General features: G+C 37.2%; 1 protein-coding gene across 2 annotated transcripts; it reads left to right on the top strand.

Moving 5' to 3' along the window:
- Positions 1–45016: 45016 nt before the first annotated feature.
- LOC131070725 (U-box domain-containing protein 13) lies at positions 45017–91672 on the top strand. 2 transcript variants are annotated; one of them, XM_058006336.2, is made up of 5 exons: positions 45017–45790; positions 46216–46332; positions 88503–88925; positions 89013–89829; positions 91195–91672. In XM_058006336.2, exons 1-5 carry the CDS (start codon positions 45332–45334, stop codon positions 91212–91214), a joined length of 1836 nt encoding a protein of 611 aa, XP_057862319.1. In that variant the 5' UTR covers positions 45017–45331; the 3' UTR covers positions 91215–91672. The 2 variants fall into 2 exon arrangements, with proteins under 2 accessions (XP_057862319.1, XP_057862318.1); XM_058006335.2 differs by lacking the exon at positions 91195–91672 and having other exon boundaries at positions 89013–90920.
- The last annotated feature ends 52507 nt before the right edge of the window (positions 91673–144179 follow it).

A 144179-nucleotide genomic window follows, 5' to 3' on the forward strand; every position in this document is an offset into this window, starting at 1 on the left:
TGCACGTCAGCAGATTGATAAAGGTGATGTTCCTACAGCCTCTGCAGTGAACATATTTACCGTATCATAATAAAATATTTCCATTTTATATGGGAATATTTTTCTTTGTACATAAAATTTCATCCACTACATTCCATCCCATGTTCTTACCTGTCACTTCATTTCATTTCACTTTCATTTTTGCCAAATTGCAGATACGTGTATATTTTATTTTATTTTAATTATGCATTTATTAGTTCATTATGATTGTCCTATTTAAATCCGCTCCACTACCCGAAATCTTCTCAGCTTGTGTGGACATGTGCTAGGTTAAGTTGGAGGGGGGGGGGTACTTTATAGTTCATTTTCCAATATGATTAATTATTAGTTCTTTTTGGTACCCCGAATTGATTTCCTAACCATCATTACTTATGATGTTATTATTTCACACAAGTGAATAATAAAGTTTGCCGCCAAAATTAAGATATGTAAGTATATTTCATATTTTTTAGCAAGACTGTCAAATATTTTGGTTTAGCTGCAGAAGAAAAATATCAGAGCAAAAGATGGGTGGTGATCTAATTCGCCATGAGCCAACGGTCCATGAAGGGTTGCTATAGGATGGTCTTTGTGAGCAGTATTTCCGAAACCACGACTGGTTGGATTACTTCTTGAAAATTAGGGATTACAATGAAGAAATTGTTGCAGAATTTATGCATTCCTTTGATGAAGGAGAAGCTACAGTTAAAGGTTTGAGGGTAATTGCTACGGAGTAGTGAATAGAAGAAGTAATGGGGTTACTGTAGGAAGGGGAACTCTTTCAAGAATCAAAAGACGCAAGGAGTGCTAGGGCAAAGTTCACAATTCCCACAGATGGACCCTTAATGGTGGATAGAGAAGGAACTAGAAGGGTTTCTTTACCAGCACATTGGCCTCAAGTAGCTTTGTATATTATGAAATACATTACATGTGAAGAACGATATTCAAATCTGCATTCACCTCATTTTAAGTTACTTAGTCATCTGCAGCATGGTCGGCGAGTTAATGTTCCTAAATTCTTATATCATCTCATTTCTACAAGTGCTAAGGAGACGCGAAAAAATGGAAATCGCTCTGTTAGCCATCATGGACTGGTTAAGCTACTTGTATAGCGATCCTTGAGAGATGTTTCGCAAATAGAATGGGGTGTATTTAAGGATATACAACAATTTCGGGTTGATGATGCCCCTGTTGCAGATAATCCACCAGTTGAAGAAGAGAATGTTGCAGATAATCCTTCTGATGAAGATGAGGGTTTGCTTGTTGCTGAAGGAGCCACAGTTATTATGGAAGAAAATATTGAAGCAAAGTCAATTGAAGAACAACCCTCTACTTCTCTTCAAAGAGATTCGCCCGTTTTGCAAAGGAAAGGAAAAGAGTTAGAAAATGATGAATCAGATGAAGAACTTATTATTCGACCGCAGGTAACTCAGATTCCTCCTACAACCAAGAGGTGTAGGACAAAAATAAAAACTCCTGCAACCGTTCCAAAAGTGTATGTAAGAAGAACACGAAGGAGGACACAAAAGACTCAACCTGTGAATAATCCAACAGAGGTTATTGTAGTAGAAACTTTAGGAGAAGAAAATGTTGTAGAGGAAGAAATTCAAGAAAACCCTGCGGAAGAAGAAAATGTTGCAGAGGAAGAAATTCAAGAATGCCTTGTGGAAGAAGAAATTGAAGAAAACCCTTCGGAAGAAGAAAATGTTGCAGAGGAAGAAATTCAAGAAAGCCCTGCGGAAGAAGAAATTCAAGAAGAGGTTGTTATGAATAAACTAGCAAATCTTGCTTCTGTGGCATTACAATTTGAAGAAATTGTTGAGGATGTTCTACATCAACCTGAAGAAAATATGGGAGATATGCCAGCTCAGAATGAGGAGTTTATTGAAGAAATCCCACGGTCTAAGGTAGTACCTATTATACCTCCTTCATCCCTAAGTAGTTTATCTATTGCTTTAACATTTTATAGACAATGAGAAATAGAGAAGGATAGGTTGCAGGGGATTATTAATAAACAACAAAAAGAGATTGAAAAGAGAGATAATAAAATTGAGGAATTAGAGGCTAAGGTAGAAATGATTTATGGTATGGTTCCTGAGTTGATGTAGTGTAGGGCACCTCCAAGAGTTTATGCAGTACATTTCAAAGAGCGGTATCTAAACCTCAGACTAAACTGCATTGTTAGGGACCTTAATCCATCCTTGGAAACACCTGAGGAATTCTATTATGCTTATCAAACCTCTCCACCTGCTGTGAGGAATTTGTTATGTGAATTATACTTACATAACTATGTTGTACCCTTAGACAGGGAATGAAATCCTTTATTGTATATTGGGGATATCCATATCAGAGCTTTAATGTCATGGATTCAAAATGAGATTATCATAGGGCCACAAGCTAGGGAGTATGAAAAATTAGAGCTTGACTATCTGTTACCATTGAGAAGGGAATCACAAGAACCAAGGGTTCTTTATTATGATTGGCAAAAGTTACTGATAAGAGATGATGTTAGTAAGATAGTACTTCCAATGAGAGAGGAAGTCTATCAAGCGTATGAGCATTTGGTTCAAACTGACAGGACAACCGCAATAGAAGGGTTAACTCAACGCTGGAATAATCTACCAGAACATTTAAAACAGGGAGAACCTTACTCACTACAGAATTTTCATGCAAACATACAAAGAGCCCCCAGATACATACAGTTAGGCAGGGAGAAAGCCAACAACTGGCTACCATTGATCTTTCAACCTTCGATCCTTATGTGGCCACTTTTAGCATACCAACCAACAGAACAAAATTATGATGCAGTTGCAGAAGAAACAGCTAGATGGTCCAAGATGGAAAAAATGAAAGGATTTTATTGGAATTTGGCTTCAAAGGGAACAGGTCAGGACACTATTGGTGATTTAAGAGTTACAACGAAAATCAGAAATTTTCCTTTTGCTGCAGGATCAGCAAACTCTTAAAGTTGGGGGGCATGATAAGTTAATACTTTGACATGTTTTTTATCAAAACCCTTAGGTTTTTGGCATCTTTTGGGTTGCATTGTGATAGTAAAGTATTGTGAATTGACTATATGTAATCCATGTGTTAAACCTGAACTTATGAAATCATGTTTGAACTTTGTCGGTCAATTCCTGCAACCATGCCAATTTATTCCTACAGCCAAGTGATTTATCCCTATTGATATGCGGATTATTTAGGATAATGTCATATGTGAGTTAATGAATGTATTAATTAAGTAAGATACATATGCATGTCCTTGTATGTTGTTTTTGTTTTAGTGTAGATAATAAATGATGTTGCAGTGGATGATTTCCTTTCACGCCCAAGAACTGAAGAATCAAGTACAAGATAATTGGAGATCAAACTGAAGGGGATCCGAGCAAGCGCAACGCATGGCATAATCGGAGCAGTCATACCTCACTATGGGAGTTTAACTCTAGTGCGTATTGAATTTGCAAAATATCACTATGACATGCAAATACTATGGTTCGGTTTAGATCCATAGTTCCTGCAGTCAAGCTCTAGTTATCTTCTTCATCTGACAATCATTCGCCTCTTCTTCTGGGCGTGATTTGAGTTGTCCATTGTAGTTTATCTTACTTTATAATAATCTCTTCCTTTTTCTTAGAGGTTAGAAGGGATAGAAAGGAATCGAGGAAAGAATTTTTGGCAAGCATTCTAGAGTTTCTCTTTTAGAACATGTAATCGATTTCAGGAAGAAATGAAAGAAAGATATGTTGTTCTGATCTGTTAAAAGTATTTTTCTGGAAGTTTGATATCACTCATCCAAGGGGGCCCACTTAGTGAGTGATCATGTATTTATGTTCATTGAAATTAGTTTTTCTCTAGTTATAGTAGAAGTTCATGACTGGATTGTTTCTGCAGCCACTGGAAATAGATCCACTGACTATTCCTGCAGCCAAGATAGAACAGTGTGATTTCTGTTATTTACATTAGATCATTCCAACATTGTTTTATAAAGCTTTCATGTAGTCTTCTATGATTTCCATTCTTGCCTTTTCTTTCTTAATTACTGCAGCAATGCAGAATAACCATTTAAGGAGCTTAGTGCATATATATTGCAGACCCATTTCAAGTTTTACATTCCTAGATTGATAACTAAATGGACACCAGCCATGAAAATAGTAAACTCTACCAGATGAATGTCCAAACTTCGGATTGAGATTTTAATTAGAGTTATTATTATTATAGTTGGGGTAGACACTCCTCACAAATTCTTCCTATCGGTTACAGTAACAATATTACAATAATATCAACAATATCATTACCGGTTTAATTGAAATCAATGACAACATAACATATCATTAATGTAATCATTATGCAAATGCCAACAATGCAGGTCGTGCCATCAACTTTTCACCAATGTGTCAAATTTCCTTACAATGACATTGAGATCACCATACATGGCGATCCAAACCCTTTTCAACACTGCAATTACCTAAGAGCAAGCAGAGATAATCAAGTACCCATCAATCAGGCAACTCCACTCCACATGCAAATGGAATCCCTAAAAAATTGTAGAAACATCAACATCTTCATCCTGCACACCTACAACACCTCCTCTTCAAATCAAAGATGAAGGGTGTGGCGAGTACTCATGTTCAAGAACCTTGTCAGTAGGGAAAATATCTCCCAGGTCCTTTGGGAGAACATTACCAAATCTAACGAACAAAGATAAAGGGAAGGAAATTATTCATTTTTCTTATTCTTGTTCTTTTACCAGATGGGGAAACCTTAATGAAGAATATCTAGATGAAGATGTCAATGGATGTTTGTATAAAGAATAAAATGAAACTCAAAACATCAAAATCCCCTTAGAACAATCTAGTAATGGTTTAAAGATGTTACATCGACGTGGTTATGATGGAACCATAGGGTTGGGGGCACATGCACAAGGCATCATAAAGCCATATTACCTTCAGAGAATCCAAAGAATTGGGGATTAGGGTACACTGGTTTGACAAGAAAAAGAAGAACAACTAGACCAAATACCCCAATAATAACAAGTGAAGATCGTGACCTTGAATCGCCAAGGCGAAGCAACGCATTACAAACAGTATTTCAGCCAACATCCCATGTCAATACAATAATGGAGACATGAATTGCACTAACATAAGATACTTCCACACCATCATCATCAAGTAGTACACCAACATAGACAAGGATAGCACCAATAAGATGTGATAATTCAATATTACCCCTAACTCTTATTCAAGCACTCAATGAATCTTCTATCATAGAAGAAGAGCCTAATAGTCAAGATACTCTCCCCTTCATCATCAATACAACTGAAAATATGTTTTCTCCAATTGAAGAAATTGATGAATATGAATCAGATAGAGAAACATATATTGAGACTATAACTGATTCACATGGTTATGAGTTTCTATCTACACACAATTATGATGAACTTATAAGGCACTAAGAGGGGGGGGTGAATCAGTGATAGTAAAAACAATACAAATTTGAATATCAATTTCACCAACTTAAAACTCAATAGACATGTAAGAAATAACACCAAGTATGAAATCACCACACAAATCATAAACCACATGGCACAAGAGTTTATACGAGGAAAACCCAAATGGGAAAAACCATGGTGGGAGTTAGTACCCACAAGATCCACTATATGCAGTATAGAGATCTAACTGGTTAAGGTCTACAACACCTGGTTAGGGGTACACCCTGTTAGAAGTGTCTAAGCCCAGTTAAGAGCTTTACAAAAAGGCCTATTAGAAGCTACCCAAGTAATTGGGATTTGCAAACACAAGTTAATGTATCACCTGGTTAGAGGATTTAATGATCAGAACTGTTAGGATCTAACTGCACCCTGTTAGGAGTGACCATGTAAGAGATTTTTCTTGCAGCAACTGTTAGGGAGACAACAAGTACAAATGATCTCAGTATAATACCTTCGGTGTTTGATAAGATCTGCTTCAGAACATTACAACATCACAAAGACTTCATCTTTCAACTCCTCTAATCTTCGCACTGTCAGAAATACAAAATTTGCTCGTCACATATCACACTATCAAGCTCATGTATATATATCTTTTCATACCTCATCACATAATTAAAATTACCATAAGGTTGGCTAGAACCTTATTACAATTCCCTAGGTTCAGTGCATCTAGACAATCTTGCATTTTACGCTTTAGTTATGTCGGCCACCGACATAATGAATCCAATTCTGTGTCGTTTTACCAATCTGAGTGATTTTCATCACTACCGGTTAAGTCTCCATCCAGTAATTTGTTCTATCAAACAAATCTCATTCACCTGATCAATTCAGCACATGTGGTCACTAACATATCTTCATCTAATATTCTTCAATGTTGTTGCAAAACCACATCATCTCAATCTTCATGATTTTCATGTACCAGTTGTCGGAATGTAACACTGTCTGTCATTTACCGGTTCAAGTCCTAATTATCGGTTCTGATAAAACTATCTCTGCTTTACTGGTTAAGTCTAGTCGGTTGAACTGTAGGACTTAAATGACTTAAAGAAACATAGTTGCCATCAATGACAACATACAAAATAGTCATCATACATAAATCTAATATCTATGTACACCAGACATATATCGGTTGCATCAAGCAAACACACATTACATTATCGACTGACCAAATGATCAAATGCCAACAAGTTGTAGCATATTTTCAGCATTTAGAGCTTATAACAACCAACTAGTTGAAGATGACAACATTGAATATAAAGACATACCAATCTTCCCACCGTCAGTCAAGTATGTTTTTAACAACAAAATCTGCATGAACTCAAAAACATCTCCTCCTGCTGAAGAAAGAAATCTTTGTCTCATGTATCCTCACCTAATAGACTGGGGCAAGAAGGGCAACCACAATTAGATTGGTTTTAAAATGATGAAGCTATAGATGAATTCTTGGGTGCAAGGGATGGACTTCCTTATGATGATCACAAAGCTAGCTTCACCATAGATCTTGATAGAACTGCATACTTTGGAGAGGCAAGCTCCTCTTTTAATCTAGATGATGGAAATGAAGCAAAACATATGGTTCACAACATATTGGACAACCTTGCCATAAATAAAGAACAGTCAACATTAGTAGTTGAAGAAATTGAAGAGATCAATATTGGAGATGCTAAGACAGTACACAAGATACACCTGGCAAAATCTCTGAAACCAATGGAAAAAGAAAAATTCATTCAAATTTTCACACAAAGACCAATCAACTTTGCATGGTCTTATTCTAATATGCCAGGGTTAGATCCTGAGTTAGTCCTGCATCATCTACCATTACTCCTAGTAGTAAAAACATACAAGTAGAAACTCAGGAAAATGCATCCTCATCACATAGCTTTATTGGTCAAAATTGAATTGCAGAATTTATTACATGTGGGTTTAGTAACCAAGCACACTGGAGGTGTCAAAATCTGCACTCACTTTAGGGATCTCAACAAGGCTTTCCCAACAGATGTTTTTCCACTCCCTAACATAGATATGATAGTGGAATTGACAACTAGCAATGAAATGCTATCACCCATGAATGGTTTTTTTGTTATAATCAAATTAAGATTTCACTAGAAGACCAAAATAAAGTAACTTTCACTTGTTCGTGGGGAACATATTGCTGGAATGTAAAGTTGTTTGGCCTTAAAAATGTCGGTGCTACTTATCAGAGGGAAATGACCACCTTATTTCATGAAATGACACACAAAATCATGGAAGACTATGCAGATGATTTACTGGCTAAATCCACAACAAGAGGTGATCATCTGGATTTCTTAGCTAAAATACTTGACAGACTTGAGCAATACAATATCCGCCTAAATCCCAAAAAGTGTGTGTTTGGGTAACATCTGGTAAACTCTTGGGATTTATTGTATTAAACCACGACATAGAAATAGATCCAGAAAATGTCAAAGCTATACTAGACATGTCGTCACCCACCATACTCAAGTAATTAAGAAGCTTGAAAGGGAGACTGCAATCTATAAGACACTTCATTGCATAATTGGTAGACAAGTACCAACCATTTCAACATCTTTTTAAGAAAGGTGTCACATTCAAATGGACAGAACAATGCCAGGAGGCATTTCAAACACTAAAATAATATATTTTGTCCACACAAGTTTTGGTACCACCAACACATGGGAAACCACTACTCTTATACATATCGACAACAAAATCCTCCTTAGGTGCTCTCCTAGCACAACATGATGAGCAAGAAAAAGAGAGAGCTATCTAATACATCAGTAGAACACTCATTGGATATGAATTCAAATACACACCAATAAAATGAGCATTTCTCGTAGTGATCTTTGCATCTCAAAATCTAAGACACTATATGTTGAGTCATAAGGTCCACCTCATCGCACACTTTGATCCACTCAAGTACTTATTGAATATAGAAACATTAACCGGAAGGCTTGCCAAGTGGGTCATGATACTAAATGAATTTGAAATAGAGTATGTCGACAGAAAGGCCATTAAGGGACAGATCATAGCAAACTAGCTTATCGAGGCATCCCTACAAGACAGTCATCCAATGGTGGTAGATTTTCCAGATGAATCAGTGTTCACACTTTTAGCACCTACAAACTGAAAAATTGAATTTTGATGGGTCCTATATAGATCATGGAGTAGGAGCAGGAATTTTCTTCATAACTCCTCAAGGAGACTCCATCCCTAAATCATTCAAAATTGACTTCTCTCATACCAATAACATACTTGAATATGAATCCCTAGTAATAGGACTTCGTACTGCCATACAGTGGAAAATCATGGAGTTACAAGTTTATGGAGATTCGCAGCTTATCATCAATCAAGTCAATGATGATTACAATGCAAAAGATGACAAGATGACACCTTATAAACAGTTGGTGGAAGAATACAAGCAACAGTTCACCAATATAATATTTGAGCAAATCCAAGAGCACAAAACAAAGGAGTTGATGCTATGGCAACAATAGGCTCTCTCTTGGACATGCCTAACATTAGAACTCTTTGAGTTCATAGTCGAGTAACTTATGGTACCAACATATGAAATACCATATGTTGAATATGTTTGTATGATAGTGGGACCTGAATCTCCTTGGTACAGAGATGTATATGTATACCTTCCTGATCAATATATAACTCCTAATATCTCATGAAATCAAAGAAAGAAACTTATCCATCAAGCTGCAAAACACATAATCATTGTTGATACTTTATACAAAAAGGCCTAGATGGTACTTTACTTTGATGTCTCAATATGGAAGAGGCATAGGCGAACCTGAAAGAATTTCATGATGGGATATGCGAAGCACACTCTTCTGGTTCGAAACTAGCAAAAACATTGTTGAGAACCGAGTATTATTGGCCAACAATGGAAAAGGATGCCTACAAGTACGTCCAAAGATGCAGACAATGCCAAATACATGGAGACTTGATCCATGCACCTACTCAAGATCTTTAACCGATTAAATCACCACGGTTGTTTTCATAATAGGGATTGGATCTTGTTGTGAAGATAAACCCTATATCCTCCAATAGACACAAGTTCATGTTCATAGCTACTAATTACTTTACCAAATGGGTCAAGGCAGTTCCTATTACCTACACAACAAATAAACATATAACTAAGTACATCTTGAATTATATCATCTGTAGATATGGAGTCCCCATGTGTATTTTTACTGACAATGGGCGACCCTTTAAAAATCAAGAAGTGAGTGAAATTTTTGATCAATTCCACTTTAAACAACGTTTTGCAACTCCTTATTACCCCCAAAGCAACGGTCAAGCCGAGGCAACAAATAAAACCATGTTGAAAATTTTAAAGAAAGTTGTCAATGACGTTGGCATCTTCAATTGAATCCAGCTCTCTGGGCTTATCGAACTGGTGTCCACACAGGTACTAGTGCTACACCTTACTCTTTAGTATATGGTTCAGAAGTCATTTTACCTATCAAAGTAGAATTTTTGAAACACATCATATCAGAGGAAGACTGCAGAGTTGCTCGTTTGCAAGAACTTGAATTATTGGATGAAAAACAAAAAAGCACTCTGAATCATTTACAAGGCTATCAAAACTAAATGAGATGAAGCTATAAAAAAAGAGAAAGACCATGTTGCTTTGAAGTAAGGGATATTGTCCTTAAGGAGAATCAAAGGAATCTCGCAGAACGCAAAAAACTAGGAAAGTTTGAACCTAACTGGTTAGATCCTTTTGTCATCACAAGAGAGTTGGAAATATCGCTTATCATTAACAACAATGGAAGGAGATCCACTCCTAGATCCCATGAACAACATGCACCTAAAAAGATATTATATCTAAGGGCTAGATTAATTTAGCATTTACTTTCCATGTTTGCATATCATTTTCCTTAACACATTGCATCTCATATAGTTTCTTTCCTAAATGCATCACATTCATAATCTTCATATCATATAATCTTTGCTTGCACATATCGTGGCATAAATAAAACAAGGGGATTGTCTAAATAATTCACTTGTCTGCATTGAAAGGAGATAAGGTGATCTTGTTTCCTACATACTTGTTCATGAAGTCTTTAGGAGGTCTTTAGTCATTTATCTTCAACGTCACCTTGTGATTAGACTTTATTCATGGTTGTATATAAGTTCCACTGTTAAGTCTTGTTACCCAACATCTATCAATTGCTATATCTCACAAATTAATCACATGCTCTAAGTCATTACAGATACCTAGTCGGTCATGTGGCTAGTGAAAAATCCAATATTCTACTTCAGCGCCACTATAATCATCATACCCAGGTAGGTTTCATTACTTACAAGTCAAGGAAAGAAATCAAAAGAAAAAAAGTGCTATGCCAATATTCATCTCAAGGCAAAAAAGAGCAAAGATATACAATTAAAATATCATGCAAAAATGTGCAATAAAGCTTGACTAAGGGAACATGCAAGTAACTCCATCAAGGCTATGGACGCTTACTGGCAATGGAGCAATATTCGAGAGTTTATAGTGTATAACCTCGTCGAAGCCCTAAAATCTTGCTGGCAGCGAGGCTTTATCCAGGTTGCTTTTGAAGTCAGAATACCTTGAGTAGCTAGCCACATAGGATTCCAAGGGTCTATAATGATTATAAGGGTGGGAATAAACTTAGATGCACACACATGGGCAAAATAAGGTCAAATTTTCAAGAATTGATGAAGAATTTTTCCACGCCTCCATTTATAAATCTTGGTTACATAGTGTGTTAGGTTGGATGGTCTAAGGTCTTCTGAGAACGGATTGAACTCCTATCTCTGAAATGTTTCGCACCTTTTTTCTAATTAGTGCACTTTAGAACGAAAGATGCACACAATCATCCTTGTTCAAATATGAATTGCATCTTCATCATGCATATTGCATTAGCATAACTCATATCAAAAATTTATTGTCTCCATATGCATTGCCTAGATCATCATCTCATAATAGGTCTGTATACTGGGGGCATAACTAAAAAAATCCTTAAAATCATATAAAGTCATGAAAAAATCCTAAAAATCGAATAATGTCTTGAATTGTAAACGGTCCTGAAAAATCATAAAAATTGTAAAAAGTCTTGAAAAAATCCTAAAAAATCCTAAAAGGATCCTAAACAAATACCCCAAAATTTGAAAAAACCAATAAAATCAACCAAAAATATTTGAAAATGATCCACAAAACCCCAAAACATAAAAAAATCTCCTTAAAAAGAACTAAAAATTGAAAACAATCAAAACTTGTGATAAAATTTCTGATGAGAAATAAATACCCTAGCAGATATCCAACAAACGCTTCGCACAAAGTTAAACAAAGCATATAAATATCTTATAAAAAATTGCAACCAAACTGATCAAGTCTTATCAATTGTTAATATCCATATCAATGTGATCATTATCTTGTCTCAAATAGAAGAGGATACACTCAAAATCTGACAGATCATTCTTAAACGGGGTCCACAACTTTATGAAACTAGACAGTATTGATCATCACATCAAACAAATCAAAGCAAAGGCACAATCAGTAAAGCTACTGAGTTTTGTCTAATTTGGTTTTTATCTTTTATCAATTGGCAAATATCGTGTTTCTATGCTACTCAAGGATGTCCAAAAGTGACTAGAGGAGCTATGATGAGCATGATCCTTTTCTTTGTTTGTTGTTTGTGGTGTGAACCAATGAAGTTCTGGGGAAATTTATCTAGTGGGTGTCTGTGATAGGAGCATTTACCTTGTGAATTCCACACATACCTCGACCCCTAGCACAATTCCCAGAATGGAGGGTTCATTCCGTGTCTGCTAAGTGTTTGTTTCTTGCAATGAGATATCTTTATGTCTCGATTCTTTATACCTTGATGTACACAGCTTCAATGTTACATAATAAGGCTCACTAATGATAACGTGTTGCACTATGAATAAAGACAAGAAGACTATTCATCATCTATTATATCATATCATTTCATCTCCTATCATACTGATTGTATAAAAAAAACATCATTTCTAGTGGATCGACTTCAGTTATCTTTTTCACCCTTTCATCATCTTTCATTATCTCTCTCTCATAAATCTTTTCATCTTACTAACAATTCTTCTATTTCTAACTGAGTCGAATAGATACAATAATATTTTGGCACATTTGAAACAAAAAAATTAATTGCATTCATATAGCTCATTCACTTAGTTAGTTCATTTATCACCATTCATTTAGATCATTCAGTTCATATCATTCATTTAACCTCATGTTAATTGCATTATCACGTTAAATTGCATTCATTTAGTTGCATTATTCATTCACTTAGTAACATTTCATTTAATCACTTTAATAAATTGCATTTCAATCATTATAGATAGTAACAATCACATAGATTTCATCACATAAAATCATACATCATATAGAGTTGTATCACACATCACATAGAAATCACAAATAAAATTATATAGATCGCATAACATAAACATGCATCATCAATAGAACACAAGCATATAGAACACCGCCAAAACTGCATATCATATAACTCAAAAATGATAATGTGTCAAAGTATACAATAAAAGGCCCAATGGGTCGACTAGTATCATCAAATAAGTGTCAACCGACATTGCCTCTATCTCCAGGAGGATCCTTCCTACTGGATCCTGCTCCAAGATGTCCCGATGATGCCCTAGGAGGACCCATCACACCTCCGTTGCTTATCTATTGACTTGTGTCTCTGCTAGATCCAATCCGAGATCTATAGGCTTGATAACTAGGCTCCCTCTGACCCTTGGGAACGAGTATCTCATATGTCTGTCTATAGTATATAGCCTCCTAAGCAGCAGTGAAAAATTTGTCTAATTACATTCGTGCATCAGTCCCTGGACCAAACAACTGATCATAAGCATCCATGGTCACTTGTGCCCTCTACACTGCATGATCTCTTTACTGTTGGAGGCAATCCCTCTCTGTTGCAAGGTGATCCCTCTCTACTACAATATGATCCCTCTTTGCCTCCAAGGCTCCATAATCTCTCCAAAACAACTCTCTATCCTCCCTCTGTCTCTCCAACCCTTGCCATCACATCCTCCAAGCTTCGTATCTATGCTCTAAGAATATGCATAGAATCACCCTCCCTCCTCACTTGTCGCTCTCTCGCCAATGCATCCTCTAGACTCCGAATCCACGCTCTCAGTACCTACGGATATCATCGTCATCTCCATCCCCACCATACACTCCATCCCCGCCTCCCTTTTTAGTAGGCACACCTCCCAACTTGGGCATGTCAATGTCATATACACCCTCATCATCATGATAATCTCCTTCGTTGCTCGATGATCCTAAACTAGAATCATCATTTCCCTCCTCCTTTGAAATACTGGACTCGGTGTCTCCATCGATATCTACCTCCATATCCTCCCCCTCATCCTCCCCCTCCTCCTCCTCCTCCTCATCCTCTCTTGTTGCTGCTATAGCCAACACATCTCCTCTACCTCTCCCTCTCCTGCCCCGTGACCGCTGATGCTGAATCTATTGTGGTAATAGGGATTGGTAGGATGTGTCAAAGGAATGGGTATGTGTGACAACCACCACCCATCATACTGAGTTGTCATCCCCGGATCCATTGGACCAACCCCACTACACAGGATGTAAAGAATCAAACTCACCAACAACAGCATGAGGCTGAATACACGCCCCCCTAATCGTTGATCTCATAGGTAACACAAGAAAAGTATGCAGTCATATCAGGAATACCTCGTATCTCTTCAAACTGTCAGAGTACCCATTCTGGAAGATGTATGTCAATAATCCAATGAGAATCCAAATCCTGACAATAAGATCACTACTGACGATAGAATGGTAAATGTTGAGCATCATCTTTCCAACCGGGGCAATCCAAATATGGTTGCCATGTGAAGTACTGTAAAATATCTATCTGATGTCTCCAATACAAGGTGTTCCCCAAACCCCTATGTCTAAGACACGGAGTGTACTTGTACGCATATGGTTGCTCACCCTCGAGAGCTACATGAACAAACACCCGAGACATGGCTATATGCTCCCAAGCCCATACCTGGAGCAAGGTAATGCTGCATCTAATAGATTTATGTCGCAAATATAATATGCCATGCATCTGATAATATACAGTCACAAGAAGACATGGACCCCAAGCAAATAGACGTCTGTTTACAATCATATCATGGATCACACAATCCCATCTAACTAGAAATACATGTGACCTCCTATCTGGTATCAATGGATCTGCTACTATACTGCACAAGACTATAGTGAGGTCATCATAGTTCATCCCCTCCGATGGGATCTCATATTGACCTCTCATACGCAAATCCTGCTCATTGCACTCAAAGAGATCACATAAATCATTTATACCATCTCGACAATCATATACGACTCTCACGCCATGAATAGGAATGTGCAAAATCTTCCAAACATCCTCTAAGGTAATGGATGCCTCTCTAGTACGCAAATGGAAGGAACATATCTCAGAATGCCACCGCTCAACTAAAGCAGTGATCATGGCCCTCTTGGTTGTAACCTTAGGAAGATGCAAGATATGATATAATCCCAAATGTTTGACCAATGCTACTTCCTCAACAAGCAACTCATCTCACCTATCAAGACCATCAGGCCTCGTCTGTCTGCATAGAGATCACTAAAATTCACCTGCAAGTGAAAATCATGACAAATATGTCAGAAAAACTATTTGTATGACAAAATTCAATTTATACATATTAAAAAATCAAAGTTTACAATGAATGTGAATCAGTGATGCCTAATGTGAATCAATAAGAGCTATTGCACAACATTATTAACGAATGCAAATTTATCAGGGTGAATGCATAATAAAGTATCAAATGCACATCAAAATAAACAAATGCGAAACACATATAATCGAATGTGTGTCAATAATATCGAATGCAAACAATTAAAAATAATTGCACACAAATCGACAAGCAATTGCGAATCAATTCAAAAAATTTGTTGAGGAAAACTGAAAAATAGCAAAAAATAGGCATAAACAAACAATTGTTTTCGAAATACATACCGTGCCTTCAGTCCCAAGTGGTCTTTGGTTGATCAGACTCAATCAGACATGTGCAATAGTGCTCGAAAGCCGGCCATGATGCTCCCAGAGTCGCAGAAGGCTCAAAACTCACAATGATCTCCAATAACTCACAAGATTGCAAATGAGAAAATGAAAGGGCCAAATCACTATTTTTAGCTCAAAATTAGGGTTTGTACCACTCCAACAGTCGTGGTCCCCCTAAACTTCAAAGCACTTGTAGACCAGTCAAACGGACTCGAAATTGCACAAAACTTCACACGATTGCTCACTAGCATGGTATCGAAAAAATGGTCTCAATTTCTAAATTTTTTGACTACTTTTTCCGAGGGGGCATATTTACACTATAAGCGTCATCGGGACATACTAGAGCAGAAATTTTTTGTTTTCTTTGAAACAACGTCGTTATGACATTGTGTCAAAGAGGGGCAAATGCAGACACCTAAAAATGTCTCATCAACCATACACTAATTCTTCGTCCTAATTAATTAAGTAATTATTTAATTATTTAATAAGGTTAATTATTTTTATAAATTGACTCAATCATCACATCCAACATTTCTAATTATCGAATTTCTATTCTTTAATTAATTAATCAATTTTATCTTAAATATTATTTATTTAATTAATTACAATTTATTCCTTAGTTAAATAATCTTTATTATTTAATTAATCACATTTCAAATGTTTAAATTATTTAATTTAAATTATTTAAATTAATTAAATTAATTAACTTATTCCTCCAATTCCCCCCAAATTCGAATTCAAATAATTTCATCTAGTTCCAATTCCCCAAATTCGAATTTCAAATCATTCCATTTAATTTCATTTTCTCAAATTCACATTTCACCAAATCTGAATTTAAATAAATTTCAGTAAATTTCATGTGCATTTCATCATTCAAAAATCTAAATTCAAATTCAAATCAAAATGAAATTGAATTTCAATTCAATCTCCTACAACACATGTTGAAAATCATAACTGATTGATCAAATCAATTAACTAATTAGTTAACTCTTCAATCTCCCCTTTTCACTCTAAATCACCTTTTCTAACTAATCAACCAATTCAGTCTTCTCCTCAATCAATTCAGTCAACTGGCTAATCAATTCAATCATCTCCCTATCCTATTAAGTCCACCGATCAATCGAGTTAACGAATCAATCTATCATGTTAACAAATCATTCAATCCACTTAATTGATCAATCAAAATCAATTATCTATCAATCAACACTTCAATTCAATATCTCACCCCATCTGTCTTGAAAATCTATAAAAGCAATACCTTTTCATCAAATCAATCTAGAATCACAGTCTTCAAAATATTTGTGTCAATCATATGTAGGTATACCAGTGCAACACCTGAGAGCCACCTACCACACAAATTGGAGAAGAGCAATGGAAGCATATTTAGATCAATTGAGGGAGTTTTATGTTCTTTTTTTTTTATGTTCGATTGATTTGATATCATTTCTATTGTAATTTAGGAGTTAATTGAATTAGATTTAGAGTTTGTGATTCGCTCTTCCATATCTGATTTTTTCAGTTATGATTAATTTAACCTTGAAAACACAAACATAACAAACATAAAAATAAACTTGTCATTTTTATGAAATAACTTGCCCAATAGGAGTCAACCATATTAACAAAAAATGTCTTTGCATTCTTAAGGAAGTCAACCACCTTTTATTATATTAATTGTTATTCTTTTGTTTAATATTAATCATTGTCACTTAATGCTTTCTAATCGTTGTTCATAATATAATAATGACTCAATTTAGGGATTGAATGGGGACATTACAGTCTCCCCTCCTTGGACTTTCTTACCCACAAGCAACCTTGAATCATTATGACGATATTGGGGTCCCGATTAAGTCAATAGAATGCTCCAACACATATTCCTTGCTTCATACAAATGCCAATGAACTCATCAAACTTGTCAAACTCTATCATTATATGAAACAATTTACTACCATGCGATTTGTCTACCATAGCAATTCCCGAGTTCCAAGCTTTATGATTGTCTGAACAATCTTATCACATGATTTCAGAATGGCTTCTTTATCCAACTCAAAAAGTTGAAAGTTATCCTTGTGTCTAAAACCAAACCTATATTTTTTTAAACTTTCATTGTTTGATTTTTTAGACAACGGTTGTAGGTCTCATCTATGTTGTCCAAATTCTTAATCTCCTCAGTTCTTCCTTTGTCTTCTTTCTCCTCGAAGTGATTAGTTACTAAATTTTAATTTTTTGCGTCTTGAAAGGTCTTATGATCATCAATCCACTTATCCTTTCCTTGTTTGTATAAATCTAAGACCCCATGGCATCTAGTTGTTGATCTTTTACACTTACTATCTTTGGTGCCTCATCATCCAAGGCCTTCAATGCTATTTTTTGAGATCTTTGATTGGGTGTGTGTGTGTGTGTAGGACTCTTGATGCACTATTAGTCTGAAAAACTCATCTCTTGTTCATCTAAGTGTCCATGACTTTGCTTGATCTTCTAGAAGTTCCCTCTTGCCTAAGAATCTATCATCTTGGCATGTTTATATTTCTCACTCAACCATTCACACAATCATAGAATTCTCTCCACATCTTCAATAATATCCATTAGTTTTCCTGGTTATTTGCCTACCATTACTTCCTTTTAAAGAGTTTTCTCATTTGCTAGTCTCCATCATTCTTTGAATTTTGCGCTTTTGTTCTCTTTTGTGACCCATAGCTACATTTTCTCATCTTTCAATGTAACAATTCTTTGTTTATTTTCCTCAAAGTGATTAGAACTGTTGCCCAATGCATCTTTTGGTTCAATTTAATTTGAAACATTAATCCTCTCATCCATAAACATTGACTTATCAATGGATACCATGTACTCCTCAAGTGGTGAAAAAGAATTACGATTTATATCTTGATCTCTAACCAATTTCAAATACTCTAATTTATGGTCATTGGATTCAATCCTTTCTATGTCATTATTAATGCATGATCCTTGAGATGGACTAAGAGAAATATCTTGTTCAAAAGGAATTTCATGTGCATTAGTATTCAAAGGGTCACTTTGGTAGTTGAACCAAAAACCTCCTTTATATTGAAATAAAATAATTCATCACCTACAATAGATGTGAAGCCTTTATCATTTTATCTTGCTCCCCATGTATCAACTTTGCATCAATGACTATCACATAATCCTATGAATCAAAGTACCAATTTCATTGGTGATTGAAAAAGTGTATGAAGGTTTAATTATTTTCATATTTTTAGAGATATTGGAAAACATTTCCTCTTCTTAAATCTCTTGAAATGTTGGCATGAGATTATGTACAATTGTAAACTCCTTATTAGAATCCTCTTTAATTGTGATGTTTGGATAGGTGATTAGTTTATTTGTTTGTTTCACTTATCCAATCTACCCTTCTGTGAACTTTAATTCTTCTCTTGTGCATACTTCATTTTCATTTACTTTTTCTTTTCTTTTTAGCTCCCTACTCAATTCACCCTATTTGGATAAAATCTTATCACTTCTCTAGAAAATTTGTTTAAACTTTAACGCCAACTCTTGAATTGTCTTCATCTTCTACTAAAATGAAATAGTTTTGAAGTCTCACCAATGGGGTGGTACAAATTTGATACTAATGTAGTGTCCCTTGTAGGAACATTTGAAATATAATCACGAGGATTGAACAAAACTTGCAATGTGTTGATAAGTAGGCAATCTCAGATGAATGGTAAGAGGTGGATAAGGTTTTTTATAACTTTCTATAACTAAAATTTTGAAATAAAGTTTGATTTACAAGCATAATGAATATGATTTTGGTCCTAATATAGATTTGATGATTGCTCTTGATTTATTGTTCCTATAACCATGCATTAACTTGTATATAGATCTTCTTATATGAGATATTGTTGTTCCTGATTTATGACTCTAAAACTATTCATTGAATTTTGTATAAGATTGCCTATATAAGATATATTTATAGGCCTCAAAACTTTAATGCTTTTCTTGATTGATATCCTTATAATCATGTGATTTTGTTATGAGGCCTTTCTCGATTTATGTAATTTATAATCTTGTAGTTTAATTTGATGCTACCCCTGATCAATAATCCCCTTGCTTATGAATCCATATCTTGATACTTTGGTGGCTCAATTGAGCACTTCATTTTGGGTTCAATAATAATACAAAATCTTCACCTCTAATCATACTTCTTTTTATATCTTCTTTATTTATCTATAAAAGTGTGACTTCCTCTAAGAGAAGTGTCATTTCATAATAGACACACCCTTTAAGAAACACCACTCCTCTTGGTTCATTTTAACTTCTTCTTTAAGCAAATTGCACCCCTTTAATTATAAACTTTTACTTGCTTTATCGTTACAAATTATTTCTTATTAACTATTGTCTTAAGGATATTAATCGCTTAAAAGAATATTAGTACTCAACCTTTACCAAGCATATCAATTACTATTTTTTATGAGTTCACAATTCATGAACTCGGCTTGATCAGACATATCAAACAAAAAAAAAACTTGTCATTCTTTATGAAATAACTCACCTAGTAGGAGTCGACCATATAAACAAAATTCGCCTTTGTCTTCCTAAGGAAGTTGATCACCTTTTCTTATATTAATTTTTGTTCTTTTCTTTATTATTAATCATTGCCACTTAATTCTTTCTAATCACTATTCATAATATAGTAATGACTTGGTTTAGGGATTGAATGGGGACATTACACCACACTTTCCATATGCTTAAAAATTGTTTGGAAGCTAGAAGTTCAAATTATTTTTTCATAAGGACTTTATCTTTCCACCCAACCTCTTTCTAAGAATTATTGGATTTAGAGGTAGAAATTATGTACCTAATAAGAGACTTCCAAGGTGCTACTCCATGAAAAGTTTTGATTATCACTCTTGAACCCCTCTTTGATTTTTAAGCTAAATACAATGCAACCATGAAGTGATTGGATGACCTTTTTTATTATTTAATTTTCCCCAAAGGAACCCTCTAATTAATTGAGTTAGTCGATTATAATTACGTTTTAAGGGAAGCCAACAAGAGGAAATATAAACATGACTAGCTATGAGGATTTTATTGTCGTTTTGAGTACATCCAACCATAGAAGGAAGTTTGTTTGACCAAAGATTGAGATTTATTTTTAGTTTATAAAGTTGAACCATTTACACATTTTAGATAATTAAACTCATACCCTAAAGGGGATGCCTAGGCATCTTGAAATTACACTATGATTGGTGTATATTTCTAATGTGGGGTTATCTAAGGAGGTGGTTGATCAACTAAAGTCATCCAAAATTTAGTTTTATTAAGAGAGAGTTGGGAGAAAAGAGATAAACAAAGTAGGTCTAAGACTTTGAGGGCGTTGTTGAGTTCATCTTAAGAATTGGGAATAAATAATAAGTTATCATAAACAAAATGAGACTTACGAGCAACTTCATCGCTAGGTAGAGAAATACCATAAATAAGTTTCTAATTTTTAACATGATTTAAAAGCTATTCAAGTGCATCAATAGTGAGAGCATAGAGGAAATAAACTAAGGGGTAGCCTTGTCTTATAGATATTTGAAGAGGAAAGGTCTAAGTGATAATCTTGAGTCTATACGAATAGGGCTCCTTGACACTATAGCTATAATCCCCCCCCCCCTACAATGGGTGTTGGTCCTTGCAATTGGAATAGCAACTATGGTCTAAAGACTCAGCTCAAAGATAAAACATCCTTACTGAACAACTACCTTTCCTGTAGCAAAGGTTCATTTACTTTATCGACCAGGGACGTAAACTTGAAATGGGCCGACACTGTATGTGCACTAAAACTCAAATTGTAGCCATTTTACTCTACTGCTGAAAAGAAAATTCTCTGAAACAAATATGCAGAAACATAGTAGCTTAATACTATATTAAAACTCACAATTAAAAATAACTTAAGCAAATACTGTTAAGGACGACATTTTGGACAACATACAAGAACTACTCTGCCTGCTTTGGTTGTAGGAATAGACATAGGAATTGTTTCCAGTGGCTGTAGGAATAGTCTAATACCAAAAAAACAACTATAACAGAATGGAAATTTAACTAAAGAACACATAGTAATTACTCACCAAGTGGTCCCCCTTGAATGAGTATATCTAGGACTCGGATAACAACTGATAACCTCAGAATATCATTATTTTTATTTACTTCAAATTGATTGCACATACATAAGTCTAAAAACTAAATATTACTAACTCTGTGATTGTTCTCCCTTCTTACTTTCATGAGAAGATATAGACCTTTTATTTATAGAAAAACTTATAACAAATTTCTAACTGATCAATCCATGTCCTAGAGGAATAGGCGAACATGATTAATTACACTAGAAGAAGAAGTCAACACATAAATGCAGAACAACAACAATTGTTCTGCTGCTAAGAAAATATAGCGTAACCTCCTTCCTGGATTTATGTTCCATCAAGAACAATCATGAATGTTATCACAGATCGCTCCGCTGAGGAAGCAGTCAAATTGATTATGACCTTCTTCAATGCTGCTCCACTTTGACTGGGTCTGCATCAGCCATATATTGAAGTATCTTTAAATCGCGAGCTTAGTCACCTTTTCATCTTATCTGACCTGCATCATGGCATTAATGTGCACAAAAACATGTGTATCTATTGATGTTAACATAGCACAAATTAAACCATATAATTTAGATAATTTGCATAGATTTTGTATAAAGATCATTAGTCAACAACCTTAGGTATAGAATAAATCAGGTCTATAAATACTAGAAAAAGACATCAACAAGGAAATTCCTATGACCCAAACATATTATCAAAACAAGAGTTTTATGACAAGATTTTAACAAAATGGAGCCATTATTTTGGCTCATCATTACCCCCCAACCTAGCTTCTTGTTGGTCCTCCAGCAATAGAAAAGTTCTTAATCCTTGCATTAATTCTGAAATTGTTGGGGATAACCTGTCCAGATCCTCCTGTAGCCAAGCTCCAATAAAATCCTTTCATCTTCTCCAATCGTGTCCACCTGGTGCGCTCTAATGCTTCATTATAAGGTGGGTCATTATCCCTCCATCCCATTAGTGGCCATAGAAGGATAGGTGGCTGAAAACTAAGGGGCAACCAATGTTTTTCTTTTGTTCTGCCCAAATATATATATTTGGGTGCTCGTTTGAGTGTTGCATGATAGTTTGGCAATGAATGAAACTCATATTGTTTTTACTCATTGGGCAGACTATTCCAATGCTGCACTAAATGTCCAATTGCTACCAAACCCTCAACTATAGTCATCTGCTCATATTCTCTTAATACTTCTTCTCTCATGGGTAGAATATTATTTGCATAGTCTGGTTTATACAAAATTTTCTGCCAATCATAATAACGGCATCTTGGATCCCTTGATTCAACTCTTAATGATAGTGGAAGATCAAGTTCACCCTTCCTGTACATCCTAAATTGTTCTCCCCTAGTAATTTCATTTTGGATCCACGACATGAGAGCTCTGAGTTGAATGTCTCCAATATAAAGCAGAGGATTCCAGTCAGCATCATTAGGAATAGCATAATTATGTAAGTAAAATTCACAAAGAAAATTTTTAATGGTTGTAGGAGAATAAACATGATAAAACTCCTGTGACGTTTTCAAAGAAGGACTTAGATCTTTGACAATTCTCATTAATTGAAAACAGATATGCTTCTCTTTCAAATATAGGGAGTAAATTCGAGGTGGCGCCCTGCATTGCATGAGTTGTGGTATCATAATGACTACCGTATCCACCTTATTTTTGAGTTCAGCAATTTCCTTATCTTTCTATTCAATTATTTTCTTCTCGTGATCAATTTGTTTCTACATTTATGCTTTTTCTAACTCCCATTCTCTATAAAAGGCAAGAGCAGCAACATGGCTGGTAAGAAAGGAGGGCGATCTATGAACTGATGCTTTGGGTTTTGATTTCCTAGATCCGTCTTCGACTTCATCAATCTGCAATGTAACAGAGGCCAAATTATCAAGCCCTTCCAAGACCATACCTTTCGGTGGTTGTTCATGAGTGCTTTCTTCCTCTTTATCTCCTTCTTTGCTTGATTCCTTAGGTTCCCGAGCCTCCTGCGGCTCCACGGCGAGGTCAAAGAAATAACGTCCCAAAAAGGATTGTTCAACTCATGCTCTGATGGTGAATCAACAAGTATGCTAACACTCGGTTGCTCTTACTATTTTTTATTTTTAGATTTCCTTTGGAGCCTGCCACTTCTTCTCAAAGGCGTTTCTTTGGTGGCTGGAGGATGATTTTATGTAGGCTCTTCGGGTGTTTTCGTAGCTTCCTTAGTGGATGCAAGAGAATATTCTTTTTCAATTTTCCTTTTCCTTGTGACAGGAGGGGTGGAATCTACACTTTTTCCTTTTTCCTTCTTCTTCCCTATGTCAACCTATTTCTCTTTACCTTTCTCCTTTCGTGCAGCAGCCCTAGTTCTTATTAGGGTTTGCGATGGAACCCTTGCCAAGATTTTTGCTGCTTCTGACAAGGTTTCTTCTGACGAGGGTTACTTTGTTGTAGGAACATCCTGAACCGGTGACATCCTGGGGGATGAGGGTGGAAAGGCAGGATCAGGTTCTGCTAAATTTTCCCTTTCTTGATCTGGGAGCTGCTTTGCTGGACCCATATTATTTACCCTAAACCTTCTAACTTGCACAAATTCATCCCAGGTCATCTGGGAAACATCTCTCAGAGACCTTTCAACCATCAATTTAATTAAACAATGATGAGTGACATAGTGAGGCCTACCTTTCTGTGTCTCTGTTGCACTGATGGACATAAGATTATACAATACATTAGGAAAATTCATTCTCCTCCCATGGAGTAGATGACTCAGGAGCTTAAAATGGTGAGAATGAAGGCATGAGAATCTCCCTTCGCAAGTCAAATACTTCATAATATATAGTGCTATTGCTCTCCATTTGGGGGGGAGGAATTCTCGTCTGGTCCCCTACTTGTATATTACCAAAGGTGGGTCAATTAGTCATGTAAACTCTGCCCTCACAATTCGTGCATCCTTTATTTTAGGGTATTTTTCTTCGTCTATTGGAAAACCTGTTACTTCTACAATCCTCTCTTCTGTATCAACAACTCTCAATCCCTTCGCCTAAGCTTCCCCATTAGAAAATGTGTGGGTGAATTCTCTTGCAATGTCTTCATTAAACTTTGTTAGCTTGAGGAAATAATCTAGCTAGCCACTATTTTGGAATTCAGGTTCACAAACCTGATCTTGCATGAAGACATCATGCACCATAGGCTCATGGTGAACCGGCGGACCACCCATTGCAACTATGATATTCAAAACTCACCACTTGCAAAAATATACCCAAGTTTAAACTCTGCAAATTCTCACAAGAAAATATGCTTTGGTTACAAATAACTCAACCACAAATTCAAAACAACGAAAGGCAAGCGAAGAGAAACGACGGGGGTAGAAGGTATAGCAATAAAATCAAAGTACATAATGTCACATCAAAGGGAAATAATTTGAAATTTAAACTTTATTTGAAATGACATAAGAATCATACTTCCCCCCCCCCCCCCCCCCAACCTAAGGTGTATCAGGTGTCCACGCATGCGGAAAATGACTAAAAAGAATACTAGGCAAATTTCATTATTATAAAAAATATAGTTTAATAAATGCATGCATAAAAAAAAACACAAGCATACCTGTTATCATGCCACAATGACAACAGTTGAGGAAAATCTATTATGCATAAGTAGATCCGTTATATACGACAAGCGAACTGGAAAAATGAATGACATGGAATGATATGGAAGAGTGATTGGTCGGTATGAAGATAGAATATTTATTGTGAAGAAGGGTACTTCCATAATATACAAAAGTATTTATTATGATCTTGTGTGGCCAGAAAATTAGGAAGAAGGTGGGACGGCAAGGCCACCTTCTTTTGCTACAATAATCTTGGAACCTTCCGGAATAGTGAATTGCTACAGGAATTCCACTTTGGAAAGCGGCTTATGATAGAGGCCCAAACGATGACCATTTACCAACAATTGGAATTTTACAAGTTCAATAGTGGCCAATCGTACTGCACCATTTGGAAATGTTCCAATCACCTCATAAGGCCCTAACTAGCACGTCTGCAGTTTGCCCAAATTGTCCTTATACATAGAGTCATACAGAAGGCCCCAATTTCCTGGGTTGAATGCTTAATCTTTGATATATTTATTATGCCATTTCATGCGTTGATTCTAAATTGTTTCTGTGTGCTGCAAGGCAGACTTCCTGATTTCATCTAAAGCATTAAGCTGCAAGATTCTATCTCGTTGAGCTGCATAGAGAGTCATATCCAAGGCTATGGTTGTTCTAAGTGTTTTATGCTCAAATTCCACATGCATCATAGCTAATTTCCCATACACCATCTCAAAGGGTGTAAAACTTGTTGTTGTTTTCCATGTGGTCCTATATGCCCAAACTGCTAAAACCAACCTACTAGACCAATCCTTTCGGTGAAGGGCTACTGTTTTGGTCAGTATAGATTCAATCTCTCTATTGGTGATTTTAGCTTGTCCATCAGCTTGAGGATGGTAGGGGGTTGACTTTCCATGCCTTATATTATATTCACTGACCAAGGTTGTAATCAAAGTGGAAGTAAATTGTGCCCCTTTATCAGTCACTATCTCCCTTGGAACTCCATATCTTGTAAAGATTTCCTCATACAAATTTTTTTCTACTTTGTTATCTCTGGCATGCTTGAATTCTTTTACCTTGACCCATTTTGTAACATAGTCAGTACACACCAAAATGTATGTGTTGGCATTATATTAAGTTTGTTGGTATGATGATATTGAGAAGGTTATTGGAGATTGTTGATATAATTGATAAATCAAGTTGGTATTGCCATCAATGCCAAAGGGGGGGATTGTTGGCATTACATTAAGTTTGTTGGTATGATGATATTGAGAAGGTTGTTGGAGATTGTTGATATAATTGATAAAGGATGATTACTGTCTTAATAATATCATTTTATCTTTGATGTCAAGCAATTGATTTTCTGATTCAGTATGATGTTGCCATATCTTAAAAAGTATGTTTTGGTGAGTATAAAGATGTCGGTAAGTGACACAGAAAGAATGTGAAAATAAAGGGGAGTAATAAGTTATTCAATGGGCAACTATTACCAAGTTAGACAGTGATGAGATTATGTTATTTTGATTGTTTTGATATCCTATATATGTGTATTCAAAGACTTAATAAGAAGGAGAAAAGATTTCATGCATCAGAATGAGTAAAGGTTTGATACTGTTCTATTTTACCGAGCAAGGAGTTAGTCGGTAAATACCAAGGTTATCAGTGTCGGTTAAAGTAGAAAGAATGTCTACCGAGTAAAGTTCAGTATTTACCGAGTATCAACCGAGTAGTAACATAATGCATTGGATGAATAAATACATTATTAAATGAAGGATGCCAATGACCTGGAGATTTATAGGAGATTGGAATGTCGTGCAAGAAGTTTGTTAAGGATCAACGACAATGAAAATTCAAGAGTTGGATCTACAACACAGATTGAACGGTCATAACCGAGAACAAGTACCAACGAAGGTATACAAATTCCAAGGCAAGATAAAACATTTTTCAGTTCGAAGGATTCAATGAACCTAGCCAAGTTTGAAGATCTGATGGCTAAGATTAATCATGGGAAATGTGATTAAGGAGATTAAGCGGTTTGGAATTGCTTATAAATAAGGAAAAGTTGATGAACAAAGTATGCGGGCAAATAGAAGAGCAGTCATACTGCAGAGGTGATTACCGAGTATAGAAGATTGGAGATCTGATTGAAAAACAGATTGAGAAGCCTAGCAAGGAGGAAGATAAGTCTTATGATAAGATTATTTTGAGCACATAAAGTCTGCTTTAACATTTTAGATGTGAAGTTGCAGATATATTTTATTACCGTTATTTATTTTGTAAGTGACAGGAAATCTCTTAACCGAGTGGACCTAACCGTCTTATTTGTAAATCCTCTAGCAAGGTAACATTCTGAATGAGTGTTTGAAATCCTTTGACAAGGTCACTTCTAACAAAGTGCAAGATTTTGATAGATCTGAGGGAAATCCCTTGACAGAGTCACATCTAGCAATGTGTTTATGTAATCTTTCACAAGATTGGCTTTTAACCGAGCATACTCTAGAAGAGTATATTTTTTTAGTGGGTCCGAAATCCCACGGTGGGTTTTCCCTATTTGGGTTTCCACATTAAATATGGTGTTAAATGTGTTTTGTTGTTTCAAGTTTATCATTTTATGAGTTTGAATGATTTACAGTCATAGTTGCATATCAAGTAAGTTCTAGCGAGGTTGAATATGATGAATATTTTGTATTGTGAGTTTATCTGATTCACCCCCCCCCCCTCATCTAACTAACAATTGGTATCAGAGCTAGAACTCTGAAAGAAAAGTTTAAAGGAACTTGAGGCAAGATCCGAAGATGTATAAAAGGGATGCACCAAAGTTGAACAAGTCAAGTTTCTCCACGTGGCAGAAAAGGATGAAGCTGCACTTATCAGGAATTGGAGAATATGCAACATATTATCTGGAGAATGATTACACTGCACCTAACACCTACCCGATGACAATGGAAGAGATAAAGGCAAAGCAAGAACATATTCAATTAATGATTGAAATAACATTAGCATTGACCGACTCAAAGTTTAATGATCTAAAAGGTTGTAATGATGCCAAAGCTATGTGGAATAAGCTTATATTTGTCTATGGTGGTGATGAACATGTTCAAAGAGCAAAAGTAGATGGTCTAAGAGGACAACTTGAATCCGTGAGAATGAATGAAGGTGAGAACATAATCCAATACAGTACAAGGTTAAAGGAAACTGTCAATCAAATCAAAGGAGCAGGAGGAACTATTGAAGAAAAGGATGTAACAAGTAAGTTGCTGAGAACACTTCTACCTACTTATGCCATTCGAGTCTGCAATTAATGAATTAAGGTTTGTACCAAACATGTCAGTCTCTTTGGATGCTACTATCGGTAAGCTACATGCTTTTGAGTTGAGTAATTTTGATAACAATGGGTCTTCGGTAAACAAAGTTGAATCTGCATTCAGTTCTTTTCATCTTGATGAATCTAATGATTACAATGATAGAATTTATAAGTATGTCGAAAGAAATCACAGTGGAGCAAGTGAGAGATTTCGCAAAAACATGGAAAAAGTACACAAACTATATGAGGAAATCAGAAAGCAAGAAGAGTTTGAAGCATTATTGGCCAGAAGGTTACTGACAGGCAAAGGTAAGTATAAAGGAAAGTTACCTTTGAAATGTTTTAACTATGATAAAATTGGACATATGGCTTCAAACTGTCCTGACAAAGAATCTAGTGAAAAGAGAGATGACAGACAAAAAGACAACCAATATAGAGGGCATCGAGACTTCAGAAGGAGAGATAGAAAGACATGCCTAGTAGCTGATGAGGAATCCAATGATGAAAAATTTGATGGGACTGAGACAGAGGAAGTTGTATATGTGGCTATCAAAGATGGATCAGAAGAAGAAAGGTATGAAGAAAAATCCTTAATATCACACATAAATAATAATGACTCTTGGATCATAGATAGTGGATGCTCACATCACATGACAGGTGATAAACACAAGTTTGTTAAATTAGAAGATTATGATGGAGGTTATGTAAGATTTGGTAATGATGCACCATATCTTGTGAAAGGTAAAGGATCTATCACACTTCTTGACAATGCTAAATGTGATGATGTATATTGGGTTGAAGGTCTGAAATACAATTTGTTGAGTGTAACACAGTTAAACAATATAGGATACCGAATAGAATTTCAGAAAGGAATTGTCGAAGTTCATGACAAACATGGAAAGTTGGCTACTATCGGGACTCAAACAAGAGGTAATACATTTCATCTTGACTCAACTTTGAATAATTGTCTGTATGCAAAAATAGAAGACACCTGGTTATGGCATAAAAGGTTTTGTCATGTAAATTTTGATAACCTGATCAAAATAAGTAAGAAGCATTGAGTAAGAGGTCTACCGAGCTTGGAAAAATCTGAGAATGCAATATGCCGAGGATGCTAGATGGGTAAGATGACAAAATCAAGCTTTACAAGTAAGTCTTACACTTCTAAAGGAATTTTCGATCTTGTACACACTGATCTTTGTGGTCCTGTGAAAGTTCAAAGTTATTATGGTGATAAATACTTCATATTATTTGTGAATGATTACTCAAGGATGATGTCAGTTATGTTTTTAAAAGAGAAATCAGAAGCCTTTCAAATGTTCAAATGGTATAAGGCAAGAGTTGAAAATGAAACAGGAAGACAGTTGAAATGTCTAAGATCTGATAGAGGAGGAGAGTTCATTTCAGATGATTTTAACTTATTTTGCAATGATCATGGTATAAAGAGACAAGTGTCTGCATCGAGAACACCACAACAAAATGGGATAGCTGAAAGAAGAAATAGATCAATTGTAGATTGTGCCAGAACCTTGATGATAGAAAAGAGAGTACCTCAAATATTTTGGAGAGAAGCAATAAGCATTGCAGTTTACACCCTGAACCGAGTACAACTGAAGAAAGGAACTATGAAGACACTGTATGAAATCTGGTATGACAAGAAACCAAATGTAAGTTATTTTAAAATATTTGGAAGTAGATGTTATGTTCACAAAGATGACAAAAATGGGAAATTTGATCAGAAAAGCGAGGAAGGAACATTTCTTGGTTATTCCTCTAAGAGTAAAGCATTTAAATGTCTGATCAAATCATCTAACAAAATAGTGGAAAGTGCAAATGTGAAAATTGATGAATTTGCAGAAATAAATGATGAAGGAAACTCCAAAGAACCAGAAGATTATGAAGAGTTTGTATATGTACAACCGAGAAGTCTAACTGAGGAAGTCGATGAAGAAAATACTCAGTTACCGAGTGATGAAGAAGATCATACAGAGCCTACCGAGCCTATATTAGCAAAATATATCAGAAGAAATCATGAATCAAGTCAGATTTTAGGAGATAAGGATGCCCCAGTGATGACAAGGAACAAACCAAGACATAACACATGTCTGATATCCGAGTTTAAACCGTGGATAGTAAAAGAGGCATTAAGCAATGAAGATTGGGTGAATGCTATGACAGAAGAGATTGAACAAATCAAGAAAAATGAAACATGGACACTGGTCCCAAGACCAAAAGAGAAAAATGTAATCGGACAAAGTGGATTTTCAAAAATAAGCTAAATGAAAAAGGTGAGGTCATTCGGAATAAAGCAAGACTAGTTTGCAAAGGTTATGCTCAAGAAGAAGGAATAGACTATGGTGAGACTTTTGCACCTGTGGCAAGACTTGAAGGAGTGAGAACATTGTTGGCATATGCTGCTTACAAAAAATTCAAGGTATATCAAATGGATGTTAAATCTGCATTTTTGAATGGTGTACTAGAAGAAGTCGTCTATATTGAACAACTTGAAGGATTTATTGAAGAGAAGAATAAAAATAAGGTGTGTAAGTTGAACAAAGGTTTATATGGCCTAAAGAAAGCACCTAGAGCATGGTATGAAAGGTTGCACTCTTACTTAATCAAGATTGGATTTATGAGGACTAGTGAAAACAACAACATGTATATGAAGAATGATGAGGATAATGGAATATTGATTTCAACCATATTTGTTGATGATATTATTTTTTGTGGTAATGATTCTTTATGCAAGAACTTTGGAAATGAAATGTGCTAAGAATTTGAGATGTCATTAATCAATGAAATAAAGTATTTTGTAGGTTTACAGATACTGCAAATGAAAAATGGGATTTTCATTACTCAATCCAAGTATATAAAGGAAATCTTGAAGAAATTTGGAATGGAGGATTCTAAATCTGTAAGTACTCCTATGACTACTAATTGTAAACTATCAAAAAATGATGAATCTGCATCTGTTGATGAGACACTTTACCGATCTATGATTGGAAAGTTGCAATATGTAGTTCACAATAGGCCTGATATAGCACATGCAGTAGGTATAGCTGCAAGATTTTCTGCAGATCCCAAAGAAACCCATATGACAGGAATCAAGAGAATTTTTAGATACTTGAGAGGCACTGAAGATTATGGTTTACTATATAAAAAGAGGAATTATTTTGACTTAAAAGTCTATACTGATGCTGATTGGGCAGGAAATATTGACGACAGGAAAAGCACAAGCGATGGAGCTTTCTTTTTGGGAGAAAGACTAGTGAGTTGGGTTTGCAAGAAACAAGGATGCATTTCACAGTCAACAGTTGAAGCCGAATATGTCGTTGCAGCATTGAACTGTACCAATATAGCATGGATCAAACAACTATTGGAAGGTATGAATAAGATAGTTACCAAGCCAGTGACTATATTTTGTGATAATACAAGTGCTATTAACATTTCAGAGAATCCGGTAATGCCCTCTAAGACAAAGCATATCTCTATAAAGTATCATTATTTAAGAGAAGAAGTTCAAGAAAAGAAAGTTGTGTTGGAGTATGTTAGCACAAAGGAACAAATAGCAGACATCTTCACAAAGTCACTGCCAAGGGACACTTTTGAGTATCTTAGAAGTAAGTTAGGGGTCCTACCCCTATCTAGTACTCACTGACAGAGTTCGGTGAAAGCATCAATTCTATGACTCTATAGAATACTATTTGCGAGTTGATGCTGATTTACACACTTTAGAAGGTCGTCTAAAGTTGTGCAGGAAACAATGAATGAAGACAAGATGCCCTGACCGAGACTAAGATGATACATTTATATATATTTTAACAAGCAAGGAAATTACTTCAAAGGGGAAGTAATCATGAATTAGTTTTACTTTTGGCATTGTTGTCAAAGGGGTTAGAATATTAATGACAGGGGGAGAAGATCACAGGAGGAGTTTACAGCTCAAGGATAATAGGAGAAGAAAAACATCAGTCCGAATCATTTGGAATAAATCAAGTTGTTATTGCCATCAATGCCAAAGGGGGAGATTGTTGGCATTACATTAAGTTTGTTGGTATGATGATATTGAGAAGGTTGTTGGAGACTGTTGATATAATTGATAAAGGATGATTACTGTCTTAATAATATTATTTTGTCATTGATGTCAAGCAATTGATTTTTTGATTTAGTATGATGTTGCCATATCTTAAAAGTATGTTTTGATGAGTATAAAGATGTCGGTAAGTGACATAGAAAGAATGTGAAAATGAAGGGGAGTAATAAGTTATTCAATGGGCAACTATTATTGAGTTAGACAGTGATGAGATTATGTTATTTTGATTGTTTTGATATCCTATATACGTGTATTTGAAGACTTAATAAGAAGGAGAAAAGTTTTCATGCATCAGAATGAGTAAAGGTTTGATACTGTTCTATTTTACCGAGCAAGGAGCTAGTCGGTAAACACCAAGGTTATCAGTGTCGGTTAAAGTAGAAAGAATGTCTACCGAGTAAAGTTTAGTATTTACCGAGTATCAACCGAGCAGTAACATAATGCATTGGATGAATAAATACATTATTAAATGAAGGATGCCAATGAGTTGGAGATTTATAGGAGATTGGAATGTCATGCAAGAAGTTTGTTAAGGATCAACGACAATGAAAATTCAAGAGTTGGATCTACAACACAGATTGAACGGTCATAACCAAGCACAAGTACCAAGGAAGGTATACAAGTTCCAAGGCAAGATAAAACATTTTTCAGTTCGAAGGATTCAATGAACCTAGTCAAGTTTGAAGATCTGATGGCTAAGATTAATCATGGGAAATGTGATTAAGGAGATTAAGCGGTTTGGAATTGCTTATAAATAAGGAAAAGTTGATGAATAAAGTATGCGGGCAAATAAAAGAGTAGAGATACTGCATAGGTGATTACTGAGTACAGAAGATTGGAGATCTGATTGAAAAACAGATTGAGAAGCCTAGCAAGGAGGAAGATAAGTCTTATGACAAGATTATTTTGAGCACATAGAGTTTGATTTAACATTTCAGATGTGAAGTTGCAAATATATTTTATTACTGTTATTTATTTTGTAAGTGACAGGAAATATCTTAACCGAGTGGACCTAACAGTCTTATTTGTAAATCCTCTAGCAAGTTAACATTCTGAATGAGTGTTTGAAATCCTTTGACAAGGTCACTTATAACAAAGTGCAAGATTCTGATAGATCTGAGGGAAATCCCTTGACTGGGTCACATCTAGCAATGTGTTTATGTAATCTTTAACAGGATTGGCTTTTAACCAAGCATACTCTAGAAGAGTATATTTTCTTAGTGGGTCCAAAATCCCACAGTGGTTTTTCCCTATTTGGGTTTCCATGTTAAATCTGGTGTTAAATGTGTTTTGTTGTTTCAATTTTATCATTTTATGAGTTTGAATGATTTACAGTCATAGTTGCATATCAAGTAAGTTCTACTGGGGTTGAATCTAATGAATATTTTGTATTGTGAGTTTATCTGATTCACCCCCCCCCCTCCCCCTCTCATCTAACTAACAGTATGATCTACCATTTGAGGGTGGAACAATTGGCCCAACAAAGTTAAATCCCCATTCGTCAAATGGTATAAAAACTACCTGTGTGTGCAAAGTGTAGCGTCCTAAAATTGTGACACTTGCAATTTCGACCGCATTTGGGTCTTCACGATGGCGACGCAACACTGAACCTGAATGGAGACCCCGAAACTTGTCCACGACACCAAAAACTGCATTTTTCCAGCACCCTGGCCTGATCCTCCTTGCACCCTGTTGTCTCGGGAGGTGGGACCAGAGCGCCCAGCGCCCTGGTCCTTCAGGACCAGGGCGCCCAGCGCCCTAGTCCCCCAGGACCATGGCGCCCAGTGCCCTGGTCCCTGACCCTATTTTGGGCCCGGTCTCCTATGGGACTTCGAGTCTTTTTGTTTGCAAAATGGAAAATAACATTTCCTGGTCGGCCTAAGGTCGGGAAAAATCAGTCTATCAACCCTAATTGACAAGTATATAAACTACATTTTCCTCTCTCATTTGGATGGATGGAAAAAGGTGGAAACAATATTCAAACATTCAAGCATTCAAGCATTCAAGCATTCAAGCATTCCTTCAAGCAATTGATCATTCTAAGTCTCCACTCAAGGCTAAGTGTTGCATTCAAGACAAGGATTCAACCATTGAAGAGGAGATCACATACTACAACATACAACATACAACAAACAACCACATCTATACCTTCGCATATAAGGATACAAACATCCTTACAACAAGGTATTAGTACTTGTTTTACATTACATTTACAACATTTCTCATTTCTTGGTTAATTCCAAAACCGGGGTTTGACCTAAGGGCAAACCCCTAATCCCTAACCCCCCAATCGTCTTCGCTTTTTTGTGTGTAGGTTGCAGGTACGCGGCTGAAATTGAAGATCTGGAATCCTTGTGCAGAGACGAACAGATCCCCCTTCGTTTCGCGGATTTTTCGGAGGACCGTGTGCACGCCGGGCGCCATCGTCCCGTCAACTTTTGCTCAAATTTGCAGGACAGTGCCGTATCGACATTTTACTGCTAATTCCAGGTCCGCAGCTTCATCCTACATCCCTATCTTAGTTTATAAGCGAATCTTTCTTACTTTCTATGCATTCCTAGCTTAATCATTCTATCCACAATCTTTACAAAAGAGGGTAGCCTTGCTGTCTTAACCCTTGAAACTCATTTAGAATCCAGTCTTGCCTTGTGTGGGATTGGATCTTGTGGGTTTCAACCCCTCTTTTGAATGTAAAGTCTCCTCTAAGTGAAAACTGTCAACCCTAGTGACCTCCCTTCTCTCTCCTTGGAGTTGGAAGAGGGGAGAGCAACTAGGGTTCGATTTTTCCGCTTTACACAAAGGCATCTCATCATACTGAGTAGGTATGCCCATCCACTAACATCTATCACACTTTCTGGTATACTTGACTGCATCTTTATGTAAAGTCGACCAATAATACCCTGTATTCAGGATCTTTATAGTTGTTCTCTTGGCAGCAAAGAGTCCTCCACAAGGCTCATCATGACAGGTGTGAAGGATATCATAAGTTTCATCTTCTCGAACACAACACCTCATAACTTGATCTAGCCCTATATAGAATAAGCAATCTGCTATCCATGAAAAATAGAAACTCTTTTCTACAAGTAACCTTCTTTCTTCGGGTGAGAAACGAGGAGGAATTTTGTTAGCTGCTAGGTAATTAGCTATGTTTGCATACCATGGAGTGTGCACATTAATTGAAAATAAATGCTTATCTGGGAAGGAATCACCAATGGCTATAGGATCATCCTTTGCTTGAATTCTGGATAGAATTTTTTCTACAACATTTTCCTTACCTGGCTTGTCAATGATAGTGATGTCAAATTCTCGCATCAACAATAACCGTTGTGCTAATCTACCAGTAATAGAACCTTTATTCATAAGGTATTTGATGGCTACATGATCAGTATGCACAAATATCTGATAGCCAGTGATGTAGTGTCTGAACTTGTTGAGGGCATAGATAACAACTAACATCTCCTTTTCCCTGATAGTATAATTTAATTCAGGTCCCTGCAGATTTTTGCTGATATAGTAAATTGCATTATCTAAAACTCCTTGTTTCTGTCCCAAAACTGCTCCAATTACAAGATCAGAAGCATCTATGTGAATGTGAAAAGGGAAAGACCAATGGGGTCCTTTAAGCACGAGAGCTTGGGTTAGAGCTCCTTTGAGTTTGGGAAATGCCTCTTCGCATACTGGTGTCCATTCAAACTCAGCTTCTTTTGCCAGGAGAAAATATAGAGGTCCTGCCATCTTACTAAAATCCTCTATAAATCTTTTGTAGTACCCTGCATGGCCTAAGAAACTTCTTACATCTTTTTGTTTTGCAGGGGCAAGGAGGTTGATTATTACCTCTATTTTGGCAGGGTCAACTTGAATACCCTCCTGAGAAATATGATGTCCTAGTACTATCCCTCCTTGCATCATCATGAAGCATTTATCACTATTTAGGGACAAATTATGATCCTCATACTACTGTAACACTTTGCCAAGATTTTGCAATGCTTCCTCAAAAGTAACCCCATAAGTAGTGAAATCGTCCATATAGATTTCCATGCAATCATGAGAAATATCTGAGAACATACTGAGGACAACTCTCTGAAAGGTTGCAAGAGCATTGCACAGACCAAATAGAATAATTGAATAGGCATACGTTCCCCAAGGACAGGTGAAGGTTGTCTTTTCCTGGTCTTTTGGAGTTATCCTAATTTGATTGTAACCACTAAACCCATCAAAAAATGAAAAATGTTATTTTCCTACTAGAGAATCCAATACCTGATCAATGAAAGGAAGTGGGAAATGATCTTTCTTAGTAGCAGTGTTGAGCTCCCTATAATCCACACAAACTCTTCATTTACCTCCTTTTTTAGGAACTATAACCAGAGGAGATACCCATAAACTGTCTGATATAGGGTAATGAGCCCTGCTTTAAGTATTTTTTAGAATTCTTCCTTGAATATTTCCCTTAATGTAGGATTGATCCTTCATTGAGGTTGTCTAACTGGCTTACAATCTTCTCTGATACAAATCCTATGAGTACACAATTTAGGATCTAATCCCTTCATATCATGATAGTCCCATGCAAAGGCCTGTTATGGGTCTTGAGTAGTTCTGTCAAGGAAAATCTTTGGTCTGCTGTAAGATGATTATTGATATTCAAAATTTTTCCTGAAGCAACCTCTACTTGAGTAGCTGATTCATTTTGAGACACTTTAGGTAAACAAGGGGTTTCGATTTCTTGCGGCAGCAACGTATGAAATATTTATGTGGCTACAGGAGAATCCAAAGAATTGGTAGATGGATGAAGAATATGCAAAGGACACATTGGAAAACCATATAACTATTGCCTTGTACCATAATGATTTTCTATGATGTTAGAGAGTACCTTATCATCTTCCTGGAGTTCCATGATTGGTTCCCTAGCCAACATCATAAGCTACTGAACATAATTGATTTCTTCTGCTTCTTCTCCTACATCTGGCCATACTACTTGTTCTTGATCAAGTTACGATTGTGCAGGAGAATAAAGTGCAAGTGTTTTAGTTGTGGTATCCCCTTATCTACACCCTATATATGTATCAACTCTAGCAAGCCAAGGTCTTCCCAAAATGATTGGATATCCCCCCAATGTTATCTTAGGAGAGAGTACCATAAAATCAACTGGATATTTCCAAGAATCTAATGTAACAACAACATCCTCAAGTATCCCATCAGGCCAAACAATGGAGCTATCTGCAAGCTGCAGGACCGTTGGAGTAGACCGAAGACTAGTGATATTGAGTTGATGCATGACATCCTTGGTCATAACATTTATAGCTTCTCCTAAATCTACCAGGGCATTCATAATTTGAGTTCCATTGATGACTACTTTCACAATAGGACTGCCTGGGTCAGAATACTTAGGGATTGTAACTTTTCCTAACATAATATCCACCAGTTGTCCCGTTACATGGACTATTTGTGGGTCCTTTTTCGTCCGTCCAGGTTTCTTTAAGCATGCCTCTTTAATAGCTTTATTGTCTATGGGAATATCCTTAATATCTTGGAATAGTGGAATCTTTACACATATATGTTTTAATTGATCAATAAGATCAAAAGTTATTTCATCCTGCTGCCTAGTCACTTCTACCTCCAATCTTTGTGGAAATGGTGGTGTTCTTACAATGTTTGAAGTTTTAGATTGAGGTATTTGCTTAGGATCTGTAGGCTGGTCAGGTGTAGTATCATGTGCAATCTCCTTAGATGGTAATTCAGTTATAAATGGAGGAGATGGGGTAGGTAAAGTTGTTCTTGACCGTAAGTGAATATCACTTATATTGAGAGAATATGCAGGATATTGACTAAGATCAATTGAATAAACTTGTTGTTGTTGCTGAAGTTTATTATTAGGGTTCGACACAGGATGTGTTGGCAATTGAGTTGATTTGGGTGGAGTAGTATTAGTAGCTGGTGGCATTAAAGCTGGCTATTGGGGTTGTTGTGGTGGCTGCAGGAAACTAGAGGATTGGTTTGACCATTGCTGACCTCCCCTCTATTGAGGTGTTTGCTGCCAGTTACCCTAAGGTTGTGACCAATTCCCTTGTGGTTGCCGCCACTGAAAGGAAAGGTTTTGATAATTGGGCCAAGGATTTTTGGGATTTATTACAAGACTGAGGAGTATAATTCCCAAAATTCTAGGAATATGGGGGTTGCCACTGATTGTCCTGTGCATTCCCATAAGAATTGGAAAAAGATAATGGATCTTGTGACATACCTTGTCTTGGGGGTCATGGCCTTCATTGTGCAATATAGAAGAGTTGATCATCATCTCCATAATCTGGCTTGAAATCTCGAGGAGCTGGCTGGCTGTCAATTTTAGCAAGGAGCTCACATTTGCAATCCATCTCTCTTTTGCCTACAATCAGGACAAAATTCAGAAAGCATTGCCTTTGCTTCTTCATGTTTCTTCTTTGCTTGAAGTGTATCCAACTGAGTGGCCATGTTATTGATAATATCCTCCTTAAAATCCTTTAGAAAATGAGTTATCTCCATTCTTGAAACCATTGTAGATGCTTTTGCCATTGAAGATCCATGCCTATAATATCTTCCTTTCTTGGTAGAAGCCCTGGAGTATTTTTGACAAATATTCCTAATGTCATCCCATTGACTTTGAGTAATATCCCCTCCTCCCATAAGGTCTAATGATTCAACACAGTCCTCATTGATTCCCCTTAGAAAAATTAATTTCAAGGATTCTTCACTCAAGGTATCGTGCTTAGATTTCTTGACACTCAAAAGAAACCTATCAAGATAATCTTCTAGACTTTCATCTTCTTTTTGTGTCATCCGAAAGATATCATCACCATGTCTATCAATTCCTCTACAGTAATCTTTATACTTTTCCAAGAACTTTTTCTTCATTTCATCCCAGGTAGTTATTACATCCCTACCTAAACTCATAAACCACCTAAGAGTAGCTTCTTTTAGAGTAGCAGGAAATAGCCCGAGTTTATGGCCATCAATGGTATAATCACAACTTCTGCAGAGAATATCAAATTCAAACAAAAAGGTATCTGGGTCTTTTGTGACCAAGCCATAGAACTTTGTAAGGGAAGAGGTTGGTATATTCTTCAAATTTGCATTATCATGCAAGTATGGAATAGGGAATTCAAATGTTGGGTTTACAAGCAGAGGTGGAGGCCCTCCTCCACCTCTTGGAGGATTTCCTTGCATTGGCCCTTGATAAAGAACCAAAGGTTTAATATTCTCTTCAGGGAGTTCGTTCAATAAATCAAGGTCCCCTTCCGATAAATAAAAAACACCTTGATTTTTAGCTCGCACAAAGGCTTCAACAAAATGATTTATATCTGGGTCTTGATTTGAGTTTATTTCAAGTGTAGGATGCAAGGGAAGAAATATTCCGAATGCATCTCTTCTTCGCCTATGCATGTAGATTTTATAAATAAATGCTAAGGACTAAATCTAAAACAAACTGAAAGATTTTAAGACTAACGACTACAATAGGTTCTTAGTTTGGCACCATCCCCGACAACGATGCCAAAAATGTTGGTCCTTGCAATTGGAATAGAAACTATGGTCTAAAGACTCATTTCAGAGATAAAACATCCTTACTGAACAACTACCTTTCCTGTAGCAAAGGTTCGTTTACTTTATCGACTAGGGATGTAAACTTGAAATGGGTCAGCACTGTATGTGCACTAAAACTCAAATTGCGACCATTTTACTCTATTGTTGAAAAAGGAAACTCTGAAACAAATATGCAGAAACATGATAAGTTAATGCTATATTAAAACTCACAATTGAAAATAACTTAAGCAAATACTGTTAAGAACAACGTTCCGGACAACGGACAAGAACTACTCTTCCTGCTTTGGCTGTAGGAACAAACACAGTAACTGTTTCCAGTGACTGCAAGAACAGTTTAATACCAAAACAACAACTATAACATAATGGAAATTTAATTGAAGAACACACAGGAACTACTCACCAAGTGGCCCCCCTTGAATGAGTATATCCAGAACTCAGATAACAACTGATAAACTCATAATACCATTATTTTTTATTTACTTCAAATTGACTGCACATACATAAGTCTGAAAATTGAATATTACTAACTCTATGATAGTTCTCCCTTCTTACTCTCGTGAGAACATAGAGACCTTTTATTTATAGGAAAACTTATAACAAACTCCTAACTGATCAACCCATGTCCCAGAGGAATAGGCGAACATGATTAATTACACTAGAAGAAGAAGTCAACACATAAATCTAGAACAACAACAACTATTCTGCTGTTGAGAAAATATAGCGTAACCTCCTTCTTGGATTTATGTTCCATCAGGAACAATCATGAATGCTACCACAGATCGCTCTGCTGAGGAAGCGGTCAAATTGATTATGACCTTCTTCAATGCTGCTCCACTTTGACTGGGTCTGCATCCAGCGGTATATTGACATGTCTTTAAACCGTGAGCTTAATCACCTTTTCATCTTATCTGGCCCTGCATCATGGCGTTAACATGCACAAAAACACGTGTATCTATTGATGTTAACATAGCATAAATTAAACCATATAATTTAGATAATTTGCATAGATTAACTGTATAAAGATCATTAGTCAACAACCTTAGGTATAGGATAAATTAGGTCCAAAAATACTAGAAAAAGACATCAACAAAGAAAGTCCTATGACCCAAACATATTATCAAAACAAGAGTTTTATAACAAGATTTTGACAAAATGGAGCCATTATTTTGGCTCATCAAGGGGCTATAGCCTTATTGAACCCCCTTGCCATTATAGAGTAGGGAAGTTTAGTTTAGTGTCGGGGTAGCTCTGTAGGGTGGGAGGGAATTGTGGTAGTTCTAGGAAAGCATTAATATCATCAAAGAGGATTTTTATGTGGGAAATGAGCTTGGGAACAAAGACTATCCATTTAAGTATTTTTAGTATGAATTGCCACCTAATTGCAACATATGCTTTTTCAAAATCCAATTTGATGAGGAGATAATTTTGACCAATTTGTTGAGTCTATTCCATAATTTCCTATGCTAATACTAAGTTTTATAGCATGAATTTTCCTCCCATAAATCCAATTTTATTAAGCCTTACAATTTCTTGGGTCGTGTGTGTGATTCTTTTACTGATAACATTGGCTATAATCCCATAGGAGGTATTAAGAAGAGTGATTGATCTTCACCTTGAAATGTTAATCTCATTCTTTCCTTTAGGAATTAATTTAATCAACCCTTGATTGATAGAGAAACCTAGGGTCCTTATGGTAGGGCTTCTTTTTAGACCTCATAAAAGTCATCCCTAATGAAAGACCACATTTATTTCTAAATTTTGCAAGTAAACCATCAATTCCAGGACATTTGGAGTGAGACATATCCTTCAAGGAAACATCAAATTCTTTAAGGGTGAGAAAATGATCTAAGTAGGTTTGTTTTTCAAGATTGATCTCAGTAGGAATACTATTTACAATAATATCTTTGATTAGATATTGAATTTGGTCACCTTCAATGGGATCAATAAACAATGGTTGATGATATTGAAAAAAGATAGATTTGATATCACCAAGATATTCATGTTTTACTCCCCTTGGTCATGTATAGACATTATTCTTTCATTGAGAATGTTTGTGTTTTTTATAAATTTTTTTTCCCTTTGTCTCATTCTTCCATCAAATGAAGCCTAGCCCTTAATTGAACTCCTTAACCTTGAAGAAATTGAATTCCCCTCCTAAGTCTCATTTTAGCAACAATAACCGCATGTTGAAGAGAGATGTTAGTTGGTGTCAAATTTAAAAGAACTTTGATTTTTTCCAATTGGCATCTTAATGTTTTTCCATTCTAGGTCTTTTTCTAGTAATTCTTTTCACACAAGATCTTAAGAAAGTAGTGCAACAAATAATAGCATCATTCCACCATTGTAGCGAACTAGTTTTGGTGAGGTCTAGGGGAATCTTTCTAAATTGAGATAAGAGAAGCAAGATAGCTAGGATGGTTAAGGTGAGAAGTATTGAGCTTGAAGTGCAGGTTAGTGGGCTAGGATGAGTAAGAAGAAAGTTGATAGGTCAACAAAATTGAGATTTGATACGAAGGAGATGCAACAACATCCACTTTAATAAAGGTGTTATGTGTAGAGGGGACAATAGACAAAGAATAAACTAGTTAAAATCTATCAAGACAACCAAGTTTCCTCAAATCATAATCTCTTGAGTCAGATCAAGTAAGCCAATGATGAATATGAAAATCTCTTTTATCTACAATGGGTTTAGAAACTCCCATAGTATTCCTTGCAAGGATCTAAGCACTAAATTCTCTTTGGGAGAGTTTATGAGGACTTAACCAACTTTTGTGATTTTCCACTTCTAGCATCCTAAATTGTACTCTCCTACAATTTTGTCCTCACTTGCACCTCACTTTGGCACTTCATCTTTTGAGGCTTGATCTAAGCTCCGATTTTGCTCATACAACCTATCAAACATGCTTTTTCACTATCTTCACAGACTCCTCCCAAACTTGGAGCCCTGATTTCCAAGACCATGGCACCTAGCGCCATGGTCCTTTAAAAAAGGGCCCAATTTGGGGCCTCATAACGGTCACATAATTTTAGCGGGGACCTATATCTCATGTTGACATGTTAGAACTTCAATTTGTTTTTCGACAAGCAAGTATAAAAGGAGGTCTACCCCTCTCATTTTAAACCTACTCAATTCAACAAGGCAAAATTGAGATCCTTAATTCAAGTGAGCAAGAAATCAATCTTTCATCAAGTATTGGAGTGGAAGTGAAGTTTTCAGACATTGAAGATGACATCCATGATCTATGTTTTACAAAGACAACATACATGAAACTCTAATTTCTTTGTGAAGGTCAAACAAAACTTTATTGAGGTATATCATTAGGCTTTCAATCATTTTCAGCCTTTCTCTCAAAAGAAAAGTATTTTACTATAATCTTTCATTACATTTATCAATTCAATTTCATGGTTAATTCTAAAATCAAGGTTTGACCTAAGACAAACCCCTATTCCTAACACATTTTCCCCTTCTCCGTGTATGCAGGAACAAGTACAAAGCTATGCTAGAGAGGATCGACAAAGTTCACAATGATGAACAAGTTTTACTTTCGACAACGAAAAATTCAGAGGACCATGGCGAATTGATACTACTTGGTCCCGAAAAATCAGCCTGAACTTTTGAGAGTAGATTTCAGACAACTTTTTTTGCCCAGATCCAAGTCAGTGGCTCCATGAGACATTTGTAGCTTACTATTTCTATTAGAATACTTCAATTGTCACCTATGTTGCCATAATTTTCAACAATCAAATCAATTCAATTTTTAGGAAGGAGAAAGGCCCTACCAAAAGAGCCTAGAATCTGATAAGAATCTCAATCTTTTAAGGCTAGATCTATTAGATTCCTTCTCCTTCCAAATGTAATGGTTAATTAGGTCATTAGTGGTTTTATTATCTTGATTTAACCCTAACCCTAATCTCACACCATTACACCACCATGGTAGAATCGCCTCCCCATATCTATTCAATTGTTGGGAGGTTATTAACCATCCACTTCTATAATGTGGCTCGAGGTGAGGAATCAATGATGGAGCAAAGACCAATGAATCTTCCTCGAAACAACATTAAGCACCACACACAATATTTATTGTGATCTAATCCTAAAGAAATAATAAATTTAGCTCAGCAAGGTGAGATTTCTAGCATTGCACCCCCACTTCCCTCACTATGAAGAATGCTTTTAAACTAACCATCCTCCAATAAGGATTGAAGATCAATTTGGAGGTGGATTTCTTCAATTTTGACTTTCTACAAGAAAATTACATTTGACTCGTAAATTAGCCGAGCTTTCTTAACATGAACTTTTCTTGAGGGGATAGATAAACCCCTAACATTCTATTTCATGACCAAAAACTTCATTAAATTTAAGTAGGGAATCCATATCATGTAAATCTAAAACTTAATGTAACATCAAATTAAATCAAATCATTGAACAATATCTATAATAAAACATTATTAAATCAAAACAAAACTAAATATTTCCACCTAATATATATTTATATAATTTTATTATCATTTATTATTTTATTGCTTGATTCCACTTATCCATCAAATTAATATATAGAACATATGAAAATGGGAGACAACACAATTCATTTAAATCATTAGTACAAAGTAAAAAGTATGAATATCCTCCCAACTTTCTCATTTTGATTAAATTATCACTCGGAAGTGGAACTCACTAGGAGTGGAATCCCCAACCATCCTACCGTAATGCACCACCAATTCCATCCTCAGCGTCTAGCACTGTCTCATCGATAATAATAAAGCTTAAAAAATATATTTTCATGTGCTCCCAGTTGACTACTACTGATAACAATCACACCAGCGTGGTTGTATTCAGTGAAGTTAAAACAATGATAGTTTACCCAAAGACCACTAAACAAGCTAAAAATACAAATCCAATGTGCTTGCCATGTGATACAGCCCACCACTTGCTGTACTGCTTAGGTGAGTTTAATCCTAGTTATAAAACAATAAACCTTTTTTGTGCGATCCCTTATTTTCAGCAGGAATGGAGACTGGCAAGCATATTTTACTCATTGATCGGTCGATTGATAGCAGATAAAGGCCTGCAAGGAGGAGTTGAAACAGTTTGAAATATGAATGAATCAAGGAAAAAGAGTAGATTTTTGGAAGACAGTTGATGAGCCTGAAATGGCAGATTCTTCTTCCTCTGCAGCAGGTGCAGCATCAGCATTTACAAATCATAGCTTCAATGTGAACATGCTCCAAGACCAAGATTACCCTTCTGCGTCACCACCACCACCACCACCACCACCAACACCACTTACTCCTGCTCCTCCTCAATGCCAATCATTGATAAACTTAGTAAATGAAATAGCTCAGATTGATCATTACAGGAAAACCCAGAAGAAGGACTGCTTAACTCTAGTAAGAAGAATTAAATTACTACTGCCTCTTTTTGAGGAATTAAAAGACATGCACCATGGAATAGGATCTCTGCCTCAGGATGCTCTCCCCTGCATTTCTTCCTTGGAAAAGGCTCTGCAATCTGCTCTGACTCTACTTCAACTCTGTCATGATGGCAGCAAACTCTATCTGGTACATTCTCGTTTTCTTGTTTTTTTAGTACTTCACCTACAATGGCGTCACACATTTGATATGTTAAAACTAAGTCCAGTGATAGACTCTATTCAGCATTACATATAAGATGGATCCAATGTACTGTTTACGAAATTCAGGAAACGGGTGTCGTATATTTTTATTGGTTTATAATATGTATAGATATGTTTTCTGGTTTACAAGGGGCCTACCATTTTAGTGAAATTCAGGAAATGGGTGTCGCATATCATTGTTGTTTTATAATGGATATAGCATTTTTCATCCTACTTATAATGGGTATACCTCCTTTTGAACTTTTGCTTGGATTCTAGCTTTATGGGTAGGATTCTAGCTTATTTGTGTTGCCAAAAAATTCTCTCTGAATGATTGGATCTTGTATTATGGTGTTTTGTGGTGCAATGTAGGTTTTGGAGAGCGAAGCAATCTCAGGAAGGTTTCGGGAATTAACTGAGGAACTGAATCGAGCTCTAGATGGCTTGCCCTATGATTTACTAAAAGTTTCTGATGAAGTAAAAGAACAGGTAGGCCTTGGCACTTCGATTAGTTTTGTTGTAGAATATCGTTCAGTTTTTGTTGGATTTTACGATGGAGTAGTTGAAGGGAGATATTGTCTGTTATAAAGTGGCTCCCAATCCATTTCATTCCCGCTTTTCTCACAGATGATAAGCTTGGCTTGCAGAGTTTAGCACACACTCATTAATTTTGAGCCTAGATCCCTGTTAACTTTCTTGAGGTCAATCTTAAATTTGAAAACAGTTTTCCAACCCTATCTTCGATTGGAAATGGTTTGTCAACCTTATGTTTGATTTGAATTTAGAAGGTTTGAAGTTTGATTCTGCAGGCTTAAGCAACTAGATTTGTGGTCATGTAATTTGATTAATAGACGTGCTTGCTGAATCTGGGACAGCGTGTTTTTTAATCTAGCGTTTATTGAACACTTTGGGCTGCTGCTAGGTCAAGGCCTTTGGTGCTTGTAATAGTATTCATGTTCTGTTCAGTAGTCTTTGCCATTTGTTTGCTGGGTGGATCATTTATGTTCATGATATAGGATTGTATGATGGATGATTTTGGCGTTCAGTTGTGCTTATAGCATACAGCACAAAGTCAATGAAACCATTATGACGGTGAAATGTCCTGTGATTCTCCGCAGGTAGAAATGTAATATGATAAATTAGGATCATGTTGTTGTATATGTGGAATTTTTCCAAAGATTTTGAGTTTTTTTAATCATGAGATGACAACTTTGTTCTTTTATTATAAAAGCTGATGTCTCTTTTAAAAGGAGAATTGATTTTATGTTTACAATGATAGCCTTATTTTTCAACTGCTAATTGCAATGACATCTTGTCACTTAATGCTACTTAGTCACTATTCTCTATAATATGAATATCCCTTATTTTTGTTCATCAAAGCTGGTGTGTGATTCATAAGGAAGAACAAATTTTCAATTTACATGAAGTCTGTTTTTATAACTACTGAGATGCCTAATGACACTTACATTTTGTTACATATTTGATTTACTATTACCTAAAGTATCTCTCATTATCTTTAGTGCGATTACTATTTAGTATTATAGTAACACAAAAACTCATTAAATTTTGGTATTCAGTGAAGTGCCCATAGCCAACATGCTCTTAGAGTCTTAAATACTCAGAAAATTTGATTTATTTTTTTCTATTAAATTAAAATAAACTCCGTGCTATTTCAAATTCAATGACAATATATTTACTCCAGACACACGAGATATAAATCGGCACTTTTTCTTCTAGGTAACACAATAGACAAATCAGCACTGAATGATCTACTTTTTCCAGCAGTAGAATTAAGAAATTTCGTCTAGTTTTCCAAGTCATTTGATTCCAATGAAGAGCATATAAAATTAATTTTATACCTTCAGTCCAGTCTAAAGATGCAGTAGGAAAGTAATGTGAAATGCAGCCCATTAGGATTCCCAATCAACAATCGTTTTATGATGTATGCATAAATGAAACATGGAGTCCAAAAAAAATGGTCCAAATACAAAGCCTCAGTCAGTATAACTTGCAACACACATCTAAGAATGTAAAGTTGAATGCAGGATATAAAATAAAGTACGGTATGCAGGGCACTCCAGAGTGTTTTATGGATTTTATCATTTTCATTGCATGATTTCTGGTGTTGTCATTGTCTCAGTCTTCAAGGCCTGTCCCCAACTAGTAATTAGTTGTTAGCAATGGCCATCTCCATGCGACAGGAAAATATCCTTCGATACCATTCATATGCATTGTATTTCAAACCCTGTCATGTGATCAGGCTAGTTAGTCTTTAAAATGCAGCTGAGAAAATGTGTCAGGCCAGGATTGGAAAGCAGGACAAAATGGTTTAAATTTTTTGTTAAACAAATAAAGATTCACATTCTTATTTATGGGTAATGAAGAATAGTTTAACTTCCAAAAGCAACTAAATGAGGAAAACTATCAAAACTGGATGTGTTAATCCATAGGATTAACCCTAAAGATTAATATTTACATCCCCACCCTCAATCTAAAGGGGTTACGGTTAAAACATTGATGCCTCTGAAATTCTCAAAACTTCTCTTTTCCATGCGTTTTGGTAAGAATATCTGCTGGCTGGTCTGCAGTTGAACAATACATAAGTTGTACACTGTCATCTTTCACATGATATTGAATCAAATGAAACTTTGTGTTGATGTGTTTGGTTCAATCATGACAGACTGAATTTTTGGCCATTTTGGTTGTAGATTGATTGTCAAGTAGGAGAGGTGTTAATGAAACCTGGTGCTCTTCTAAATCTGCAAGTATTCTTGAAGCCATGACAGTTCCCTAGTTGCCTTGGAAGCTACCGTATATCCTGCTTCTGCAAAGGATAGAGCTGACACTGACTGCTTCTTAAATTTCCAAGAAATGACAACTGACCCTCGATGCATCAGGAAACTTGATGTAGATTTTTCATCTTTCAGTTCACCTGCATATTCAGAATTTGAATGCCCATGTTAGATGAATTTTGTTGCCTTGGAGTATTTGAGCCCATAGTTCCGAGTTACTTTTAGATACCAAGGAAGTCATTTTTCTGCAAACCGATGATTTTCTCTAGGTTTTTGCATGAATCTAGAGAGGACTCCAACAATAAAAGAATTGTCTGGTCATGTTGTAGCATAAATAAAACTTCCAACAAGCTGTCGGTATTTAGTTGCACCTACAAATGCTGCAGAATCATTTGATGTTAGTTCCCAAACTTTGCACCATTGGAGTACTAAATGGTTTCTAGTCAGACAATCCAAAATTTGCTTGGAAGTTCACAAATATATTGTTGTTGGGAAATGAATATATACTTGGGTTTTTGAATCATCTCAATACCCAATACATCTGATGCTTGCCAAATCTTCTTCCTCAGTTTTAACACACTTCTCATTGTTACTAGTTAGAAACAAATTATCCATATAAACAACTAGATATACAATTATGCTACCAACCTTCTTGACAAAAAGAATTACATCATCAAATTCGAAGTGTTTGAAATTCAGCTTCAAGAGGTGCTTTGTGAGTTTTTCATGGTAGGCTCATGGGGTTTGCTTTACACCATACAACAATACAATTTTATGAGCTTGTATATTTGGTGTTCTTGACCTTTGACTGCATATCCTTCTAGTTGAGACATACATTATGTTTCTTTGAGAACTTTATTCAAGAATGGAAGTTTTTACATCCATTTAATGAATTTTCCATCTATTTTATGCTAGAAGGGCGAACAAAGCAGGAAAAGTAGTTCACTTCGCAGGTTTCTTTATAATCTATGCTCTCTTGTTGAGTATATCTCTTTGCGACAAGCTGTGCTTTATGTTTGTCAAGTGAGCCATTTCCTTTGTTCTTGTTTCCAAGGATCCACTAGCAACCAATAGGTTTACAACATAGTGGAGGATTAACCAACTCCCAAATGCATAATTCAAAAGAACATAATCCTCAATTTGCATAGCCTTCCTTCACATTGCAATATTTTGGCTTCTTTAAACAAAGTTGGTTCAGAGTCTACTGTTATAGTGATTTCATCAGTAGATCTTAAGTTACTGCCTTTATTGGATTGAGTTTGTTGTCTTGTGTTGTATTAACTTCTTGTTTCTATTTTGCCAATTTCATCAAGTCTCAAATTTTTAAGAGTTTGTTGTACTTGTTTGCCCATTTTTGTGAAGATGTAGGTTGAATTATTAGTGCTTTCATTCTTGATTAGAAGCACCATCATGTTCTAACTATTGCTGTGTAGTTTCCTGAATCTCATGTTCATCCAATGAAGTTTGAAATTCTTCATTAGAGGGAATTTCTTCTTGAACATATTGAAATAAAGATTCCAAATGTGGCTCCAACAAATATCTTGTCTGTCCCTTAAAGTGAGGAATCTCACAAGGATGCTCTTTCCAAAGGACAAACTTGGCAAGTTTTTCTAGGTGTTGTAATTGGCGTTCAACACTAGACAATGTTTTTGGAAGTTTCACACAAATCTAAAATCACAAGCAATGAGAAATTTCCTATTCACCTCATCATACAACTTATATGCTTTTGAAGATTCAGAATATCCTAGAAAATTGTGTTTGTGACTTTGGTGATCAAACTTACTTCTTTTCTCCTTGGGAATCAAAGCATAACAAGTTGAGCCAAAATTTTTCGAGATGTTGCATAGATGGGGGATGACCAAACTAGACTTCATACGGAGTTGCCTAGTGAAGAGTAGATGCAGATCTATTGTGTAGATAAACTATTGTTTTTTTGCTTTTTCCAAACAGTGCAATTGTATTCCTTTGAAATATAACATTGCCCTAACCATATTCATGACAGTTCTATTCATTTTTTCAATGACCCCATTTTGTTGGGGAGTACCTCCAACAGTGAGATGATTTTGAATCCCATTTTGATAGAAATAATCCTCAAAAACTTTGGATGTAAACTTTCTAGCATTGCACCAATTTGAGATTAAGTGTCACTCTCAATCATAATGTGAAACTGTGTAAAAGTTTCAAAAGCTTCAGATTTCTTCTACAAGAAATAAATCCAAGTCATTCAACTATGATCATCAATGAAAACATAAAATTCTTACATCCTCTATTAGAAGTTTCTGGTAAGGGCCCACAGAAATCAGAGTGAATGAGCTACAACTTTCATCGTACTCACCAAGTTGAACTAGGGAAAAAATCTCTATGTGGTTTTGAGTGCACGCCTCACATTTTTCAACCATGTCCTGTGCAAAATGGGCAGCCCTACAACACCATTTTTATGCATGATCCAAATTCTGTTAAAATTAACATGCCTGAATCTTGCATGCTATAAAAGATTAGTAGAAAGATTACCTTCTTTAGTATGGTAAGTAGAACTCCTAGAAATAGCTGAACTGCCTACGAGTTTAGTAACTTGCCATCTTCTAAATTGTTAAATGCGACTTGATTATCCTACTTTTGTCTAGTGCCTGTTCATCTTCTAATAAAATGGAGTGGCCTTGTTGCTAAATCAACACCAGTGACAAGAAGTTACATAAAGTTGAGGAAGATATGACACATTATGAAGTGCAAAATCTGGAAATCTAAGTGATTTGAGCCAAATTGTTCCTTTTTCCGACAAGTTTGAGATTTGTTTTATCTGCCAAATAGACAAGAACACAAACACTTTCATGATACTCTTCAAAATAATTTTACTGAAATGTCATGTATTGTGTGGCTCCAATATCTAGCACCTAAGCATCATGCCATGAAGCATTACTTACAGTATGGTAGGTAGAATGTGATATGCAAAGCACAAATTCAGTATGACCACTACCACAATCAAATTCGTCTGCTTGTGATGCTTTATCATCATTGTGAGTTGTATCTTTTTGTTTGAAAGAATTTTCTATTGTATAGAAACGGGACTCGCCCGGACTCGCCCAAACTCGGCGAGTCCGAGTACGAGTCATGCTCAGCGAGTCCTAGGGACTCGGACTCGGACTCGTCCGAGTCTGGGGAGTAAACTCGCCAGACTCGCCGAGTTGGCGAGTTTGGCTCAAAATCGCCAAACTCAGCGAGTCCTGAGCCCCAGACTCGGCTACTGGTTGGGTTAATAAAATGACAAAAAAAAAACATTTTAAAAAGTTTTTTTTAAAGGTAATAAGTCTTTTTGGAAGAGTCAGGAGCGAAATTTGACATTTTGGTCTCTCCATCAGGATTATTTTATGGAATATAACATTATATCTTTCTTCTTTCTTATACTTTAAGTTATATTCCATATATACTGTCAGGATGTTTGAGAGTGGTTTCGAGCCTCCAGGAGTTATATTGCAAAATCTAGTTTTTGGAGGACTCTTCAGTTTTCCAGACTTAGTCAAATTTCAGGATCAGGACATTCCAGACTTAGCCAAAATTCAGGGCATTTGAAGATCAGGATGACATTCCAGACTTTATCACTCACCAACTTGACCTAGCTCGGACCTTCAAGAATGATACTCACTCACCAAGCAAGACCCAATTAGCAACAAGAGCAAAACCAGGCCCTAAGGAAGACTCTCAAAGAAACCCTAATTCAGACTTGTAATAAGTTTTTTTGGCCTCGCGGGGTGCTGCCCCTCGACCTCGCCCTGTATCGCGACAAGGAGCGCGCAAGGGGCGCTGCCCCTTGACCCCACCTTGGGGGCGCTGCCCCCAAACCCTCGTCGAAAAATATGGGGGGAAACTACGTCGATAGAAGTAGAGAAAATTTAACCTCCGAGTCTGACACTGATTGGATCGACCAAGTAGATATAGAGGTTGAGACTGTAGCCATGGCAGAGGAGGAGCGGAGAGCACGAGCACAGACAGGAGATTCAGAGGCAGATAGTGACACGGATGTTCCTGATGTTGGTGAGCATGGCATGGTGTCACGGGGAGCGGCTATGGCAGTCGAACCATCTAGGACCTACCTTAGACGCCTTCGCAAGGGGTCGGGGCCGAAGGGTGCAAGCTCCTCTGAGCCATAGACTTGTACTTGTATTTACCTTTGGTATTTGTATGAAACATTTGATGATGATCATATGATGACATGGATTTTTTATTCCATGAGTTTTGTAATATTGTATACATTTGACAATATTTATATATCTATGTTTGTTATTTTCTTCAGCTACAATTTGCGTTTATGCTTATGTGATTGATGCATACTTGTGTATGTAATCAAATGAGCTGAGTTTGATGATGTTATTGTGTCTTTAAGGTGTATTCAATAAAGGGTGTCTGAAACAAGTTTTAAATATTTAAAAATCTCTAAATTTCTTGAGTTTTTCACTATCCCGAGCCCAGCCGAGTCTGGAGCCGAGTCTGACGCCGAGTCCCGAGTCCGAGTCCGAGTCGGCCTTGCCGAGTCCGAGCCGAGTCCGAGTCCCGTTTCTTTGTAATTTTGCTTTCATGGTCGTCATTAGTACCTTTTTGACCAAATAGTTTTTAATACAAGTGTCTATCATTTTGGTTGTCATGTTGAAACTGTCCTTCGCCATTTGTATTTCCTCCTCTATTCTTCCATTGACCTCCACCTCTTCCTTGATCACTTTGACCACCTGTAGAAGAACAAAACTTTTTAGGAGTCTTGCCTTTTCGTTGGGCAAGGAAAATATTTTCACTAGTGCCATCAAATTTTCTCCCAAAAACTTTTTCATATTCTGCCAACTTTTCAACTAATTGATCAAAAGTAACAATGTTCATTGGTTCCTTGTACGTAGAGATTCTAAATATGATGAATGAGTTGGAAGGAGTGGCTATATGAAGGTTGTAAGATAGATACCAAATTTTCCACTAGCAGCATCAACATCTTGTTTTGTGGCTTGATTTTCAAAAGCCAAACTCATGACATAACCATTCTTCAATTCAAGGTTGAATAACTTCAACTGCAATTGAATGAATGTCAATTCTGAATGGGAATCATATCGATCTTGTAAATTTTGAAGGGCACCCCGAGCCAATTAACATCCTTGTATGTTTCAAAACATATCTCCATTAATAGAAATCCTTATGAAAGCCAGGGCTTTATAATTCCTACATTGTCATATTTTCCTTTCTTTAACAGCACTTGGTTTAGTAGGTTGGGTGTCTCCAACACAAATATTACACCACAATCATTGAAAATAAGAATGTTTTCAATTTTTCTATACCATTCTATCTATTTGATATTTTTGGTTAAAGTGATCATTCTAACAGTAGATTGCATTTTAAATTTTGTAATTTAAACAACTCTTCTTATACAGATTTATTTCCAAAAAAATTTATCGCTTTAATTTATGTTGAAAAAGCAAGGAAAGTAAAATTTAAAAATGCAATTATAACTGCATTCTTTGAAGCAGGAAAGACGGAGTTAAACAGCAGCAGTATTCTATACTGGAATTCTTAATGCCTCTCCTCACTTTTGTTTTTTCCAGTAAATACACGTGCATATTTGCTTCATATAATCTTTGATTTTAGTTTGTTGCTGCATGCTTATCCTTCATGCTTATGCATATGCCTTCAGAGAATGAAAGACCCATACTTGTGAACTGCAGGATGGGATTGTTGCTGTTTAGTGCAGATGATTGGCGTGAGTGAATATATTTTTGGATGCTTGTACAAATATGTCACTGCACTTTTGCATCTACAAACTCTTGAGAGTTGTTTGGAAGCTGAGCATTTGGTAGGGCAGAGAACACAAATGTCTTTTAGCAGAAATGAAAAACATTTCTACACTCTCCTCTCTTGAAAGCTAGACTATTTAGGGCCACAATGTCCCAAAATTCCTAAAGCACCTTTTTCTTTGCCTCCGTTTGCTTCAGGCAGATAATAAAATAAAATAAAATAGACATTATTTCTGGTGAACAAAGTGTTATAGCAGTAGCTGGGATTAACAGTAACATAAATTGCTAGTCATAGTCTCTTTGCATTGCTGATAATGTCTTCTGTTACTTGACAGCAATTTTTTTTTTTTTTTTTTTTTTGGGAATATCTCAAATGCTACTGTAATTGGAACTTTGGATTGCCTATGCCTCTCATCACTGTCATGCCAGGATTGAAAAGGACAGAATGGTGTAGCTTTATTGTTAAACAAATAAAGATTTGCATTCCTATTTATAGGCATCAAGAACAATTTAACTGCCAAAAGCCTCTAATAGAGGGAAAATACCAAAATTGGATGTTTTAATTCATAGGATTAACCTGTAAAGATTAATATTTACAAAATGCACAATTTGGTAATGCATGAATCTCATCAAATACCATGTTAAATTAGAAAAATGTCTTTTAATAAATATTTAAAAGCCACATAAGTTGTGGGCAATGCATCATGATCTCTATGATTGGGTGTTGTTCTTTCCAAAAGTAGTTCTATTTATAGAATAGTTACGAGAACAAGTTGCCACTCCATCTCATTTTTTCAAGTCAATTTTTACTGGAAAAGGGTGTGATGACAGAGTTAAATCAGTGCTAATTTTATAAAATTCCCTAAGACGGGTGAATAAAATAAAATGCTTACATGTGGAAATTGTTGTGAATGGTAAGTGTAAATAGATATGGTCAACATAGGAGGCTGTAAAAATAACCCTTTATTTCTCAAAGATCCATTTAGGCTATGTCAATCAATTGTTTTGCATTTTTAGAATTGTTTTGAGAAATGGTTCCCACTCTATTTCATTAATTCAGTTAGGCATTTACTTCAAAAGACAGAGACATCAGAGTTTCAGTTAACTCAATGCTAATTTGGTGAAATTTCATAAGCTTGACAAATAAGCTAGAATTTTTCATATTTGAAATCCTTGTGAGATAATTGTCGATCAGATATGGTCATTATAGGAGGTTGAAAAAAGAATGATACAAGTGTATGTACAGTTGTTGTGACCTATTATCCCACAAGGACACATTGAGGTTCTATCACTGAGTTGTTTTTGTTAGCGGCATTATTGTACACAAACATAAGACTAGTTAATTATGTGTAATTGTTTTGGTTAGTTGGCAACCGAGGGGTGGTCATTGCGGTGCGACGGTTGGTGCTCGCACCCCCTCGGTATCTTTATATATTTCCGAATGTAACTTGTAACGAGGAGAACGACGATTATGAATGGAATAACATCTGATATATTGCATCTGATATCTATGGCATTATTATTCTGCATTACGTGCTTTATCTGTGTACTTTAAGTTATTCACCCGAGAGGGTAAACATTTGGTGCCGTTGCCTAGACGTACTCGGGAATGGAAGACGCGGATGGCGCACGGACACGATGGGCCTACTCGTTGGTGAGATGAACCCAGAGGCCGACGATGCGCAAACGGAACAATCATCGTGGGATGCAGAGCGTGATGGCAACAGGCGAAGGGGAAATTGAACCCTGTAATAATCCCGACACAATGTTGAGATAAATTGTGGTCGAAAGGAAAAATAATAAAAGTTTTTTTTGTACATGGCGTGTGCTTGCTATGTACGGAAGTGATTTATGCCCAATATATTAAATAAAGATAGAAATAAAAAAGCAGAAACGGACGAGTGGGAGGCCGCGCAGAGGGCCTTGATTCTGGAGCAGCAAGTAGAACGTAGACGGAGGCTGAGGCAACTTGCCAAAGGACGACCTGCTGAAGGGTGGCCCGAGGGGGACCAAGGAGGTGTCACGGAGGGTGCAGAAGTCGACGGAAATTTCTACGCATCGCCAAAACATCGTAGGGTGCGGAGCCACGAAGAGTTTCTGGAGGAAACAAGGTTGAGGAGAGATCTAGTCGAAGAGACCCAGGATCGGTTCAGAAACTTATCCCTTACACCACAAAGTGAGGATCACCAAAGGGAGCTAGGAGTGGGCGCGGGTGACAACGAAGTGGAGGATAACTGTACACACTCGGTAGGCAAAACACCGTACCTCCAATCACCCACGCAGGACACACCTCGGCACTGGAGGGAGCGGCGCAGGGGCCCAGACACAACCACAACCACCTTCAGGAAGACGACCCCCATCGATGGGGAGTAAACAGAAACTGCCGAAGTTCAATGGCGACGGGAAGGAAGATCCCGTCCGCCATTGTCGAACGTGCGAAACCATATGGTCAGCGAACGGTGTTACCGACCAAGACGAATGGGTAACACAATTCCCAGCAACCTTGAGAGGAGTGGCCATAGACTGGTACTTAGATATGGACAAGCCCAAAGTCGGCACATGGCCCGACCTGAAGAAGGAGTTTGGGATAGAGTTCCGCCTCCTGAGAGATGACAACGAAATAGTCGCCGAGATCTATGGAACAAAGCAGAACAAGAACGAGACTGTCCGAGCCTATAGTCGGCGGCTGAAGGAACTATTGGGAAAAATGGAGAGTCAACCAGCAGATGGGTTGAAAAAGCGATGGTTCGTGGAGGGACTAAAGCATTCCCTCCGAAAGAAGATGAAAATCGTTCCACCTACATCGTTCGAAGACGCATACAATAGAGCGATGGATCTCGAGAGCGAGACCAAGACATTGAAGAAAAAGAAGAAGGATAGCTCGTCCGAGGAGGACGACTCGTCACAAGAAAGCAGCAGCGACAGCGAGGCTGGCAAACGGGTGCAAGCGTTCCAGAAAGACATGGAGCAAATGAGGAGGGAATTCAAAACAATGAGAAGCACCGGTCGGATCGAAGGGGACATATGGTGCACTGAGTGCAAAGAGGATGGGGCATACAAAGGGTACTTGCCAGAAGAAGGCATTCTGCGAGATTTGCCAAGTGATGGGACACTCCACCAAGGAGTGCCCATACAACATGAAAATCCGAAGTACACAAATGAACCAGGTGCTGTTCACGGAGCAGGCCACGACATCTGCACCAGCGAGTATGGGCCAACAAACTAACACAACGGCATCATCTGGAGGATACCGGGATAACAAATGTGACAGCGGAAGAAACAACAACAATAACAATAACAGAAACCGGATCCAGTATGACACCAAGGGCCGGCCAATGATCCAGTGTAGGGCCTGCAATCAGTGGGGACACTTCGCCCGCGATTGCACAAAGGAAGCCAACCCTTAGCACCTTTGCCGATGGTGCGGGCCAGGCGACCATGAGGATGCAAATTGCCCGAAACTTGGTGTAAACCTCCTAAACATAGAACCCACGAAAGCAGAAGTGTTGGCAATCACAAGGGCGCAGGCCAAACAGGGTGCATACCCAAATCCCCACACGGAGACAGCGAGAGTGCGGGAAGCAAGAGACGAGATCACAAAGGAAATGGCCGTACAAGGACAGAACAATCACCAGACCTCAAATCCGCCACGAACAAGGGGAGAAGAGGAAATCTTATGGCAAATATTGCAGATGGAGGTACCCGTGAGAATTCAAGACCTCCTGGAGACCCTGCCGCAGTTAAAAACGGCTATCTTAAACTCTGTACCCTCACAGGTGAAAATGAGGGAGGTCGTGAGCTCCACAGCCGACCCTGCGTTAAGGGAGGTCCTAAGCCCCACTGTCGACCCCATGTTGTCGGTAGTCAACAGTGGACGCCAATCGGCAGTGGTAGAAATGGGCATACTGGGGACTACCTTGACAGACACTATTGTGGACGGAGGGTCAGGAGTAAATGTGCTCCCAGAAGCCACATGGAAAAAACTGGGAAAGCCTACGTTGTGGCCCCCCACGTTCAACCTACTAGGGGCAGATCAACATGGGATTAAACCCCTTGGTACCCTCATGGGCCAGCAAGTGATGATTGGCACACAACCATTCGTACTGGATTTCGTAGTAATTCCCCTGAAGCAGAAAGGGTATGACGCCATTCTCGGGCGTGGGTGGCTCATTGCAGCAAAAGCAAACCATAACTGGAAGCGGAATACTCTTTCCTTGGAAAAGGTGGGGAGAAAGTACGTGATCGATCTCCGTACGCAGATAGTGAGCAAGGAGTTGGCATCCTCCTCCGACTCGGAATCGGAGGGAGACCAGTTGGGGGAGGGCAGAGACGGATGCTGCATGGAGCCTAGTGACGAAGGGGTGTTAGAACTGGAGGCATGCTCAGGGGACGACGGGGACTCCTTGAATGGCCTCTTCCATTGGCAAATGGGAGATTATGAAATATTTACACCCTCGTGCAATGTATTGAGCATCGAGGAAGAACCATATATATTTCCCCTAGAATATGGCAAGTACAAGGAAGGGGAGGCCTCGGTGAACGAGACACCGGCACACCAATTCCCGAAGGGGGAGCCCATTAAATACCAGGAAGCCAATTTAAAGGAGACAAACCTCGGGGGGATGAGTGACCCCAAGATCATCCTTGTTGGAGATGACTGGAACCCAGTGTTGAAGGCCGCAGCCTTCAAAACCTTTATTCTTCTTCTTCTTCTTATGTACGGGAAGGAGACCATGGTCCTTGTAGAATTTGTGGTTCCAGGTCTTCGAATGGCCATTGAAAATAGACTTGCCACCAACGGATCCAAATTGAAACCCTACCACGCGAAGCGCACAAGGGACCCGAAAGGCCGGAAGGACACCCGAGAGGCCGGAGGGGGACTTGAGAAGATGCAAGGGGACTCGAGAGGCCGGGCAAGCGACTTGAGAGGCATGGGACCAACGCGGGAGACTCTTGGGCAAGGAAAACAGAGAAGGATGAAGGGCGATCCCAGAGATAGGGGACCCGAGCCGACGACTCTCTAGACAATTAAATTAGGAAATTAGAATTAAATAAATAAATAAAAAAAAAAACACCGTACGACTGGAAAAAAAAAAAGAAAGAAAAAAAAAGGGAAGAAAGCCAAGGTGGAACCACCGTGCGGTGGCAACACCGGTGGTGGAACCACTGTGCGGTGGCAACACCGGCGGCGGGACCACCAGCGGTGGAACCACTGTACGGTGGCAACACCAACGGCGGGACCACCGTGTGGTGGAACCACCGATGGTGGCAACACCGTACGGTGGACCATCGTGCGGTGGAAACCACCGCTGCCGCAAGGAATAAAGGCACGGAGCGCGGACGGAGACATAAAACGCAAACATAAACGCAACATTGCACAAACAAACACAGCCGTACGGTGGAGGGGTGTTGACCACACGGGAAGGTGGTCGTAAGATTGGAGGTGCCAGTGCTGATGTTGATTGTACGGGGTTGTATGGCCGGGGTGCCATCGGGGACATTACAGTGGATTAAAAAAACAAAAACGACGACGACCAGATTGAAAAATCATTCGATGACATTTGGAGCCAGGACGCTGAAAATATTAGAGTGGAGAAGAAGGGTTTTGACATCTTAAAATATCACATAAATGATGCGCGCCATGGACTATCGTGTGGTTCTGAAGGTTGTAAATTGGTCTTGGCGGCGGGGGTGCTACCCCCGGACCCCGCGAGGGGCGCTGCCCTAGACCCCGCGGGGGCGCTGCCCCAGACCCCGTTGGGGGCACTGCCCCTAGACCCCAATTTATTTTTGAGCTATAGTACACTTGTTGGAGTTGGGCGAAGGGCATTAGAGATGTCACGGTAAGTGTTGTGGTTGTCCGTACTGTGAGAAAGAAGCCTACAGCTAAGCATTGGCAGGGAAGCCATAAGCTGTAGAGGGAGACGGATTTGGAGGTGGGGAACAAGCAGAGTTTGAGGGAAGGCATTGCAGGTTCGCGCAGTTGTATGACACTAGGGAGTTATTCAGTTCAGTTATTAGCCTTTGGGGAGTGTGATGGAGGATTTGAGGTGTCTCCTAGCCTTTGTGCCAGCGGGTTGTGGCCACCTCCAGGCAGGAATGGTACGCTTTGAGGAACTTGGAGTAGGTCTCGGCTGGACGTGAGGTTGCCTTGGTGGATGCAGAGAGGGCTCGGGAGGAGCTGACCACCAGGTTGGAGGCAGTACTAGCGTGAGACTTAGCTCAGCATACCCAGGAGTTGGATGCCAAGAGGGCAACGCCGGTGGCTATCGAGGACAAATTGGCTAGGGAGACAGTATCATTTGAGTAGCAGTTGGTGGAGGCTGAGACTGAAAAGCATGTTTTGCAGACAAGTTTGGTTTAGGCACAGGAGGATTGTGATGTCAAAGGAAGCACTAATGGTGAAATCCGCACTTGAGCATTGGATGGTAGCAGAAAAGGGTTTTCAGGCAAGGACGCAGCACGTGTATAAGTTCTGGGCTCGACTAGCGTCAGCAGATCTGTTTAATGTCATCTCTATTTTGTATTAAGTCGTTCGGAGACGACTTCTTTTCTTTTGGGGGGGATGATGTTAGCGACATTATTGTACACAAACATAAGACTAGTTAATTATGTGTAATTGTTTTGGTTAGTTTGCAACTGAGGGGTGGTTGTTGCGGTGCGACGGTTGGTGCTCGCACCCCCTCGGTATCTTTATATATTTCCGAATGTAACTTGTAACGAGGAGAATGACGATTATGAATGGAATAACATCTGATATCTATGGCATTATTATTCTGCATTACGTGCTTTATCTGTGTACTTTAAGTTATTCACCCGAGAGGGTAAACAGTTTTTAATTAATTAGCATGGCTGAATAACTATGTGAAAAAATCATAATTTTTTGGGAGACAAGTTGCATCATTATGATTGGCATAAATTTGAGTTTGGTGATTTGACACTTGATGTTATAGAGCATTCACCTTGTTACCCTCTAAGTTTGCAAATAGGAGTAACACATCCAATCATTCTCTTTCAAAGCAATTGAAGCCTTTGACGAATTTGGGGACTCTATTTTTCAATTTGGAAATTTGAAGGCACTTGAATACATGATACAAACTTTTCAGATAGAATTACCTTTTATTAATCATTTTGGTCAAAGTTTTTCCATTATGGGATCCTGTTTCAAAAAAAGGCATGTGATTTCAATTGTGGTTCATACATTCAATCTGGCAGTAGTGAGACTTCACGTTACACAATCTTCATTGATGTTATTGGCCAAATGGTCAGACACTAGCTTGGTATTCACTTCACTAATTAATCTTCATGAGTCATCAGGTGTTCCAATAGATTTATTGTCATGATATAATGGTCAATTGTGTCTAGTGAAGTCTGAGTTATTTACCCTTTAGTCATTTATGGTCCACTGAAGATCTGCTGTTGAGTGGTTTTAACAAACAAAAGATGAATGTATCACAGATTGGAATAGCTTGCAAAACAATTGTTTGGCAAGGTCTAAGCCTGTTGAAATTAATATGAACTGTCCCAAATCTCTGAGATCCAGAAGAAGTAAAGGGGTTCATGAGGGATGTTGTAGTATGCTTCAACAATCTAACTAATATGATTTCAAGATATGCTAGATCAAGTATTAACAAAATGCTTTGCTTCTTTACTACTGCACTACACCCACAAATTAGAGTCATCCTGAAAAGAAGCAAAATATTAGACATTGAGTTTGCACAACAGCAAGCAGTGGAGATAGAAGATGATATGATTCTTGCTGGAAAGATAGGGAAGAGGGTTTTGAAAGGCACATTAACTGATTTTAAAAGATTACTATTGGATCCATGAACAAAGAAAGAACACATTTTCATGCATTCCAAAGCTTTAGAAAGGAGGTAAAGACCTTGCCTTTTCCTTAAGCGTCCTTTAATTTCAGTGCATTTGTTGAGAAATCTTTGTTTGAAGAACAACACTTAAAGTCCGAATCAAAAGTCTCGCAGGTATTTAACATGTTCTCTTTGGATGGTGATGAAGAAGATGAACTTAACCATGCAAAGATGAAAATAGTGTTTCTCCTTTCCCCATCTTGCAAGAGGAACCTTCATTGTATAGCTTGACAATGAGTCAAACCACTTGTCATCCTTTTTGATTGAAGAGATTGCTGAGGTTTTTTCTCACAAACTTGAAACATCCTAGCTTGATGAAGTCCTTCCTATTTCTTTAAGGGAATACAATGCTTTAGAGAAGAATTTGAAATCTTTCTCCATGAGTTTGAACTGGACTTGCAGCAGATTGATGGATATGATGAAGAATTCCTTTTTGTTGGGACTGATCTCAATGTGGATATCACACTTACCTTTCTTATATCAATGGAATCACATGTGCTAGTCATCCAACTAGAGATTTCTTTAAATTTTCAAATATGACTAAATGAAATTTTTTTTATAATTATTTAAAGTTTTAGATGTATACAGTATATGCATGTATGCATACTAAAGATGTTTGACTTACCATAGAGGGGTTTGGAGTTTTCTACTATCTTTGTTGTTCAAAGTAGGTAAGAAAAAATCTTGATTGCTCATTGAGTGCTACATTAATTTAATATAGAATTACGACCAAGTTAAAAAACTTACTATAGAGGGGCGTTGGAGTTTTCTACTATCTCTGTTGTTCGAATCTAAGAAAAAATGTCCACTACACATTGATATATGTTTAACTTACTATAGCGGTGGGTTGGAGTTTTCTACCATCTCTCTGTTGTTCAAATGTAAGAAAAAATTCCCACTACTCGTTGAGTGCTACAAACTCTTAAATTTTGATTAAGGACCATGATTGACTTTCATAAACAATGAATAGGTGATGTGAACTTGTACGCTGTGTGAATGGAAGGTTGAGTGACTGGTTGTTTGAATATCTAAACAACTATTTCTTACATCATTTAATTGTTTTCTTTGCTCATTCATCCATGCACGTTTCTTTGGCCACTAGGGTTTTGATTGTCATCATTGTAGTAGGGGTTTTGTCGTCTGGATTGGTACAGTTGCAACATTTTGGGTGATTAGTTACTAAATATCATTTGTGACCATTCAAATGGAATCTTTGATCAGAAACTTACAAATGTTTACAAATAAATTTGATAGATCTGAATGCAACGAATGCCTGCTTTTTTTGTTTTTAAATGCACTTTTTAATGGTTCACTTGTGCAAATTGTGTTGAGATCTGAACCTGGACATGTGTGGGCTGGGTATTACCCCCGGTACTGGTGAACCTGGTAACAAAGGGAAAACAGGTTGTTTTCATTGCCTTCGGGTTGATTTATCTGCATGTTTTGAGATAATTGGTGACATATCTATCTCTTTTGTGTTCCCTCTTGATAAATCCATTCGTTGTATTGTAAAGCTCCTTTCCATAATTGGCTTATTCAATGTCTTAGGAGTGCATTTGTTAATTGTTCCCATTCCCCTCCTCCAAAATAATAAGGAAAGGCTGCTATTTCTCTTAGCTTGTGAATATTTTTGTGTAACACAATATTTTCCCTCCCCTTCTGCTTGTAAATAGACATTTAGAAGTTTCTTTAGTCTAGTTTTCATCTTTTCATGTTTTTTGAATAAAAAAGAGATTCCCTTGTTATGTTTGGCTGTTTTTAACATTGGAAAAAATACCATTTAAAACCCTAGGCGATCTTGCTTTATGGCTATGAATCCCTTTTAATTTCGTGTTGTCACTTATCAGTACTGTTGAAAGAGGACCTTCTTTGACTGTTTTGTTAAAAAAAATGGTGTTTTGATGACTAAAAAAGAGGTAAACAAATCTTAGAATCTATAGTTTGAGAGGAGGTGGCAAAGTTTGTATGGCATGGGAGCAGTTTTCTCAAGTTTTCATTGATCTTAATTGCAATTTTTTTTGAAGTATTTTAACACTATGTCATGCGAATTGTGCATTGAAGGCATTCTTAGAACTCTTGGAAGAGACACAATGGTGTTACAAAGTACAAATATGTGCATTGGAGGCAATATTGGTCACGATCCAATTTCTGTTTGAGATCGGAGGACAACCTTGTGTGTAGCAACAAGCTTATGGAACAGTGCTAATGGAAATAGGTTTTTGTCCATTCCTTGCTCATTATGTGGAAGCTTTATAGAAGAAGTAGGCCATGTGAACAACATGAAGAATGTGTTGGCCTTCATTTCTTGATATCAGATGAATGTACAAATAATTATTGAGGCCATGACAGAAAAGTATGTTTCTTCTGATCAGGCAGGGAAAAAGTGTCCACTTGATTTGCTAGAACTCTTGGAGTGCAACCAGCCTAGGGTGAGTGATGTGACGAAGCTTTCTAGTTGATATACTAGTTTACAAAATGTACAGTGAAATGTATTTATAATTAGACAATAGGTGTTGGTCATAAAATGGGCTTTGTACTACTTGTTAAGCTATGTTGGTTAAGTATGTTGGTGTCGTTGAGGGTAGTTGTCCGTTGCACGACGGTTCCCCACGGGTGGTAACCGCAACCCTCGACTGTGTCTTTATATATGCTCTTGTACTTGTTGTTGGATACACTGATGCAGAGAATGATTATTGTACTAGACATTTTGGCATTAATGAAAGCATTGCTTTGAGTTTCTGGTTACTATTCTATCCTATGGTTATCATCTGATTGTTGATATGCAATATTAATACCAGACCCCATGGGGTAAACATCTCGCGCCGTTGCCTAGACATACTCGGGAAAGGAAGGAGCGGATGGCATATGGACACGATGGGCCTACCCGTTGGTGAGATCAACCCAGAGGTTGACGACGCACAAACGGAGCTCTACGATGGAGAAGACACTGCAACGAGGGAATTCTCAATCCTGCTTTAGGCGGCCATAGAGACTTACGTCTGAAGAGAGGCCACTGAGGCTGAAGTCCCAGTAAGTGCCGTGTGGACCGCATTGGAAGTTAGCCCTGCAGTGAATTGGTTGATGAACCACCTCCCCCGGTGGCTTGCACAGGCATCATTGGCACAACGAACCCGCCTTGAGGAGATTGCCTATGAGGAGCGACGCCAACAGGTCCTCCGACAATACGAATAAAACAATCATCGTTGGGAAGCAGAGTGTGATGGCAAGAGGCGAAGGGGAAATTGAACCCTGAACCTCTGGGAGGAATAAAGCAACACTGTAATAATCTCGACACAATGTTGACATAAATGGTGGCCAAAAGGGAAAATAATAAAAGTTTTTTTGTTTTGTGTACACGGTGTGTGCTTGCTATGTACGGAAGTGATTTATGCCCAATATACTAAATAAGGACAAAAATAAAAAGATACAACGTGATGAATAGGAAGTGGCACAAAGAGCGTTGAATCTCAGACAACAGATAGAACAAAGGCGTAGGCTAAGGCAGCTTACCGAGGGACGATCGACCGAGGGGTTGCTCGAAGAGAACCTAGGAGGTGTCACGGAGGTTGCGGAGGCAGAGATAAACAGAGAGAATTACATTCTTTACACTGTCGTAAGGTTGCCTGAAGGGAACCTAGAAGGAGTCACGGAGGGTGCCGAAGGAGAACTCTACAGTTCGCCAGAATACCACCATAGGGTAAGAAGTCGCGAAGAGTTGGTGTAACAAACAAGGCGAAGTCTAAACTTGATCGACGCCAGCAGAGACCTACTAAAGAACTTGTTCATTTCGGAGGACAACTGGAGGGAGACAACCAACCGGAGGGAGACGACTGAAGGTGCCGAGGGGAGCACAAAGGTACCGTACGGGAGGCAATTTGTTCGGTTCGGGGTCAACAATCTTCTCGAGAGGACCCACGAGTGGAGAGTCAGGTGCAGGTTGCGGAGGCGAAGGATCACCAGGTACAAGCACACAAGGCACCTGAGGAGTGAGACCTAGTGGTGGGATGGCCAGTAAACAGAAGCTGCCGAAGTTCAACGGCGACGAGAAGGAAGATCCCGTCCGCCATTGCCGCACTTGCGAAACCATATGGTAAGCGAATGGTGTTACTGACCAGGACGAATGGGTAACACAATTTCCAGCAACCTTAAGGGGAGTGGCCATCGACTGGTACTCCGATACAGATAAGGCCAAAGTCGGCACATGGCCCAACCTGAAGGAGTTCGAGATAGAGTTCTGCCTCCTTAGAGACGACAATGAAATAGTAGCCAAAATCTATGGCACAAAGTAGAACAAGAGCGAGACAGTCTGAGCCTATAGTCGGCGGCTCAAGGAACTATTGGGAAAAATGGAGAGTCAACCAGCGGATGGGTTGAAAAAGAGATGGTTCGTGGAGGGACTGAAACACTCCCTCCAGAAGAAGATGAAAATTGTTCCACCAACCTCGTACGAAGATGCATATAATAGAGCGATGGATCTTGAGAGCGAGACCAAGACATCCAAGAAGAAAAAGGAGGAGGATAGCTCGTCCGAGGATGATGACTCTTCCGAGGGAAGCAACAACGATGGCGAGTCCGGCAAAAAGATGCAAGCCTTGCAGAAGGACATGTTGAGGATGATGAAAGAGCTGAAGGTTATGAAGGGAGGTCTGAGCAAGACCGACGAAGGGGAGCTTTGGTGCATGAAATGTAAGACGGACGGCCACACGAAAGGCTCTTGCCCAAAGAAGGCCTATTGTGATATATGCCAGTTGATGGGGCATCCCACCAGGGAATGCCCCTACAACATGAAAACACGAAACCAACAAGTATTGCTTACGTAGGAACAACCAACTACATCGGGCGGTACTGGCAGCTCCCAGGCGAACAACAATGCAACATTGGGAGGCTACCGAGATAACCGATGGGGAGGACGAAACAACAATAACAATACAAGGAGCTGGATTCAATACGACTCCAAAGGCCGACCGATGATACAATGCAGAGCGTGCAGCCAGTAGGGGCACTTCACTCGAGACTGCCCGAAGGGAGAGGCCACACAATATTTGTGCAAATGTTGCGGACCGGGAGACCACGAAGATGCCATCTGCCTGAAGTTCGGCATCAACTTGCTCAATATCGAGGAAACCAAAGAAGAGGAAGTGCTGGCCGTAACCCACGCCCAGCCAGACAAGCAACGTGCCTAGACCCGAAGACGGAGAAGCGAAGGGTACGGGAAGCACGGGAGAAATTGAGAAAGAGATACGAGAGAGGGCGAAGGCGAAGGGTACGACAAGTACTTCCAGCTGACCGGAGGCGGAGGAGTCTATACTAAATCAAATTTTAAAACTGGAGGTGCCTGTGAAGGTACATGATCTCCAGACGATGCCTCAATTACGAACGACGTTGCTGAATAATCTCTCACAACCACGCACTAATACCAACCACCGCACGGATGTTCCTGGGGGGTTTGCAATAGACCCCAGGCTGCTGGCAGTTAACATTGGAAGGAACCTGGCCATTGTGGAGATGGGTATCCTCAGCACCATTCTAATCAATACCATCGTCGATGGTGGATCGGGAGTGAATGTTCTTCTAGAAGAAACTTGGCGGAAGCTGGGGAAGCCGACGCTGTGGCCATCTACATTCAATCTGCTGGGAGCAGATCAACATGGAATCAAACCCATCAGGACACTGATGGGCCAACAAGTTACCATCGGGACGCAACCCTTCATGCTGGACTTCGTGGTAATCGTACTAAAGAAAAAAGGGTATGATGCGATCTTAGGGAGAGGGTGGCTGGTGGCAGCCGAGGCCACCCACAACTGGAAGAAGAACACTTTGTCTATGGAGAATGGAGGAAGGAAGTTTATCATAGACCTCGAGACGCAGTTGGTTAGTGAGGAACTGGCATCATCTTTGGAATCGGAGGGTGAAGGAGAAGGCGACCCGAGGGACGAAGGACAGGGCTGCATGGAGCCCAACGACAAAGGGATTCTCAAAGTAGGAGAGTGCTCCGAGGATGAGACAGGGTCATTGAACGGGCTCTTCCATTGGCAGATGGAGGATTACGAAATGTTCCAGAGCTACAGGCTTGAAGTAGAGGAACCGGAGCAAGTAACAGAGGAGGTGTACCTACCAGAATACAGAGAATATTGGAAGGGAGACGCCCGTGTGAGTGACACCACTGCACACCAGTTCCTGAAGGAAGAACCCATCAAGTATCAAGAGGTAAAATTGAAGGAGACAAACCTGGGTGACGTAGATAATCCCAAGATCATTCGTGTCGACAAAGATTGGAACCCCATGTGGAAGGTCGCAACCTTCAAAATCTTTATTCTTCTTCTTCTTATGTACGGGAAGGAGACCGTGGTCCCTGTAGAATTTATGGTTCCAGGTCTTCGGATGGCCATTGAAAATAGACTTGCCATCAGCGGGTCCAAATTGAAACCCTACCACAAGAAGCGTGCAGGGGACCTAAGAGGCCGAAAGGACACTTGAGAGTCCGGAGGGGGACTCGAGAGGATGGAAGGGGACCCAAGAGGCCGAGTAGGCAACTCGAGAGGCACGCTACCAAAGCGGGAGACTCTCGGGCGAGGCAAACCAAGAAGGATGAAGGGCGATCCCAGAGGCATGGGACTCGAGCTGAAGACTCTCTGAACAATTAGATAAGGAAATAAAAAAAAAATAAAAAAAAATCGATGGCCACGGTGGAACTGCCGTGCGGTGGGACCACCGTCGGGGGGCCACCGCCGGTGACCACTGTGCAGTGGAACCACCGTACGGTGCACCACCGTCGACGGAGGTCATCGGCGGTGGAATACCACCGTAGGCCTGAAGGAGCACGGTGACGGTTTAAAAAAAAAAGGGTGAAAGGAAAAATACCACGGCACGGTAGGGATAAACGATGGTGATGGCATGGGAAAAGAAAAAATACGCCGACAACTCCTCACCCTATTCTGCTTTTGTCGAAGTCGGTGTAATCTGTTGTGCGTTCATTATCAATATAATTGCTTTTTACAAGTGTGAATCCACAGGTTATTTCTTCGGCAAGTAAAATCTCCTTCTGTCACTTGCATTGGGCAAAGTATAATTATTTCCCCTTTCTTTGTGCAACACCGAACTATCACTTGCGTTGGGCGTACGAAAGGAGGACCATATAGTGTTTATGGTGGACGGTTGGTCGTGTTGTCCATACGGGGTGGTCCGTACAGTGGAGGGGTGTCCATACGGTAAGGAGGGTGTTGACTGTACGGGAAGGTGGCCGTATGATTGGAGGTGTCAAGGGTCAATCTCAGTGCTGTTGTTGACCGTACGGGGAGGTTGTATGGCCGGGGTGCCATCGGGTACATTACAGGGAAAAAAAAAACGATGACCAGATTGAAAAATCATTCGATGGAGTCTGGAGCCAGGACGCTGAAAAAAAATAGAGTGGAGAAGAAGGTTTTTGGCATCTTAAAATATCACAAAAAATGATGTGCGCCATGGACTTCCATGTGGTTCTGAAGGTTGTAAATTGGCGATGCCCCCGGACCCCGCAAGGGGTGCTGCCCCAGACCCCGCGAGGGCGTTGCCCCTTGATCCCGTTGGGGGCACTGCCCCCAGACCCCCAGTTTATTTTTGAGCTACAATATACTTTTGAGTTGGGCGAAGGGCATCAGAGAAGTCACGGTAAGTGTTGGGGTTGTTTCGTACTGTGAGAAAGAAGCTTGAAGTTAAGCATTGGCAGGGAAGCCATAAGCCGTAGAGGGAGACGAATTTGGAGGATGCAAACAAACAGAGTTTGAGAGAAGGCATTGCAAGAACGCGAAGTCGTACGGCACGAGGGAGTTATTCAGTCTAGTTATCAGCCTTTGGGGCGTGTGATGGAGGATTTGAGGCGTCTCCTAGCCTTTGTGCCAGAGGGTTGTGGCCACTTCTAGGCATGAATGGTACGCTTTGAGGAACTCGGAGTATGTCTCGGCTGGACGTGAGGTTGCCTTGGTGGATGCACAGCGGGCTTGGGAGGAGCTGACTACCAGGTTGGAGGCAGTAGTAGCGTGAGACTTAGCTCAGCGTACCCAGGAGTAGATGCCGAGAGGGCAGCGCGGGTGGCTATCGAGGACAAATTGGCTAGGGAGACAGTATCATTTGAGTAGCAGTTGGTGGAGGTCGAGACTGAAAAGTGTGTTTTGCAGACAAGTTTGGCACAAGAGGACTGTGATGTCAAGGAAAAAAAAGAACTCCTTGCGGAAGCAATAATGGTGAAATCGGCACTTGAGCATCGGATGGTAGCAGAAAAGGGTTTTCAGGCGAGGACGCAGCAGGTGTATGAGTTCCGGGCTCGACTGGCATTAGCAGTTCCTGCATCTTCTTCATCGGCGGTGCAACTACCTCCTTCAGTGACGCCCCCTCAGCCCCTTTTCTTATTGTATACAGTGTACTTCATCCCCATTTTGTTGTGTTAGTCTTAGATTTTTGTCCTTGTCGTCCGGAGACGACTTTTCTTAGGGGGGGGGATGATGTTGGTCGTAAAATGGGCTTTGTACTACTTGTTAAGCTACGTTGGTTAAGTATGTTAGTGTCGTCGAGGGTAGTTGTCCGTTGCACGATGGTTCCCCACGGGTGGTAACCGCAACCCTCGACCGTGTCTTTATATATGCTCTTGCACTTGTTGTTGGATACACTGATGCAGAGAGTGATTATTGTACTAGACATTTTGGCATTAATGAAAGCATTGCTTTGAGTTTTGGTTACTATTCTATTCTATGGTTATCATCTGATTGTTGATAAGCAATATTAATACCACACCCCACGGGGTAAACAATAGGCTGTCAGCTAAGATTTTCACAAGATGCTAACCAGTGTCATGTGTGTATGGTGCACTTCCCATGTGGCTAGGGTTGTGCTAGATGATGGACTTGTATGGTGCCAATTGTTTGGCATGGTTGTGTGGAATATAGATGTGGCCATGTGTTGAACACTTGCATAGTTGAACTGACCATATTAGTGTAGCTACATGTGCTGTCCATGTGTAGGTCGCACACCATGTGGAAAGGTTGTAGGAACTTGCAATGTTGTTGTTGGAGCTGAATTGTAGATTCTTGAAGTTGCACAATGTTACTGAAGAGAGCAAATCTGATTGTCTTGTGCTGAATTGAGTTGTAATGTTGGAATTAATGCTTGGGCAAATGTGTGTGAAGCCATTCTACCAAAGTGTCTCATCCATTCACTGAGCATCTTGGTTTAGTGTTGTGCATGCAAAAATAAGATTGTGGCACGAGACAAGCTTATGTTGAGCCAATATGTAGGAGTGTGTCTTGCACGAAAATGCACATGGGTTAGGTCATTTTGAAAATTTCAGAACAATGGTACTTTTAAGTGTGGGCCTGCAAAATGACATAGTAGAGTGCTGATTCATGCATTTAGAACCATATTGACCATTTGGCCTCAAAGGTAAGGTGGATGTGGTTTACATGACAATAAAGGGGTCGAAGCAAAGAGTAGTACAAACCTTGAATTGTGAAATTGGGGTATAGGAGCACAATGGAAAGGGATTTCAGGATGAGCAGGGTGCACATTCTGACAAGGCAGTGTGTGGTGGAAGTCACAAGTGTTGAGAAGACTCTAGTACATCTTATTGCTAAGATAGTTTTACAATGTGATTCACAAGTTTATAAATAACAAGAGCAATTTTATCCCAAGACTCTAGTGACATCTTATTTCTAAAATAGTTTTACAATGTGATTCACACGTTTATAAAGAACAAGATCTATTTTATCCTTAAATATGTAGGATGTTTAGAATACCAATGTTAAAGTAATGTTTTGCTTGGTCATGCATAAAAAAAATGAAATATATGCAAGCATCACAAATACTACGCTAGAGCCACATCAATTCAAGAAGATAGCATGTGGAGAAGTTTTTGAGCACACAAATGTTTTGAATTGTTAAGACATGTATTATACCACTAGTATTTTAAAATAATAAATTTGTAATTCATCCCAACTATGTAAGATAAAAAGATCATTGCCTTTTTGAAAACAAACTCTTTTTAAGCCAAAGGTGGAATGAAGATCGGTCCATACAAATGGAAAACCAAAATCTGCATGAGAAAAAATGGTCAAGCATTCAAGTGATTGTCAATATAAGCCCATTGTTGAAGGATTGAGGGAAGAGATTTGAGAACAATTAAATGAACACTACAAGGTAATTGCTTGAAGTTGAGAAGACTAGCAAGGTTTATTCTTGTTTGGCATGATTTACCTAGACATGAAGGGGTAGAAGAAGGTCTTGATTTTGCTAGAGTTAATGAAGAGACAATAGGTAAAGAGCATTTTGTATTGTTATTTAGTAGTTGTGGAAACATTCTATAAAAGAAGAATTAGAATGGCGTATGATTGTTAATGAGAGAGCTCTTAAAGCCATGGCAGTTGTGCCCCTAGAGTATGCCTATGACCTTATGACAAGGGAATAATCTCAAATAGAGTGGGCAATGGACACTCATTTATGTTATATTGAGACTAGCTCTCAATTGAAGTGTCTTCAAATGGAGGATGAATTGTCATCTTCCATGTGCGTGGTATGCTATTGACTTGCTCCTTTCACATTTTTTAACTTTGCTTCCACTCTTTATCATCTTCTGCTCATATTCCCTCCGAATTCACAAATTAAGTGTTGGAAATCTTTATATATGTTGACTTGGTGGTTAGCACCTCCTTGGGGACTTGTGACATGGCTTAACCGCCTCTCGTGGATTGGGTTAAATCTAGCGTTGATAGTTCGAGCTTTTGGCGCAATGGCAAACGATTCCAGCAATAGATCAGAGCCTTGGGTCACGGGCTCAAGTCTCCTTTCAGTGGGTGCTAAAGGCTTAGTCAGTGCTGAGGGGGAGATTGTTGACTTGGTGGTCAGCACCTCCTTGGGGACTCATGACATGGCTTAACCGCCTTTCGTGGATTGGGTTAAATCTAGCATTTGTATTGGGTGTTGATAGTTCGAGCTTTTGGCACGACGACAAACGATTCCAATAGGGTTCTCACATGGCATCTTAGTAATAAGATAATCTCTTGGCTCTCTTGATGAATGAGTCCATTTCCCTTTGCTTTCATGCAGATGTGCATTACCCTATATCCCACCCCAACTTAGTTGGAGGAAGACCTCCTTACTTGCATTTGCCTTAGAAAATTTTTCCTTGTGTCATTTCATATTATTTTACCATAAAGTAGAAAGGCCAAGATGGTTCAATTTTTCCAATATGGACTTGTAAAATTGGAAAGTCAAGACTTCGAATCTATGCCCCACCAAGTTTTTGGGATAGGCATGATATGGGATGCATTTTTGGTAGGGGATGATTATTGAAAAACAGGAATTTTTAAAGATATGAGGAAAATCTAAATATTCATATGATAACATTGATAATGCATTCATTGTACACATAATAGAACCTTAATACATAACATTAAACTTGAATTGAGATTTCACATGAGAGTCAGCAAACAAATTAACAAAATTTAATTGCTTTTATTGTCAATGTGCATATATATTATATAAAAAGTATAACAAAATGTCTGAAGGCTGCAAGTTTCAACTACAAAATGACAAAAACATAGAAAATATGTAGCTGTGTCTAATCAACATTTTGTAGCATTGCATCAAAATTGGAGTTTGAATCCAATCATTGCCACTGTGAGGGATTGCCTCATTTAATGGAACCCCAACCAATCCTTCCCGTATCTCCTCATCAACCTCTATGACATTTTTAGGATCAATATCCCAATGTGTGGTTGAAGTTTTACAATACCAAGGAGTGGTTGTTGATCCTATAACCGCAAGACATTATGTAGAGCCACCAACTTCTTATCTTGTCTAGAGGTAAGACTATTCCTCTTGACTAATTGAATGAAGTTATATGTGAACCAGTTATTTCCTGTAGTAGAGGAATTGGCAACTTGTGAAAGGAGTGTCAAGTATCCTCCATGTTGGTGCATCCTTGCCATGCCACATCTACCATCCAGTAGGATTGGTTTGAGCTAATGTAGCTCTATCCGTTCTTGTCTATGGTTTGTTGAAGGTTGCACATTAGAGATTAGCAAAGGCTAGCTGCTAATATACATTTTCTGAAGGGCCTTCATGAGCCCTTCTTTCATCTCTTTATCATGAGACAAAGGTACTCTCCTAGGCATAATTACATATCATTTGGGATTTAGAGCATAGGTTTCTATATAAGGCAAGGTATTCATAATGTTCCACCACCAACTCACAATGGGCCTAATATGCTTTTGATAAAGTTTTAAAGTAGAATCTATGCTATGAATGGCTTGCTTCATCTACCCAAGCATGCTATCAAATGCATTATCTTTCCAAGGTCAGGAGATTCTATATCAACATATCTTACGACTCATAGATAGGTGAGATTAAAGAGCAAACATATTTGTAAGTGCAAACGAGTTACAAAAATCAAAATTTCAAAAACTATTGAGACTCAAATAACAAAGAGTGAATACTATTAGAAAGTATGAAAATTATTTATGTATTAGAAATATTAATGAATTAATTTTAAAAAGATCTAACAATTAAATCAGCAAATTTTAAGCTCATTGTTGATCCCCAATCATCATTAAGGATCTTTTGTTTCACATTTTTTCCTTTATTTGTGCTTTCCTCCAGCCATCTACCACATTTTGAATTAATCACAATTAATTGTAGAGGCTCCTATACCTCAAGCATCCTATCCAATAGAATGAAGTAGCTCACATATCTAGTATCTGCAAGCTTGAAGAATTCCTTTCTCGAAAAAGTCTTTAACCAAGAAAGTGAGGTATGATAGTTGCAAATGAAAATTTGTATATCTCTAGCTTCTGCCACCATTTCCTTCACCCAATATTCTTGCCAATGTCTTTCAATGTGTTGTTCAATGAATAAACACATGGGGTCTAAACTTGTGCTTGTAAACACTTTCCACTATCAAGCCAATTAATTTATATACATGGGCTGAATCAGTTACCACTTGTACATTATTAGGGGCCCCAACCTCTTTTGTGGCATCCTTCAAAATATGAAATTGGAAGATTGCATCCTTCATCTTCCCTAAACAATAAATAGTTCTAAAAAAGTGAGAGCTAGTTGAACATGTGACTGATATTGATGAGTGATTGGTGTTTAATATCAGTCCACCTATCGATGATGATAGGGCAGTCATCCCTAATTGAAGTTTGCCTCATTTATTCCATCAGCACACTGACCTCAGAATATTTTCTATCAAGGAGCGTGTTCTATAGCTTATGTTCTCTAGGGGGCAAATGAGGGACCAACTACAATTCAATCTTTGAACATCTGTTTGAAATAGGTAGAATGTGCCACATAAATGGTATGGCCTGGCCATAGTAAAATTTGGCAATGGAAAACTCAACTAACTTTCCTGATTGTGCTTTAAAGTTTAAGTAATTTTGCTGTGAGATTTTGCCAAGATCAAGAGCTCAATGAAAAGTACAATAGAGAGACAAAATAGATGATAGGAATAGACTGTATTCTATCAAGATGGAATAACTGATCAACTGGATCATCAATCGTTACATACAATGAATAAGAGCCTGCTTATATAGGCAAGGCTATACAGATATGTGAGCACACAAACATGACATGTGGCTCAATAAGAAACAAGGGTAGGTAGGAAATAGGTGTGGTAGGTAGGAGAAACAATATGATAGTCCACATGAGGTGGATCACCCACCGAATGTGGAATGTAACAACAAGATAAGACCACAAAAGGTGGAAATTCTCCTACACACTATCCCAATGTGGCGCAAGCACCCAAGTGTCTCATACCCAAACTACTATGAAATGCATGTACCTAAGTAAACTTAAGTAAGGTGTAATAATATCCAACATGAATAATTAATTACACCACCACCTGCAATAGTAGTAGCTCGTTTATTTCCCTTGGCAGAACCCTCTTCTCATTGACTCTCGACATCTATGGTTTGGTTATGCAATGACACATGAAGTTGCACAGTCTTTACTGTAATTCTCTTATTTCTTGCCTCCCCCTCCATGTGCAACCAAGTCAGCTCATCCTTCTCAGCTAAGGTTATTTTCTCACAACCTTTTATCTCTAGTCCACTTATGCACAATTGATTCAATAAATTTGTGTGGTTTACCTTATGGTCTTTGTTGCACAAACGATATAACCATACTGTACTCCCCTTGAATTTTTTTCCTTGTCTTTGTCTATGCATGTTATAAATTGTAAAGAGGTTTTTTGGATTGAATGGGCCTTTTGCATAGTTTTTAAGGAGTTTAGAAGGGCATTGAAATGGTTACTTGAACTCACAATCCCTACAACAGTCTCCCTTGCAGAAGAATCCTGAGCAGTAGTTTTACGATTTCTTTGTTGAGTTTGAATTTCATCATCCTCACTACCCTTGTTGCCACTTACTGCTTTTTTTGTTGAAAATTCAAAACAACTACATGTGCAGACATAGAACAAAAACCAAACACAAAAAAGACATGCAAAGGAATTTGAGCAAATGAACAATGGATAGTATACTTACCTCAAATGCCATAGATTTGATGCTCTCTTGCTTTCTTCCTGCTGCTGTTCTCTTCTCTTCTCTCTTCTCGCTGCTGCTCTCCCTTTGTCTTCTTCTTCACAAATTGGAAAATGCCAAAATGAATTTGTTTTTTGTTTTTAGTCATTATTGGGGCTGCTTTAGGTTTAATGTTGGTTTAAAGGGGTGTGGGGGGCTACAGTTCCGCCCCTCCCTTTCCTGTCTCCCTCCCCCTTTTTTTGAGAAAGTGAGCATAAATACCTTGGGCCCTACCCATCCCTTGCTGTCCCCTAGTTTTACTTGGCAAAAAAACCCATTCTTAGAATGTTTCCTTTTATTTGAAGTTGGGTATGGGGTGGTAAAGTTTCCTACTGGTCCTCATGTCCCGAAAACATCCCCTATAGGGAGGGGATGGGGTCAAATTATGTAGAGACACATCCTTGGGAGTGTAGTGTTGAATCCTTAAAGCTAAAATTTAGAAAATGACAAGGTCTTCCTAGTATGTAAAACATGAAGCACAATGGAAATCACAAAATTGCATGCACAGCCAATTTGACAATACTACAAAATGTCCAAAAAAGGCTCTCCATCCTTCAAAATGTGACAAACAATGCATAAATGCCCAAAAATGCAAAAATTTGGAAATTTGAGCTCTATTTATTCAAAATGGAAAACAAGCAAAACGGCCCAAAAAATCTGATTTTCAAATTTTTGTCTTAATTGTGATTTTTGATTCTTTTTGCAAAAAATGTAAAATTGTTCAAAACCTCTGTCTTCTGCATTTTTCATCTCGTTAAAAGCACCAAAAAGCTCTCTTAGGAGGCCATGCAATGGAATAAGTTGGAGCATAAATGATGGTATTTTTAGATCAGATATTTACTCCTTTCTTGTGTGAAAGACATTGAATACTGCCAAATCTTCCAGAATCAGTGATGAAATTTTCATTCATGGTCCTCTAGTGGAATTAGTTTAGCTGATTTGTATGAATATATGTTTGACTTTGCCTTTTGTTTGATGGAATGTGTTAATGTGTGTGTTAGATTGTGAAAGTGGGTTGAACCAGCCTCGGTCATGCTTTGCATCTAAATGTGAATGAAAGGTTGAACACTAAAAGGAGAGTCAATTGATCACTTTTCGCTAGCACATCACCTTCTTTTTACTTTGCTCTGAACCATATCCTTTTGATCCTTTTATTTGGCATGTTAAAATATGAGTAGATCAGCCCTAGAAACAGATTTTTTTTACTTTTTATTTAAAGTAGCTGTAGTGCGTAGAGCTAGTTAGCAACAAAAAAAGGACTTGGCTTTCTCTGGAATAATGATTGCAAGCTAATGTTTTGACAAATAACTTTTGCCTCTTGGTTTGGGATTACATTCTTTTTAATAAAATATTAAAACATTTGAAAATCATTTTTACAAAAATTCGATTGCAGAGCTGAAATGATAGCTCCTTCATATAGGAAGGGGGTAAAGAAAATATAAAAAAGAGCAAAATTAGTTGTCATTGGAACTTACTTTTTGTTTCTATGATGATTTACTCTCAAAGGGCAAGAATCATGAGATCCATATTGAAACTGTTTATGACCTTGGATAAACTAATCTAGAACCTAGGCTTTGCATCCAGTAGTCTAATGACTCTAACCAACAACGTTAAACAATGTTAACTGCATAATTTAGATTTTCTTTTTTCTAGGGTATTATTGTTTAGATTAAGGTGTTATTAACCTTTCAAATTCTATGTACTTCAATAGACTCCAACACCTTGGGAATGGTAGTCTAGGGGGGTGATTGGGTGGATTTTTCATTAATTATTTTCTCTCGGTTGGCTTGAATATTTGTTGCAATTGCACTAATAAGGGAGGTGGATTATCATAGTGGTAATTACAAAGTGATTGGAAAAATTTGGAATACATTGCCATTTACACCACTTTCTTGATTCTAGGGCTAGAGGAGAGAGTGGAGCATCTTTTCATATGTTGGGCGGGGTCCACATTAGTTGGCCACTCCTACTTGGAAATGTGTGCCACTCTTCACATGGGCCAAAGATGTTGCCATCATGTTTGCTATTCATGTATTCATGGAAGCATTGAATATTTGTCACATTAGGGTGTTAGGTTTTTACCATACTACAGGTTATGGTGGTTTTGGTTTTGAGAATCTGTTTATGGTTTTGTTCCTTAAGTTCTCTATAAATTGGATGCCTTGGATAGTTGTTCTATGGGTCTTTTGCAGGTGAAGGATATGTTGTTGGAATGCCATCGGATCAAAGGGAGGAGTTGGATGTATTATTGTAACATATTGTTATTAGATTAATGTAGATTTATGCTTTCTTTAGTGGTGAATTTTTTTTTGGAAGGTGTTAATATTAATTTTAGTGTTATGTGTCTCACGTGTTTCCTATTTGAACTTCCTCACATTACTCTAATGGTGAATCACATCATATCATAATCAGTATTTGAGATCAGCATACTAAGGGAACATGTTTTTACTACAGTGGTTTACCCATTAGTTAAAAAAAATGGCAGTTACCTGCAAGTTTTTCCTTGTTGCAAGTTATCTCAAAGTAAATCTATGAATTTTTTTACCCATTTTGTGACAAAATCTCGTTGAAACTCTGTGAGTCCATGTGAAAAACTTAGCAGAAGGTAAAGTTGTAGGTCAGACATTGGTTAGATGCAATTTTAACATGAAAAAAATTAAATTTGATTTCGGCTCTATAAAACCTCTATTTGCCCTTCCACACCGCAAACAACAGCAAGTGATAATGCCATATTGTACAGACACTTCAAAACATGTTTTATCATTGAAACAGCCTTTGACTGTGGCAAGGGGGCTACAACCAGCCCTCTTGTGACCCCCTAGTATTTAGGTCTATTGCTGTGCACAGTACATGCGATTTGTGCATGGGACAGGTCATCAATTGCTTTATCAATGCTAGAGGAAGAAAACTGATGTCATGTACCAATGAATTTGTGGATTGATTAAAATTTAATTGATTTATAGAGGATAAGATTTTATATTTCGAGAGGCAAGCTATGGAGAATGTCGCTGTAGCAAAAGCAGGGGAGATTGGATTGTCACCGGATGACATTGATATGGCAGAGGAGTCGTCATTGCTATCTAGTAGCAAGGTGGAGCTATAGGCACAGTTTTCTAGTCCAAATAGGGAGCCACAAGTGAGGACCAGACTCTCTACTACCCAATTTGTCTCTAGAACAGGGAAGAGTAGATTGTAAAAATTTGTAATTGGCCTAGATATGCTATTTATGATGATGATTTTCAAAGACAATTATCATAAATTCATGAAAGTTATCAGTTAGTATCTAGCTGTTATATTTGGCTTTGCACGATGATGCAATTTTGTAATCCATATATGTATTCAATAATAATTTTTCTAATAGAAAAAAACTAGACTCATTGGATGCATTTTGTAATTGAAATTTGCAGAAAAATGTGTTTTTTAAGAAATTTAAGTTTTTTCTTAAGTTGAGTTGAAAATTTTGGGCTTGTCAAGTCAAAGTCTTTGAAACTATGGTTTATCCCGTTTATCAACATTTGGTATCAAAGCTTTGGTTTTGTGTAGAAGGGAACTGACTTTCTTGGAAGTGTTGTGGGTTTTTGGTTGTAGTGGGAACTTTTGATTTGGTGGTTCTGCATATTTGAAGTGACTGAAGCCATGGCCTTTACCTCTTGTTCAAAGAATGAAAAGTTTAATGAAATGGAGTATGAGTGTGGAAACTAAATATGGAAGATCTCTTTAAAGAAAGGGATCAGTGGAAAGTTGTAGCAAAAAAAGGACAACTTGATAGAATGTATGATGAAAATTGGAAAGGCTGGAAAAAAAGGTGCAAGGAACCATTAAATTGTATCTTTTAGATTCCATCTTCGTGAATTTCTGAAAGGAGACCATTGCATTTGCACTATGGAAGAGAATAGGTGATATCTATCAAAATAATAGTTTGACTAACAAGTTGTATTTCAAAAGATGCTTATATTCTTTAAAAGTGAAGGAAGATGATTCTATTGCGAAACATTTGAATGCTTTTTATTTGATTTTGAGTTAGCTAGGTTCAATAGATGTTAAACTGATCCTTGATGAGGAAGACAAATGTATCTTGTTGCTTTGTTGTTTGTCTGGATCTTGGAAGAATTTAATTGTTACTATCAATGGTAGTGCTGTAGAGCCGAAGATAGACTTCCTTATTGCTATGTTGCTCAAGGAAGAGACGAGGAGAAAATCCAATGATAAAAGGTTGTAAGGGTGCCTTGCAATTTGGGGAAGGTCCAAGGACAAAGGTGTGTCTAGAGGGGAGTAGAACAAATCTAAATCCAAGTCAAAAGGATGATCCAAAACTCCTGGGAAAGATCAAAGTATCGGACCTATGGAGAGAGGACATGTGAAGAAGGAATGCAAAAGCACGAAGATGACCTTAGATGATTCCTCCACAAAGAAATTCCTTGTTAATGGTGACATTGATGCATTGTTCAGTTTTCCTAATGTTATCATTGATGAGTTTTGGCTGATCGATTCAGATTGCTCCTACCATATGACTCCTCGCAAAGGGTTGTTTGTGATGAAGTGGTTAACTTATTGACAATAGTACACATTGGATTGTTGGTAAGGGAAATTTACAACTGTTTGAGCAATGAGAGGGTGAAAATCTCTATGGTATAATGCATATTCTAGGACATAGAGAAATCTGCTTTCTTTGATGAGAAGGAATTTGATGGTAGTGAGAAGTGCACAGTATGGAAATTTGTTTAAGCTTGATGCCTCCACATTTTGTATATTCGCAAATGTAACTAACACTTCTGAAAATGAACGTATGTTGTGGCACCAACATTTGAGCCACATAGGTGAAAATGGTCATAGTACCTTTTTTAATAAAACTAAAAGGATAGTTGATGATTTTTTTTGTTTACTATAATGAGCATTTTGGTTTTTGTGAACATTGTGTGTTTGGCAAGAAAAATAGATTTTCTTTTCTTGTTGGAAGTAATAGAGAAAAGAGATTGTTAAAAGCTGTTCAATCTGATGTGTTTAGTCCAATAATTGTTGGTTCAATGGGTAAATCTTGTTATTACATTACATTCATTGACGATTCCTCTAGATACACTTGGTTTTGTTCACTATATTCTAAATTTGAAGGTTTTTTCAAAGTTGAGAATTTAAAGCCACATTTAGACAAACAGTTCGATAATAAAATAAAGGTGCAGAGATTTGACAATTATGGTGAATATTGAAGCCTAACTCTTATGTGCCTCAACAAAATGGCATCGTAGAGAGAGGGTTTAAACCTGAATTGAATGAGCTAGAACTATGATGAGTGGTACATAGTTGGAACTTGGATCAATGCTTTTGGATGATGCTATGATTATTGCTTGTACTTTATATATTGATCTCCTTATTTGGCTCTTGTAGAAAAGACTCCTTATGAAGTGTGGACAAGTAAGAAAACTTTCAATCTACATTTAAAGGTATTTGGCTATGAGACATCTGTTCATGTGTCCAAGGGAAAACAATCTGTTGTATCCAAAATTATAGAAATATATCTTTGTTGGTTACAGTGAGAATGTAAAAGGTTAAGAGCATTGGAATTCTCTAATCTTGAAAATGATTTATTCTAAGGATGTGCTTTTCATGAAATTTAAGATTATTTTCAGATCTTGTGTAGCCAAAAGAGAAGGAAGGAAAGAAAACAATGCATTTTGAGACTAAGGTTGAGAAGTAGGAGGATGCACATGTTGAAGAAAAAAATGATAGATTAGAGGATAGACAGGAATAGAATGATTCAGGTGAGAGTTCTAAGTAGGTTGAGCATGTAGAGGAACAAACAAAGTTCTTACTTCCACCCTTGATACAATCTAGGAGACAACAAAACCAAGGTGATAGGAATAGCCCACTTGATTTCCATTGTGTATTTGTTTTATTGTGCACTGATCGAAATCTTTTAGGAAAATCTCTCTATTTTGATAAGCGTGATTTTTGGATGGAGGCCATACATGAGGAGATGATGGCCTTTGACAAATGTGACCCTTGGGATCTTGTGAGTTTGCCCAAGGAAGCCCATTGGTTGCAAGTAGGTGTTCAAGAAGAAATTTGGAGTAGACTTTATGTTACAGATGTATAAAGATAGATTGTTGGCTACAGGCTACTCAGAGAGAGTTGATTTTGTTGAAATTTTCTCTTGTTATTAAATATACTTACATTATGTTCCTATTTTCTATTGCTATTGCTTGTGATTTGAAGTAGAGCAAATGGATATGCAAATTATTTTCTTGCATTGGGATCTTCAAGAGGAAATTTATATGCAACAGCCATATGTGTTGGAGGTAAAATAAAAATAACATTTGCTTTGTAGGTTAAATCGGTCACTATAGTTTGAAATAATTACCTTAGATATGGTATTAGAAGTTTGATGCTTTTGCATTGAAGTTGGGTTACACTAGAAGCGAAGGTCATTGTGTTTACATTAAATGTTTTGATGATTAGATTCTACCATTGTCTTATATATTGGTGACGAGTTCATCTGTAACAACAAAGTGATGATTGGGGAGCCTAAAGGTGCATTTGATATTAAGGATTTAGGGATAGCAAAATTTATTTTGAGAATGGAAATCAATAGTGATTGAGTTCATAGAAAACTTTGGTTTAATCAAAGTAAGTGTGTTGACACTATTTTGCAGCAGATTGCTGTACATGATTTTATACCAACGAGAATTCCTTGTAAGCACTAAGTTTCATTGGATGTTTTCTAAGTTGGATGATGAATTTGAAGATATGTATAATGTGCCTTATGTTAATAATGTTGGTAGTTTGAACTTTGATGTATGCAATTTTTTGTACTAGATTGGATATTGTCCAAGCAGTGGAAGTTTTAATAGGTTTATGTCTAATCGTGGTAGAGAGCATCGGATTTTTGTTAAGAGGGTATTTAGATACCTGTAGGGGACTTTTGAATTGCTTATATTATCAGAGTTTTAATGATGTGGGCAAGTAATTGAACACAGGGATTTGTTGATGCAAATTGGGCACATGAGTTGGATGGTTGAAGGTTGAGAGGGGTTGTATTTTCTCTATTTGGCAGTATTGCTAGTTGGATGAGTGAGAGGCAGCCCATGTTTGCTTTGTCCACTATTAAACAATATTAGATAGCTCTACACATGCTTGTAAAGAGGTAGTTTGCTTACGAAGATTGTGTTTGGGCATTGGTTTTGATTGTTGTGTTGTTCAAATTTCAGATCAAATGTGAGAGTCAAAGTGGTATTTGTTTGGCCGGAACCCTATGCACCATGCTTGTATGAAGCATATGGATGATCGATATCACATTGATTATGAGATGGTAAAGTGTGGTTATGATTCACAAGGTTGGCATTTGAGATAATGTTGCAGATTCAGCTACAAAACCATTGAGCATAAGTTCTGTTGGTGTAGGGAGGCCATGGGCCTTGCATCCTATATCTAATTCATTTTTTGTTTCCTATTTATGTCTTTGCAATGCATAATATTAAGTGGGAGGATATTAGGATTAATGTAATGTTCCCTTCTCAATGATGTGCTTTCAGTGGTCCATTGGCCTATTCCAGAGACCCGTAGGCTATGTGGAATGAAGAATTAGGGTTTCAAATGTTGGTGAAGCAAGAACTTACTATTTTTAGTAAGTTAGGGGTTGGCTGTTTGGATGATGCTGTCTTATTGAGCTTTCCATGCTTTGTCATTGGGTGCGAAGATCATGCTTTTCGGAGTAGTAATTCATGACTTACTATTTTTAGTAAGTGGCAGTATGGAGCATTTCTTTTTTTGGCAGTGGACAGGGTCCTGATCCTGCAACAGTTCTATGGTCTTCTTTACTCCGCTTCATCTTGGTTTTGTTGATGATCAGTATGGGAGTCACAAGTGATTTAATTAAATATTATTTCCTTGTCTAAGGTTTAATATTTAAATATGTGTATTTACTGATTAAATATATTGAGGATGACTTAGGGAAAAATAATTATTTGATATCCATGTGTTATTTTCCTAAGTCAAATGGCGTATTATTTGGTGGCAAATTGGAAGGAGAAAACATCTCTCGTTTTATAATTTTTATATTGCAAAAAAACAACGCCACCAAAGGCAAAGTTTGAACTTGCCTAGGAAGAGGGGAAGTGGGCGCCATGTTGGAGGAGACTTGAAACAAAATGAAGGGTGTTTGAGTTGAGTTTGGGTGCCATTTGCATTTGAATTTGGGGGAGCTTGGAGTTATAAATATGAGCCTTCGGCTCTCATTTTACCATCTTGAAAAATTGCATCATTATGCTGTCGGATTAGCGTATGAACATTGAAGCTTCGGAGTGCGGCTCCCTAGTGTTTCCAGTTTCATACTTGAGATATAGTACCTAGCTGTGTGGTGTATTCTATGACATTTTCAGTGCATATTTTAGTATTTTCGAAGTGTGGAGTGATTTCTGGAGTTGCTGGTTTCCTTGTGGCTGAAGCAAGTTTTCGATCATACCTCCCTGCTTGAGTGACTGATCACTCTGGGTACTAGCTCAAATCTGCTTTTTGCTGTTGGCGATACATCTTGTAAGTTTGTAGCTCCATATTCTGAGTTTTGAATTTTATAATGCAAATCGAAATATCCTAGCTAGGCGTGGGTTTTGGTGAGTGCATTGGGATGCATGCAGGGTGTTTTGGAGTCTTTGGTAGCTCTATTTTGGTTTGTTCTTAGTTGGTGCTTGTCTAGTGTTGGTTTGGGAGCAATTTGGAGTGAATTGAGAGAAATTTGAGTGAGCTATGAGCAATTTAGTGAGTGGGTTGCTGGTTATGCATTTCCAGCCTGCTGTTTTTGTGTTGAATTAGTTTGATAATCATTATCTCTTGTGTTCAGCAATATACTTCTACTCTCACTTTCCTCTCTATTGTAAGGTTAAGTACTAGTACTACTAACCGTTCTGGATTGTAATCTTCATATCCCGCTGCGTAAGCGGTTGAGTGATATTGGTTGTAATGATCCTCCTGCTGCATAAGCGGTTGAGTTGAGTAGTTTTGTAATTCAGTCCTCCCGCTGAAATATTGCGGTAGAGTGATTTGTGTTTGCAGTGTTGTTCTCTTGGCTGGTTTACTGCCAAGTTCCTTGTTTTCCCGCTGGATAAGCAGAAGGGGTTGGCTTGCCGCCCGTTATTGTATTTCAGCAATTCAGCAGTTTATCTCTAACGATCCCTTGAAACCGTATGCTCTCACCCTCCCAGGTTGGGCTCTCGGTGATCAAAAAGTGTAGGGTTCTTTCCAGTTGTTTAGTTTTCATTATTCTAACCCTAATGGGTGATTGGTGATTGTGATATTGCTTTGAAAATACAAAAAAAAATTAGTGGGAATATTACAATTAACTTGATCTTAACCTTGCAAATGGTATGTACTTCATATTTCTCCAACACTTTGGGAATGGGTACATGGATGCCTGGGGGGTGATTGAGTGAATTATTTATTATCTTCTACTGGTTGACTTGAACATTGGTTGTAGTGGCATTAATAAGGGAGGTGGATTATGACAATGGAAGTTACAAAGTGATTGGAATGCATTTACACCACTTTGTTCATTCTTGACTCTAGAGGGGGGAGTGTAGCATCTTTTAATATGTTGGGTGGGGTCCACATTAGTTTGATACTCCATTTTGTAGTGCCAAATTTGGCAATTTGTCACCAACCTTCACAGTAACCAAAGATGCTGTCAGTTATGGTTGCTATTCATGGAAGCATTGAATATTTATCACTTTTAGGTTTTTGCCATACCGTGGATTTTGGTTTTGGGAATCCATTTGTGATTTTCCCTCATCAGTTCTTTATGAATTGAATGCCTTCGATAATGGTTTTATAGGTCTTTCTCAGGTGAAGTAAGAATATGCTGCTAGAATGCTATCAGGTTGAAAGGAAAAGTTGGATGTTTTATCGTAGTGCATTATGATAAGCACTTGTGCTCTCTTTGGTAGTGGAGTTTTTTCTTGAAAGTTTTTTCCAAGTAAATTCTAGTATTATGTGTTATCATACATTTGCTGATTTATACTTTCTCACCTTATTCTAATGGTTAATCACATTATATCTTAATTGATATTTCAGATTTGCATACTGAGCGAATGATTTTTAACTGTAGTATTTTACACCATTTCTGAACAATTGTCAACTTAAATTACAAGATATCTTGGTTTGTGGTGATGCACTCTTCATGCAGTATTAATGTCACCTACATTGCAATTCATAATGCACTATCATGTTCTTTTCTTTTTGATGATTTAAATATTATAGTGTTACCAATTCATTTGCAGAGATATTCCCTAGTTCTTTAGGAGAATAATATCGGAGTAGTTTGGTTACTTGGCTGGTAACTCCAATCTTCTAGGTACTAACATTAACTCTTCGTGATCTCTTGCTCTATTTGACCCTAGAATCACTGTCAATTGATTATTGCATGTTTACAAGTTTTGTAGGCTTTGTACAATTTGGGTGGCCACAACTGTGCTTTTTATTTTGGAATCATTTCCAGGAAAAATAGTTGTTGTTTGATAACATGGAAAGGCTATCAGATATAGATGGCTATGATCTGTCCCTATTTCACTATCCATAAATTAATGGATAGCTTGCATTGGCATGCATGACACTTACATATTTGGTGGTGAGTTGGCAAGCAGTGTGCATGGTGGCTAGTAGTTATTATCATGAATTGTATGGATACGGGTCTCATATAATTGAGTATGGAAATGGGTAGAGTTCCTACGTTAGCAGTTATGGGATGGCATATTGGCAGACATAATTTTCAAACAGGTTTTATTGCAAATATATTCGTTGAAGATTTAGGCTAGGCATCGCATATGAAGCACACACGATTCTTTTCTTTCACCTCTCTCTTTAAAATTAACTTTTCTGGTTGATTCTTTACATTTTTGTAATTAACAGTTTTTTTTTTGAGGTCATGTGTGCTTAAGATCAACCAAAGATATATGAGCTTAGGAAAAGATTCTCACTCTCATTTTTAGATCAGTCATGAATAAATTATTACATGAGCTCAAAATGTATTGAAATGATATAGGAATGATTTAGAAAATGCTTTCTTAGCCGTTTCTACCACCAGACAAACTCAAATAATCGGCAATAACTATTTCACAGGCATTAGTAGCAGCTTGTTAAATTGCTGAAGAAAAGCATAACTCTAGAAACCTATTCAGAAAATGAGCATATAACAGTAACTAATATTAGTAAATTTTGTTGTAGATTTTCATATCAGAATTTCAAACAATTATTACTTATTTTGTTTAGGCCTATCCATAAACTGAAAAATCAAAATGAAATTTCCTTTTATAAATTGGAAGGAGTCTGCAATGCATCTTGTTTGGATTTATTGGTCCAGTATTTTCTCATTTAGAGTTCTGAAACTAGTTATATTTTTTAGTCTGCATGTTATAGCTGGAGGAAACTTTGAAATCCTAACGAAAAGGTTCTGGAAACCCTGATCTCATGTGTTTCATCTCATGCATTTCTTCTTGAAGTCTGTATTCTAAGCTGATTTAAATTATAGGTCAAATATATATTTTTCCTTTCTTGGTATGTGTTCAACTCTTACGAGTTTAGCTTTCAAGAGGATAGTTTGGTTTGTATTTTTTCTTTGAAAGTAGCCAACCATGGACAAGGTTCAGTTATATGTTAAACTTTTGTATTTCCCAATCACTTCAAATACTTATTTAGCCTTTGGTTCCTATTCAGGTTGAACTAATGCACCTCCAATTAAAGAGATCCAAGGGAAGAGCTGATACACAAGATATTGAGCTTTTCATGGATATCATGATTGCCCTTTCACACAAGGACGGTAGAAATGCAGATTCTGCTGTTTTAGAAAGGCTAGCAGACAAACTGCAGCTATCAACAATTTCTGATTTAACAACAGAGTCAAGGGCAGTGAAAGATCTCTTGAAAGAAAGAGGTGGTGAGATGGGTGAAACTGCTGAACATATTATTTATCTTCTGAAAAAGATGAAAGGTATTCAGGAGATTGGGAGCCTGGAAGAAGATAAGTATGGTGTTGAATGTCTTGCTTTAGAGACTACTTCCCCTACTGTTCCAGAAGATTTCCGTTGCCCAATTTCATTAGAGTTGATGAAAGATCCTGTTATTGTTGCTACAGGACAGGTAAGGACCATAATATTTGAATTTTATGGATTTGCATGTGCAATTCTTTTGCATTTTACTAATCAAGTGTAAATCTGTTTTATGTAGACGTATGACCGATTATTTATTCAGAAATGGTTTGATTCAGGCCACAAAACATGCCCCAAGACTCAGCAAGTCTTGCCTCACATAATTTTGACACCAAATTATGTGCTTCGAAGCTTGATTGCTCAATGGTGTGAAACTCACGGTGTTGAAGTACCAAGTAAAGCAGGTCCCAGTGGCTCCAGTGTATGCAGTAACAGCTCTAATGTTTGTTTTGAAGATCAAAGAGGTATAGACATTTTGGTTCAGAAACTTTCTTGTAGAGAGACAGATGTGCAAAGAGCTGCTGCAGAAGAAATTCGATTACTTGCAAAGAGAAATTCAGATAACAGGATTTTAATTGCAGAGGCAGGAGCTATTCCACACTTGGTGAAGTTGTTATCATCAACTGATGCGAAGATTCAGGAGCATGCCGTGACTGCACTTCTAAATTTATCTATTCATAGTAGTAACAAAGGATTGATTGTTCAGGCAGGGGCTATCAGTTATGTAATAGAAGTCTTAAAGCATGGTAGTATGGAAGCAAGAGAAAATGCTGCTGCAACTCTTTTTAGCTTATCTGTTGTGGATGAGAACAAGATTACAATTGGAGCTTCTGGGGCCATCCCTCCTTTGGTTGATCTACTACGTGATGGAACACCAAGAGGGAAAAAGGATGCTGCTACTGCCCTTTTCAATTTATCAATTTATCAAGGAAACAAATCTAGGGCTGTTCGGGCTGGAGTTGTCCCTCCTCTAATGGCATTGCTTGTCGACCAAAATATTGGAATGGTGGATGAGGCTCTTGCTATTCTTGCAATACTTGCTACTCATCAAGAAGGTAGGATTACTATAGGAAAGCAATCTGCTATTCATATTCTTGTTGATTTGATCCATTCAGGCTCGGCTCGCAACAAAGAGAATGCTGCTGCTGTTTTGCTTGCCTTGGGCATAAATGACTCCTCACATTTATTGACAGCATTGCAGCTTGGTATATATAAGGACTTAGTTGAACTTTCTCGAAATGGCACTGCTAGAGCCAGACGAAAGGCAACTACTCTTCTAGATCTCATGAGTAAACAAGAACATGTTCCATAAGTTTGAATGTTTGTCATTTTGTCCCCATTATACACCAAACAGCTGAACTCATATTGCATATGAAAACATCATGCTCCATTTGTAATTGGGCATCATTTTGGTACTACTAAATGAGCAAAGATTTTTTGGTATTACCATAGGAGCAAAATTACCTGACAGAATGAAAATTTTGGGACCTGAGACATTTTCCTTAGGTGGGTTTTCTGGTTCTTTGATAGTCCGACTATCAATGGATATCTATCAGCCTTGATGGATCTTAACTCTGCTTAGATACTTGGATTCAAGGTTACATGTATTTAAATGGGGCACATGGTTCTGAGTTGTAGTGTGTTCTGCCAAACTTTTATCTGCTGTCTGTTCAAGTATTGTACATACCCTGCTTTTCCAAGCCGAAACAAATTTCTAACATCAGGACCAATCCTGTGTTTCTGTTCTCATCTATCCTACAACATACAGCAACTTTAAAATGAATGGAGAATTAAGATTGTATAGTTCAGAGGAATGATGCTGTTTATACAACTTGAGATGTCTATGATAGATGAGATGCAAAGAACTGATGGCTGCTTCATCCAAGTCAGATGGGGCGAATGCTGATTAGTTTTATCATGCACTGAGAGAGAAATATGAGGAAGAAAATCATTGTATTCAATGGAATCTGGATGTTCTCAAAGAAGATAAAGTCACCAGGCTAATATGCCATTTGCATTAATCAAATTAGAGTAATGCAATTTTATAGAGTCTAATATTTAGATGCAGCTCATTACGTTGGTTACTTTTGTGATCACTCAAATGTAAACTGTGTTCCCTAATGCTAATTTTATCACTGTCTCTCAATTTTGCAATACCCTATGTTGTTGAGAGGAGTTGCCTAGAAATATTAAACTGCCTGCAAGTATTTCAAAGTAAAGTTTGATAATGCTAGTAAATCTTTTGCAACAATCAACTGAACTACTGAAATTTCTGGATATTGATTGAAAGAATTATTCTTTATTGAAAAGAAATCTGTTAAAGGCTCCTTTGATCCTTTTCAGTCAGTACATTTTTGAAATTATTGATTCACATAATTTTTTTTATCCAATATATTGATTTGGCTTTTTGGATTATATAGGTGGAGAAAATGCTGTCTAGACATGATTTTGACAAAAGTTCAGATGCCGATTCCTCTACACTGACAACTGTGGCAGTGAATACTGTTTTATACTATTTGACATGTCTTAGTGTGTATCTCTCAACCTTGTCCGTTTCATGGATGCTCACTCTGTCCAGTTATCTAACTTAGCTGATGTTCATTTCATGGAGCACAATCTTTTAAATCATTTTATTTTGGTCCATACTGTCAATGGCACAAATGACTAGTCATTGTGTGTGCACACTTACCTCTGAGCTCAATAACAGCTGGATACATGAATGATTATTGGTGTTTGTGCTTCCATGTGGTCTTTGTAGAACAACATTGTCTTGGCTCTCAATTTACTATATACATGCATTTGGATTTTTGGATATATATTGTATGCTTTTTTGCATGTTATACACCCTTTATAGACTATACACCTCACACAAATGAGGGGTTTGGGGTTTTGATCCAACTAGTGAGTATTTGGTTGTGAGACGTAGAATTTTTTTTTGTGTCTTATATTTGTTTATTTGGCGCATGGTTTTATATTCATTAATTTGTAATACTGCTTTGTAGTTTCTTACAGTGATGAGCTTATAATACTCAACACGGGTAGGGTTAAAAATAAGTGAAATATCTTATTGTATTGTGAATGGTTGAGTTAGCAATATTAAGTTATGGCCGTTTATAGTCGGGTTTTTTTTCAAAATAATTTCTTAGGGTAAATTGTCTTGTTATCCATAAAAATAGAAGAGTATACAGCAATTTTTTTGAAATTACATCACTGCAAATGCACACAAATACAGATACTCATTGTATTGTATTCACTAGAATCTTCAATCTCTATTAGGAGGATTTACGTTGATACAATATGGCTTTAAAAGTCCTTCATCTTTGTTGTGCACCAACCATCCAAATGCCTATCCCCCATACATGAAAGTAACCCTTGAATATTAATTTATTACTAAACTACTATTTATACATTGACATATTAACGAGTCTTCTTAGGATGTTAGATCTTCTCTTCTAGCTCTGGATTCTCATGTGTTTGGTTTGACTTTGGTGAGTTTTGCTTTGGCTTTTTTTAATGAGTTCTACACACCTTTTGCATCAGTTACTCAGTTTGCTATTCCTTTGGCTTCGGATCACCTTAAGCTTTGCCATTGTGTGGTTGCTTACAACATTTCTCTCTTTCTGTTGTACTTATGGATGGGCACTTGTAGAGGAATCCCCTCACACTTCTCCCAAATTTGAGGACATGAATTATAATATTTTTTAGACATTGTACAAAAGAGGAAGAAAGGTATTCCCAAATCTGTCCCCCAATCTCATCCTAGAGTGAAGGGTGTGAGATTGAGTAGGATTGGTTTGACATTGTTTAGGTAGGATCCTTGGGTATTTTTTGTTTCATGCATTTTGGTTGTTGTGTGTGTGTGTTTGGTACCTTAATTCCAGTTGGGTCTTACTCCCTTGGGAAGCTGTTGTACTTGTCTTTGTCCGCGAGTCTGCTTTGTTATAGGGTAGGGACCCTTGTTTCCCATTTTATCTAATAAAAAGCATTAGCAAATTAACAGGATAATTTATATTTATTCTTTAACCTATATACAATACTTAGATATTATAATATTCTTTAACCTATATACAAGACTTAGATATTATATTCTAACATATCACCCTTTCTTACATCAATTGATTCAATTCAAACAAAGGTTGGAACATGGCATGGACTGAACACTAGAGCCTATCCAAACGATGAAAATCTAATGAATCACATTCGCTGAATCTCCTTGCTCACATAAGACATACCAAACTAATTGGATCAAGATATGTCATGACTGTCCAACTCTGTATCCTTTGTACCACATGGGAGAACCAATTCCAACCACTATGTACAAAGAGAGAACAACCCTCCCTCAAGAGTTCATTATTCAAGCATGTCAAAATTTCTGCTCTAGTATTTGAATATGAAAGAGCAAATCTCCTTCAATAGTGTGAATATCCTTATTTTAGTGCTTTGGAAAGCAAATCCTTTGGTGTACACCAAGATCAAAACCAATGTAGATATATTAACCCTACCTATTTTAGAGGTTACACTATCCACGAAATGAGTAGGTCATTAATCCCACTTATTTTAGAGGTTACATTATCGACAAATACTACCAGAATTACCAAGTCCCTTTCCTCCATGAAAGGGACACAAATGTGGTGGTGCTTCTCAAACAATCTATACCATCTCAAAGTGAAATACGAGCTCAAGATATGGAAATCCTCCAATCTCCCTTTCCCTCCAACATTCTCTTTGTCATCTTTACGTTATACTCATCAAATGTAGCTTGTCTCAGATAACTTTGCAAGTGTAGTACTGATAGTATTGACAATGAATGTGCTCGCTTCAATTAGACTTGCAAGGTTTTGGAATTTCTTGAGCCATGACTCAAAACATTGTTTTTTCTCTTATATTTCGTAAATGCACCTAAAGCTCTACTCAATAAAATGTCGCAGAATCAAAGTTGAAGAAAGTTTGTCCAGCATTTGGTGGCCCTTGTTGAAAGTAATTTGCATACCCAAATCAAGCATTCCAAGCCCACATGGATATAAGAGGTTTCAAGGATTCTTTTAGGAAGACCATATCTCATGACTTTGCTTCAAGCTCCATCACCATAGTCCCAACCCAAAATTATCGAGAGCTCTGATACCATAGTAAAAATGGAAGAGCATATAGAACTAAAATTTACAAATTATATTATTGCACACGTAAGTACAAGTACTCACATGATTTTCACTGTTGATTAGGATGATTTATATATGGTTTTATAAAGTTTTTCATCTTCTTGTGCATTAGGCACGCAAATATCTACTTGCACATAGAAAAGTTACTTCCAAATATTAATTTATTCTTAAACTATTTTTTATCTATAAATTAACATTAGCATATTAACATGCTAATTATATTTATTATCTACCCTATATCGTATACCAAGATGTATTATTTTAAAGTTATGTTGTGAGCTTTTCATTCTTTCTTTTTGTTTGGAGATTATCAACTATCCCTATTGTTTCATAAAGTGAAATGCTACCGCCTTGTTTCTTTAGATGGACTAGATTCCTATTGCAACTAGTCGACCCAACACATTACCACTCATCGAGATTCCATTAGTTCTTCTCTTCACATTGTATTAGTATTAGGCCTTAGCTAGTTCTTTGAAAGCATGGGCATCTTCGCTATGTTATAAGCATTTTCTTGAGTTGGAGCTCCACATTAGTGAATTTTGTGTGTGAAGGAAACACCATGCACTTCAAGGAAGGAGATGGATAAATTTTATGGCCATGGCTTTGAGTTATGAAAGTTGGAGATGAAAGGTTGGCTTGTGGACAAGTTCGATGGGCCATGTTAGGAAAGAATCCTTAGGTTATAATGATAGATGGACATGCATACATATACATATGCATGCACATACATATTGTAGTGTCGTAAATTGTATACCTTTAATTAAGGATGTTCAATTCCATGCTTACGTTAGTACTTGTCTTAGTGTGTCCCATTGCATTTTGCATTTATAGGACTTTCTTAGGTATTTAATTACGCCAAGAGGCGTAACACTACGATGGCACCCACCCAACTTTCTTGTCCGTGTCATTTTAATGATTAGACAATGGATAATTCAAAAATAAGATACAGACTAAAATCTAAATTAAAAAGCAACTTCCTATTATTATTATTATTTATTAAATGAAAAAAATACTATATTTTTAAATCTAGATTTAAAAGAAACAAATCTAAATTAAAAAGCAACTTCCTATTATTATTATTATTATTTATTAAATGCAAAAAAAAAAAAAAAAAAAATTTAAATAAAGATTTAGAAGAAAATTCTAATTTAAAAAATTATGTTTTTAAATCTAGATGTAAAAGAAACCTCTAATTTTTAAACATCCAAATCATTTCATATTCTAAAATAAGATTAAATTCTAAAAAATATATTTTTAAATCTAGATTTTTAAAAAACTTCTAATTTAAAAAATTATGTTTTTAAATCTAGACTTCAAAGAAACCTCTATTTTTTTGCGTGCAAATCATTTCATATTCTAAAAAATATTAACCACTAAAGATTATTTTTTTAAGAATTTGATATCTCTCGGCATCTTCTACATAAATTTTATTTATAAAATATTGGCATGCTAGTTATTAATTTAATTAAATCTAAAGCCCTCTTTCTGCTATTCACAGATCATAAAATTGGGCCCTTAACCCTAAGTGCACCCCTTTTTATTTTTTCTTAAATTTAAACCTAATAATGTCCCAATTTCAATCTTCAAGGCACATTTTTTCATATCTACATAACTTGGATTGACTTTAGAATCATGATATCTCGCATCCCTAGAAAATCGGAAAAAAGTTGGCCAGACCAAGTAGTATATTACTTGGTCCCAAATTTTTTAACTCAAATTTTGGGAGCTTAATTGGTCGGTATTATATTGTTCAAATCTCGCTTGGTGTCAAATTTTATTAATTCTAAGTCGACCAATTATCAAATTTAAAATTAGGGTTTCATATATAAAACCTTTCTTTCCCTCATTTGAGGATCCTCTAGAATTTGGAAGGATATCCTTGTGAAGTGAAAGGACAACTTTGTGTGAAGTCTAAAATCAACAAATTCATATATCAATAAAGTATTCATCAACATCTTCATCAATTATGGAAACTTTAGGAGATATTGAAGAATGACAAGGGAATCACTGGTGGTTGACTTGCTTGTACCTCTTCCTTAGGATTTTGTACGATTTCGTGTTGTTTTCATATCTCTATAATGAGTTTCAGATCTACATCATATTAGCTCTCATATTTACATTATTGCTTTAGATTTGCATTGCATTTGTGATTTGAAGCATTTACATTACATTCATTTTAGGGTTTTGCTCAAAACATAGGGTAGAACTCTAGTTTGCATTTAGCTCATAGGAATCTTACAAATACATGAGATTCTAGAGCACACACACATTTTTAGTACACTATTGACTATTTGTGGAGGTGGAAATCACCAAAACAAGGGGTTTGATTAAGGCAAAACCCTATATAGCCACAAACACACTATTTTCTAGCTTGCAGGTGTAGTTACAGGTTTTTGTTGGAGAAAGCAATTTTTGAGAGATCTTAACAGATAGGCACAAACCCAACATCAAAATTTGGACTTAGATCTTGGGGACCAGGGTGCCCCACGCGCCAGTCCTTCAGGATCAAGGCACTCCACACCCTGGTCCTCCTTATTTGGCTTCAGATTTCACTAGTTCAACTCAGTCAAACTCAGAATTCAGCCTTCCAATTTGCAACTTCTCACTGTCTCTGAGACCATCTTGTCAAATCAGGATTAGTTTGGTATCACATGTGCACATCAAATCCTTATTCTCAGATCTGTACTTGTTGTCTCAGTTTTGTTACTTTATTAGTGTATTATCACTGCCGTTATAGTTACTTTCATTCATCCTATTAGCATAATTTTTATATTTAACATATTCCCTTTCATATCAGTGAAGAAATAGAAACCCTAAAAGTGCCCCCTTGACTCTCTTCCACAAGAGTTAATTAAAGAGGATCACTCCTTTATGTGCTTTCGTATTCCACTATTTGGATGAAAGTGAGATTAGGTCCTAAAACTACTTGTTTCCATTTTTACCATAAACATTTTGGTTAACCCGACCTTACATTTGCATTATCTGATTAGATTTTGTTCTTGCATGTTTCTTTTATATCAAAAACATAAAAATCTCAAAAATATTGTTATATGCATTGTGTTTTTAAGTTTTATGTGCACTTTTCATTTCAAAAAGTTAGTTTGCAATCATGTCGGATCTTTATTTGCAAGATTTTCATACATATGATAATCCTTTTACTTATGATGATTATACTTTTAGTAAGGAAGAACTTGATGAGGCTCTTGATGAATTTCTTTATCCTAAGCCTTCTAAACCAATATTTTGCCAAAGGCTAATTAACATTGTTACTATGGCATTTCATAGTGATGATTTTGATAAGTTGGGTGACTCTCCTCATAAAGAAATCCCTATCAAATCATCCTCCAAATCTAATAACATGGTGGTTTATAATAATCCTCTTTGTGACGATTTACCTTCTTTTCAATCCAAACACAAACCATTTAGTAATGATGACTATGCTATGCTAGATGATGTTCTTGATGATTTCATTTCTACTAAGACTTCTTCAAACCATTTGAAAACATCTAAAAGAATGATTAACATGAAAAATAATGAACATAATTTTCAAACACCTCCTAATAAACCCGTCTTTGAGGTTCAAGGCGCTAGTCCTTCTTCAAATTCCCAACCTCTTAACAAGCCTCTCTTTGTGGTTCAAGGTGGTTATACTAATGATGCTTTTTGCACTCCTAGCAAACCAATTATTACTATGCAAGGAGGGTATCCTACCAAGAGTCCTTATGAGTATGCTAAGCAAATTACTTGAGTGAGTTATAATTTGGTTGCTCACATATATAATGCAAGAAACAATAGGCAACCTAATCCTCCTTCGGTGATTCCTTCTTCTCTTCCTACTTCTCAACCTATCCTTCCACCAGCACTTCATATATCACATCTTGGTAAAGAGTATGATCTTATTGAACAACTTAAAGCTACCCCTGCCAAGATATCTCTTTGGGATTTGTAGAGGAGGGGATTTGCTACCTCTAAGATGATGAATCCTAAAGAGAAAATCAATCCGTCGCTACCTCACTTAATCTGGAACTAAGGGTGAGCTAGGGGATAACAAAATAAGAGCTTATACTAAAAGAGAAATAATTGAACGATTAAAGTGTGGAAATAGTGAAATATAAAAATCTAAATTAACAAAGCAATGCAAAGTTCAAAGTAGATTACACTAGAGAGTTGGGAAGGTCTCGAGTTTTGGACGCCAGGGCGGTGTGCGAATGCCAATGCGACACATTATCATCTGTACGACCATAGAACACAAAACCGTCCCGAGAGCCAACAATGACTCTTCTCAACTGCACGACACTTGTTCATCACTTGCACACACAAAGACAAGGGAAAATGTTGGGGCTGTATAGGGGCCTACCTCAGTTAGACCCTTGTTTTGGTGTTTCCACCACCATGGACATCCAGATAGATTGGAATAAAAGATAATCGGTAAATATGCAAATAGAAACTATACTCCACTTAATGGAAGCAAACCCCTATTGCAAGTAGATAAAATGATAAATTGGTAAGTTAAATACACCTAGATGATAGATACATTCAAAGATACAATAGATATATTGCATGCAATGATAAATGTAGATAAATGATAAAGAGAAGACAAGGCGTGCAACCAAACCACCCTTTTTGAGATGCGAATGTGATGAAGCTTGAGATGCGTGCTCGTTGCAAGATCATTGTGGATAGAGATAGAGACAACTTGATAATGTTGGTAAGGCATTCACGAGATCAATATGAGAGCCAAGAGAGCCACCGCGAGAGAGATAACATAAGAACCCAAAAGGGAACCCTTCAAAATGAGCAAAGAAAGGTTTTTAAATGCGGAAGGAAGCACAAAGATCCGTTACGATAGAAAACGAGCCTGAGGACACACGTCATAAGGTACCTAACTAGCTGTGACATGCAAGATTCCATGAACTTATTGGGATGTTAGTGCGACGCACAGACGTTGGCACGATGTGCTCAAGCCTAAATGGGATTTTAGGGAAAATGGAGGCACTTTGTCTTCAAGGCCCATGATGTCAAAATGATAAAATTTTGATCATGGTCCTGCCATTATTGCACCAGGCGCCATGATGATGCAACAAAGGTGGAGTATCAATCCCAATTAACGCTTGTGGTGGTTCCTCTTTGTTGACAAGGGAGATCTTTCTCTCAACTCACCTATTCAACCTTGGCACAAGGTTTAGATGAGGATGAGAATTCAATGTTTTAGTCTTCTCTAGTGCCTCAAACAATAAAAAATAACCCATCCAGGCTTGGGTTTTCTCTTGGCACAAAAGTGCAGTCACGGTGAGTACTCAAGTAGTCCCTCCAATGGCATCATATGCTATGATGGACTCCCAACTATACCACAATGTTATCAATGGCTTCTACCAGCTGTTCATGGAGTATTCAACCTAGTTTAGTCACCGCAAGAAGTTTGGAGACACTTTCTACCATCTATAGCCTGTCTTGCTCCTAGCTTCTACTAGCCCTCCCTTTTAGGACTGGTGACAATATCTTCCTACTCCAGTATTTTCTCCAAAAATAGGGAACAATTTCAGACACCCTTTTGGGAGTTCTCAATAATGTCTTAGACCAACTATGTGGTCCTTTGGAACATGTCAATCAAAATCGAGGTTTTCTCACCGCAGTAGGGCTCAATTAGCCCACTTTTACAAAGCAACTACTAACCAATTGAGTTCCAAATTTTTCTTATCAACTTGCAGGGTCCATAGGCCTTTCCAATACATTTGGTCTCACAAGCGTATCTTTCCTGTACAGACCCATACAACATTAGAAAGTGCAACAAAACATTGAAAATTGCAGAAAAACAAAGTGCTTTTGTTGATTTTGTCCTCCATTAAATGTCTTCAACAACTAACAACCACCATGCCTCGACTGATTTGAGGATATTTAAGCATATTTGGCTTGAATTCCAATGACCACTGTAGACACCTAAAATTGTCCAGTCTAATTAAATAAATATCTTTATTTATTTAATTATTTTAGCCTAATTCTTCTATTAATTGAATAAATCTTTATTTATTTAATTAATTCATTTACCCTCTTCTAGCCTTATTTCTCATTTAAATAAATACATTTATTTATTTAAATTCCCCTTTTCTTAAATTAAATAAATACATTTATTTATTTAAATTCCCCTTTTCCTAAATTAAATAAATACTTTTATTCATTTAATTGATCCCACTTTTTCTATTAATTAATTAAATATTTATTTATTTAATTAATTCATTAACCTTTTCTACCTATGACACATGTCATTCATCTCTTAATTCCTACACTACCTACCCTCTTATTATTTTCTTATTTCTTCTACCTACCCTCTAATCATAACCGACCATTTATCTTTTACACCTTTCAATCTTATCCCTTCATTTCTTATAGTGTCTTCTTTATAAGGAGATGCTTCCTTCATTATCAACCTCAACTACTCTACGCATTCGAACTTTCATATGCGATCAAGCCTACTTGCAACCACATTTCCGTTATTTGTTGAGCTCTTGTGCACACATAAAATCTGAGAGCAAATATATCAAGCAAGATCAATGGAGATAGGAAGAATGGAGATCCAAACCCTATTGGACATGTGATGGTATGATCTTTGTGATTTGATTTGATTTGCATTGTCTTAGGTAATCTTCATATGTTATGGTGGATCTTTGTTGTTGTTAGGCTAGGGTTTTGTGGTTGAATCTATTTAGTCCTTCAATATTGTTATTCCACTTTCACCATAAGAATTTTGGAATGCCCTGTGGGACATGGATTTTTGTTAGATATGTGTTTTTTTTTGCAGGTTTTTCTAACCCTACATTGCTGTTTTGTAAAACAATTTGGAGAATAGCCTTGTGCAGCTAGGGTTTTGGACACAAAATCAAGATCTTGGAGAGATTTTATCCAATCTCACAAAAAACTGGGAATTTTTGCATCAATTTATTTTTGCAGGTTTGAGACAATATCAAGAGCTCACAATCCAAAAATTAGATTTTTCGGAGCATATTTGAATTTTCTATGAATTTTTTATGAATTTCATAAAAAATTAATTTTGAGAGAAAATGAGCAAATTTTTCGGATTTTCTTATATTTTTGGAAAGCTCTTTGATTTATACACAGTTGATGCAAAATATTTCCTCAAAAATTGGATCTTTAAAAATTAGGGTTTCTCATTATTTTGATCAAATCTCACAAACGGTTTTGTATTTTGGCATTAAAATGTTTTTGCAGGTCAAGAACATTATTAGAGGTGCTCAGTACAAAACTCATATTTTTTGGAGGATATTTGAAATTTCTATGAATTTTTTTTTATGTATTTTCATAAAAAAATAATTTTGAGAGCAAATTAGCGAATTTTTCGGATTTTATTACATTTTTGGAAAGATATCAGAATTATACACAGGATTTGTTCTTTGAGATTTTCAATTTGATGCAAAATCATTCCTAAAAAATTGGATCTTTGAAAATTAGGGTTTTGCATTATTTTGCTCATATCTCACAAACAGCTTGGATTGTTTGCAGAAATTTTTTTATGTAGGTTTGGAAGACCATTTGGGGTGTCTAGTAAAACTTTCAAATTTTTTGGATCAATTTTGCATTTTATATGAATTTTTTATGATTTTTCATAAATTTTTTTTTTTTGGAGCAAATTAGCAATTTTTTTGGATTTTCTTACATTTCTGGAGATTTCTTGAAATTTTACAGGTGGTCTTTTTTTATGATGAATCAAATCTTTGAATTGGTCAAAAAAACGCATTGTTGAAGGCCCCTATTTCACAAAGTCTTTTGGATCTAAAATTTACCTAATTTGTGTGTTTGCAGAAGGGGTAATCATTTGAAACAACCCAAAATACTAACAAATCTTTGTTGCAGGACCTTAGCAAGGGTTTTTTGATCTTCATTTGCGTGCCTTGTTTTCATAGATTATCAAACACTTCAATTAGTGCACTAAAATTGAACCAGTGTCTTTTGTGTCTTGGGCAATAAGCTCTTTTTATTTAATCTCTAGAGGGCTTGTCTCCCCGTGTGGTCATTAAGACTACTAGTAAGGAGAGAATGACCCAAGTGGTAGCGAGGAAAAACCATCCTCTTCCGAACCACTATAAACAACTATATCCATGGTGAAAGGCATGGGTAACGTGTGCTGATTAGTTCATACAGACACTATGTCTCCCCATAAACTTGTTTGATCAAATTTATTTGATAAGTTGTAGGGCGTAACACCTACCGGCTGGGAGCCTTCTGTATTTACAGAGCTGAAAGTGCCGCATGTATGGCCACACGAGCAGATGCCCTTACTAGCACCTTTTTGTTTTAGAAAGCCAAAATCCTTCTAGTTGTTGGGTCAGGAGGTCGGACCTCTAGAGCGACCCACACACATACGATTCTTATTAGAGATACAAAGTTCACCACGGAGAGTTTTCATGGGGACTGGTGCTTGGCTGCCCCAGATAAGTGAGTGCCGAGGGTGGAGCCAATGGGGTCAAGTATCTAAGTATCCGCTCTAAATAGCATAGCCTTAGGGGAAACCCCATGTGGGATCAACAACTATTGTCTTGGCCAGCCACAAGAATTGTGCTTGTCTTATTTTGAACAATCAAACATTCAAGACCAAACATCAAAACATTGTGTCTTTGGCGTCTTCAAGTGTATGCAAAACATTTTTACATCAAACAAGACACTTTCTTTTGAGTCATTTTTGAGTCTAAACACTTGCAAACATTGAGTCTTCATCAACATTGTGTCCTCTTGTCACGAAAAAAAAAAGTCAAAAATTTAGATTTGGTCACAACAAGCAACTTCACACATTGGAAAAATTGCACTTAATTTCTGGAAACGCGTTTGTGTCTAAAAGAATCACGTCTGTATCATCTAGCTGCATCTGTGAAGGGCAAAAACGCGTCTGTGTTCTCTTAAGCAACATTACATTTACAAAATCTCAGAAATGCGTCTGTGTCTGACGGAACCACGTCTACGTCATTTAATCACATCTGTGAAGTATACAGGCATGTCTGTGTTCAGAATTGGAAAACTTTACAGTCCAACCAACAAGAACAGTCAGTTTCAGACTTATTGAGCTTCCTAGGTTATCTCTTTGGGTTTTCATCTAGCATTCAACCTATCTTTGGGTCTCACACAGTTCATCATTGCTTAACACTTTACATTACATACACATTTGTCTAAACTTGAGTCAAAAGGTCACTTGCTTGTCCTCATCATACTTTGTCAACACACTACATACAACAACATTTTGCTAAGTGGTCCCTCATCAAGGTCTATCACCTTTGGGTCTCATTTGGTCTTACTTAGAGTCAAGGTGAACTTACCTCATTAAGAGAAACTATCATCTCCTTGGAAGCCACACCTACTCTACTACATACATACTTGGTCTTACACTTTGGACATTGGAAGTACACCTCAGATTCATTTACATTCCATCCAAACTCTTGGTCTTCCATACTCTTTTCATCTTCATCTAGTCTCACACATCTTGGTCAAATACCTAGTTCATGGTTGAAACCCGTTCCCAAAAACCCAGGAGAGAAGCTAAAGAGGCTCAAGAGTCTGCAAACATGAGTTCCTATGAGTATGACAATGATGTCTTTTTCAATTCTGATCATACTACATTACCTGACATGGATGCCTATAGAAACATTCCAAATGTTGAGAACATGGACACTACAAACAACAATGATACACACAATGACAATATGGACAACTTTTCCGTACATTCAGCAAAAGTGGAAGACTCCATTATGGATCCCCGTTTTAATCGATTGGTTGAGGAAATAATGAGAAGAGATAGACAATACTTCTTACAAGTGATGGCACAAAGTGGAGCCAAGATTCCTCATGATTTTGACATGTCTCAAATAATGGAAAATCAACCTTTGCGACAACCTCACCTCAACATGGATCAAAGGAGGCCTAATAGTGGAGGCAATAGAGGACGACATCTTGTGCCTGAATCACCACCATCTTTGTTTCAAAAACCGAAGGTCCCATACACACATGGTCAAGCATATGATACTCACCTTTGCAGACCATTATGGAAGTCTTATGTAGAAAAGTATACTCAATCACATACCAATGCTAAGGACCAACCACCAAAGCAATTGGATATCCAAAGGCATGCTCAAAATTTGGGCACAAGGAAACCCCGCACCAAATTTGGGGGCAACACATTAGAACAAACTCATGACATGCCTGTAGAGTATGGTATACATGGACAAAGCAGATTTTCCGTTCCTCATCATGACTCTATACCAAGGGGTCCATATACGCAACATCATTATAGACCTCCTCCATATGAACATGTGTATGATCAATACCATCCATATATGCAATAGGCTCCTCCTCCACCCAGTGGTTCAGGCATGGGGTATGGTCCAAGAAGTCGGTCTCCACCTAAGAACAATTTGGAGCAGCAAATTAAAGACTTACAAAAGAAAATGGTGGACATAAATACACCGAAGCCAATTTACACAATGAGAGACATATGTCCCTATCCATTTGACAAGAGCATTCCAATGCCTCCATTTCCTACACATTTCATGATGCCTAAGTTCGATAAGTACAGAGGAAAAGGAGATCCTAAGGCACATATAATACAAATTTTCACAGCTTGCATTGAGGTAGCAGCAGAAGAGACATATTTGATGAGATTATTCCCACAAAGCTTAGGTGATCAAGCTATGGAATGGTTCTCCCAACTTCCACCTAGAATTAAGTCATGGGGTGACTTAGCAGAGGCATTTATCCAACATTTCTCATACAACATAGAGACAGACATATCAGTCACTACTTTGTGCAACACCAAGCAAAATGATGGAGAATCTTTTTCATCATTTTTACAAAGATGGAGAAATCTAGCCAGTAGATGCTCTTGTGAAATTCCACAAAAACAAATGGTAGAGATGTTCACCCAGAATGTCCACAGAGAAATTGGTGATGATCTAAGAAAAGCTTGTTTGTCCACCTTCAAGGACGTCATTGAAAAAGGCTTAGAAATAGAGAAGGTCCTAATTGAGCAAGGCATCGTCAAAATATTCAAAGAAAACAGAGAGGACTTTAAAGGAAAAGACAAGCCAATATTTTGGAATAAAAAGAAGAACATAGTCAATGATGGTGTTGTTGATGCCAATACAGTACGACCCAAAATCATTTTTTCCGGATCAAGCTCTACAAACAATTAAGTGAATACTCAAACAACTTCAAAATCACGAAGGAAGTACACCCCATTGGGAGAACCACTAGAGTCAGTTTTCAAAAAGCTAGTGGCAAACAAAATAATAACAATTCCAGATCTACCTCCATATGAGCCAAAGGTCAAACCAAATTGGTGGAATAACGATGAATACTGTGAATATCACAAGAGCAAGGGCCATAAAACAGGAAATTGTCATCGACTGAAGAACATCATACAAGACCTTATTGATAGAGGTGACATTGAGATTGAAGGGCATTCATCCAATCAAGAACATGAGATGTTTAAGGAACCATTTCCAAAGCATGACAAGGGAAAAGCCAAAGCCACATATGAGAAGACCAACTATACCAGAGCATCTTATAACTATTATTCAACTGTCAATCACATCTCGATGGACAATTATGTCTCTACCATTATCATCAAGGACAAAACGCCTGAGAATTCTACCCAAAGACCGAAGATTCTCCTAAAAGGCATTGGATCTTCTTCCGAACCTACCTCTGAATGTAATGTCACAACTCGTCTAGGTAAATTCACCTTGCAAGGTGCTCCAGCTAAAAACACCGCTTCCTCATCAACCAAACCTGAGTATGATCTTGTAGAACAGTTAGGGAAGACACCCATGCTTATCTCCATCCTCGAGCTCTTACGCATATCCCCTGTACATAAAGCCATTCTTGACAAAACTTTGAGAGACACTTCCATCCCTACTGATATGAACATGGACCAGTTTCAAGCCATGGTGGGATACCTTTCCGTTCCACACTCCCTTACATTCACAGAAGCTGATGACGCCTCCGTGAGCCAACCAAATAATCCACCTTTACACATTGAAGTCTTCCTACATAAACATCGAATAAAATGAGTCTTGATAGATGGAGGAGCTAGTCTCAATATATGTACTTTGAACACATTAATACAATTGGGATATTCAGACAAAGTTGTGAATGCTACAAACAAAATTACCATCAAGGCATATGATGATGAAGAGCGTTCATCCAAAGGCATAGTCACCTTGCCTCTCAGAGTTGGGCCAATTACAAAGGATGTGGTTTGTCAAGTCCTAGACCTCGATCTCACATACAACATACTGTTGGGACGCCCATGGATTCATGAGATGAGCACAGTCCCATCTACATATCATCGATGTATCAAGTTTCCACACAATGGAGTTGAAGTGACCGTCAAAGCTGACCCAAATCCATTCATATATTGCAACAATCTGCGACCTACATCAAAAATAACAATCCCAGTCAATCGAGAAGCTATTCCTTCATCAACATATGTGGATCCAGAATCATTGAAAGCTTCTACATCCAAACAATCAGAGCTCAAAGAAAAAATCAATATTAAAGACTTGGGATGTGGTGAGTATATCTTTCATGTTGATCAACTCCCACTATCTCTTAAGACATTCAGTCAATAGGAATAGTCTATAAGAAGTATGCAAGACCAAGGAATTGGGTGTGAACCACCTAGTGTTATGGCTACTAAGTCTGAATGTGAATCTCCTCTAGTGGTGCAAGAAACTCTTGATATCAATAGTCCTAAGAGTGGTTCCAACAAAGAATCTATTGAGTGTATCACCAACCCTCTTGAGAACTCACATAGCCTTATCATTTCATCCACTCCTTCCATTTCCACTCCTCTCCCAAACTTGGATCAACAAGAATTACAAAAGCCCTTACTTATTGGGGATCAAAAATCAAGCTTTGAAAAAAAAAATATAAAAGTCAAAAATAAAGAAAAGGCCTTTAGTCCAAATCAAAATCAAAAGCTATTGGACTCTGCAAAAATCAAGGTCAAGGATAAAAATTCTATGAAGAAAAAAGAGCAAGATTTGATCTCCCCTAATATCTAAATAACTAGGGGCAAAAGTTCTACAATTTCAAGTCAAAAAGCATACTTGTTGATCCTAAGTCTCCATCATGCCATCCTACTTTCACTTCATTTCGCAATCATACACCTTCATAACTCATCCAATTGTTCCACACATCCTTTCCCTTATGGCGATACATCATGGACCTTTAATGGAGATTCCTTGAAAGAATTTGTTATCAAGGATGCCCAAACTTCTCTAGGTGACACACATATGGGCCTACGTAGTCCACACACTAGTAATTCTATCTCAATTCCTTTATCAAGGAAGACAGACACTCGGGCTATACACCATTCAGTCAAGGAACAATGCATCTACTATCATAAGGTAAAGCCTCACACATTTGAGGTGGGTGACTTAGTTCTCAAGGAGAATCCAAAAAATCAACAGGACCGAGAAAAGACGGGCAAACTTGAACCAAATTGGCTTGGTCCTTACATCATTACAACATCCTATGGATCCGGTGCATATCAACTCTCAACCCCAGAGGGAGAACCTTTCGAGGATCCTATCAACAACATTCACCTTCACAGGTTTTACATAGCTCTTCGAAGTATCCTAATTCAAAAAATAAAAAAATACAAAAAAATGAAAAAAAATCATAAACATAAAAAATTGTTACTTGGTGAAAACCTGGCAAACAGGCGCCTTGTGACACAAAAAAAGTGGAAAAAAAAGAAAAAAGTAAAGATAAATAAATTCATCCAATGGTGAAAACCACTTTGGTGGCACCCTAAGCAAGTACCATGGTGAAAATCAGGTTACTGGCGCCATGCGTAGAGACATTGCTCCTCCCTCCTTCAGGATTCACTTTCATCCTTTCACTTTGCACACACTCACAACCTGTCCATTCATAATAAACTTACCCATTCCTATCATGGCTTGTTATTTATCTACTTAAGATTGGTTAGCCATTCATAATAAAGCTTCCTTTTCACCCCTTTCCATCCATAATAAATCAGCTCCTATCTGTGGCTAAGGTAAATCCTACGTCTAGTAATGGGTGTGGAACTGAACAGATCACATGTTTCCAGGAGTACAGTTTCTTCCAATTTTCTTCAGTCTATTCACACACAATCCACAATAAAGCAACACTTGCATCACTAGTCCACAATAAAGTATTAGTTAGATGAGAGGGGGGGGGGGGGTGAATCAGATAAACTCACAATTCAAAATATTCATCATATTCAACCTCAGTAGAACTTACTTGATATGCAACTATGACTGTAAATCATTCAAACTCATAAACTGATAAACTTGAAACAACAAAACACATTTAACACCGGATTTAATGTGGAAACCCAAATAGGGAAAAACCACTGTGGGATTTCAGACCCACTAAGAAAATAAACTCTTCTAGAGTATGCTCGGTTAAAAGCTAATCCTGTTAAAGATTACATAAACACATTTGCTAGATGTGACCCGGTCAAGGGATTTCCCTCAGATCTATCAGAATCTTGCACTTTGTTAGAAGTGACCTTGTCAAAGGATTTCAAACACTCATTCAGAATGTTACCTTGCTAGAGGATTTACAAATAAGACTGTTAGGTCCACTCGGTTAAGAGATTTTCTGTCACTTACAAAAATAAATAACAGTAATAAAATATATCTACAACTTCACATCTAAAATGTTAAAGAAGACTCTATGTGCTCAAAATAATCTTGTCATAAGACTTATCTTCCTCCTTGCTGGGCTTCTCAATTTGTTCTTCAATCAAATCTTCAATCTTCTGTACTTGGTAATCACCTCTACAGTATGACTGCTCTTCTATTTGCCCGCATACTTTGTTCATCAACTTTTCCTTATTTATAAGCAATTCCTAACTGCTTAATCTCCTTAATCACATTTCCCATGATTAATATTAGCCACCAGATCTTCAAACTTGACTAGGTTCATTGAATCCTTCGAACTGAAAAATGTTTTATCTTGTCTTGAAACTTGTATACCTTCCTTGGTACTTGTGCTCGGTTATGACCGTTCAATCTGTGATGTATATCCAACTCTTGAATTTTCATTGCCGTTGATCCTTAACAAACTTCTTGCATGACATTCCAATCTTCTATAAATCTCCAGCTCATTGGCATCCTTCATTTAATAATGTATTTATTCATCCAATGCATTCTGTTACTGCTCGGTTGATACTCGATAAATACTGAACTTTACTCGGTAACTTCTTTCTTCTTTAACCAACACTGATAACCTTGGTGTTTACCGACTAGCTCCTTGCTCGGTAAAATAGAACAGTATCAAACCTTTACTCATTCCGTTGCATGAAATCTTTTCTCCTTCTCGTTCAGTCTTCGAATACACATATGTAGGATATCAAAACAATCAAAATAACATTATCTCATCACTGTCTAACTCGGTAATAGTTGCCCATTGAATAACTTATTACTCCCCTTCATTATCACATTCTTTCAGTGTCACTTACCGACATCTTTATACTCATCAAAACATACTCTTTAAGATTTGGCAACATCATACTGAATCAGAAAATCAATTGCTTGACATCAATGACAAAATAATATTATTAAGACAATAATCATCCTTTATCAATTATATCATCAATATCCAACAACCTTCTCAATATCATCATACCAACAAATTTAATGTAATGCCAACAATCTCCCCCTTTGGCATTGATGGAAATACCAACTTGATTTATTCCAATTGATTCAGACTGCTGTTATTCTTCTCCTGTTATCCTTGAGCTATAAACTTCTCCTGTAATCTTCTCCCCTTGTCATTAGTCTTCTCCCCCTTTGACAACAATGCCAAAAGTAAAACTAATTCATGATTACTTCCCCTGTGAAGTAATTTCCTTGCTGTTAAAACATATACAAATGTATCATCTCAGTCTCGGTCAGGGCATCTTGTCTTCATTCACTATTTCCTGCACAACTTTAGGCAACCTCCTAAAGTGTGTAAATCAACATCAACTCACAAATAGTATTATGTAGAGTCATGGAATTGATGCTTTCACCGAACTCTGTCAGTGAGTACTAGATAGGGGTAGGACCCCTAACTTACTTCTGAGATACTCAAAAGTGTCCCTTGGCAGTGGATTTGTGAAGATGTCTGCTATTTGTTCCTTTGTACTAACATATTCCAGCACAACTTTATTTTCTTGAACTTCTTCTCTTAGATAATGATACTTTATAGAGATATGCTTTGTCTTAGAGTGCATTACCGAATTCTTTGAAATGTTAATAGCACTTGTATTATCACAAAATATAGTTACTGGCTCGGTAACTGTCTCATTCATACCTTCCAACAATTGTTTGATCCATGCTATATTGGTACAATTCAATGCCGCAGTGACATATTCAGCTTTAGTTGTTGACTGTGGAATGCATCCTTGTTTCTTGCTAAGCCAACTCACTAGTCTTTCTCCCAAGAAGAAAGCTCCACCACTTGTGCTTTTCCTGTCATCAATATTTCCTACCCAATCAGCATCAGTATAGAATTTTAAGTCAAAATCATTCCTCTTTTTATATAGTAAACAATAATCTTCAGTGCCTCTCAAGTATCTGAAAATTCTCTTGATTGCTGTCATATGGGTTTCTTTGGGATCTGCATAAAATATTGCAGCTATACCTACTACATGTGCTATATCAGGCCTACTGTGAACTACATATTTCAACTTTCCAATCATAGATTGGTAAAGTGTCTCATCAACAGATGCAAATTCATCATTCTTTGATAGTTTACAATTAGTAGTCATAGGAGTACTTACAGGTTTAGAATCCTCTTTGAGATTCTGTGAGAAAGGAGAATCGAGCCAAGATCTGATGTCGGTCGTAGATCACATGCAACTCCTCACACAACGGATGATTGAAGATCAAAATAACTGAATGAAGATAATTTCAATATGAGAGAGAAACAAAGACAAAGAGGAGAATTTGGAGAAGACTCTCACCGAGCTTTCACTCCACTAACTTATCTAGTGAAGGTGAGAGTATAGTGCTAATAATATAAGCATATACATCCAAGGGGTGCATTAACTCCTATTCCCCATTAAAAGTGGGAGGTTTTACCTTCTTGGTAAATGCCAAAACATGTGGCATAACCTCCTTACATGAAGACAAAAAAGGAGTTGAGAAAGTTGGCACATAAGGCCAAAAGAGGGTGTGAAACCTAACTACCCCATAACCCACTTAGGAAATGACAAAATAGTGGTTATGAGAGGTGGCACAACAAGCCAAAAGAGGGTGTATAACTCAACTACCCATGTGAGGTGGAGATTTACACATGTAGCTGAAGTATTTCACCACGTGTCCTCTTATAAACCACTCCTATTAACCTAAGCAAGCTTAAATAATATATGTGTAGGAAAAAATAAATACCCCCTAACATAAGGAAAATAAAAAACCTACACTAACACCCCCCCTTAAGCGTAGCTTAGGTGGGTGAAAATATGGGTCCCGACAAATGCAACCATGTTAGGTACCCATGTACATAGATAGCCCCCCCAAAAGAAGAAGCCCCCCGTAAGAGGAGTAGCCCCCCGCTAAATAAGGAGAGAAAGAAAGGAGGACTAAGAAGTCCCTCCTGAAGTAGACACCTATCGTATCCCAAGCAAAGATCGCAAATGAAGGAACTTGCTTTCAGTGAAGGGTTTGGTGAAGATGTCCACAGTTTGCTCCATTGTAGAACAATACTTAAGATCAATGATGCCTTCCTGAATGAGCTTCCGAATATAGTGCATATGTATCTCAATGTGTTTCGTCCTCTGGTGATGAACTGGATTTCTTGAGATCTGTATAGCACTTTGATTATCACAAAAGATGATAGTAGGCTTCCTAACTGGAATACCAAACTCAGTGAGAATATTCTGAAGCCAAATAGCCTCAGTGGTGGCATTAACTGCCCCTCGATACTTAGCCTCTGTTGATGAAAGAGTAATTGTAGACTGCTTCTTACTTGACCAACAAACTGGACCAAAACCAAGTAAGAAGCAATACCTTGAAGTGGATTTGCGATCCCGAGAATCACGCGCCCAATCTAAATCCGTATATCCCACCAAGTCAATATCCATGCCTGCTGCATACTGAATTCCATAATTGTGAGTACCCTGAATGTAGTGGAGAATCCTCTTAGCTTCTTTCCAATGCAACTTATGTGGCTCCTGCATGAATCTAGAGACCATGCCCACCGCATATGAAATGTCAGGTCTCGTATGAGTCAAGTAGATGAGGCTCCCAACAATTTGTCGATATAAAGTGCTATCAACCAAGGGTGAAGAGAACTTAGCCTCAAGTTTTACCCCAGACAAAAAAGGAGTAGGTGTAGGCTTACAATCGGCCATGCAAAATCTAGAGATCATATCGAGTGCATACTTGGGTTGTCCAAGGAAGATGCCTGAAGAAGATTGAGTAATCTCAATTCCCAAGAAGTAATGTAGAAGACCCAAGTCTGACATCATAAATCTATCATGTAGAGCAGTTTTCACTACCTTGATGGTGGATGAGTGACTCCCTGTGATCAACAAGTCATCAACATAGAGAACTAGAAATGTGAGAGTATCATCCTAGTGCAGAATGTAGACGTTCGGATCAGAATGGCATCGAGTAAAACCACTGTCAGAAGGAAGGAGTCCATCTTGGCATACCAAGCTCGAGGAGCTTGTTTGAGGCCATAGAGAGACATTCGAAGTTGACACACAAGTGAAGGATCTTGAACAAACCCTTGTGGCTGCTCCATGTAGATTTCCTCCTGAAGGTCACCATGAAGAAATGCACTCTTGACATCCATCTGATGAACATCCCAATGATGGGTTGCAGCAATAGCAAGGACAAGCCGGATGGAATTTATCTTAGCAACTGGAGCAAAAGTCTCATAGTAATAAACCCCTAGAACTTGGGAAAAGCCTTTTGCTACCAAGCGAGCCTTATACTTATCAACCGACCCATCTGCTGCAAATTTTTTTCGATAGATCCACTTGCATCGAACAAGTTTCCTTCCCTTAGGAAGAGGAACTAAATCCCATGTGTGATTCCTTTCCAAGGAATTAAACTCTTCTTCCATTGTAGCATCCCATTTGGGAACACGTGTAGCTTCTCGAAAAGACTATGGATCAAAAGCTGAAGCAATGAAGAGATGTGGAGCTTGTTAAAATTGTGACCTAGTTCTTCTAGAATCTGATGGATCACCAAGCCAATCTCCTGCTGACTCAAAAGTTTGTCAAGCCCAAAGAGGCACTGAAGCTGGATAGTTTGAGGGAGAATCATCAACCTCTGAAGGATGACTATGAGAAGAATGTGAATCCTCACCATCACTGTCACCATCTAAAGTGGAGGAAGAAGACTCCTCAATAGGATGAGGAGGATTAAAATCCTCAAAAGAAATGTCATCATCATGCAATGTCTCCAATGTGACAGTGGATGGAGAAGTGGTATGAGAAGAAATAGAAAAACTCTCCTCAAAATGAACACTCCTCTCAATGAACAACTCATGTGTAGAGGGATGGAGAAGTCTATACCCTTTGACATCATCTGGATACCCAACAAATATGCAAGGCTTGCTTTGCGGATCCATAACCTTGCATTTCTTTGCTGGAATGTGGGCCCATGCAAGAGAACCAAACACTCTGAAATGCTTAACTGTAGGTTTCCGACTGGTCCAAGCTTGAAAAGGAGTTACCCCCTTCACAACTTTATGAGGAACTCGGTTCTAGATGTAACATGCACAATTGATGGCCTCTGCCCAATACTGAGGTGCCAAAGACTTGGAGTTAATCATACAATTTGCCATCTCCTTCAAGGACCTATTCTTCCATTCTGCGACACCATTCTACTGAGGACTGTATGGAACTGTGTGCTGCATGTTGATACCTTCTGAAGCACAAAATTGTTGAAATTGATTATTAACATATTCACCCCCATTATCTATACGCAGAATCTTGATGAACTTCCCAAATTGTTTCTCTACAAAAGCTTTGAAATCTAGAAAATTCTCAAATACCTCAAATTTTTGTTTGGGAAAGTAAACCCATGTAAATCTGGAAAAGTCATCAATAAATGTTAAGACATATCTAGCCCTGCTGAAAGATGGTTGTGGAAATGGTCCTGCCAAGTCACTATGTACCAGCTCCAATAGCTATGGAGCTCTCCATGCTTTGCCTTTATCATACTTCTCCTCAGGATGCTTACCAAGAATACATCCCTGACAAACTCCATCAAAAAATTGAATAGAAGGCAACCCTGAAACCATGTCTTGTTTATTGAGTTGTTGCAAGTAACGATAGTTCAAGTGGCCAAATCGTTGATGCCACAAACAACTAATCTCATCTGCATGAGTGATTAAAACTGTCGAAAGAGAGTCAAGAACAAAGTGAGAAAACTGATATAATCTGGATTGATGATCTGCTTTTCCCACAACAATAGTAGACCCATTATGCATTTCACTGATTACCACTGTATCTGGTGTGAACTCAACTTGCTTGCTAGAACTAGTGTGAGTGATGTGATAAACAGATAGGAGATTAGTTGATAAAGATGGAACACAAAGGACATCCTTAAATGTTCCTTTGCCCACATCAACAGACCCTATCCCATGCACTTCAACAGGAGTGTCATCACCCATTGGTATGGAAGGCATAGAACATGGCTCTAAAGAGGTGAAATCATCTTTTGAAGAAGCCATGTGGTGCGAAGCACCCGAGTCAATTATCCAAGAATTAGGTTGTGAAGCAACAACAACTAGGGCCTTATCCTTTCCTTTCCCTTTACTCTTATCTGTATCCTTAGAAGATCCTTCTGATGAACTCTGTTTGATTGAATCAGACACCTTGATATTATTCTTTTCAAGAAGATTTGAAAGGTGATCAATTTGTTTCTTTAAACACTTATGTTCATCATGACCAGCCCTCTTACAATAAGAACACTTGATCTTCTCCTTCTTAGGTTGTTCACCTCTTGATGAAGAGGTCTGATTATCTGCTTTTGAAGTAGCAGATTTCTGATCTTTTTTCTTCTCTCCTTGGTTCTTTTGTTTCTTATCTTGCTTACTAGACCCTTTTTGTTCTTTTGTGCCTTGATTTACAACTAAGGCATGTGACTTAGAGGGTTTTATTGTACCCATTTGAACCAATTTGTCTTGCTCCCTAATGAGTTCTGCAACAAATTCATCCAGAGAAGGCATTTTGAATGTGGTACCTAGGGCACATTTTGTAGCATAGAATGTAGACGCAAACACTGAATAGTTAGGACCAAGCTTAGAAAGAATACTCAAGATTAGTTGCTTATCATCTTTCTTAGTTCCACACCGTTCCAACTGCAATCTTACAGACTTAAGTTTAGTGAAGAAGTCTTGTATAGTATCAAAATTGGCTGGATTGAACCCTATGAGTTCATTCTCTAACTGATGACCTCTTAGCTCATCCTGCTTACCAAAGAGGTTTTCCAAAGTGGTCCACACTGCATTTGGTGTAGTGGCAGATTCAATGTGAAAAAGAAGGTCTGGAGAGACTAACATACATAGAGTACCAAAAGGTTCATCACATTTATTAAACCATTTAATCTTTTCTGCAACATCTTGAGGTTCAATTTCAAATCCCATAGTAATACGATGATATCCATGTCTTTTCAGATATATTATCATCTTAGATTTCCATTCAAAATAATTATATAGTGTTAAAAGTGGAACTATAGATGCATCCATGATAGTAGAAAAGAAGATTGCCAAGAATCAAGAAAAGTGCAAGAAAGAAGGCACAAGAGACACCCCCCCTTTTCACTAGTCTCAGAAATCACCCCCCCCAAATATTACAAGGTTGACACTTTATAATTAGTGCATTTACAAGGTTTTTTATCAGATTACAATTCTTTTAAGAAACCAATATAGATTTTAAATACAAATAATTTGAGACAAGATCTGAAACAAATTAGCCTTATAACTGCTTAATTTATCTCAATACCTTTCCAACAATTATTAGTTTTTAAAAAACAGAGTTGTGAGGAGAAAGATATGACTAGTTGAAGTGAAAATGAAGTAGCTGATACAACCTTTAATATCTGATAGAAAAAGGAAAAAAATTTCAATTAGACCTGCAATAATGGAGAGTTTTTATTTCCAGCTTTCTATCAAATATTTGTTTGCAAAAATCTGACACCCGAGGCAAAAGTTGTGCAACTTTTAAGAAATGTTGCTGAATTTCCCTGATAGAAAAAATGGCTTAGGCCCTATTCAAGCTCGATTTATGAAAAATTTATTAATTTTATGGAAATACCATCCGAAACCCAGAAGTTTTTCTATGCTGGGAAGAAAACCCATAAATTTTTTTTTGTGAAAGTGAACAAAAGTTGGAACACTAAAGCCAAAATGAAAACAACTCCAGTAAAAAAAATTTACTTTGATTTTTTACTGTGTCCTCCAAACTCTGATTTTGGTGAAGTAAAAGTCACTTTTGACTTTGTCAAGCCTTATGGACACTCTGGAAATTCTTATTAAGCTTCCAATATTACCACAAAGCTACAATCACCTAGATCTTACAAGAACACATACATGTAAACCAGATTTAACTAGAAGCTATTTTCCTTTAAACTGTTCTGATTCTCCAGATCACACGAGAATTTAGGAGAAGAGCATACTTAGTTTTTAAGGAAAATATTAGCTATATAAAAGTCTCAAATCCCTCAAATAATAAAAAAAAAGCAATGAGCTATACCAGACAATAAGCTCTGATACCATGTGAGATTCTGCGAGAAGCAAGAATCGAGCCAAGATCTGATGTCGGTCGTAGATCACATGCAAATCCTCACACAAGGGATGATCGAAGATAAAAATAGCCGAATGAAGATAATTTCAATATGAGAGAGAAACAAAGACAAAGAGGAGAATTTGGAGAAGACTCTCACCGAGCTATCACTCCACTAACTTAACTAGTGAAGGTGAGAGTATAATGCTTATTATATAGAAAAATATAAGCATATACATCCAAGGGGTGCATTAACTCCTATTCCCCATAAAAAGTGGGAGGTTTTACCTTCTTGGTAAATGCCAAAACATGTGGCATAACCTCCTTACATGAAGACAAAAAAGGAGTTGAGAAAGTTGGCACATAAGGCCAAAAGAGGGTGTGAAGCCCAACTACCCCATAACCCACTTAGGAAATGAAAAAATAGTGGTTATGAGAGGTGTCACAACAAGCCAAAAGAGGGTGTGTAACTCAACTACACATGTGAGGTGGAGAGTTACACATGTAGCTAAAGTATTTCACCACGTGTCCTCATATAAACCACTCCTATTAACCTAAGCAAGCTTAAATAATATATGTGTAGGAAAAAATAAATACCCCCTAACATAAAGAAAATAAAAAACCTACACTAACATCCTCCATTCCAAATTTCTTCAAGATTTCCTTTATATACTTGGATTGAGTAATGAAAATCCCATTTTTCATTTGCAGTATCTGTAAACCTATAAAATACTTTGTTTCACCAATTAATGACATCTCAAATTCTTTGCACATTTCATTTCCAAAGTTCTTGCATAAAGAATCATTTCCACAAAAAATAATATCATCAACAAATATGGCTGAAATTAGTATTCCATTATCCTCATCATTCTTCATATACATGTTGATGTTTTCACTAGTCCTCATAAATCCAATCTTGATTAAGTAAGAGTGCGACCTTTCATACCATGCTCTAGGTGCTTGATTTAGGCCATATAGAACTTTGTTCAACTTACATACCTGATCTTTATTCTTCTCTTCAATAAATCCTTCAGGCTGTTCAATATATACTTCTTCTTCTAGTATACCATTCAAAAATGCTGATTTAACATCCATTTGATATACCTTGAATTTTTTGCAAGCAACATATTGCAACAATGTTCTCACTCCCTCAAGTCTTGCCACAGGTGCAAAAGTCTCACCATAGTCTATTCCTTCTTTTTGAGCATAACCTTTGCAAACTAGCCTTGCTTTATTCCGAATGACCTCACCTTTTTCATTCAGCTTATTTCTGAAAATCCACTTTGTACCGATTACATTTTTCTCTTTTGGTCTTGGGACCAGTGTCCATGTTTCATTTTTCTTGATTTGTTCAATCTCTTCTGTCATAGCATTCACCCAATCTTCATTGCTTAATGCCTCTTTTACTATCCTCGGTTCAAACTCGGATATCAGACATGTGTTCTGTCTCAGTTTATTACTTGTCATCACTAGATTATCCTTATCTCCTATAATCTAACTTGATGCATGATTTCTTCTGACATATTTTGCTAATATAGGCTCGGTAGGCTCTGTATGATCTTCTTCATCACTCGGTAACTAAGTATGTTATTCATCGGCTTTCTCGGTTAGACTTCTCGGTTGTACGTATACAAATTCTTCATAATCTTCCAGTTCTTTGGAGTTTCCTTCATCATTCCTTTCTGCAAATTCATCAATTTTCACATTTGCAATTTCCACTATTTTGTTAGATAATTTGATCAGACATTTAAATGCTTTACTCCTAGAGGAATAACCAAGAAATGTTCCTTCCTCTCTTTTCTGATCAAATTTTTCATTTCTGTCATCTTTGTGAACATAACATCTACTTCCAAATATTTTAAAATAACTATTTGGTTTCTTGTCATACCAGATTTCATACGGTGTCTTCATTGTTCCTTTCTTCAGTTGTACTCGGTTCAGGGTGTAAATTGTAGTGCTTATTGCTTCTCTCCAAAATATTTGAGGTACTCTCTTCTCTATCATCAAAGTTCTGGCACAATCTACAATTGATCTGTTTCTCCTTTCAGCTATCCCATTTTGCTGTGGTGTTCTCGGTGCAGATACTTGTCTCTTTATACCATGATCATTGCAAAATAAGTTAAATTCATCTAAAATGAACTCTCCTCCTCTATCAGATCTTAGACATTTCAACCGTCTTCCTGTTTCATTTTCAACTCTTGCCTTATACCATTTGAACATTTGAAAGGCTTCTGATTTTTCTTTTAAAAACATAACTGACATCATCCTTGAGTAATCATCCACAAATAATATGAAATATTTATCACCATAATAACTTTGAACTTTCATAGGACCACAAAGATCAGTGTGTACAAGATCTAAAATTCCTTTAGAAGTGTAAGAATTACTTGTAAAGCTTGATTTTGTCATCTTACCCATCTGACATCCTCGACATATTGCATTCGCAGGTTTTTCCAAGCTCGGTAGACCTCTTACTCAGTGCTTCTTACTTATTTTGATCAGGTTGTCAAAATTTACATGATAAAACCTTTTATGCCATAACCAGGTATCTTCTATTTTTGCATATAGACAATTGTTCCGAGTTGAGTCAAGATGAAATGTATTACCTCTTGTTTGAGTCCTGGTAGCAGCCAACTTTCCATGTTTGTCATGAACTTTGACAATTCCTTTCTAAAATTCTATTCGGTATCCTGTATTGTTTAGCTGTGCTACACTCAACAAATTGTATTTCAGACCTTCAACCCAATATACATCATCACATTTAGCATTGTCAAGAAGTGTGATACATCCTTTACCTTTCATAGGACATGGTGCATCATTACCAAATCTTACATAACCTCCATCATAATCTTCTAATTTAGCAAACTTGTGTTTATCACCTATCATGTGATGTGAGAATCCACTATCTATGATCCAAGAATCATTATTATTTATGTGTGATATTAAGGTTTTTTCTTTATACCTTTCTTCATCTGATCCATCTTTGATAGCCACATATACAACTTCCTCTGTCTCAATCCCATCAGATTTATCATCATTGGATTCCTCATCAGCTACTAGGCATGTCTTTCTATCTCTCCTTCTGAAGTCTCGGTACCCTCTGTATTGGTTGTCTTTTTGTCTGTCATCTTGGTATTCTCTCTTTTCACTAGATTCTTTGTCAGGACAGTTTGAAGCCATATGTCCAATTTTATCATAGTTAAAACATTTCAAAGGTAACTTTCCTTTATACTTACCTTTGCCTCGCAGTAACCTTCTGGCCAATAATGCATCAAACTCTTCTTGCGTTCTGATTTCCTCATATAGTTTGTGTACTTCTTCCATGTTTTTGCGAAACCTCTCACTTGCTCCACTGCGATTTCCTTTAGCATACTTATACATTCTATCATTGTAATCATTAGACTCATCAAGATGAAAAGAACTGAATGCATTTTCAACTTTGTTAACCGAAGACCCACTGTTATCAAAATTACTCAACTCAAAAGCATGTAGCTTACTGATAGTAGTATCCAAAGAGACTGGCATGTTTGGTACATACCTTAATTCATTAATTGCAGAGACTCGAATGGCATAAGCAGGTAGAAGTGTTCTCAACAAGTTACTTGTTACATCCTTTTCTTCAATAGTTCCTCCTGCTCCTTTGATTTGATTGACATTTTCCTTTAACCTTGTACTGTATTGGATTATGTTCTCACCTTCATTCATTCTCATGGATTCAAGTTGTCCTATTAGACTGTCTACTTTTTCTCTTTGAACATGTTCATCACCACCATACACAGATATAAGCTTATTCCACATAGTTTTGACATCATTACAACCTTCTAGATCATTAAACTCTGAGTCGGTCAATGCTGACGTTATTTCAATCATTGCTTGAATATGTTCTTGCTTTGCCTTTATCTCTTCCATTGTCATCGGGTAGGTGCTAGGTGCAGTGTAATCATTCTCCAGATAATATGTTGCATATTCTCCAATTCCTGATAAGTGCAACTTCATCCTTTTCTGCCATGTGGAGAAACTTGACTTGTTCAACTTTGGTGCATCCCTTTTATACATCTTCGGATCTTGCCTCAAGTTCCTTTAAAATTTTCTTTCGGAGTTCTAGCTCTAATACCAATTGTTAGTTAGATGAGAGGGGGGGGGTGAATCAGATAAAATCACAATTCAAAATGTTCATCAGATTCAACCTTGGTAGAACTTACTTGATATGCAACTATGACTGTAAGTCATTCAAACTCATAAACTGATAAACTTGAAACAACAAAACACATTTAACACCAGATTTAGCATGGAAACCCAAATAGGGAAAAACCACTGTGGGATTTCGGACCCACTAAGAAAATATACTCTTCTAGAGTATGCTCGGTTAAAAGCCAATCCTATTAAAGATTACATAAACACATTTACTAGATGTGACCCAGTCAAGGGATTTCCCTCAAATCTACCAGAATCTTGCACTTTGTTAGAAGTGACCTTGTCAAAGGATTTCAAACACTCATTCAGAATGTTACCTTGCTGGAGGATTTACAAATAAGACTGTTAGGTCCACTCGGTTAAGAGATTTCCTGTCACTTACAAAAATAAATAACAGTAATAAAATATATCTGCAACTTCACATCTAAAATGTTAAAGCAGATTTTATGTGCTCAAAATAATCTTGTCATAAGACTTATCTTCCTCCTTGCTGGGCTTCTCAATCTGTTCTTCAATCAGATCTTCAATCTTCTGTACTCGGTAATCACCTCTACAATATCACTGCTCTTCTATTTGCCCACATACTTTGTTCATCAACTTTTCCTTATTTATAAGCAATTCCTAACCGCTTAATCTCCTTAATCACATTTCCCATGATTAATATTAGCCATCAGATCTTCAAACTTGAGTAGGTTCATTGAATCCTTCAGACTGAAAAATGTTTTATCTTGCCTTGAAACTTTTATACCTTCCTTGGTACTTGTGCTCAGTTATGACCGTTCAATCTGTGTTGTAGATCCAACTCTTGAATTTTCATTGCCGTTGATTCTTAACAAACTTCTTGCATGACATTCCAATCTTCTATAAATCTCCAACTTATTGGCATCCTTCATTTAATAATGTATTTATTCATCCAATGTATTCTGTTACTGCTCTATTGATACTCGGTAAATACTGAACTTTACTCGGTAACTTCTTTCTTCTTTAACCGACACTGATAACCTTGGTGTTTACCGACTAGCTCCTTGCTCGGTAAAATAGAACAATATCAAAACTTTACTCATTCTATTGCATGAAATCTTTTCTCCTTCTTGTTCAATCTTCAAATACACATATATAGGATATCAAAACAATCAAAATAACATAATCTCATCACTGTCTAACTCGGTAATAGTTGCCCATTGAATAACTTATTACTCCCCTTCATTATCACATTCTTTCAGTGTCACTTACCGACATCTATATACTCATCAAAACATACTCTTTAAGATATGGCAACATCATATTGAATCAGAAAATCAATTGCTTGACATCAATGACAAAATAATATTATTAAGACAGTAATCATCCTTTATCAATTATATCATCAATCTCCAACAACCTTCTCAATATCATCATACCAACAAATTTAATGTAATGCCAACATAAAGTTCCATCTTCTCCGCAATAAAACATCAGTTTCATGGATTCAATCAATTTCAAATGAGACACAACAACAACAACAATGGGCTTCAACAAATCAAATCTTTCAACAAACTTAGACAACATTATGGTTCAGTGCTATGTATCCTTTTGTGAAAGTAAACATTGTGGCCGCAATCAAATAAGACTTATACAAGTGACAAGAGACACTAAACTTGAGGACTACAGTGGATGTTGGTGTCGAGTCTTGGTTTTCTTTTGATTTTATCTTTTGGTGACATGTCTTTTAGCTTTTTCGGGATGTCTTTGACTAGAGATTCTATCTCTAGGATGTCTTTGACTAGAAAGGCGAGGATGGGGTATTGTCACCTATTTTTCTTTTGCTGTCTGTGGATTGTCTCTTAGTAATGCTATGACTTATCCAATGATATGAGGATACTTTGGGTCTAGTATGAACCGGGGCATTCCTTGTTTGCAACTGTCTTATCTCCATGCAAACAGGTACAATTACTTTTCGGGTCAAACATATGCCTCGATTGTCATAACGTATTTTGCCATAATAAAGCTCAATGATGATAACACACAAGAAGCTCTTTCACTTCCATATCCTCTATCTTCCATCCCCCTTTCTTGATTGACCTCCATCGTCCTTCTTGAGTCCGTGTAGCTCACTATCACATGACTGAGTATAATGACACACCAAAAACATTTGCATTTCATGTAGTTTGCACCTGCATTACCACTTATTAGCATTTCATACATGCATATAGATATCGCAAATACATCATATCCTGCACACAACACATGTTAGCACATTTTACATTCTCATCATGTAAATAGTCATTTGCAGTATCATATTCATCTGCATTTCATACATTCACATTTTGCATCATGCATAACATATTAAAAACTGTTGCCCCCATATTTGGCCTACATAAAATTTTAACTTCAAATCAGTCTCAGTGTTGAGTAAAGATCCAATAGCTGTTTTTGCGTAAACAATGAACACACAATCCAAGGTCCTTACTAGTTAGAATACGAAGAATGAACGAATTTTGAAAATTATCACAAATTAAGGGAAATCACTTGACAGTTAGGATCTAAACATCATTTTGTATCACATGTCCAACTTTCACCTGAACCCAGTTCATACTTTGTCGTATTTTAAACTTACAATTTTTGGTGTTTGTTGCTCCCAAATGATTAAAATATCTCATTTAATGCTTTGTCATGAGGTGTAAATAATTGTGTGGACATTTTTCCCTTTCATTGATGCATATTTCAAATTTTAGGTCCTAAGTCCCTACCGTTTGAAAGTTATGCGATTTTTCTCCAGCCAAAGCAATATATTTAAAATATTTAAATTATTTCTCAAATAACAATTTAATATTTTAAATTATTTTAATATGTCTGGTCGTTTGTGCTTAAAAAGTTGTTCAAAATCATTGGTTGTACTCTTCCTTGTTTCCTCTCTGTGATCAATGGTTTCTAAGGTTTAAAGGATAGTTCATGAAGCAGAATTTTAGAAATGCTCACTTTTTGAGCATTCCTAACCTCATTTCTTAACCTTTTGTCAAGAAGGTTAGAAATGATCACTTCTTGAGAATTTCTCACCCATATTTTTAACCTCTCACAACACAAAAAAAGAGAGGTTAAGAATGCTCAATAAGTGAGAATTCCTAACCTCATTTCTTAACCTCACGGGCCCCACTTTGTCAAGAAGGTTAGAAATGCTCACTTTTTTAGCATTCTTAACCTCTTATAATTGTAGAATGGAAGCACATACATGCCACAAATTATAGATATGAATGCCAAAGTGTGAGAGGTGTAGTCAGGTCGCATGAATAAGCACAAACACCATAGCTTTTTGTAATAGTGAGGATGTGCAAAAGTTAGAGTTAGAGGCCAGTTTATCCTTTGGAGAAGTAAATCAAGGTCTCTCCGTTTGTGGTTGTAAATGTTCCAAGTGCTATTGGAGATGTGCATTTGAGAAGGGCCATAGGCAAGACCATTCTTATGAGGGAAGGCATTCATGTACAAAAATATGCACTTCTTGTGTTCGAGAAGGAAACAACTCCAACCTGTGTAAGGATTTGGCGAGCCACCAAGGCCATCACCCTTGCAAAGACAAAACTCACACCTGCCGAGAGCCCTGCCATCTGTACAATTTGTCATCAAATTGTAATGAGTTTTTCTCTAAAGAGCCTAAACATGAGGGGCCGCATAGTTGCAACTCCCTATGACATATGTGTAAGGAGAAATGTTCACTTGAAAGCTGCAACAATACATGTATTGTGCCCATTGAAACTGTTCACCCAAGAAACCATTGCCATGAAAGATATTGCCAAAGCAAGTGCATTATGAAAGGCTGCACAAGGATGTGTGGAGTGGAAGATCAATTCCATAAAGGAGAGCATCTATGTGGGAATGAACACCCATGCCTTGAGAATTGTGAAATGCTTGGAATATGTGAAGTATTTACACAACTGGTGAGAAAAAGGTGTAACTTCAAAGGACAAAGGGGTTTGTTTGAGTATGAACACTTCTCAGAACAAAATGGGCAACACAAAGGCTGTTGCATTCCTATTCTTCCCTTTCAGAGGACTCATCAAGGCTCACATGTTCACACCACTAATGCATCTGTTGTACATTACTGTGACACTATTTGTGAAGCTTGCGGTTATTTCTGTCGCCTTCCACTAAATCACCCTGGTTTGCACAATATAGTGTACATAAATACGAGGAATGCAAGATTCATTTTAGAGGAGGAAGATATCAACATTAAGGATCAAAAGTATAAATAGGGAGAAAAAGGGGAGGTAAAGATGTGTAACATGTTCTGTAGGAAACAGGGTCGAGGTCATATCCATTTGGTTCCTTGTCCAAAGACCAGCAATCAAAGATACATGATGTGCACCAGCAATCTCCAAGACGGTTCTAGGCACACAACAATCAAATATGGGTCTGACATTGATATTCCAAAGGATGAGATGACTCATGCCACCTACTGGAAATATTTTAGATTTGTTGATCCTTGTACAAAGGAAGAGCATCAAGAGTTTAACAGATGCAATCACCAGTGCAAATCGGAGGAGCATAATGGAGACTCGGGGGAAAAATCTTTTTGCATGGAGCAATTATGGCATAAACCTATTAAGAGAACGAGACAAAATGTTAGTTCTATAACTTATGTAACTATTGATGGCCACCATTTTTCTTGCCGTCATTCTGGTAACGTTCCTCATCATGTCATTTTTGTCATTGACATATCAGGTTCTATGGGCTTCGATGATATTATTCCAATGATGGAGATGTTTGATGAGCATAATTCTAGGCTTGGCTGTGTCTATGAGGCCATCCTGACATTTATAGGAATCTGTCTCAGAACGGTTCCTGATGACTCCATGTAAGTGGTTCTATTCAATCGATTAGCAACCATTGCTGTAGAGATGGAAGATATGGAAGAAAGTGTTATAGATAGTCTCCTTCCGTATACACCTTTGGATCAACAATTTTTTCATACAAAATTGAAAGATACCTTTGACAAAGTTAATAATAATTCAAATGGTATTTCTTCAAAGATATGGGTTACTAGTTACCTTTTTATAAAAGTGACTTATGTCACTCAATGTAACTAAAACTTATAAAATAAGCCTTATTTTGTGAAAAGCTGTAAAAGTCATACGGGGATAAGGTTTATTACTTTTAGAACCATTTTATTTTCAAAAAGGTGATTAGAAAGTACTTATCAGGTAGTTAGAAGGTAGTTATCCTACAAGCCTATATATACAAGGCTTTGGTATTGTTGGGGGAGGACTTTTTATAGAGGGGAAAACTCTGCTGGAATTCTAGGAGAAACTTGTAATGACATTTTGATTGGCACTATGTATAGAAAGGATTTTGGACTTGTATATTTCCAAAAGGATAATGAAGAATACGTCTTAGTCTGTATGTTCTAAATGTATTCATGTGTTATCATTTCTGATTTCTCATATGTCAAATTTGTAGTCTTTTTATGCATATGTGATTTGTACAATTGATGTGATGATGCACAAGCAACCTTTGGTATCTCAGTTTGAATGTGTTGAAGTATCTTATCTCTGCGAATGTTGAGATTTGTCATTCTTCTTTATCGTCATCTCATGGCTAAGAATATTACCTTATAAAATCCCCTTGTAATTTGTTGCTAATGTTGATAAATCTCAGTTGATGGTCTTATGTCTATTGTTGGGGTTTCTATCTTTATTTCTTTTTAGTTTTATGTTTTCTCTTTTATATACTTTCAGGTTAAAAGTACACAAAAATCCTAAATACCCCTATCATATGAGGGAGATTCCCCTCTCAAACGTAGAGGAAGATTGTGTTTCATAGAATGATCTCTCCAACTATTGGAATGTTTGTCACTGCTCATCAGGCAAACAGGGTCAGTTTCAGGTAAACGACCGCAGCGACAAATCTGTTTACCAACATATTTTTGGCGACTATGCTGGGGAGCGACATACCAGTGTGCTTTGTTCCTTAGATATTGTAAGTTACCTTCTTCAAAATGAAGGTTGGCGACTCTATTTGAAAGATCGAATTTAGAACAATGGTTTGGTACAAAGGAAAGTTGGAAAGTGACAGTGAAAATGATGATGAAGATTATATATGTCCAAAGAGGCCAGTTCCTGATGAGCCCATACAAGTTGACTTCTTGAAGACATTTTATGGTGGCATGCAGTTTACTCCAGATAAGATTCATCCCTCCTTATGTCAAGTGTTGCAAGACATTGAAGAAAAAGATGGAAAGGAGATTGGTTTTCTTGCTTGCGATCATTTACCTAAATTAAGAATCAAGAAAGATGAAGACTAAAGTGACCTTTCTCCTGTACAAATTGTTCAACTGAATCAAATTCATGATGAACTTGAACAGGTCAACTTCTTGAAGAGACTCAATAGTGGAAAGAAACTTGATCCTCATAAAATTAATCCTTCTCTACTCCATACTCTACAAAAGATTGAGGATAAAGATGGAAGAGAGAACCAATTTTTTGCTCGTGACTATATTTTTGAATCAACAATGGATAATAATGATGATGCTCATTCTCCTTCACCTATTTCTCGACAAAATCGGGTTCTCACTGATTCACATATCAAGTTTTTGAAAAGATTCTATGGAAATAGGAAACTTGATCATGCCAAAGTACATCCTTCTCTGGTCCAAACATTGCAAGAGGTTGAACAAAAAGAAGAGGGAAGAAATTATTTTCTTGAAGATGTGTGCACTCTTGATGAGATGTCTTGTGATCCAAATTTTGAAAAAGATCCATCACATTCTGCATGTGTTAAGGAAGATGAAGCCGTATTAGCTCATAATGATACATGCCAAAAGAAAGATCAAGACGAAGCATGTGAGGAAGAAAAATAAGACCGTGTTCCTATATGCCATGAGAATTATGAAGATTGTCATAGCAAAGAAAAAGTCTTCCATGAACCTAAAAACAAAGAGTTTGAAGGAGGAATAAATGATTTCAAGACTTCCATGCAGTCCAAGCTTCAGGAAAATGGTGAAGAGGAAAGGTATAAACATGAATCTCCTATAGTTATCATTCCCACTTGGTGTATCAATTCTTTTGATGATGACTTTCTATGTGGAGAGGATATTCCCATTCATCCATAACTAAAAGTTGAAGATGAAAACTTTTCCGTGGAAAATAAAGGTATGAAACCTAATGGACAATCTTGTATGGATTTGACCAATGGAGAGGCAACCATAGGTAAAATTTTGCAGACATATTCTCTATCTTCAAAAATGGAGACTTTTACTGAACTCCTAGATCAACCTCGAGTGAAAGAAGATGACTATGAAGTTTTCAAATTTCATGAAGAGTGTGATGAAGAGGAATCATTGGTACAGGAGAACACAAAAAGTAATGCAGATGTCTATGAGTAGGTTGAAAGTGAAATCTATGAAGGTTTATCAACAAACGTCCCTATCTCGATGGAATTGCAATTTATGCCTTATGAAGTTTCCAAGGTTCAAAGAAATCCTCCTTTTGAATCTCTAGACAAAGAAAACACCCCTATCAAAGAGGATAGTTTTGGGAACTGTACCAAGATTGCAAAGATAAGTGAGGTAATGGATGATCTAATGAAGGAAGCCCATGAAGTTAATTCTCATAACGATTGTATTCCAGATTGGTGTTTGAAGGCTTCAAATGATGACTTCTCCTATGGTGAAAATGTGTGTTTGAATCCTTTGCTTTCAGATGAGTGTATTTCTCCAGGTGATTTTCAAGTTGATACTCAAGAATAGGATTCGATGGATGTGTCAACTCGAGTTTCTTCACATTACAGATTATATGAAGGTTGTCCAATTCATGGATTAATTTATTGCAAACCAGACTATCAGAGGGATCTTCAGATAGAGGATATAGGTATGCTTGAGAATATTCCACAAATTCCCAATAATGTTCAAAATGGTACCCAAATCTTTTAAGAGAGCCTGCAGATTTATGATGAGAGGTGGTTGTCTGGTTCATTGTTCAAAGATATTTATCATCTTATACATGTTGATCTTGCCCACCTGCTGAGTTTACAGGTGCCACATGGATGCACACCACTTATCCACAAAGGTGCCTATTTCTCTTAGCTTGTGAATGGTTTTGTATGACAATCCTGGAGAAGTTTGAGGTGGGCTTTGCCTACCATGTACATACTTTAGTTAGAAGTTTTGTTGTGTTCATCCCATTTTTGGCCCGTGTCTAGTTTCTCTAGCCATTCCCTATGTTGTTTCCTCTCTGTCTATGTTGCCCAATGGATAGTGCACTAGCCTGCGAACCAGAGATTTTGAGTTCATCCTGCGTCCTTTGTAGTCCTTGTCCCTAGTCAGAGCTAGCTGTTGCCCCCATATTTGGCCTACATAAAATTTGAACTTCAAATTGGTCTCAGTGTCGAGTAAAGATCCAATAGCTGTTTTTTGCGTAAATAGTGAACACACAATTCAAGGTCCTTACTAGTCAGAATATGAAAAATAAACGAATTTTGAAAATTATCACAAATTGAGGGAAATCACTTGTCAATCAGGATCTAGACATCATTTTGTATCACATGTCCAACTTTCACCTGAACCTAGTTCATACTTTGTCATATTTTAAACTTTCATTTTTTGGTGTCTGTTGCTCCCAAATGATTAAAATATCTCATTTAAGGCTTCGTCATGAGGTGTAAATAATTGCGTGGATCTTTTTCACTTTCATTGACAGGTGTTTCGAATTTCAGGACCTAGTTCCCTACTGTTTGAAAGTTATGCCATTTTTAGCCTAATTCTTCTATTAATTGAATAAATCTTTATTTATTTAATTAATTCATTTACCCTCTTCTAGCCTTATTTCTCATTTAAATAAATACATTTATTTATTTAAATTACCCTTTTCTTAAATTAAATAAATACTTTTATTTATTTAATTGATCCCACTTCTTCTATTAATTAATTAAATTTTTATTTATTTAATTAATTCATTAACCTTTTCTACCTATGACACATGTCATTCATCTCTTAATTCCTACACTACCTACCCTCTTATTATTTTCTTATTTCTTCTACCTACCCTCTAATCATAGCCGACCATTTATTTTTTATACCTCTCAATCTTATCCATTCATTTCTTATAGTGTCTTCTATATAAGGAGATGCTTCCTTCATTATCAACCCCGACTACTCTACGCATTCAAACTTTCATATGCAATCAAGCCTACTTGCAACCACATTTTCGTTCTTTGTTGAGCTCTTGTGCACACAAAATTTGACAACAAATATATCAAGCAAGATCAATGGAGATAAGAAGAATGGAGATCCAAACCCCATTGGACATGTAATGGTATAATCTTTGTGATTTCATTTGATTTACATTGTCTTAGGTAATCTTCATATGTTATGGTGGATCTTTGTTGTTGTTAGGCTAGGGTTTTGTGGTTGAATCTATTTAGTCTTTCAATATTATTATTCCACTTTCACCATAAACATTTTGGCACGCCCCGTGGGACATTGATTTTTATTAGATCTGTGTATTTTTTGTAGGTTTTTCTAACCCTATATTGCTGTTTTGTAAAACAATTTGGACAATAACCTTGTGTAGCTAGGGTTTTGGACACAAAATCAAGATCTTGGAGAGATTTTATCCGATCTCACAAAAAACTTGGATTTTTTGCATCAAATTTGTTTTGCAGGTTTGGGACAGTATCAAGAGCTCGCACTCCAAAATTAAGATTTTTTGGAGCATATTTGAATTTTATATGATTTTTTTATGAATTTTCATAAAAAATTAATTTTGAGAGCAAATGAGCAATTTCAGATTTTCCTATATTTTTGGAAATCTCTCTGATTTATACACAGGCTCTGTTCTTTGTGATTTTAATTGTGATGCAAAATATTTCCTCAAAAATTGGATCTTTAAAAATTAGAGTTTCTCATTATTTTGAGCAGATCTCACAAACGGTTTTGTATTTTGGCATCAAAATGTTTTTTTAGGTCAAGAACATTATCAGAGGTGCTCAGTACAAAACTCAATTTTTTTGGAGGATATTTGAAATTTCTATGAATTTTTTATGTATTTTCATAAAAAATTAATTTTAAGAGCAAATTAACGAATTTTTTGGATTTTAGTACATTTTTGGAAATGTATCAGAATTATACACAGGACCTGTTGTTTGAGATTTTAAATTTGATGCAAAATCATTCCTAAAAAATCAGATCTTTGAAAATTAGGGTTTTGCATTATTTTGCTCATATCTCACAAACTGCTTGGATTGTTTGCATAATTTGTTTTATGCATGTTTGGAAGACCATCAGGGGTGTCTAGTAAAAAACTCAATTTTTTTGGATCAATTTTGCATTTTATATGATTTTTCATAAAAAATTAATTTTTGGAGCAAATTAGCAATTTTTTTGGATTTTCTTACATTTCTAGAGATTTCTTGAAATTTTACAGATGGTCTTTTTTTATGATGAATCGGATCTTTGAATTGGTAAAAAAAACGCATTGTTGAAGGCCCCTATTTCACAAAGTCTTTTGGATCTAAAATTTACCTATTTTGTGTGCTTGCAGAAGGGGTAATCATTTGAAACAACCCAAAATACTAACGAATCTTTGTTGCAGGACCTTGGCAGGTTTTTTGATCTTCATTTGTGTGCCTTGTTTTCATAGATTATCAAACACTTCAATTGGTGCACTAAAATTGAACCAGTGTCTTTTATGTCTTGGGCAATAAGCTTTTTTTGTTTAATCTCTAGAGGGCTTGTCTCCCCGTGTGGTCATTAGGACTACTAGTGAGGAGAGAACGACCCAAGTGGTAGCGAGGAAAAGTCAGCCTCTTCTGAACCACTATAAGCAACTGTATCCATGGTGAAAGCCATGGGTAACGTGTATTGATTAGTTCATACCAGTTCACTATGTCTCCCCATAAACCTGTTTGATTAAATTTATTTGATAAGTTGTAGGGCGTAACCCCTACCAGCTGGGAGCCTTCTGTATTTATATAGCTGAAAGTGCCGCATGTATGGCCACACGAGTGGATGCCCTTACTAGAACCTTTTTGTTTTAGAAAGCCAAAATCCTTCTAGTTGTTGGGTTAGGAGGTCGGACCTCTAGAGTGACCCACACACATACGGTTCTTGGTAGAGATAGAAAGTTCACCATGGGGAGTTTTCATGGGGACTAGTGCTTGGTTGCCTCGGAGAAGTGAGTGCCGAGGGTGGAGCCAGTGGGGTAAAGCATCTAAGTATCCACTCTTAATAGCGTAGCCTCGGGGGAAACCCCATGTGGGATCAACAACTATTGTCTTGGCCAGCCATAAGAATTGTGCTTATCTTATTTTGAACAATCAAACATTCAAGACCAAACATCAAAACATTGTGTCTTTGGCATCTTCAAGTGTATGCAAAACATTTTTACATCAAACAACACACTTTCTTTTGAGTCATTTTTGAGTCTAAACACTTGCAAACATTGAGTCTTCATCAACATTGTGTCCTCTTGTCACGAAAAAAAAAACAGTCAAAAATTCAGATTTGGTCACAACAAGCAACTTCACACATTGGAAAAATTGCACTTAATTTTTGGAAACACGTCTGTGTCTAATAGAATCACGTTTGTATCATCTAGTTGCATCTATGAAGGGTAGAAATGCATCTGTGTTCTCTTATGCAACATTACATTTACAAAATCTCAGAAATAGGAAGGAAAACGAGCCAAAATTGTCAAAAAATGGCCAATTTTTTTTTTGGGCGAGAATTAGGCTATATACGTGAAAATGGGCCTCAGGAAGGGTCATTTTCACTATTCACCATGGGCATTTGCACTGAGATTTGAATAGAGTCTAAGAGAAAAATGCCACATAGATGAGAGAACAGGGCAAGCAGGATCAAGGAGCTACGAACCGTAGTGGAGTAGGGCAATGAGCCCGAGAAAGTATGTCTCAAATCACACTCTTATGCATAATTTCATGTATTTTATTATCATTTTTGTTTTTAGTGTTGCGTAGGCGTCTAGGGGATGCATTTGAGTCACCTTGATCTTTCCCAAGTGTCCTAGTTGATGACGGACCTGGAGGAGGCACGCCAGAGGGAGGCCGCACTGCGCGAGGACCTTATGATGCAGCGGGAGACTATGGTGGAGCTGCGAGGAGGGATGAGGGGCTTGTGATCATGGAGTAACACTGTGGAAAGATCATAGTCCACCTCAGTGAGACAACCCCCACACCGAGAGAATGATTCTCCAGAGCTCACGACTTCAAGGACCCGTCCTCTTTAGGAGTCATGAGACCTTTGGATTTTGTACAAATGAATTCATATTTTATCTTGTTAGATGTATATTATTATTTTGATATATATATATATATATATATATATATATGTATTTATGTAGCTGAAAGACACAAATGCCACCATCATGTATTTTTTTAGTGATGCGATACATGTACATTGATACTGACATTATTCACACACATATATATGAGATTCATCATTCTGATCCTTAGCTTGCGTTATTATGGATGGATGTACTTTCTTATTTTACATTCTCATTATATATTATCATGTGATGGATGGTTTAGAGTAGATGTACATCATGATTTAATTTACATATTATCATTTATATGCATGATTAAATTCTATTATGATCATTATATAGATGTTTTTGAAATATCGATAGAACATGTGTACACATACACACACACACACATTTAAATATGCACAACCACTTCATAACACATAAATAAGTGAATGTCATGTTGATGATGATGTATATATCATCATGCATATGATACATACAACTTGTCTTCTATGCATAATATCAATGTAGGTATGTGGCATGGATATGTTCTTTGAGCGGTGTACCATCCATATAAGATAAACCATAGGCATACGAACCATAAATAGAGGTGACAATGTATGGACCCAACCAATTCAGGCTAAATTTCCCTCTTTTATCAAGTGATGCATTGACATTTATCTGATTCTTACAAAGAACCAGGTCACCTATCTTAAAGGCTCGGGGTAGCACACTTTGGTTATATTGCTTAGATAAATATTTGATAAGCTTGGAGGTGTTGAAGATCCTTCAGACGATGCTCATCCAACAACTCAAGCTGATTGAGATGAAGAGTACGATAAGAATCATCATTGATAACCCCTTTCAAGGAGACACACAATGATGGAATTTCTAACTCAAGGGGCATGATAGCATCGACACCATACACGAGGTTGTAAGGTGTTGTCCCTGTAGCCATACATATGCTCATGTGATAGGACCATAATGCATATACTAGCTGAATATGCCAATATTTACCATGTTTGGTAATAGTCTTACATAAGATTTGCTCAATAGTCTTGTTAGACGTTTCTGCTTGACCATTAGATTGAGGATAATAAGGTGTAGAAAAGCGTTGGATGTTTAATTTCTTGAGGAACTATTTAACCTCTTTGTTCTTAAATGGTGTAACATTATCAGAAACAAGGGTAGAAGGTAAGCCAGAAAAAGAAATGATATTATCCATGATGAAGCCACAAATGATGTCAGCAATGGTGGATCTCAATGGTATAGCTTCGACTCACTTTGGGAAATAATTTGTAGCAATGATGATAAAAACATGACCCTTAGAAGAAGGGGGAGATATCTTGCCAATGATATCCAAGCCCCATGTTTGAAAAGGCCATGGAGAAGCTTGAGTTCAAAGGTCCTATGTGGGAGCCCGAATCAAATTACTGTGTTGTTGACATTGGGGGCATTTCTTGACAAAGGCAAAGGAATCTTGTTCCATTGTTTGTCAATAATACCCCATATGAATTAGTTTGTGAATCAAAGATTTGCCTCCAAAGTGCCCACCTCCAGAGCCCGAATGGGCTTCTTAGAAGGAAAGGGGTATCTCAACTTTTGTCAAACAACGTAAAAGAAGGCCATTATACAATCTTCGATAAGGAACATTAGATAAGAGAATATAGCAGGTGGCCAACTTCGAAATTCATACATGCAAGCTCTTGCTGGCGTCATTAGGAAAGCTTTCGGTTTTGAGGTAATCATAGATGCGTGCAAACCATTCTTTCGAACAGATATGAGCACACATGAAACTATCAAATTGGGTTTGATCAGTCATAGTTGGAGAGAAAAGGACTTGTACCATGAAGTGATACTCGTCCTGACCAAAGTCTAGGCCTCCAAAAGAATCAATGCTTTCCATTGCATCCACATGACAATTTTCTCTTCGTGAAATACTATCAATCGTATAAGTAGTGAAATTTTTCAGTATGGTTGTAACCAAATTTTGATACTGAGATAACTTCAGCTGCTTAACACTATATGCACCTATAACCTAATTTATAATAAGCTCAGAGTCTCCATGGATATGAATATTTTTCACACCCATGGCAATCACGACACACATCCTGGCAATTAAGGCTTCATACTCAACGATGTTGTTAGTGCAATGAAATTCTAAATGGAATGAGAGAGGGATTGGTTTTATTTCAAGTGAGATGAAGACCACACTTTCTCCTAAACTAGTTTGACATCTTGATATGTCAAAATACATCTCCCATATGGATTCGTGATCAATGGTTAATACATCTTCATCAAGGAAGAGATCTAGGGTAGGAAAAGATTTTTTGGATGGGGCATCAACATGAAGCTCTTTCTCTTCATGGTTTTGATAATGTGGCTAGGACATATTTATGTACTATAACCTTTCCTATTAAGGTGGGACCTTTTATTTTACCTACACCTATTCAAGTCATGCTTGATAGTATTACTTACAATCTTTTGTTAGGATGACCTTGGATTCATAGTTTGCAAGCTGTTCCTTCTACTCTTCATTGTCAAGTTAAATTCATCTATAACAACAAGGTGCATATGTTGCACGCTGATACCAATTTACAAGCTTATTTGCAAACTTCATCTTCAAAGTCTTCTTCTTTTTCAAGTCTTACTTCTTCTCCAAGTAATCCTACTTCTTCAATTCAAGATGAATCACCATTTTCTTCTGAAGATACTTCGTCATCTGAAAAATTACTCTTAGGTGATGATTAGGGGTCTTTAGATTTTACATCTTCTTTTATAGGAGAATATAAAATCCCCCTAGTAAAACTTAAGACTAAAAAGGAGGATGATATGGTTGAGCCTAAAAAGCAATCCACCTTGTCTAAATAACTTAGTAACAACTTTGTGGCTGCTTCTAAATCCAAATTTGTTTATACTTCAACTGATTATGGCATTGAGACATATGTGGCCCTGCCTTCCCTTATGAAAATGGCTACTCTTTATGGTCCTAGTTTTCACATTTTAGCTAAGTGTGGATATAATGGCAATGGTTGTGGTGCATATGAACAAGGGATCAAAGTTCCTTTAGGGAATGATGTTCGTGAAACATCCTTTGGACTTGGATATAATGTTCATCGATTTTTGAGATCTCAATAAGGCTTCTTTAAAAGATGATTTTCCGCTTTTGAATATTGATATGATAGTAGATTCTACTGCTAGTCATGCTTTGTTATCATTTATTTATGGTTTTGCGGGATACAATCAAATTTTTATTAATCCTCAAAAGATCAATTCAAAACTGCTTTTACAACTCCTTGGGGTAGATTTTGTTGGGTTGTGATGCCTTCTGGGTTGAAAAACGCTGACACCACCTATCAACGTTCTATGACCCTTATATTTCATTATTACACACATAAAATTTTGGAAGATTATGTTGATGACATCCTAGCTAAGTCGATCTCTCATCAAGACCATGTTAGGACCCTTCACCAATTTTTTGAACAAATTCGTAAATACAACATTTGCTTGAATCCTCGAAAATGTGGTTTTGGTGTGGATAGTGGATAACTATTAGGATTCATAGTGTCACATTGTGGTATTGAGGTGGATACAAAGAAGAAATTCCATAGTGAGCATGCCAACCCCGTGAAATATTTCTCAATTACGAAGTTTACAAGAAAAAATTTAGGCTATTTGTAGGTTTGTCTTGCAACTTGCATATTGGACTTTTCCTTTTACCCAATTGCTTAAGAAATATATTGAATTTTGATGGAATGAAGATTATCAAAGAGGATTTAAAAACTTATTTGGCTAACCCTCCTATCTTGCAACCTACTATTCCCACTCAACCTTTTCTTCTTTATATTGCCACTTCTTCTCATGCTCTTGCAACTTTAATGGCATAACATAATAGTGACGGTAAAGAATGTTTGGTTCATTTAATAAGCCACAATTTTATTGATTATGAAGTCCGATATTGTGATAGAAAGGAAATGTTTTACTCTTGTTTTTGCAACTCAGAAGTTGAGACATTATCTTTTGAATGATGAGACCCATGTTATCATAAAATTTGATCCTTTTAAACATCTCTTTTCTAAAACTGATCTTTTAGGACACTTAGCGAAATGGGTTATGATGTTAACTGAATTTAACCTCAAATTTCTTTCTCAAAAGGCAATTAAAGGACAATCTTTTACCGACCATTTGGCTAATGCTCCTTCTCCTCTTACTTTACCTAATCAAGAGTTTTTCCTTGATGAGTTTGTTCTTCCCATTGATATTGATAAGACTTGGGAATAGTATTTTGATCGATCTAAGTGTAGAACTAGTTCAAGTGCTGGTGTCAATTTAACACTGCCTTTAGGAAAACCAATCCCTTTATCCTAATGTCTCAATTTCTTTTATATTAACAATATCACTGAATATGAAGCCCTTATTGCTAGTTTAAAAGTGGCTTTATCTCTTAATGTAAAATATTTACATATCTATGGTGATTGACAGTTGATTATAAGGCAAGTTATGGGAAGTTACCAATCTAAACAAGACAAACTATCACAATATCGTAACTTGGCCTTATCATTGTTAGAGAAGTTCACTTCTTATACTATAGAACATATCCCTCGAAAGGACAATCAACATGCAAGTGCGATGGAAATCATAGCTTCCCTCATATCCCTTGAAGATTCTATCATGGATTATCAGTTCATTATTCACAAGCTTGTTGTTATGCCTTCGATTTTGATGTATGGTATTCTCATATTTCTCGATATTTGATTGATGGTACTTTTCCAAATTCTACAAGTAAGAACACTAGATCTTGAGTTCGTAAGCTCGTTGCACGATACATTATTCTTTCCAATATCCTTTATAGAAGGGGTTATAATGGTCTTCTTCTTCATTGTCTCAACAAACCCAGATCCCCATTGCTCTTGAGGAGGCACATCCAGGTGCTTGCGGGGGGGCATTTTGGTGGTAAATATTTGGTTCAACGGTTGCTTCAAATGAGATACTATTGACAAACTATGGAAAGTGATTCCTTTGCCTTTGTCAAAAAGTGTCATCAATGTCAGCAAAATAACAATTTGATTCACACTCTTGCACACGAACTTAGGTCAAAAATGGCCTCTTGGCCCTTTTCCTTGTGGGTTTAGGATCTTCTTGGTAAAATTTTCCCTTCTTCCTTGCAAGGACATACTTTAATTCTCACTACCACATATTATTTTACAAAGTGGGTAGAAGCCATTCCTCTTCAATCCACTACTATTGATGTAATCTGTCAGTTCCTTTAGTTCCATGTATGTGATGGATAAAGTCATGTTATCCCTATATACTAGCTATGAGAGAGATAATTTTTGATCATACATGTTCCATTTCATCTAATAATCAAATAAACAAACTTAAGCATACAACCTTTCTTAGATCCACCTCCTGTCAAGTAGGATAAGATGAGATAGGATCCTAAGCTACTGCAGTATGGGGCATCACCCCATTTCTCTCTCTATGATCATATTGTCTCTATGTCTCAGGTGTGACACTGATGATGATGACCTATGTAGCCTCAAGCTAGGCCTCTATAGGGATTTGTCCTTCTCATCTCCTACTACATCCTATCCCCTATCCTCTTGTGGCAGAGGGTCTGCAACTCTAATCTCATCTCTTGGATGATTGGGAATGTCCTCTTGCTCCTAACCATCCTCCTGCTTATCTTCCTGATCTTGTATATCATAATCTCCATCACTAGGCTCCTCAGATGCATGCTCTTCTCTATTCTCACTGTGTGAATCCACTGGTCTCACCCAAGGATTAGGATTCCCTCTCAGATAGTCTAAAGGAAAGATGGCTCTTGGGTAGCTCCTCTCTCACCATATCACATAGATACATTATACCTCGACATCATCCTAGAGTGGGGGCACATACCTATCTCCTCCCTCCTCATCATCTATAATCTTCACATCCTAGGCAAAGGGTCTCTATCTGGCTCCTGGTCTCATGACATTGTGAGAGTTTCAGATGTAGATCGACACTGCTATAGGACACCCTTGCTCTAAACCAAACTTCCTCATCACTCTATCAAAATAGAAGGGAACAATGATGTAGCTGTGAGGACCCTCTAGAAGTCAGTCCTGCTGTATATTTCAAAGATATACATGCTAACCTATCCAAACTCCCATCCATCTGTAAGGTCTCCATACAATATCATGCAATTAGAGATGATCAATCACAACTCTCCAATATAATAAATGACTGCTCTGCAAAGATCTCATTCATGGATACACATGATCTTGAGGCTCATTAATATCAACATCCACTAGGAATCCCGCTGGCCTCATACATCTAATGTGCTCAAACATCCAAATCTAGAGTAGGGTGCAAGTCATCAAACTCTTCCTCTCATAATTTACATAATATCCCAAGTCAAGGTAGAGATGCACTACCATATTGCATCCTGATGCAAACATAGTACTGTGCTCCTCCATATTGCGAATGGCATATGTTAGTCTTTCGTGCAAATGACTATCTCGCCCGTTGGGACATATGACTAGCGCCACTATGGAAACCATTAGTCTCCTCACTAATGGGATCACACTTGTTGGATGAAGTAGCCATCAGATGAGTATCCGACCTCTCATCTCTCTGGGTGTGGGTTTGCCGATATAATATATCTTCTCTCTCATTTTCTTTTCTCATGAGCAATGTGACTGATATCTCATAGTCTTCCCTCTTATTGGTAATCATAGGATGCAATATACATCCTCCAACATAACTATCATCTCCTGAACATGAAGGAAAAATGTGGCTATATTTGAGTCCCACCTCTCCATGAAGGCCATCAACATTGGCCCATGAAACTTGATAGTGGGCATGCAACACACTAACCACAAGCCTACTGCATGAATAAGTCTCTACTCCTCTAATGTCAAGCAAGGAATTTGGCTCTGCAAATGGCTGTATGTGTGACTTGAGGTATGTTCCCATAGATATGGCAACTCTTGCAAAATCAAACATCATGTATCAGTATTCTCAACATCAAAGATATCAAAATCATCAAAACTCTATCCTAACCCCACGAGTGCCACATGGTGCCCCTTTTCTGGGACCAAGATGCCTAGATGGGACCATGGTGCCCATTCTAGGTGGCCCTAGTAAAAAATAGGGTTTTGATAGCTAATATACCAAAAAAAACACAACAAATTACTAGGATGTAGTTTGGTGGGCCTACCTTATCTAGTAGAACATCCTCTATGACTGACTAGCTCATATTCTCCATCCAGGTAGGCACTTCGGCTCATCAAGGTGACATTTTCTACTATGTGGGCTCCTCCTCTACACTATGATACAAAAAGGTGAATAAGATAAATGAATAGTGTTACTTTCACTACTTAAGGTAATCTCTTCTCTAAACCCCAATTTTGCATTTTGCACTTAATCTTTCGTATCTTGAGCTAGAGAACTCTGATTTTTGCACTGTCAGTTGCATTAGAATTGTGTCTAAGTTATCTTTCTTACCAAATAATACTCATCTTGTTTTGATCTTGTATCAAACCTTGTTGTGAGAATTTATCATCATTTTCCTTCATGTAGTAAACATGATACCCTATTTCAACATACTAATTAGCAAGCCAAAAAAGGGGGAGCATATAGCCACCCTCTAATTTTATCACTCTTAGTAAGTGTTTTAGGTGATTTTGTGATTTAAACTAATAATGTGGTCTTGTAGGACATGGTTCCTAATGTTGTACTACAGATACTGCTAGGGGATTTGTTTGACATCTTATGGACATAGCCTTTTTCCCATGAATGTTTACTTTTTCTGTACTTTATCTTGCATATGCACGTAGTGTTATATGACTACTAAAGTGGGGGATAAATGTAGCATCATAAATTATACACCATTAATTTAGGATGTCCAATTCCATGCTTAGGTTAGCACGCACCTTAGTGTGTCCTATTGCATATTGAATTTATAGGGCTTCTTTAGGTATTTATTTATTCATATAATTAAATCTAAAGTCCCCTTTCAACAATTCACACATCATAAAATTGGGCCCTTAACCCTAGGTGCACCCCTTTTTATTTTATCTTAAATTTAAACCTAATAATGTCCTAATTTAAATCTTTAAGGCACATTTTCACATATCTAAACATCTTAGATTGACCTACCATGCTGGATTTGACTTTAGAATCATGATATCTCACATCCCTAGAAAATTGAAAAAAAGTTATCTAGACTAGGTAGTATACAACCTGGTCCTGAACTTTTTTCCCCAAATTTTGGGAGCTTAATTTGGTAGTATTATATTATCAAATCCTGTTTGGTGTCCAATTTTATCAATTCTATGTCGGCCTTTTATCAAATTTAAAACTAGGATTCCATATATAATGCCTTTCTTTGCCTCATTCGAGGATCTTAATCTAACAACTTGGAAGGAGATCCTTGTGAAGTGAAAGGACAACTTTGCGTGAATTCTAAAATTAGAAAATTCATATATCAATCAAGTATTCATCAACACCTTCATCAATTATGGAAGCTTTAGGAGATATTGAAGAATGACAAGGGAATCTCTGATTGTTGATTGGCTTGTACCTCTTCCTTAGGATTTGGTACGATTTCATGTTGTTTTCATATCTCCATAATGAGTTTTAGATCTACATTATTGATTTAGATTTTAATTGCATTTGTGATTTGAAGCATTTATATTACATTTGTGATTTGAAGCATTTACATTATATTCATTTTAGGGTTTTTCTTAAAACATAGGGTATAACTCTAGTTTTCATTTAGCTCATAGGAATATTAAAAACACATGATATTCTAGGGCACACACACATTTTATAATAAAATATCGGCTATTTGTGGAGGTGGAAATCACCAAAACAAGGGGTTTGACTAAGGTAAAGCCATATATAGCCACAAACACACCATTTTCCAATTTGCAGGTGTAGTTACAGGTTTCCGTCAGAGAGCAATTTTTGAGAGATCTTAGCAAATAGGCACAAAACCAACATTAGAATTGGGACTTGGATCTCAGGGACCAGGGTGCCCCACACCCTGGTCCTCCAAGACCAGGATGATCCATGCCCTGGTCCTCCCTAGTTGGGTTTAAATTTCTCTATTTTAGCTTAGTCAAACTCAAAATTCAGCCTTCTAGTTTGCAACTTCTCACTATCTCTGAGACCAGGGTGTATGATGGGGTTTACCTAGCTTGCTCACACTTCACCTAGTTGGTGTTGCTCAATTCCACCAACCTCTCTAGATCTAGATATGCTCCAAGACCTCCAAGTCCTTCTCAATATCTTCTAGGTCTTGCTTCTTTCCAATCTCAAGGTGTTTGCATCAAACTAGGAACCCTACCAATTCAAAGTGTTTCCCATATGCCCATTCTTGTTGTCTTGTCTTCAACTTGTCAATTTCACCTTCTAATATTGTGAGTTATTGTAGAGGTGTGGAGGTGGCTCTTAACATGAAATTAATTTCTTTTAGGTCCATTTTTGGTTTTCATTCATTACCTTTCTAACCGATTTCACCATTTTGCCTAGAAAAAGGGCTACAAGGAGTGAGCCCCTATTAGGTCTCCTAAATCCGGTTTTTGTGGGTTTAGAGGAAAATGGTCCAAAAGACCTTGCAAAAAGGTTGGATTTTATTCAATCACACACCTATCCCCAAGAAATTTTTGTGGTTTAGGTTTACCACCTCACAGTACAATGCCCTAAACCAAATATGAGGGTTTGCTAGGGTTTTTAGGCCTCTTAACCGACAGTGACTGGTCAAGTTTGAGAAATGGGAATATAAAGGTATTTTCAAGGCTTCTCTTTGTAATGGAAAGTATGTATGGACCTTATGAACTTCCACAAATTTTTTGATTATGGTTTTGTGTTCACCTCTGCACTTTGCATTGAAATTTCACCCTGTCTGCTCTAGCCGGGTTGCTCTTGGACTCACCTAGAACAAGGTGGTAGTCATATCAAACAAGAATTATTGAACTTATCCCTACATATGTACACTATAAAAGTAGTTTCCTTCCATGTCCCAATAGGCCGTGATGGTAGCACAGAGGGATTTTATGGGGCAACCATTTTACACAAAATTGCTATTTACAAGCCAAAACTGGTTGATTGAAAAAAAAGCAATGAAAAAACTAACACACTCTAACCAAAAAGATTGAAATAAATTAAATGACTCTAAAACACACCAAGGAAACTCAATTTATTACTAGATGAATGGATTCAATCCATTTGTATTCACATTGCAAGTAAAAGCCAAAATATTGACACAGTCCGAAAATGAGTAGTTTCAGATTGTTGATCATACAAAAAAAAAACTCCAACCTTGGTAACCATGAAAGAGGAGGTTATTATAGTGTTACCCATGTGTGGAGGCATTCTAGGGAGTTGTGATATCCCTAACTCCATCGCTAAGAATTTTAGGACAAAAGTTGTCATGACAACTTTCAAAAGTTGTCATGACTACTTTTATAATTTTGCACTTTTTGCTTTGCCAACCTGTAAAACCTATTTTAAGTCATTACTCATGACTTTTTAAGAATTCCTAAGACCATACTAAACCTCTCTCATTATCACAACAAGTTTTACCACTTTTGACCATCAAGAAGGTCAATTTCCTACTCAAACCACTACCTATGCACAAAATGCAAACCTAGGAAGAAACTAACTCAACTAGGCCTACACTTGACTCATCACACTCACTCTTTGGAACCTCTTGGAGTCCTTATTAAGAACCTAACTTGGCTAAGGTCAGTACAAGCCAAAATTGATAAAAGACTATAAGCCTAAGTCCTAGGTGCTCCTGCACCATTCTCCCAAACAAAAAAAAACTAAGTCACCACCTTGGGGATCAGATTCTGATCATTGCCTAACCTCTTAAACTTGGTCTCGAGCACCCATGTAGCTTCAACATCATCCATACCCTTCCACTTGACTAGGTGCTCCCAATAGATTTGATGCCTTGTCTTCTTAGCGATCCTTGAACTCAATACCTTTTTAGCCTTTGGATTTGAATTTGTTGGTAATTGAAGGTTGTTTGCATCATCTAATACCTCTGAGTG

The sequence above is a fragment of the Cryptomeria japonica genome, chromosome 6, assembly GCF_030272615.1.
Source record: "Cryptomeria japonica chromosome 6, Sugi_1.0, whole genome shotgun sequence".
Lineage (NCBI taxonomy): Eukaryota > Viridiplantae > Streptophyta > Pinopsida > Cupressales > Cupressaceae > Cryptomeria > Cryptomeria japonica.

What these genes read in the sequence shown, in the direction of transcription:
- LOC131070725 (XM_058006335.2), top strand. Translation starts at nt 45,332, where the DNA reads ATGAATCAAGGAAAAAGAGTAGATTTTTGGAAGACAGTTGATGAGCCT. An exon ending in ATGGCAGCAAACTCTATCTG is followed by an intron (nt 45,791 to 46,215) that starts GTACATTCTCGT and finishes GGTGCAATGTAG; the next exon opens with GTTTTGGAGAGCGAAGCAAT. An exon ending in TTATTGTTGCTACAGGACAG is followed by an intron (nt 88,926 to 89,012) that starts GTAAGGACCATA and finishes TGTTTTATGTAG; the next exon opens with ACGTATGACCGATTATTTAT.